Source organism: Rattus rattus, chromosome 6 (assembly GCF_011064425.1).
Source record: "Rattus rattus isolate New Zealand chromosome 6, Rrattus_CSIRO_v1, whole genome shotgun sequence".
Taxonomy (NCBI): domain Eukaryota; kingdom Metazoa; phylum Chordata; class Mammalia; order Rodentia; family Muridae; genus Rattus; species Rattus rattus.
This window is the reverse complement of record NC_046159.1, coordinates 76,456,806-76,591,657: the sequence shown is the minus strand read 5'-3', so window position 1 is coordinate 76,591,657 and position 134,852 is coordinate 76,456,806. Positions and strand designations below refer to the sequence as shown.

The 134,852-nt window shown below is 43.8% G+C and overlaps 2 protein-coding genes and 2 pseudogenes across 3 annotated transcripts; 2 read left to right on the top strand and 2 right to left on the bottom strand.

Annotated features, from left to right (window-relative positions):
• Positions 1–17,681: 17,681 nt before the first annotated feature.
• Positions 17,682–19,996, top strand: Gadd45a (growth arrest and DNA damage inducible alpha). The gene is made up of 4 exons (XM_032906379.1): positions 17,682–17,899; positions 17,989–18,090; positions 18,195–18,432; positions 19,337–19,996. Exons 1-4 carry the CDS (start codon positions 17,856–17,858, stop codon positions 19,448–19,450), a joined length of 498 nt encoding a protein of 165 aa, XP_032762270.1. The 5' UTR covers positions 17,682–17,855; the 3' UTR covers positions 19,451–19,996.
• Positions 19,997–28,044: 8,048 nt separating this feature from the next.
• Positions 28,045–28,195, bottom strand: LOC116904718 (annotated as a pseudogene).
• A 5,147-nt stretch (positions 28,196–33,342) lies between these two features.
• On the bottom strand, positions 33,343–131,683 carry Gng12 (G protein subunit gamma 12). Of its 2 annotated transcripts, none has more exons than XM_032906378.1 (3): positions 131,626–131,683; positions 38,738–38,856; positions 33,343–37,186 (listed from the first exon to the last, which is right to left on the bottom strand). In XM_032906378.1, exons 2-3 carry the CDS (start codon positions 38,828–38,830, stop codon positions 37,061–37,063), a joined length of 219 nt encoding a protein of 72 aa, XP_032762269.1. In that variant the 5' UTR covers positions 38,831–38,856; positions 131,626–131,683; the 3' UTR covers positions 33,343–37,060. The 2 variants fall into 2 exon arrangements, with proteins under 2 accessions (XP_032762269.1, XP_032762268.1); XM_032906377.1 differs by lacking the exon at positions 131,626–131,683 and adding an exon at positions 103,282–103,353.
• LOC116904353 lies at positions 102,365–102,788 on the top strand (annotated as a pseudogene).
• Positions 131,684–134,852: the final 3,169 nt, after the last annotated feature.

The following is a 134,852-nucleotide window of genomic DNA, read 5'->3' as shown; positions in this document are numbered from 1 at the left end:
CGAACCCAAAGCACTCAGCTGGCTGCTCGGGCAGGAACCCGTCCCCCGTGTTTGGTTTCTTAGTCAGTGCTTCAGTAATTTCCTCAGGAGTCCCTCAACCTTAACCAAGTTTTTGATTGGACCCACGGCTTTGACTCTCATAGTGCAACTTTCATTGTTCCATATTAAAATTGAATTAAAAAACAATTGGCACCTAGGGAAGCGCAAAATTCCCCAGCTCCGAAAAAAAGAATTAAAAAAAAAAAAAAAAATTCAACAATTAATCCTGAAATTTTTTTCCAACATCAACTCCTTGGGGACTCTGTCTTTTTTCTCACCATAGACATAGCACCTGGTACACTGGTCTGTATACAGTAGGTACATAACAGCACTGCCCTGTATACAGTAGGTACTTAGTAGCAGTGTGTGAGTAAATGAATGAATGTTGGACCAGTATTAAGCGATTTGTATAAACATGTATATTACTCATGGATATAAATGATTTGAATAGATTATTTGATTCATAGATATGTGAATCTCATCATCTGTACATGAAGACTCTTGCAAGTATCAAACAAACAAATGTATAATATATGTATTGAAGTGCCTTTATCATGGTGGGAACGATCTGTGCAGATCCAGACACACTATTTCCTTTCATAATTACTGTATATGAGGATAAATACTTAGCCCTCAGTAGAACTAATGGCCATCTCTCATAGATGTCACATCCCTGCAGACTGGGAAAGAGACCCATGTGAGAGTATATGAAGTCTACCTGGGGAGGCTAACTATGTCCTAGAGCGAGTTTCTGAGTATAAGATCTCAGCAGTAGATCCAAAAAGGTGTGTGATGGTAAGAGTGAGAAACTAACAGTGTGTAAGACACCAAGTCTGCCATACTCATGCAATGCACCAAAGGTACTTAAGCTGAGTCTACACTGATGCAATGCACCAACGGTACTACTTAAGCTGAGTCTACACTGATGCAATGCACCAAAGGTACTTAAGCTGAGTCTACACTGATGCAATGCACCAAAGGTACTTAAGCTGAGTCTACACTGATGCAATGCACCAAAGGTACTTAAGCTGTGTCTACACTGATGCAATGCACCAACGGTACTTAAGCTGAGATTTGGTTATGTTAAAGAAATTTTCCAAAGTCACGGAGCTAGGATCCCAAACAAAGATAACCAATCAGCACAAATGTCACAAAGAAAGTATTGGGAAGGGCAAGGGAGACCATGCAGAGAGTTTGGTAAGGTGGGCTTCACACACGCAGACTGAGAAGCTCCTTTTTCTAAGAAATTATAATTCTAAAAACTTGGTCTTTGACCAATTCTGTCCTCCTAACATCCATTCCATTTAAAATATAAAGACTCTGCGCATGTAATGCTTTGAGAATAAACAAAAAATATAATAATGCATCTCAGAAGCACATGAAGTAGCCATCACCTCAGCACGATGAGGAGTCAGACACTCAGAGCATGGGGCAGAGGAAGAACAGAAACCCAAGAGAAGAGCTGGAGTGTGCGCTAAGGACAGTCCCTTCCAATTCTTCACACTACTGTGTCTCACTCTCAAGTCACCTTGGCCTCTCCAGTGCACAACTGAGGTCTGATCTCCAACACTGTTGATCCTGGAGCCATGGACTTCCTTTGCAATCTATGTGATTAAAATAAAGTTCAGTGGTTCTGCCATTAACCACGTTGCTCATACAATCTGCAGTCACTTTTGATACCTACTCTTAACTTATTACCCAAAGCACAATTCATGCTCTGTTTCTTCAGATTTGCCCATCTCCTTCCTCTGTGATCCCTCCCACATGCTAGTCTGCCTGCTATTAAATAGCACGAACCTTCCCCACAAGCTCTCTCTATGGAGTTAGGGACCACGACTACCATTTTACCATTGTATAACCAGAGTTGAGCAAATTCATGATGCAATAAGAAATAATTGTCGAAGAACAAATAAACATTTGTTGATTAATGAATAGTGTTCACAATTATTTACAGAGTTAGGGCTCTATGGTACATAATGACAACAAGGACACCGTGAAAAAGGTGTTAGTCCTGATCTAGAACACAGCCTGCATCGTCTTCCATTTCTCTACTGAAGTAAGGTAATGGATTTCAGAGCAGCTTATGATTAGTTCAGTCTGCCCTGAGGTCTTTTGAGCTGTATGTCTTGGTTTTAAATGTCCTATTTTGGGCTTTCTCTCTATTGTTATTCTATTTCCTCATGCCAAATAAAATCCTCAAAGCAGAAAAAAATGGTGTGTGTGTGTGTGTGTGTGTGTGTGTGTGTGTGTGTGTGTGTTTGTGTTGAGATGTTTGTGTGGGAGGTGTTTGTATATGGGGTGTTTGTATATAGGTGTGTGTATGTGTATGTCTATCTATGTATGTGTTTTTGTGTTGGGGTGTTTGTGTGTGGAGGTGTTTGCATATGGGGCTATTTGTACATGGGCATGTGTGGCTATGTATGTGTTCTTGTGTTGGGGTGCTTGTGTGTGGAGGTGTTTGCATATGGACATGTATGTGTGAGTATGTGTGTGTGCGCTATCTAATTCTGTATAGAAACTTCTTTCAACAAGCTGTTTTGAAAGCCACCAAGATGACTCTGCAGGTAAGGGCATTTGACAGTCAGGCCTGGTGACTTGAGTTCTTCCCCAGAAAATAGTCAACCAAGCAGCAAAGTGTTTGTGTGCGTATCTGCACACACATATGTGACTTGACAAAAATGACCTAAGTGACTGTTCTGATAAGAACAGAAATTGCTTATGGGATGCAGAGGTTGTGTGAAATGAAAGGCAGGAAGTCTTCTGGGTGGCCCAAGCATCTTCGTCACGGAATATATTAGGGCAGAGCTTGATTTGACCTTATCTGTTTATTGATTACACGAGGCATCTTGTGCTGCCTTGAAGATAAATTTCACCTCAAAACATTTTCATAAAAATTACTTTGTTATTTTATATGGATGTGTGAATTTGTCTGTGCACCATGTATTACAGAGATCAAGAAGAGAGGTCAGGCTCCCCTCGACACTGGTGTTACAACAGTTGTGAGACACTTTGTGGTGCTGCAAATCGAACCTGGTTCCTCTACAAGATCAACAAGTGCTCTGAATTACTGAACACCCTTCTAGCCTCACTTCAAAATGTCTTGCGTAAAATATGCTTATTAGGGGAAACATCAATAGAAAATGGGAAGAAAAAACCAGCATAACTTGTGACCCTACTAGCAGAAGAGCACTGCTTACATTTTAACATGTGGCCTTCCTGATTATTTCTATATGCCTACATAGCATGGAGTTGGACAGAAAGTTGTATCTTTTAATGTTTAAATAAATAGCGTACTAAGAACATACATAAAGGTTCTTTATAATTATCTCTTGAAGGATTAATTTGCTACATAGAACTGGAGCCTATGACACTCAGCATCCTCTGCAGCAGGGCATGTGGACTGGGACATCACTCACTCCCTAAAGAGCTTCTTGAGCCCTGAAATCCTAGTGTCTAGAGGATCACAGCAGTACATCGTTAGGCTGGGAGTTGAACACTTAGTTGATGAATTACATAAAGTACCATCTCAGAATTTATTCTTCTGCCATCCTCAGATGGTTAAACCATCAGAAGACCCAGTCCATGGCCCACTGGACTTATTTTTTTTTTAACATGGGGTGACCTGTATCATCGTTTGACTAGGTTATCATGATCTACAACCTCAGAAACATGCTACAGCATGAAATCATACAAGCAAAGAGCTCACACTTATATAAGAAATTCACACCAAATCAAAAACTATATTTGAAGTCAGCAAAGTGACAGATCAACTTTAGAACTTCTATTTTAAAAGCCTCATTGCTAGGACTGGGAAAATGGCTCTGGGGGCAAAGTGCTCAAGTGTAAGTTTGTGAGTTACCCCTGTAAAGCCAGATGTGGAAGTGAGCAACCCTAACCCTGAAATGTAGGCAAAGAATTCACAGAACCAGGTAACGGGGCATAAGCAGCTGCAAACAAGAGATCCTGTCTCAAACAGGACGGCAGGAGACCGGCATCGATATGCTGTCTGTGACCCACATTCATCTGTACTCACACACATGCTCGTTAACACATTAAGTGTGGTTCACTTAGCAAGAGGTTCGATGACTTGTGGGTAAATGTTCTGCTGAGTCCTCTTTTGCCAATGATGGGAAACATTCAGACAGAGTCATGTGAAAAGTAGAAAAGCAAGGGCCAGAAGCAAAGATCTGTGAGAAACACAACCGTCTTCGGCTTTACACTTCTGGCAAACGATAAAAGGCGTCTCTGATGACAGCAGCCAGATGGAGATCAAATGACAGCTGGGAATTGATAATGGCCCCCAGCCCTCCGGCAGACAAGCACAGGGCAGTGGCAAGGGGTGTTGGATGGGTGGGGGTGAGGGGGTGCTGCGAGTGGGGGGAGTGTGTTCCTGGTACTGCAGCCCAGTTCTGGGAGCAACAGTATTATCCATGCCAGCCACGGCCCCTTCTGAGGTGCTGCCTGTCAGCCAGCTGCTACATTCCTGAACCACTTCAGCCTGGTTCTTGCGTCCTCTATACTCAGGCCTCTGTTAGTTACTGGATACAATCAGCTAGTTAATGTCCCCTAAGGTGGGAGGGTCCAGATGTTGAGGCAGCAGTCGCTGGTTTGAAAGTTCACAAACACAGGAAGCCTTCAGAGGATGAAAGAAAACATACAGGGGTTCTAACGTGAATTTGGAGGAAGTCATTGTTTGGTATATAAAGAGGCACAGATGAGAAATATTTGTATAACATCAAGGTCAGCTCTTTAGCTCACAGAAATACATCATTCCCATTGTCAAATCTCTTTTCCTGAGGACATACTTCATCCAAGAAGGGCCTTGCATATCAGTTGTAGCTGTGGTTGCACTGAAATCCAGAGGAAGCTTTCATCACAGTGGGCGGACTTGGAAGCCTAGTATTTTTTGGTACCATCAATGACAGTCTAAATGCTAGACAAAATGAAAATAGACATGTGCTTTACTGAGATGAAGAAAATCAGAACAAATATAGCTAAAATGGAAACTGTAAAGAAGGTAGCATATCATAAAAATTCATGGCTTTTTTAGGATGGGCCATGGACTATAAGTACTAAAAAATACATAGTGTCTCCGTTAATGCTGTTTCTTAACAGCATTATTTGTATGATTTTTATCCCTAGGAGAAGAATTTTTCTTTTTAGTGCTGGAATTATAAGCATCTGCCACTATATGGCTGTAGACATTCTTGAGTTTTTAATACTGTACAAATAAGTATATTATATTAGTCTAGAAGCTTTCTTTATTAATAAAAAAGCCTAGCAAAGAGTAAAGGCAGAAATGTCACAGGTGACAACAAATTTGAGAAGAATGACGGCAGAGCACCGGAGAGGACTGCCTGGAAGGCTTCTAACAGCTCAAAAGAGAAGGCTTCTAAGAAACAGAACTGTGGCTGGATTCAGGGCCACATGTGCATAGCTTCGGGTCACAGATGGGCTTGTTTTGATAGTTTACATGTAATATATAAACCTCGACTTCTAAAACGGAGTAGAGGGTCCAGTTGCTAGGGATAATTAGAGACACATCAAATTAACTGAACCTAATTCAGAAGGTCATTAAACCGGAAGCCCACCTGGCCTCGGTCGTTTCACCATCTGTTGTAGATGGTCTCTGATGCTTGAGTTCCCAGCAGCTCCCAGGTGTGGCCTGCTTATTAGGACACAGTGCCAAGCTGTACACCGCAGCATTTGGTAAGCAGTCAATACGTTGATGTTAATACAGCAAATTGTAAGAGAGAGCTTCAACTGAACTCTGGAGGTGAGATGGAAATTTTGACAATATCAAGGCTGCAAAAAAAAATGTGTTTTGAATTCTTACATTTCTCTGGAGACTAAAATTTTAAGACCAAAACACTGTCACTGTGTCTGTCGGTCAGTCAATCTGTCTGTCTCTCTGTGTATATATGTCTTTTTGTCTTTGTCTTTTCATCTCTGTCTGTCTGTCTGTCTCTCTCTCGCTCGCTCACTCTCTCGGTGGTGATAAGGGATGGCATGCCTCAGTAACTACAGAAAATAACAGAATAACAAATTAATAAGTACAAAATGTTAGAGCTGGAATGGATTAGAGAACAACCTTCATATTTCCAGTTGTGCTCAAAGTGTGCCTCAGGGGCCGTGGCTGGGTTAAATGCATGTGTGTGAGAGGGTGTTCAGTAGAAGCCAATGCCTACCCCCTCATCCCATTCCCTTTAGGCCACTACAGCCACACCTCTGCTTCCGTCTGTGTGGGGATGATGCCCATTTTGCCTTTGGAGAAAATTCTGGTTTTGTGTCTGTGTGTTTTTTAGGGTTCCATAACTAGTTATCAAATGAAAAAACTGAGGGAGGGAGCCAGTAAATAACCTGCCTTACAGGACATATTATCTAATGCAGGTCCTTGGAAGGACATCAAACTAGATTTATCATAGTTGGCTACATATACAAAGTGGCTACATAAATGTTAATTGTACAGCATCACTTCAAAACTTCCTTAAGTACAGGCCAGGTATAAAATGTAAGCAATGAAATAAGTCTGCAAGCGGCTTTTCATGTATCTGTAATGAGGCTGCCCACAATAGAGAGGACAGCTTGTTCACCCTTTGACGCTCTAGCTGCAAATCCATAGGAAATCTATGGCTCATTGGGGTTTAGTGGTCAGAAGTATTAACAAGACCACTTCTTACTCCTTAGCTCACTCCTGGGCTCACTCCTGGATCTTAAGGAGCTGAACCATAACGTATGGGGAAAATCATACATGTCATGAGAATATTATTCAACCCAGTCCATCACTCTGCCACACACTGATACAGTCTGTGAAGCACCGAAGTGTTCACACAGGATAGACAGTTTTTGAATGCTATCTTACAGCATAAGGTTTATCGATTTCTTTTTTTTTAAAGATTTATTTATTTCATGTCGCTACACTGTAGCTGTTTTGAAATACACCAGAAGAGAACATCAAATCCCATTACAGATGGTTGAGGGCCATGTGGTTGCTGGGAATTGAACTCAGGACCTTTGGAAGAGCAGTCAGTGCTCTTAACCACTGAGCCATCTCTCCAGCCCTTGATTTCTTAAAAGCACTGAAATTAGAGGGGTAAACATTGAAATTGTAATAAAGACTGATCTAACTTTCCTTTATTCTTCATTTCTTTTTGTTTTCAAGCTCCTGAAAATTTTTTGTTGTCCTTATTCGTACAGCCTCTTTAAATTCTCCCATCTAAAAGAAGGATCCCATAAAAACCTTTCCGAAAGGGGGATTCAGTGGTAGAACATAACAAAGATTCAGTTGTCCCGTGAAGGATAAATAAGGCACCATCCCATGCTATTCTCTGGCCCCAGTGGTCTTTCCACCTCGATGGCTAGCCCCATGCAGTGACTGCCCATCTCGTGGTCTCTTCCTGTGAATTCTGCTCACGTTCCCAGTCATCCACTCCTTGTGGTTAGCTGTCTCAAATCCCTGTAACCTAGAGGCTTTTAATTTATCAGTCAGATTTATATCAGTAAATTTTCAACCCAAAGAATGCCTGCACAATGAACTCAAAACTCAATTGATGTAAACACAAGCTACACACCTAGAAGAGGCTACACCCCCTACTTATTATTTAATCTTCTATCTAAGAAATCCCCAATACTTATGGCTCCCAGGACTGTGTGGTTCTGGTTCTTCTTCCTCTCCTATAGGTTCTATCTTATCTCCTCTTCTCATTTCCTTCCTCTGTCTCTCTGTACTCCCTGTACTCATCTCTAAAATTCTCAGCCCATCTTCCTTTTCCACTCCCCAATCACAAGCTCTCACCTTATCTTGTGCCTGCCCTCACCTGTCTATAGACAGCAACCACATTCATTCCCCAGCATAAAAACAACCAAAAGACCCATCACCATTATAATCTGCTTATGCTACATTGAAAGAATAAGTCTTGGACTTGGTAATTAAGCACCTTTTTACCTACTAAGTTTTCGAGTTCAGCGTAAGTTAATAGAGATCACTGATCATTCGTTTATAAAGCATACCAGTTGATGACTCTTTAAAAACAACCTTCAACAAAACATTAGGGCAGCATGGAGGGAGTATGAAGAATAGTGTGCAATAATACGCACACCTTCTATGCTTTAACAAGACCACAAGCAAAGTAGCATTCCCTCAAGACAGCGTCTGCTTTGCTATGTACAAAAAGACCAGGTTTACAGCCCTAACTCTAGTTAATTTACCACAACCTTAAACCCAGACCTACATCTTTTCAGCACAAGATCTGAGTTAACAAATGTTTAAGGGTCTACTGTATGTAAGGCACTATTCTGGCCACTCAGAGATTGATAAGTGAAACAAACTAAATTTGCAACCCTTTTGCGGGGCTGACCAACCCTTCTATAAGGGTTGTATATAAGATATCCTGTATATTAGCTGTGTACATTGCAATTTATAATAGTTGCAAAGTTACAGTTATGAAGTAACAACAATATTAACTTTATGGTGGGAGGGTCATCAAACATGAGGAACCATATTAAAAAAAAGTCGCAGCATTAGGAAGGTTGCGAACCACTGTTCTAACCACTGAACTTACACTTGATGACTGGGATGGCCAGTAGAGGACGGTCAGGTGGCCGAAGGTTTTAAGAAAGGTAGATGTGTCAGAGGATGAGTGGTGATGTACTTTAAAAGACAGAAAAGAGCCTTTGCAGATCAGAGTTTTGGAGGGTGTAGAGGTGTGAGAATGTTTACACGTCTGGAAGTGAACAGGGTAGAGACCAGTGGATACACTCATCTTAGTGGGACTTAGCAGTGATCATAAGAAATGGTTGCCTGATCTTCAGTTTGAAGTAGAGCTAATAGTACTTACTGATAGAGTGGAAAAGGGCTGAGAGAGGAAGGAGTCAGTGGGAGGAACAGTGATGCTACCAACTACATCAGGGACAGATTTAGAAGAACAAGAAGCTGGAAACTTTTGTCATCTGAAGTTCGAAATGCTTGCTGATAAAGATGAGTAAGCACCAAGGCTCAGCAGACCGCACGCACATTCGATAGTCACCAGAGTATCAATGGTAAGGCCATGAGACCACATGAGGTCATTAAGACCATGGGGACAGATAGAGAGAGGTTCAAGGACAGAGCTTTCCAGAGGAAAAGGCAAACTTTGCAATGAAGCTGATGTGGGAAGAGGATCATTTCTTTGAGAGGGAAACCTCCGAGCCTGTAGGAGCCCGGGCAGACCTACAGTTGGCTACCAACTCACCCACCTTCCTCACGGGGAACCAGCCTGTTGAACAGAGCCTCTCCAAACACTCCTGGGATGAAACGCTTCTGAGGCAAACTCTTGTTGAGAGGTAGGGAAATAGGGTGAGGTGTGCCTTGAAGGCTCTAGTCCTCTTATTTTGACATGCTGACTGGCTGGTGTGATTTGAATGTCTAGAAGTAACACAGGGCAGCTGGCCCAAACTGCCCACAATACCATGACTCCATTACTGTCTCCTCTGACAATCCCCCTCTTGATATAGCCTCCATGGCAATCCTCCTATTTCTACCTCCTGAGTATGAGATTACAGGCATATGCCACCATGGCGAACTACCACTGTCCTTTATAGCAGAAAAGAGTTGTCAGAGGGTAAGTAATTCTTAAACCCCTAAACGGTGGAACTGGGAACACTGTACAGTTTTATATGGGAGGTAACAAATTGTCCATGTTCAGTGACCTGGATAAGAGCATTTGCCATCAAGCCTGAGAATCTGAGTTTGATCTCTAGAACCCATGTGGTGGAAGGACAGAACCCCTGAAAGTTGTCTTCTGACATTTCCACATGTGAGCCTGTATGTGCACAAACATATCCCCCCTCTCTCACACACACATCCCCACCACATATGCACATACATCATACACACACATACACACACATATCATACACACATCTCACACACAATACAGACACATATCACACATACACAAAAAGTAAAACAAATAAATGTAAAAAAGTCTAGGAATTTAAAAAAAGATGTATTTTATTTTAAATTATGTGGATGTAGGGGTGCATATGTGTATGTGAGTGTTGATGACCCCAGGAGGCCAGAAGCATCAGACCCCTGTGGGTCTGGAATCACAGGCAGTTGTGAGCCATCAGACATGGGCGCTGGTACCAAACTTAGGTCCTCGGCAAGAGCATCATACTCTCTTAACCACAATACCATTTCTCCACCCCCCCCATTTTTAAATTAAACATTTATTTACTATTTCAGAGCTTCTGACTATCTGAAGTCTGAGCCCAGCTGTTCCATGGGAAAGAAGTTGGGGAGGTTGGGGAGGAGGGCCTATTCTCTAAGTCTGGCTAACAGCTTAGACCTGGGGAGTTCATAGGTTCAGGTAGGCAGAGGACTTGTTTCTGATGCTTAACCAAATCGACAAAGCAGTGAACTACCTATTAAATATCCATGCTTATACCCACAGACAAGAGTTACTCCCAGTCAGTGAGGGAAGCCTCTCCATACAAAGAACAGTGGTGAGTACAGACACTCATAGCTGCTCAAGATACAGAAAATAAGCAGTGGTTATGGGCTCAGCCCTAAGCAAGACAGGAACATCATCTCCTTCCTCTAAGACTCAGGAATATTGCAAAGGAAAATGCAGGAAGTAAGAACCAGATAGAGGAAACACTATTCTCTAACCTCAATACAAGTACTGCAATTATTAACCCTCAACTACTCTAGTTACCTGCATCAGACCTGTATAAGATCAGCTCTATCAACAATAAGTCAAAGAACAGGGAGTCGGGAGGGCTCCCTGGGCTTCACCTTTTACCTCTTAAGTATTGTTAGTGATAAAGTCTGGGAGATGGGGAACTACTGTCTTTAGTAGTTTATCCACTGCTAAGACCACTGGCCTCCAAATTCATGGTCACACTGACAGCCTTGGGTAATTTCAGTGGGTCCCAAAACAAAGTAAATAGGCATGAGTGTAAGACAGAGATTTGTGAGGGGAGTGTTGATGGAGCGATTGGGAAGTGGAGGATGACAGCCGGCAATATGTGTTTTGTATATGTGTAAAACTGTCTTAGACATTTAATTAATAGATTGATAGTAACAGCATGTAGTAGTACTAGTAGTCTAGATACAAGCCACTGATCTCCCTCTCTAAGTCACAGCATGCTTAAATCAATGTTGGTCTGTTGTGGTTTGCCCTGGAGTTATCTGTATTTTGATGATAATTCCGCTGCCCCAAGGATGGCTGCCTAGTTTGTACTCAGGACTCAGTGACTTCCTCCGAACCTTCTCCCCACTTAATTTGTAAAATACAGGTGAGAGCTGGTATGGGATAGAACGAGGCCTGTCATTGGATGAGAAGGAAGGATGGGCGGGAGAAGGAAGAGGAGGAGACAGGAACGAAAGACGGAGGAGACTGAGAGAGTAGCCACAGGACAACATGGAAGCTGATGTTAAAATTCCACACTGTACCTTAACAGGTTGTTATAAATGTTCTTAAGGGATGGATGTGTACTGGGCTTTGTATGTTTAGGTGGGCAATTATATCTTATCAATTGGATCAAAGGTTATTGTGTTGTGTGTTCTTTCTTGTGGTGATTTAAGTTTAAGAGAGTGTGGGGCAGCTGGTCTGGGCCGCCACGGAGTTGGGATGTGTATTTCTGGCATGGAAACCTGCCTTGGGAACTAGATTGGTAGAGAGATTGCTGACGGCTCAGAGAGAGGCCTTTGGCAGTGTGATATGGGATGGAGTAGAGTGGGTGAGACACTTCGCTGACTGAGACTTTAGATATCTAGCAGATATTTTGGGGCACTGCAGTGCCGGACCTAGTGGGGGATAAAAGACAGCATTTTATTTTTAATATTTTTACAACAACATTGGTCAGGCTACACTCCCATCTAGAAGCTTAGTGAGGAAGAATCAGTTTCTAAGCTTCCACAGGCCATTAAAACAGTTGATTTCCTTGTTACTGCAGTTTGCTTCTTTCAAGCCAGCAATGGAAAAATATATTCAGTCTTTCTCTAGAGAAGGTCCAGTTCTCTTCTAAAGACCTCAATTGCAGCTAACAGTCTAGCCCTTCTCCCCTACATGGTCTACTCTGGGCCAAGGAGACACCCATTTAATCTGGCTCCCAAGGTTGTCCCCTGAACACAACACAGGCCAGCACACGCATGGACACCTACATGAGCATGCACTGACACGACCTTATCTGTCTGAGTCAGGGCTATATGGAGAATTTCCCTTTCTTTCATTCAGAGTCAACTGCTTCGGGACCTTTATTGCACTTACAAAGTCCTTTCCTCTTTGCATGGAATGTAAAACCCCCTTGTCATATTTTATTAGTTAAAGCAAGTCACAAGTTTCGCTCACACTCAGGAGCTGGTAGAGATCATTATGACCGTATTGGACTTTTTCCCATCACTGTGATGGTCCAAGAAAATAAACTTTTATGTTCCATTCTGGCTTAGACACACTTCTCATTGCTGTAAAGAAAAATAAACCTGGCATAAAGAAGGGAAGAAAGAGCTGGTGTGGCTCAGAGTGTTAAAGGCTCTGTTGACTGTGGCCAGCTGTGAGGCTATCACATGGGAACATGAGGCAGAGGATGCTTAACCCCTGGCAGGAAGGAGGCAAGAGAAAGGAAGGGACCAGGAACTAGGTGTATCCTTCAGAAGCACATCCCCAGTTACCTACTTCTGCCAGCTAGGCACCAGCTCCTAGCATGGCTGCTGCTATCTAAAGAAGCACTAGTAACTGCAGACCAAGCCTTCGATTTCTGAGCATTGGCCGAGTGGAGGAGGGGAAGAGGGAGGGGGATGGGGGGGAGAGGAGAGGGTTGAGAACGTTTCATACCTAAGCTACAAGTTCACAGGAAATACTGATCCTAAGGAAAGACACATGTTTAGGGAATAGTAAGTCTTGCCCAAATATATTCTGAAACAAAATGGATATAAACTCACAGGTTTGCTTTAAAACAAAACAAAAATACCCCAAGCCCCAAAAACAAAATCAAAAAAGGACTTATCAATCTTATGCAGATCAACAAGAGCAACAAGAAGTTGAAGCCTTATGGTTTTATAACTTGGGATTTCAGTTCTAGGCAGTAGGCTGTGAGTTGACTCACACTGAGATAACACGCTCCTTTTCTTTCAGTAGCATTGACTACTGTTTGAAAGAAGGAAACATTATAATTACATATTATAGAACCAGTGATAGGAATGTACATATGATAAGGATGATGTCACAAAACTTGAATATGCAAAACAGCAAAATAATGTAATAATTCTCTAGTACCTACTTCCCCATGACTACTAGATGTAACCATTTAGAGTTTTTATAAGTATGATTAAAATGTCATTCAAGTCCTCTACACTTCAATACCTGGAACTACTTAGAATAGTTTAAAAATAATAGTAGGAGGGGATGATGATGCATACCTGTAATTCCAGCACTCAGGAGGCTGAGGCAGGAGGATTGAGAGCTTGAGACCCTGTTAGAAACAAAATAGTTACTGTGCTGGCTAGTTTTATGTTAGTTTGCCACAAACCAGAGTGAAGAGAGGATGGACCCACAGTTGAAAAATTGTTTCCATAAGATTGAGCTACAGGGAAGTTGGTAGCATATTTTCTTAGTGATTTATTTGGGAGGGTCCTACCCATTGTAAGAGATGCCATCCCTGAGCTGGTCACAGGTTCCCTAAGGGAGCTGTTTAAGCAAGGCAGGGGAAGGAAGGCAGTAAGCAGTACACACGCAGAGCTCTGCGTCATTTCCTGCCTCTAGGCTCCTCTCTCTAGGCTCTTCCCTCCAGGGTCCTGCCTACAGGCTCCTCCCTCTTGGCTCCTCCCTCCAGGCTCCTGCCTCTAGGTTTCTGCCTTGGCTTTCCCCAGTGAACTGATTCAGGATACATAATAACCAAATAAACCTTTCCTTCCCTCGTTGCCATGGTGTTTTTTTTTTTTTTAAATCAAAACAAAAGAAACCCTATCTAAAAGAATAACTTTCCATATTGGAGCTGTTTTGCAGCATATAAACACCTATCAGTATAATCCAGGTCTCTAATATACAACTGTAATCAAGCAGGGAAGCTAAATGCAGTTCCTACTTCCAACCATAACACCACAGAGGACAGTCAATCACTGATGAAACATTCCAGCTAGACTCAGCAATGAGGCAGTATGACACAAGCTTGTCTGAGTCAGGACGTATGACACGAATCTTTTCTGAATACCAGAAGACTCTTTCAAGACTTGAATAAAATGCCCTTTTTTATAAGGCTGTGCATAGCATGAAGTATACTTTTTGAGGGATAAATACTATACTTTTACTATGTTATACACGTTTTAAACTTCAAATAGTTGCCTTAAATGGGGCACAGTAGCAGCACGTTTCATCTGAATTGGCATAAACAGTGCATGGCTCTACTATCCCACAGCTTCCATTCAGGGGCTTTCAGCTTAGCTAGCTGATGACAGTGAATACCATTTTGTCCTAAAATCCAGTTGAAACATATGTATGTTGGCGATTCTTGGTTGTCAACTACACTACATCTGGAATTATCTAAAATTCAAAAACATAGCACTCAAGTGAAGAAATTCTTTGCTTAATTTGAAATAGGAAGATCCACTTCTAATCCAGATCTTAAGGCAGGAAGGCCCTCCTTTAATCTGGATCTTGAGGTGACGAGACAAGGTGGGGAAGATATACCTTTAATCTGGGCCACACCTTGTGTTGGAAGCTTATACATGGAAAAAGGAAGTGTTTGCTCATTGCCTGCTCGCTCTAGCCTTGCTTGCAAGTCTATTCCTTCACTGCATTAGAGCCTACTTCATTGGGATTTCAGCACATACAGAAGACCAGCTGAGACATCTGGCCTCATGGGCTGAACAACTTCTAGATTCTTGGACTTTGTTCATAGCCAGCCATTGTTGGATTAGTTGGACTGTAGACTGCATGTAAGTCAACCTAATAAATCCCCTTCATAGGAAGGAAAGGTTTATGTGTGTATATGTATACATATGAATGCATATACATATGTATATGTGTGTGTGTGTGTGTGTGTGTGTGTTCATTGTATATGTTCCACTAGTCTAAGGAACCTTGACTAATACAATGGATATACCAATTAGATCACGAGGTTTTTGTAGAGAAAGGACAAGAAATTGTTTAGGGCTTGTATTTTTTTTTTTTTGAAGTGATGTCAAAGGTGAGTTTTCTGAGAATTCATGCATAGGACTGTAGGATCACGAGGTGCTGATTAATTCTCAGATTATTTTCAACTCATGACACCCACTGTACTACTGAATGTAGGACTTGTTGAGGACATCAAGCTGATGAAGTCATAGTCTTTGCTGTCACATGATCCTCTAAATCTTTGTCAGCTTGCATCCTTCCAGAGAACTTCTAAGAAATGTCTAATGGGTAGAATCCCAGAGTTCTAGGGAACACAGTTTATTAGTCTTCAAATGATGACTTGGATCAGTTTGTGTAATGTTGGTTTTATAAAGCTAAGAATGTTTAAGTGACAGTTACCTGTCTTGCTCTTGGAACAAAATACCTGGTGGAGGCAATTTAAGAAAAGAAGGGTTTATTCCTGGGTACTCCATCATGGGAAGGCTTGCCAGTCAGAGCTGGAAGTGGCTGGTCACATGGCGTCCTCAGTCAGGAATGAACCAAAATGCCCATGCTTAGCTAGTTTGCCTTTTCACATGCAGTGAAGATTCCAAGCCCATGGAATGGTTTTATCCATCATAGTGGGTCTTCCCATCTTAGTTAACCTAATCTAGATGGTCTATTACACAATGTCCAGAGGCTTGTTTTAGTGATAATTCTAAATACCCACAATCGAAGCCTAATATTGAAATTTTGTCCCTGTTGCTGTTTTGCAGCAGATCAAATCCTGGGCCTGAGCCTGGAACATGATAGGCAACTGCTCTGCCATTGAGGAAGAATCCCAGGCCCAATCCCAATGTTGGGGAATAAATATTCATATTCATTCTCTCTCTCTCTCTCTCTCTCTCTCTCTCTCTCTCTCTCTCTCTCTCTCTCTCTCTCTCTCTCTGTCTGTCTGTCTCTCTGAGTGCTCTAACTGCATGTATGCTTGCAGGCCAGAAGAGGGCATTCGATACCATTATAGATGGTTGTGAGCCACATTGTAGTTGCTGGGAATTGAACTCAGGACCTAAGGAAGGACAGCCAGTGTGCTTAATCACTGAGTCATCTCCCCTGCCCCGAGGAATTCCTTAACAAGCATAGCTCATATAAAGATTTAAGGCATAAGTATGAGGTACACAAGCACGCTGACGCTTGTTCCTTTACTCAGATATTGTCTCTTGGGGACATAGCACTTAGGGATTAAAAAGAAAGTTGTCTCCAATAAGTGAACTAGAAAAACCAACCTATCAATTTTCCATTAAGATTAAGAGAATTGGAAAATATTTTGTCCACAAGAATAAACACTTAAGGATGCAAAAGTCACATGTACCTCTGCAAAATTTACCTCTCTAACTGCCCAGTGACCTCAATATAAGCACTGTTAGGAATGCAAACCATTTCACCATTTCACCTCTCTTGGTGACTAGTAGGTTCAGGCAATGTTTTTGTATTTATTGAATAAGCTCACAAAACAAAGGGAGTTTTGAACTATGCAGTAAAAGTTTACATTAAAAATTGTTTTTAATTTGTAACTCCTGCTTACAGATATAAAGGTTTGCCTTCTACCTACAAGTTGCTATGTCTCAAAGGTGAAATTTTAGCACATGGCTAAAATGAACTATAGTTACAGCTTCATGATTCAGAGTGAGATCATAGGCAACAGAAGGCAGTGTCATACTCTGTGATGGGAAGTCTAGGGGGCATCATGAGCATCTCGAATTTAGACTGTGGTTACTCTGAATATCACAGAATTTGTCTCTTAGCTCTTACTTGATTATTAGGAGCCTTCTTCAGGAAAGATTTTAAGAACGGTGAGCTTGGCTCGTTAGACATGTGATCACCAGCTTACAAGGAGTGGGGCAGAAATTTCACCAGCTTTTTGTGGAAAAGATTCCAACTCGGTACTGTGCCATCACTACACACAAATGTGCTTTTTTTTTTTTCCTCCCTGGAGTTTCAAATTCTCACAACCAACCAAAACCAAATCAAACCAGCCATCAGGGCACCAAAAGAATACTACTGGGAATAAGCAGCTTTACCTGAAACTTGCATATAAACACTTCTGAAGCAAGCTTTGCCTGGTACGTCTGAACACTTAAAAATATGCTTACTAATAACAACTAGACTAGAGTGCATTAACCCCTGGAAATAAATTTTAAAAAGCAGTCCCTTAACACAAAAGAACAGGAAACGACAATCAAAAGATGTCCACAACCAGAGAAACAATTGGCAGGCTGTTTCAGTCAGAGCTGAGGACATTTGAACCACTCCAAAAGCTCTCTGCACCAGATGGCTTCACAAACTGTCTAGAGCTGGCTCCGGACCCCACCAACCGGCTTTCTGCACCACCTTCGTGCCAGGGGCTCCCTCCCGCATAGCTCCGCCCCCTTCCGCTCAACTCAGCCTAGCTTGGTGGAGCTAGCGTCAGAGTGTCAAAGTCTGCTAATTTGCATGACCCAATGACCTGGCTGCATGTAAATGAGGCTAGCCGTGGTTGGCTGAGGGCTAGCCCCATATCTCCGGATCGGACCCTTTGTCCTCCAGTGGCCCCGAGGCAGCTGTGCAGTGTTCCCCAGCGAGGCTAAGCAAGAAGCCGGCGAGAGCAGAGACGCGAGGGTGGGAGCCAGCGCAGAGCCGGCGCCGGGCACTGTGGGGGCCAGGAGCAGCCGGCGCGCCGCGTGAGGGACTCGCACTTGCAATATGACTTTGGAGGAATTCTCGGCTGCAGAGCAGAAGATCGAAAGGTAAGTGTGCCTGCGGACTCGGTGGCCGCCACCCCTACCGCCTCGCGGCCCGGAACCCAACTGACCCGCTCTCGCCCTGCGATCTGCAGGATGGACACGGTGGGCGATGCCCTGGAGGAAGTGCTCAGCAAGGCTCGGAGTCAGCGCACCATTACTGTCGGCGTGTACGAGGCAGCCAAGCTGCTCAACGTGTAAGTGGCCCCGGCCACCCGCGCCCCCCGCCTCCCGCTCACCCACCCGCTTCTACCCCGCGCTCCCCGGAGCTTGTACACTCACCGTTGCCCACTGTCTGTAGAGACCCGGACAACGTGGTCCTGTGCCTGCTGGCTGCGGATGAAGACGACGACCGGGACGTGGCTCTGCAGATCCATTTCACCCTCATTCGTGCGTTCTGTTGCGAGAACGACATCAACATCCTGCGGGTCAGCAACCCGGGTCGGCTGGCAGAGCTGTTGCTACTAGAGAACGACAAGAGCCCCGCTGAGAGCGGGGGCGCTGCGCAGACCCCGGACTTACACTGTGTGCTGGTGACGGTAAGAGACCCGGGGCTGCAGCTCAGAATCTGCTGGGGTGGACCTTGTCCGAGCTGGACGCTGATCTCGCGGGGGTTCTGATACCGTGAGGAGCGTGTCTAAGCTCATGGGTGGCCTCCAGCGGCGGATGATATCAGTGAGTCAGCAGGCTACCCAGCTACCCAGCTACCCCTGCCTACCTCTGCACTAGCTCGTGTGACTAATTCTTTGAGCAGAACAGATTAGATAAAGCCACATTAAGTTCCCGGTTCACCCTTCGTTAAGAAGTCAGCCTCATTCTTCATTTGCTGTCAAAGCTAAAGATAGAAGTGGTGTAGGAGACAGACCTTATTAACTCCCTGGATATAGATACTCTGTGAAGTGTACGGAGTGGAATTCTTTTCTTTGCTGCTCTTGAGTTTGTTTAAACGAGCCCTCTCCACCCTCCTCCCCACCGCTTAAAAATGTGTGGTGGGTGGATAGTGTTTTCAGAAAGAAATGTGCTGCTGTCTCGGTCTTCTGGTTTTTTGTTTTTGTACTCTTTTGACTTGTGTAGGGAAGTGGTAGCCTGATTATTTGTGCTGCTAGTGAAAAGTGCTATTCATCGTCAGGAAAGATAAAAGAGTTCAGCTGCCCTCCCTGCAGCTCTCACGGTGCACACAGCCTGAGAATGTTTTTCAGAAGTGTTTTACTTATGACCCCACCAGGGTAGGTGCTTGGAAGGGCATTCTTGAGAATGATAACTTCATGCAGAGTGGGGTAGTTAATATGCAAAACTGTGTGGCTCAGTGTGCACTACAGGTGTTTAGACTTGGCCAAACGCTGTTTGGCAGAATGTTTGGGGTTGGCCCTTTCAAAAGTAGTACAGCTTGTAGCATACGCTGATCATATTATGGGGAAGTAATTTTTCTAAATCTGTTCTCAGAACCCACATTCATCACAATGGAAGGATCCTGCCTTAAGTCAACTTATTTGTTTTTGCCGGGAAAGTCGCTACATGGATCAGTGGGTGCCAGTGATTAATCTCCCCGAACGGTGATGGCATCTGAATGGAAATAACTGAACCAAATTGCACTGAAGTTTTGAAATACCTTTGTAGTTACTCAAGCAGTCACTCCCCACGCTGATGCAAGGATTACAGAAACTGATGTCAAGGGGCTGAGTTCAACTACAGGAGGGCTAGGAGATGACTTTGCAGAAGGAGAGAGAGGTGAGACTGAAGGAGGAAGCTGTGTGGAAACAGAAATCCAAGTTAAAAGGGACAAAAAAAACTACAAAGAACTGTGCAAGAAAGAAAACTATTAATTTAGGATGGCCGGGTTACAGTAAAGTAAGCCAAATATTGCTTTGTTGAAACTTTAAATGTGTAGCAATAGTTTGGGTATTTTTTTGGTCTTCATGCCCTCAAATAAAAGTGAAAAGGGTTAATCATATTTTCAAGCCACAGTTTAATGTATTTTGATGAGATGTTAAATTCTCAGAAGTTTTATTATAAATCGTACTAAGTTATTTTATGATGTGAAAGGTTATTTATGATAAAACGTTTTTGAAGCACATTATCTAAAATAAACTGGTATGGAATAACTGTGTCGTTTCTCAATGTGTGGTATGTGTTTTCCAACTTCGATTCTCTTATCAGATTTTGTATTGAAACTTTGCTTTAAAGCACACCAGGCAGAAAGATGGGTGATGGTAGAGGGTTTGGGTAAGGACAAAGGGAATATGGAGAAAGATTCACTTTGCAAAGTCTGAATTACAATGAATTATTAAAATGCTATAATTAATTGCATGCAAAACATAGAAGCAGAGAGGAGGGTTACCAAAGCTGCTTGAAGATAAGTGAAGCTTTTACTGAGGGAAAAAAAAAATCATCTTATTGGAGGCTTAAGAAATGAGCTTAGTTTCTCTAGGTAGAGACAGGGAAAGGGTATTGCTAACAGCTACAAAAGTTTGTGCAATGGTGCAGGCATGAAAGATCAGAGCCCGCAGAGAGACCTGCAAGGGTGACTCTTCGTGCCTCTGGTGTAGGGAGATAAGTGAGAGAGAGGGTTGGAAAGGTGGGGGTTCGACTCAGATGCTGACGGGAGTTCTTACATCACCATTATGTATTTGAGCTTCCTTCTGTGAACTTGCCACAGTCTGCAGAAGGAAGTGACATGGTCAGTGTTGTAGGTAGATAACGTGGGGAGGTAAGGGGTAGTTAATAGGGTGAATAGCTGTAGTTCCCAGTGTAAGGTAGTGAGAATGTTTTGTAGAACCATGACAAAGGGCAGGTTTCTCATGTTCTTAGCCTCTTCTCAGGGCACTATAACTTCAGCCGAGCATTTCCACAACTGCTGCGAGGGGTCTGGATATATTAGGGAAGAAGTGGCAGAGAATAAGGAAAAAAAGACTTCAGTAGAAGAAGCCTTTGTACTGTCTGGTCAGTAGCAGGCCCATGTAGGCAGAGCCAGGGAACCCAAAGGGGCATGCTGGAGAAAAAGGCCTGCAGAGCTGTAGTCTCCACTGTTTGCAGCTCCCCCCTCCCCACACCCACCCCCTCTCTGGAGCTCCTTGGGCCCCTAGTATTTGACAGCCTTCTTGTGACCAGCAGGGAGGGCAGAAGAAACCATACCCTTAAGCTTCTGCCCATCTTGTATAGCCTTCTTTTTTTTCTACTCTTAGGAATGTGGATTTCTAGGCCTTATTTAGTCTTCTTTTGCTTTAAGCCAAGGTGTAATCCCAAACAACTGGAATAACAACATTTACTTTTTATATTAGCAGGAGATTTGAGAGCCATGCCTTTCAGGCAAGACCTTTAGCCTTCCCGCTAGAGGCTCGTCCAATCTGTTTCTACAACTGTTGCAGCTCATGAAATAAGTCAAACCAAGTAGGAGAAAAGCAAGTGGAGAAAAGCAGCTGTTTGCTGGAAAGAGCATGGGTGGCAGCCTCTCTGCCCTGATTCGCTCAGGTGTAAAAGTGAAGAACACACTACCCAGCCCACAGCGTTGCCTTTTATAGCTTTGTCATCTCGTGGAAGGATGAGCTAATACCGGGTCGTAGATGTATGCATACATTAGGTGATGAGTCAATATTTGTTCAATAAGTGGAATAAGTAGAAATCATCGTAAATCCAAGGCTGCAGCTTTAGTGAGAGAGCCTGTATGAGATCCTGCAGTGTCCCTGGCCCTGGGAAAAGTAATTACTACCTGGTACGTGGTATTTGCTCAGATCATAGCAACAGGAAAATATTGAAAGCCTCGCAGAGACTCGTTACCATACATATTATTAAAAAGGAGTTTGAGTCACTTAAATCCCAGTGCTTAGTGATAAGAAGTAGCAGGATCCAGCCTTAAGGTTGCTCCGTTTCTTGACAGGCTCAACAATAAGTGCAGTTAGGTATTCTTTTGATTTTTGTTTTGTTGTTCCTTTATGAGGTAACTTAAACTTGGGTTGAAAAGAAATTCCGAACCATTGGTTCAGTAGGGCGCTTGCCACCCAAGCCTGACAGCCTGAGTTTGATCTCTGAAACCTAAAGGAGAAGAGACTTGACTTCTCAGACTCGTCCTCTGACCACAGGAGGGCAGGACATGTGCACATTCACCTATCCACACGCACACACATGCAGACACACATGCACGTGCACATGCACATCATGCACTACATTAATAAAATTCAAAAGAAGATAAATCTATAAGTATAAGTAAAGTATGCCTCTAACTTATGCTAATATTTAGTTAATTGCTTTAGAAATTAGTAAACAAGGTTGGGGCAGGAGGACTACTTTGAGTTTAAGGTCACTGCGCTACCTCATTCCAACTCACCCTGGTATCTTCATAAAAACACAAAAGCAAACGACTGGCTTCTTTACATTCAACAAGAACAAAAACTTGACACACCTGCCTGAGATGTGCTGTTCACTGAAAAGTGGGAAATCCCTAGTTTTCCACAGGTGACTTCACAAATTCAATGTGGCGTCTGCTGTGTCTGGTGAGGCAGGGTCTTCAGTAAGTTAACGCTTTGTAATGAAAAGAATCCAGGAAAGCAACCTTTTACAATAAACTATTCCTAAGCTAAAAGAAATGGTGCTATTTGCAGGAAAGAGTTTATAACTAGAAACTTGTAGAGTGTGCTTTATGATCTTACTATAACCTTCGACCTTAAAAAATTATATATGGGGAAAGGTCTGTTTTCTTTGAAAACAAAGCTCAATGGTACTGACACGACACCAAGCCAGGGTCCCTCAAACTAGAAGCTGAATTTTTCTTTTCTTTTAGACAATGCTCATACAAACATAAGGACTTTGAAAAAGTTGTACATATGAAACGACCAAGAGCTATTTAATGAGCGTTTATTATGGTCATTAGACGAGGCTGAAAAAGATACTTGGGCCTCAGGGAGCTCACAGTCCAGGGAAACAGAAAGCACATAGGTACGACCTAAAGTGAGTCCAGCCACAAAAGGCACAAAGGACTATTGTGGAAGGTTGAAGGAGAGAAGTTCTTGAGGGCATATAGAATAGAATGGAGGAAAAGGCTGTAAGTTCTCTGATCAGAGTTAGCATTGCATTTCACAAACACCATAAAAATGCGTGGCTGATGGATTGTATGCAATTCTGCTAGAGATGTAACCTATGGGACCTCTTGGCACTGAAAAGTTTATAATTTGTCAGAAAGCCAAGCAAGTTCCTATAATAGATTTATTGAATGTCTCTCATGTACATAGTACTGTGTTAGGTCCCAGTTCTATAGCAGCAGTGACTTACTTTGAAGGCTGGTGTGTGTGTGTGTGTGTGTGTGTGTGTGTGTGTGTGTGTGTGTGTCCCTCTACCCTGACACTGGGTGAATAGGGAGGTGCCCAACTAAGGATTCCTGTGGCTAGAGACAGGTCACTAAAGTTGAGCCATTTGCCAGGAAAGGTGAAATGCTCTGTTGCAGGAAGGGCTAAGGTGATGGGGTTGACTTTCTCCTTGGAGAAGGAGCCCAGCTCATGGCATGTTTGGGGCTAGCTCCTGGGATGTACCAACATAGCTTCGTGCCAAGTACTTTACTAACTACAATTCACCAGCCCTCACAACAGTCCTACGGCAATGGGTTCTGTTACTGTCCTCATGCTGCAAAGGAAACGAGACTAATTTGCCCAGGAGCATACTGTTAATGAGTGGCAAAGCCAGGACACATCATGTCTACTGATAAAAGGCGATGAGGCAGGGAAGATAGAAGTCACCAAGCCACGATTCTGTTGAAAGGCAAGCTTTGACCCACTGGGTGATGGAATGCTCTTTAAAAATAACTGGTAGAGTTGGGGCTGTAAGACTGCCCTTCCCTTGGGCTATCATTCTGTTGAGACAATGGACCCTAAGGAACTGGAATTCCCGCAGGAGTCTCCTGCTGAGAAGAAAAGGGCTGGCGCTGCCAGCCAGCAGGGAAGCTTTGTCACACAGTGCTGAATACTTGCAGGAGGACCTGGAGGCAGGAGCCCAGACAATGAGTGATGTGTCAATGATCACGAGGGAGGGCCACCCCTTGAACAGGACTGCACATTTCTTGCCTTCAATTTAAATCTAAGCCTCATGCCAGGAATTAGAAAGAAGAGGTCGTTAAACCTCTTGTTGGTTCCTTCCCCCCATGCGAAATTCTTTTCTTCGCATTTCACTAAGGTCTCCAATTTCCTACTGAGACTCCATAGCTGAGTCCAGCTTGTTAGAACCAGAGCAACTTCAGGAACACTGGGGCTGTAGCTTAGTGGTAGAGTGCAACGGAAAAAAAGAACATCAATGCATATATAAATATCATGTGTGTGTGTGTGTGTGTGTGTGTGTGTGTGTGTGTGTGTGTGTGTGTGTGTGTGTAGCACAACCAAGAGAAGAGATGGGCTGTTATCACACCATGAGAGAGCCTGGAAAAGGTGATGCCATGAATTGCAAAATTCTGAGGGGTTAGAAAGTGCAGCCAATTGAAATTTTGTTCACACAATATTTAGCAATTAAAAAAATCAGTAGTAAAACACTTAAACATGGGCAAACTTCTAGTGTCTCTTGAAAGTTTATTTCAGATTACTGCAAATTAGGTAGATTAGTTAAAATAAAGGCAACGTTGCCTGAACATTCCGTTTCTAGAGGCACTCAATGCATTGCTAACCTGCTTTCTCTTTACCGGGGGAATTCCTGGAAATGCTCACGTTATCACTGATCTATCTGTATACCAAGTATATCTCTTCCTCTCTCATTTGGGCTAACAGAACACTTTTGTTAAAAATCCAGGGTTAGTACCTGCAATCCCAGTGTTCTGGTGACTGAGGCAGGAGGATTGCTATATAACCAGAAAAAATATCCAGGGCCGAGTACAAGCTGTGTGCCCAGCGCTGTGCTAGGGCTTGCTTCCTAAGATAGAGCCCATGTGGCTTCCATATACAGACAACTTTCAGATCAGTGTGGTACCAAGGCAAGCTTGGCAAATAGCCCCAACCACACCCCTTTGCCTGTGCAGTGTGATGGTCAGAAAGACTTCCAGAAAACGATGATGCCTGACCTGAGTCACAAGTCTTAATTGGGATTCTGTTAGGAAGAAGGGTGGATCTCGCTCAGTGTTGTTTACCCAGGTTTAAGTATTAAGGGAGTAAAGACAGGCGAGTGAAAAGGCAGAGACGAGCTGAGGACTTCGCGTGCAGGCACAGCAGCACGGACTTTGCTCTGCAGACAGTGAGGTGACTGGGGATTATTTATTTATTGACAGGATTTCGGGGAAACATTGAACTCAGTATTGTAGCCGAGGCTAGCCTTGAACTCCTGATCTTCTTATCTCACCTCTCAAGTGTTCAGATTACAGGTAAATGCTATTATCACACCTGGCTTGAGGATACACACACACACACACACACACACACACACACACACACACACACACACCACTCAGAAAAAAAAGTTTAAATCTGAATGTTTTATCTGGTTCTTTCCTCTCAGATGGATTCAGGTTCCTAGGCCCTAGCAAGCTGGATCTCACAGGCTTGCCTGGCAGAGGACTGGTTACTGTTCCTGCCTGCCTTAGTCCCCACCCTGCACTTTACCGTCCTTTAACACTCTCTTAGGGTAGACATGTCATGTCCATGTCTTATCCTCTTGACCATGGTTTGGGTATGGTGAATGTAACTTTTCAGTCAGAGATTCTCATAACACCTTTATTCAAGGTGTCACACAGAGAACAGACACATGAATCACGGCTGTAGGGACCGAGAAGAAGCTGGAGAGCAGAGCTCTGAGTTTAGATCTGAGGGTGAGCCTGGGATTTTCAGTGATGTGCTTGAACCAATTCCATTTGCAGCTAAAAGTAAGTAAACAATAGCAGCTGGAATATAGGGCTTTCATGCAACAACTGTGATGGACCCAAGTAAATCAAGACAAACCCTAATGTCAGCTTAGCTCAGAAATGTTTGAGAAAACGAAGAAACCAGGGGATGGATCTGAGGAGTAGCTGGGAGTCAAGTAAGCTGGCTATCGGTTTGAGGAAGGGGAGAGAATTCCTGAATGCCTCTTGGTCTTTCCGATCAGGCAACTGAGGCTAACAGTGCTACCAAGTGAACTGTGGGGAAGGGAGAGTTTAGCCTTGATTTATAGTTCAAGTCCTAATCTGAGTGTTTAAAAATGTCTAGTAGAGACTTGTCAAGTTGGACTAGGATTAGGAGCACTAGCTGATTTTCCGGAGGGCCTGGGATCAGTTTCCAGCACCATACTGCAGCTCACAAACATTTGAAATACCAGTCTTAGGGGATCTGACACTGTCTTCTGGCCTCTGTGGGTACTATATGTACTTATAGCCAGGCAAAACTCTCATACACATAAAATAAAAAGAAGTAAATCTTTAAAGAGAGTGTCCAGGAGGACAGACATGGCACATACCTATTGAAGAAGCTGCGTCAGGAGGATCACGTGAGCCCAAGAGTTCAAGACCAATCATGGCTTATTGTGAACCTCCCACCTCAGAACAAAAGAAAAAACCCAATACGGGAAACAGAGCAAAACCTAGGTTGGTGTGGTGGTGCAGATCCATGACCTCAGCACAGGTGCACAGAGGCAGAAAGTCACTGTAAGCAAGTTCTAGGCCGACCTGAGCCACACAACTGAGTTCTAGGCTGACTAGATCCCATCTCAAAAGCAAGGAAGCAAACAAACATAAGATAAAGTCTCCTTGCACAAAGACAGAAGAACTCTTAAGGGTGTGGGTGTAGGGTAGGGAAGCCCCAAACCATCCAGCTTTCAGCCTGAAGAGCTGGTGCGATCTCCCAAGAAAACCCACCAAAGTAAGAGAAGCAAGGGGAGGGGAGTGGTTCACAAAACAGAAACCTGTGGCCATGGAGGAATATAAGAGATAGGAACAGGAGGTGGAGGAGCAGGGGGAAAGTCTGAGGTCCCAGAAGACAGTGGTATAAGAGCGGTCACACTGTTAGGAAGGCCTCTGAGGCAGTGAAGGGATTCTCCACTGAACCTGGAAACTGTATGGATGTGATCAGCTTCATTCTACCAGTGGGAGTAGTAAAAGCCAGGTTGTAGTGCCCTGGGAGGGGGGACAAGGAGCCAGAAGACATTGACTGGAAAGCTTTGATCAGGGGGAAAGACAGCCTCAGGAATGTGGCTTCGAATGGGGCCTCTCTTCGTATTAGTCTGCTGAGATGTAAGCAGTGCTACAAACCTGTGCAGCCACAGATAACTTCCCCACCAAGACCTTTTAAACCGTGCACCAGAATAAATTCTTTCTCCCTTAAAACTGCCTCTGTCACTGTCAAGAACCAATGCGTCCACAACCCTTCTCCTTTTCTTCACCAAAAAGGCTCTACTCACCCTTCAAAGTCCAACAGATACTTTGCCTTCTCCCCAAAATTATTGGCAATTCCTCCAGACACAGCAACAGCTGACACGGCCTTTGCCAAGCCGGGCAGTAATTTATCTTCCCATCCTACTGCCCAGACCAGACCATTATTGCCAAACGAACTCTGATGCAACTGACCTGCCTGGGGCAATGGGGAATGAAGAAACAATAGACACATGTACAGAAATGCTGGGGTTGGGTGGGCCATGCTCTCGGATGGAGATGCACCAGTAGCCTGGAAGCTCAGAGTGCCTCTATCTATTCAGATACATACATAAGGGTTAGCCAATCTGGATAAGAGGTCTATACAGAGGAGCAGTCTCAGGCTGGAGTCACTGGAGGAGGAAGCTGTGGTTGATACTTGTAGCACACACCATCAACATCCACACCGGAATCAAGGGAAGGCCTCGCCATTTCCACAGTTTGAGGCATTGAAGTCCTCAGCACGGCCATGCTCATGTCAACAATACACATTCACTCAGTACTTCATCTGCTCCCTGCAAAACTCTTTTTTGTCTTTTTGGAGTTTATCCAAGAGTGTATTTCCCATTGTGCTAGTAAATGAGTCAATAAAAGCCAAAGGCCTTGTCATTCGCACAGATCTTTGAAGAAACCCTTGTTAATTCTCCTACTGTAGACAAAACTAAAAATGCCTTTCTGCAATTAATTTTTCCTTAAAAACTTTCTTCAGTCCTGGTAACAAGTCCATCGCTGAAATAGTAAGAAGTGAAATTGTACACAGTGAACCCATTCTTCTCAGCCTCCCAGTTCTCTCCAGTTTTCTTCCTTGCCCCAGTGGAAAGCATGCAGACCCCCATTACCACAAATGATGCAGTCAACTTTCCCACAGTTGGGGAAATGGCAAAAGTCAACACATCCAGAGTGCAATAGAGAAGCCTTGCTCTGGGGCAATCACCTTGGTGGTTGTGCAGACTAGTTTTTATGACAACTTGACACAAGCTGGAATCATCTAGAAGAGGGAACAGTAATTGAGAAAATGTCCCTACTAGATTGGCCTGTGTACAAGCTAGTAGTTCATTTTCTTAATTGATAACTGATGGGGGAGGGCCCAACTCAATGTGGGTGGTGTCCCCCACCCCTTAGTGGTGGTGGTGAGTTTGTAGGTTATATAAGGAGGCAGGCTGAGCAAACCAGTAACTAGTGCTCCTCCATGGCCTCTGCATCAGCTTCTGCCTCCCGGTTCTTGCCCGGTTTGAGTTCCTTCCCTGACTTCAGTTAGTGACAGACTGTGATGTAGAGCAAGCTGAAATAAACCCTTTCCTCTCACATTGTTTTTGGTAATGATATTTATCACATCAGTGGAAACCTTAGACAGGGATCATGGTGAAATTCAATTTCATGATGAAATTTAAAGCTAGAGGAACGTGTTAGGCATTGCATAGCCTGAATTCTTTTTACTGGACAAGAAAACAAAACCAGAGATCCTAGCTCTCCTGTGCTGAGACATCAAACTGGCAACCAGGTGGGAAACTGGATGGTTCAGTAGGCCTTCCTCCGTGGTCAAGCAAGGCTGGAAGATATTAAACGAAAGCTTGAACAGTTCATAAATTTTATTATAGCATACTTATAATCATTTTATTATGTTACTGTTACTCAACTTACTGTGCCCAATTTAAAATTAAACTTTATCATAAGCATGTATATACAAGAAAAAGCAGTCTGCATAGGACCTGGTGCTATCCATGGTTTTGAGTGCCCACTGGCAGCATTTATAATGTATCCCCTGTGGGCTGGAAAGAAGAGTAAGGAACAATGGGGACCACGTGGTTTTCTATGTCAATCAAACTATAAGAATTTTAATTCAAAAAGCAAATTAAATGTTCTTCCAGATCTAGGCTCCTACCTTTGTGTGTGTGTGTTTGTGTGTGTGTGTGTAACTTGAGGCAAAAAATAGTAGCTATTACCTAGATTTGTTGTGAGATTTGTCAATTAACAGATGCAAAATGCTACAAATAGTACCCAATCGCAGGTCTTACCTGGAACAGGCCATCCTTTACACGTTACCCAGATATTATACTTGCTCCTTTCAGACAGGGTTTCGTGTAGCCCAGGCTGGCCTCACTATGAGTCCTGGTCCTCTTGATTATCAAAGAAGTTATTTGTTTCCTTACCTTCTTGATTTTAAGATCCGAAGTATTTTCATGATCAAAGCCACAACAACCAAAACAAAAACAAAACATGCCTATTCAAAACTAAAAACAGGGAGGCCTACCTGGGTCTAGAATTTGGATAATGTAGCTTAGAATCTTCACACACACACACAGGCCGGATTCATTTTGAGGCAGGATCTCACTATGTAAACCAGGTTGGCCTGGAACTCAGAGATCTACCTGCTTCTGCCCCGAGTACTAGAATTAAAGGATAAAAGTGTGTGTCACCATACCAGGTTTTGTTTTATATTTCACTTGTGTATGCATATGTGCACATGGATGCAGGTGTCCACGGCCAAAGCAACCTGTACAAGAGTTTATTGGGAGGTTAGTGTCAGAGGATTAAATTCCATCATGGCAGGGAGCATGGCAGCAGGCAGGCATGCATAGTGGTGAGCAGTAGGGGCAGAGGGGAGGTAAAGGGGGAAGGGAGGAGGGGGAGGTGTCAATGGAATGAATGGATTCTGAAACCTAACCTTGGCCCAATGACACAGTTCCTTCAACCAGGCTACAACACCTAATCCTTCCCCAACAGTTCTGCCAACAAGCTTTCATACAGCCCAGGTTGACCTCACTATGGATCTGAGGGTGACTCTGAACTTCTGATTCTACTTCCCAAGTGTTGGGATTCCCAATCAAGTATTCAAATATAGGTACCTATGATGGCTATTCTCATTTGAGTTATCACAGTGTCTGTGGAGGTCACAAGAGAGCATTGGGCCCCTGAACTAGTTATAGATGTGAGCAGCCCAAGATGGGTGGTGGGAACCAAATTTGGGACTTCTGGAAAGGCAGCAAATGCTCATAACTGCTGAGCCATCTCTTCTGAATTTCTGAGTGATGGGGTATGATGCAATCTTTTTGAGCCTGTTTCTTGACCTATGTGATGAGGTTAAATCACATTTACTTTCCTTTAAACAGTGACAATGGGGCTTAAGCAAAACATGTACAATGCCTAGACTCCCTCTTCCATGCCTTGCGCAAATGCCTAGCACTAGTGATAGATGTTCCACATTATATTAAAATGTCTCACTGACATCAGATCTGAGACTTGGTCAGAACTTTTTTAAATGATGTATTAATTTATAAATAAGAACCCTCCATTTGCATGTATGCCTGCATGGCAGAGAAAGAATCAGAACAGAAGAGGACATTGGATCCCACTATAAATGGTAGGAGTCACCATGTAGTTGCTGGGAACTGAACTCAGAACCTCTGGAGGAGCACCTAGTACTCTTAACCACTGAGCCATCTCTCCAGCCTGAACAATACATTGGCCGTGCAAGAAAGACGACGTCAAGGTTAGAAGCAGAATGCAATCCTGTGCTTCCAGTGCCACAAGGCCTTTTATAGTTTTGAATTAAAGACAGGTTGTGCTACTTACACTTAAAAAGTGTAAACTGGTTTAAAAAACGCACTTCAGAAGATGACTTTATCTAACCTGTTAAACTAGTTCTAGCTTCCTTAGACATGAAAATTATACAACTAGTGAGCTGAAGAATTAATTTGTAGTTGAAAGTGTCTCCCTCATAGAGTGTGGGTGCACTTACCAAACTTGAGACATGGCTTTCAATACCCATCACCAAAGGAAAAGGACTGTATACCACACCTACACTTCACATGCCCACTGTAAGGGGACCTTAATAACTCAGTCTACTGGTACCTGGGTCAGAAGCTTCTCTCTCATGTGATTGCTTTAAATCTATCTAGCTCAGAATCTAGTGGGTCCCCAGGTCCCTGTGTCACGTGGTTTATGTCCTCTAGCTTTTAGTGAATGTCATTAAGGAGGGTGTATGGAGGTCCTGAGTCTACCAATCTACATACTGATGTCTAGCTCTATGCTCTCAAGTCTGGCATCATCTAGTTCGTATTTTAACTGATTTTATTACTCACTTTCATAGCAGTGTGGGATGCCTGTGAGGACGGGCAGGTGTTACCTGGTACACTGCATTTGATTTGTAATGATTTCCAACGATACCTGAACATATATCTTGCTTTCCTTTGTGCTAACAAGCACTGCTTCCTGCATCATTCTATCTTATCGTGCCAACAAGCTCACATTAAATTATTAATGCCTTAGCATGAATCTACTTGGACAGCAATGTTTTAAGATATTTTATTTTCGGTCGCGTGTATGAATATGAATCTGTGTGGGGGTGTGTGCTCCTGGAGCTGGAATGCTGGGAACCGAACTCAGGTCTTCAAGGGCAGGTCATGCTCCTAACCAGTTCTCCAGCCCCAGACATTACTTGCAGGGCGAAGTCAACATTGAATTGTGAACATATTGATCTTTGAGGTGAATGTTCTTTAGTCTCACAGCACAGTTGTCCAGGGATCGCCTGGACATTCAAATGCTGATTTGAATTCCAATGTGCATTTGAATGACTCATACTAGGACACAGCGCAGACGGCGCCCGTCGGAAGGCAAGAGCCACTGGCTGCTCACAACAGTCTCAGGCTGGGGTAAGGAGATGGCCATATCAAGGCGCCACAAAGACAGAGCAGATAATGGTCAGATGCTATAAACAGGCTTGGAGTTGTAAGACTGAGGCAGACACAAACATGGGTGTAAGTCTGCCTACCGCTCAGTGAAAAGGCTGGGTGGCTGTCCTTGTATCTCTGTGTAATTCCCTTGACAGTAGGAGCTGATGGTGATACAAATGGAGAGAAGTTGAAACACCAAGTGACACGCAGCTCTAGGCTGCTATGGCCACTCCTGGCGGGTATTTCCTGCCTGTAACTTTGGGCAGTGTATACTTACCTGGCACTCTTGGCAGGGGCATCCTGTCCATACTTATGGTAGTGTACACTCTTACTACCAACACTGTCAGGTGCCTCCTGTCCATAACGGAGGACAGTGCACAAGGCAACTGCCACTCTGCCACCCTGTTCAGTTCTGTCATCTCCTTTCTCTTTAAAAATTCACTTTTACTAAATATCACTATCATTCCCAATACAGTTGTCTTCAGTCACAGAAACTATGGGAGCGACTATAGCAGGGAGGAGAAAAGGGCGGCCACAAAACAGCTTTCGGGAACTCAGTAACAACTGGGAGAAGTGCTGGTGCGCACCAGAGTAGCCACTATCAGTCATCCTTTCTAGAGAAGCTGAGTGAGAACCTCCTGCTCTCCTGTGTGCACCTGCACGAGTGTGAGTGTGTGTGCCTGCACATGTGTGTGCCTGCACGAATGTGAGTGTGTGTGCCTGCACGAGTGTGAGTGTGTGTGCCTGCACCTGCACATGTGTGAGTGTGTGCTTGCACAAGTGTGTGTGTGAGTACAAGCACGCTGTAGGGGTGGAGCTCTGTTGAGGTGAGGGTGGTTCTCTAGCGGATCTGCTTTATTACCTGGGTCTGCTGGGCTGCTCCCTTGTCTGACCTTCATCCGTGCAGGGGGATTACAGGGTTGGAAAGCAGAGTATCTTCAGCAGTGTTACCCTGTTGTCATGGTCACCGATGAGACTCAGGTGTCACTCCCTAGCCACCTCATAGCCTGCTGTTCTTACAGGGTAGATGCAGGGCATGGCAGACCTGCACCTGAGCTTGGAGCCCACTTTCTCTTCCTCACAAGACTCTTCACAAGCCAATGCAGTGCTTTTCCTGCTTACCAAGCCTCAGCACACACCTCAGCAGCTCTCCTAACAGACTGCTGTGACATGTGTCCCTCCTGGCTCCCAGAAGACCCTTCTGTGACTCATAGTGACACATGATGCTGCAGGGATAGGGATAAGCGGCAGCACCCCACCTTCCTCATGCCCTCTCTACGGCTGCTGAGGCCTGGGTGAGCCGCGTTTACCTGCACACCACAGCTCCTGGCTCTCAGAAGGTTCCTGGACAATGTCAAGTGAATGAAGAGAAGGGGAAGAGAAGTAGTCTTTTATTAATTTATTGGGCAAAACACAGGAAGGAGTCAATGACGCACTGACCCAGTAAGTAAAGCTTTTAATGACTCTTCTCTCACATCTGTGAGCATGTTAGCAAGTGAAAAAATGCTTTTATTCTTTCCAAAGAACAGAGTTCCAAATAATGATCACAGTTTTAAAGTGATTAAGATGCTGGATGAATAGCCAAAGAATATTATCAAATAACAAAATCTCAACAACAATTTATCAAATGAAACTTTACTGAGACATAAGAGAATATGTGTTAAGAGTTAACATGGCTAAAAATGAGACATCACAGAAATAGTAAGTCCATAAACCTAGAACAGGCACTCAATAACAGAAGTGATTAGGTGAGCACACACTACAAACCGGTATTTGAAGCAGCTTCTAGCACCAACACATTGGCAGGACCAGCAGCGAGGCAGGTCATTCAACCAAGGCATCTGGGAATAGGGAGGAGATCTCAGCCACCTTCTGCTTCTACTCCCTTGTGACAAAGGGGGAGGGGGAGGCTCAGAGAGCTGATGTTCCTGGTCCTAAGTCGCCTGGCCCAGGACTGACATTGACCACTGGAAAGTGCTCTATTCGATTTAACTTGACATACTTTTCCTACTGACAGGCATACGATGAAAGAAAGCAACAAGCTTCATAGCATACTTCAGGATGACATTTATTTCGTTGGAGGCGACTCTGGGGCCTGTGCGTGGACACACTTTTACTACAAACTCAGGGTGATGAGCCTGACAGTTCTACCTCAGTGGTAAGCTGGTGGGAGGTGGCCCTGAACAAATACACTTTGGCACATACTTTTAAATGCTGTGTGCGTGTGCGTGTGCGTGTGTGTGTGTGTGTGTGTGTGTGTGTGTGTGTGTGTGTGTGTAGGGGGCAGAAGACAGCCTGCGGGAATCAATTCTTTTCTTCTACCTGTGTATCCTGAAGAGCAGACACAGGTTGTGGGGCATCAAGCTTTTTTACCCACCGAGCCATCTTGCTGGCCCCAGTTTGACACATTTTACATTGTGTAAACAATGAGTGAAAATCATTAACTTGTTGCTATAAAATTTCCCCCATGGACAGTTTAAAGATCAGCAAAGTATAAAAAGAATCTGAACACAGAAAAAGCAGACCAAGCCTTCTCTGACACTCTTTCTCTTTCATATGGTAAAGAATTTAAAAACATGATTACAAAGAAACAAAATATTTAGCTAAAACCCACAGCTTATGAACCACCTGCTATGTTTTCCCTGTTTAAAAATATGTGTGTTTCTTCAAAATGCTCTGGAATCATGGGATCTTGTGTATGCTATCTTGCCAGGGCCATGAGTAAATTTAAGATGAACTACGGAGATCAGAGTATAAACAGTGTAGTGCTCACAGGAGTGTCCGTTCAGACAAAACAGACTGAACATACAGAAAGGAAGCCAAGTTGTCAGTGTGGGAAAAAATCCCACCTGGTACTTCTGCGCATCCTGACCGTCACCAACATACTGCTACAGCTCCCTGGCTTCATACGTGGACAGAGACAGATATATAAAAGTGACTCCTGCGTGTCATATATATGTATACATATACTTTCTCACGCAGACATCTAGTTCTAAGTGATCAACAGTTGGCTAATGAGTTCCCTCCTGGGTCCAGCATCAAAGGATCTGACTTTACTACTATTGTGAGCACAGCTCAGATCTGGTTAGGAAGTTACAAGGTATTTATTGTCTCTAATCAATGAAAAGGCAACAAAATCTCCCGGGACCTCAAGTTCATTTCTTACCATTAAAAGCATATTAAAAAAACATGTTTAAGTACTAAAGAATATACTATGTTTGCTACCAATAATGTGCACATGATTGCATAAAAATATTCTGTAATAAACTGCCTTATAAATATTTAAAGAAACATGTTTAAGATTAGAGTGAATATAAGATTAGTGTTCTGAAACTATCAGTAGAAAAATATACTTGTAAAAAAAGAATGTTCCATTAAATGTCAAAGTTGTCTTTTTGGTGTACATTGCCGTTTTTACCTTTTCCAAGGTGAAAGCTCTCCCTCCCTCTCTCTCCTGAACAGGTGCCTTTAAGCCAGCTGGGAGCGAAGCAGTGAGAACAGGTTGTGGGCAGTGCTATGGCTTTCACATGCTCAGTTCCGAGTGCTGAGCAGATGGGTAACTTGGGGAAAGTCTGATTCCTCTGAGTCACTTAGGAATAGTACTGCATGATGCTCAAAGCCCAGGCACTAGATAGTGAAAGACATTTTCTTTTAGTGCACACTGTACACAAGTGGGGGAAATTTTATAACAACTCCTGGGGCAAGTCCTTTTTGAGAACACTTTTTAAAATCCTTCATTAGTAGTTACCTTAATGAACTAAAATATCACAGGCTTTGGGTTTGGTTTGGGCTTCTAATTGATTATTTTAAATATTCACTGTGACAAAGTCAGAATACCTCCTTGGTCGTGGCAGGTTATGTGCCTCTGGGATCCCTACTAGAGACCGTGAGGGTATGTGGGCTATTTTCATGATCAGAGTAAAATTGAGGACATCAACACCCAACTGCTAGATGTTTGAACTGTTGTACAGAATGCAAGCCCCCGTTTGGAAGGGCCTTTCTCCTAGAGTGGTTTGAGAACACGGTAGTGTTGGAACTGCAGACATCTGCAAAGAGTTCAAGCGTCTGTATATTGCTTGAGTGTTTTTCCCCCACTGGGGTTCACCCAGTTAACTGGGAAGGAGGGACTGTCCCCCTGAAAACAGCTGCCTTAGCAGCAAAGGAGAGATGCTCTATCTATCATGCTGGTGAGGAGAAAGGGTTGCCTGTAAAGCTGGGCCCAGGAGAGCAGCTGTTTTCATGGATTTCTGCTCCCCTCTCCACATGAGGCTCTCAGTTCATTCTTCCATGCCAGTCATGAGAGTGGAAGTTTCTGAGGTGGCCACCCCCAATCCAGCAGAGATCAAGAGCCCTGGAGTGTAGCTGCCCACGGTCCTCCCGAGAGTATCTTCCCTTTTCTTAGCCTCAGGATCACAGAAGCCCAAATGACTGATATGAATGAAGACCCCATCAAAGGGCTTTCAGTTTTAGCCTTAGGTTTTTAAACTGGCACAGTTTATTGTAGACTAAGGGGCCAGCACAATTCCAAGAGAGGAGCGAGAACAGCATCAGCTCGTTATAATGCAGATTATATTACCTTCTTTTGTACAAAAATTACACAGAAAGACTCTGTTATTCACCTACACAGAGTCAGGATAACGCTGTAACTCTGAAGGGCTGATGCTGCAGCAGGAAGTTTCAGGGCGGTTAGTGCCGATAGTGCAAAAAGATATGGCTGTAGACACATGCCACCTCCCCAGACCCCTGGCATGGGATGTAGGTTGGCACAAACCTTATTAAGAACATAATATAAAGGTTCTGGACTGAAGCGATTCTTGACATTTTAATTTGCCGGTGCTTAGACAATGTAGGTCTTGACATATGTTAATCAATAGTATATTGTAAAGACAAGCTTCCCACAACTCCCCTGCCACTTTCCTTATACAGTAGTAACCCAATATGATACCATATTTCCAAATAGAAAATAAGATTGTTATTCTGTATTAAATCAGTAAAGGGCGAAGAAAGGACAACTTGAAAGAGAGAGACTTGAGGGTCTGTTATTCCAAGAGAAGGGTGTTTTAGTTACTAGCTGTGGTTACCAGGTAAGCTGCAGGAATCTCTTCAGGTTGCTGCTGTGGTTTGCGTTGAGAGGCAAGGGTGCTTCCTGGTCCACTATAAGATGATGCAGGTCTTCTTATCCTTGAATGGGTTTTCTGAGGTCGGTATGCCCATCAGCAGAGGGTCGCTCCGGGCATGCTCCTCACAGTATGACATCAGGTCTGCAGACGCTTTGGAGACCTGTCATGACAAAAATAAGAAAGAGAAGACTCCAGTGACAAATATCGGTAGTGCATCTGAAGCCAATAATCAGTGACATAGCATGTGTGCATGGCCTTCGACCACTCGTTAAGTGCAGGGAAAATGGTACCTGGCCAGTAAGGCCCGCCTTAACCAAGCGATCAGATGACATTTCTCCTGCAAGCAAAGACATTTAACGAGAGCCAGGCAATCATCAATCTCTAAGTGACGGCGAAACAAGCTGCCTGGATACCCCCAAAACACACTGCTGGTTACATACGTTGTTATAGAGCCCTGAAACGCAATGACTTCTAAGTGGCTTAAAGAAAAAGTCCTAGTGTTTCCTGTATGAACGTGAAGCAAGAGACACTGAGAAGAAAAGCAAACGACATTTAACAGTACTCAATGGGAAGCAGTGTAATAAACTCCTGCGACATCTGGGTGAGGCAAATGCACAGCTGAGTGGGTAAGGCTCCTGCTGCCAAGCCTGATGACCCGGGTTCTTTCCCCAGGACTCCCATGGTGTGACGGTGTGAGAGAACAGTCTTCTATTCTGTACTCTGGCTTCTCCATGTGTGCTTATTACTGATGCACACACACACACACACACACACACACACACACACACACACACACACACACGCACACATCCTCACTAAAAAAACAATAATAAAAAATGAGTGTTTATTTGCCATTCTTCTTTAGTAGGAAGTGTTTCAAAATAAAAATTAGGGGCAAAGACGGAAAGGCATGTAAGTCAAGGGGACATTTAGTTTTTATCCAAGAGGAAGCAGACTGGTACACAGAACAGAATGTAAGAATTCAATAATGGAGCCATACTTGAGTTGCTCTCAGTGACCTGGGGTGGGGGAAGGGAAAAGCACAACACTAGGAGTGACAAGAGCACAGCGATGAGGGCCACCACAGGAGCCTCACGCTGTGCAGACAGATGACTATCCCAGTCAGGTAGTTGCTTCCATTTCAGAACCAGCATGAGTCATAACATTCCAGGGCTCTCGAGGGCCATTCCTCTCAGGACTGAAGGGAACACTTCAAGGTCAGGGTACCTAAGAAAATGTATCTGCCTCGAATGGGGTCTCTATTAACCCTGGGCACCGAGCCGTCACTAAGTGGCACACCGAAAGGCAGTGTTTTATTCTGCAGGGAGAGTCAGAGCGGCAGTGACTTGCAACACTTTGATAACACTATAACACTTGATAAATTCTGGAAGGGTGACAAGGATGTTTATCAGCTCCACTGGGGATCCTGTCCGCACTCAGAAGGCAGGGCTTGATCACACTCACTCAGGACAGGCGGACATCTCCCCCAAGCTTGTGTAGTGCTTGGCAGAGGGACCGGCTTAGGTATCTGGTCCCTCAGCTGTTTTGGAGTAACACCAGAGGTGGTTAGGAAACCAAGACTAAATTACTGTCAGCCTGCTCCAAGAAAGGCCTGGAAGCCAGCTGCACTCGCTGTACCTTCCCCGACCTATGCTCCCGCCCAGGAAGGGGGGAGTTACCCAGCACACACCACCATGTCGCTCACACTTGCCTTTATTCTTTCGATGGAGGCTTCCAATCTCAGCTGCTGCACAGTTCTCCTAGCTTGGGCTATGCTGTTGGTGCTCGCCGTCTTGCTGGACATCTTTGATGACTCTTCTTTCCTGAAATCTAGAGAATTTTTAAGAAGGTGAATAGCATTCCCTTTGGGTTATCTGAACCTTCATTAAAATAGGTGACTTGAAGGGGACTGGCTGCATATCCCCCAGCAACCCAGCCAGAAATGCCCCACAGTAATCCTGGTGGTGACTTGAATATGCCAGCCTGCCACCCATTTGAGTATCTACGAAACCTTCCTGCAGAAATCTAGCACCAGTCAGTTTAATCTATGTGCCCTGGCCTACTACAGAAAAGTGTCCTTTAAAGAATTTTCTAAGAAACAGTGCAGTAGTTGAAGGACCTACAGTGAATGCAAGCGTCCAGCAGCAAAGCAATGTTGCCATCACCCCAGTCCCCATAACAGAAGGCTTTACTTCATTTCCATTGACCTGATGAGGAATGTAAGTCACAGGAAATGGTGAAAAAGCCCTCCCCTAAAGAACTTTGCACACAGGGCAATTGTTAGGGGACATTGGATGTACAGTAAGTTTAAGACTATTGGCAGGTAAACAAGTCCTTATTTAAAAGGGGCTAGGGGGACTTCGAGCTAAAGCACTCTCCATGATGGAGGAGTAAAATGTTATCATTCCTTCCTGCCCCATCCTGACAGCCAAGACATTGCTCACTCTGTTACCTGCCCTCACACGTTAGAGGGTTGATCCTCCCCTCTGGCCTGAGCCCTTGGATTCCACACTGCCCTGCTGCCTTGTCTGTACAACCAAATGATGCAAAGCAGTGAAAAGAGCCTGGCCCTTGAGCTTTGACCTGTCTGCTTAGTCAAGGGCACCATTTCGAGAGGAAGACAGGCCCACGGCAAGTGCTCCCTAGTGCCCTGCCATATATGGCTACATTCATGCCCAGAGTGGTGGCAACTGGAGAAAAAGGCTGAGCTGGCAGGAAGGTGGCAGTTTCATGACTCATGGGAGCAGGTGGGCAGTAGGTGTGCCTCCCTGGCACTATGCGAGGACTCAGCAGTCTAGGGCACCATGGCGCCAGCAGCAAACCCGGGCTGACTCATTCTTTGGGAGGGCTTGCTGCTGCACAAGGCTTAGACCAGACAAGGTATAAAATGCCAGTGATATAGTCCGAGTGGGTGGCCGGAGACATAGTTGTCTCCAAGGGCCGAGTCAATGATCTCACCCTTTGAGATGGCTACACCCTTTGGTGTTCATCTTTACACATTAATTCACAACCAAAATGCACTAAAAAAACAAAGCCAATGCTATCCCTTCGATCTGTGTTTAGGACTTTGGACTAGACCTTGGCGTTGGCTTCCAGGTACCAGGCTTTGACTGCTTATCTTCTCATTTGTAAGAGAAGGGCGCCATTATCCGCCCCAACAGCTGATGCATATCTAGTATGGGGTCCAGAGCAATGGTGGTCCATACACTGCAGCTTTGGGCAGTATCGGAATTGCTAGCACATGTGCTGTCCACTCTTCCCCTATCTGCTCAGTGGACCTCATCTGATTAATTTGGTCACAACAAGTCACTAGGCAAAGGGGTGGTGACAGCCAATAGTGGATTGGGGGGAATAGGGAGGCCCCGGTAGGACAGAGGTACATAACAAGGAAGTGTATGGCAGGGCAGGGTGGCCTTGCCTTGTCTGAGGCCTTAAGTGACCTTGATGCAACACACAGACTAACAGACACTTCCTCAGATTCTAGTCATGCAGCTCCACCCAAGAGAGAGGCTTAGGGTTTCCTGGGGAGGGGAAGGTGCATCACTTCCAGTGACTTGGCCCAAATCTCTTAACGTACTTCCAGGCCAGGGTCTGAAGTGCCAGCAAGGCATGGGTGACCTCACCTTGCACAGAGTGCACCCACCCCACCCCTCAGCCCCCATGTCTGTCCCTGCAGCCTGGGAACCTGGACTCTCCTTCTGCCTGGTGGCTGGTTGAATCTGAGTGACCTTGGCTCTTTTCTGAGTGGCCTGTGGTTTGCAGGCTGTACCCTCAGTATTTCTCTCTGTTCCCTTTGCATGAGAATGCCAAGCTTTCTTCTTTTCTCAACCTTCAGGGTACAGTTTCTAAGGCCTGGGCAGGAGAGGTCACACACGAACATCACTCACTGCTCCTACCTGTGTGTCCATCAGCAAACAGTCCACAGTCCAGCTCTATCTATAGAAGCCTGGGAAATTCCCTCTTCCAGTGAAGATAGCTACACAGAGCTACACAGAGGCCTTCTTCCCTCCCGACTGGGTTACAATTAATATTTAAACCAGCTAGCTTGTAAGCCAAGACAAAAGAAAATGAAAGCGATGGAAACAGCAATCCACAAGTAATCCTGCCAGTTCAGGCCTCCACTGCTCCTTCACTGGCCTTGGTCAGACCCATGGCTCCTTGCTCCCTTCCACAGGGAAATCCTGCAGGCTCCCAGGCTCTAAGAGGTCTAAACATCACTTGGATGTTTGTTTTTGTTTCCTATTCTTCCTTTCCTCCACATCTTTCCTTCTTAGTAAATGGGGCTGGGGAGAGAGGTGTGGTGGGGAGAGAGTGTCCTCACTATGTTGTGTAGGCTGGCCCCAGTCTCCTAGGTCATCCTCCTGCTGAGGCCGCCCAAACAGCTGGAACCGGAGGCAGACACTACTGCACAGGGCCTAGCATCTGCCCTGCCCTGTTGAAGCAGGGGCTCGAAAGACAGATATCTTTTCTCACCACTGGGAGACGGATCTTCCCAGGTTTTTATTAGAACAGTGACTGTGGATAATTTGTTGATGGCCAGACAGGTAGGAGTGTGCTGGTTCAGGCTGGCCTTGAACTTGTGGCAGTTGTCATGCTTCCCTCCCAAGTTCTGTAATGACAGGCTTGAGGCAACACCTACAGCAACAAGTTTTCAGTTAAGCACTACTGGTACTGGGCTGGGTGTGTTGAAATGGATGGTGAAAAAGACACAGTGCCCACTCTTACAGGGGTAGCACTGCGGGAGTAATTAGAAGCTTTCCTTCTCTGCTTCTAGGGAGCCCAGCCTATCACACTGACTGGGTTCCTCTCAGTCTCCCAGCTTAAATGCAATTTTTCTGCAAGTTCCTTCCTCTCTGCTGGTACAGAACTAAACCTACCTAGAGAACCTAGTTAACATCTAGCGATGAAAGCGTTTTACCTTCATTCTTAAATACAAAGTGCTTTTATTATATTTCTGTAGCAATGGCTTTGGGAAGAAGTCAATTCAGTAGCCACTAGGCCACTGGGAAGGAAAGGAATCTCCTGTGTTTTTGTTCTTAAAGAGAAATCAGATTGAGATTTTTACACTTTCAGGTAGAGGGGCATCTTTCAGAGACATGGAATTCTACTGAGCTGCCTCAAATCTAGACAGAGGGGTGGCTCTTCAGTGCTTGGTAGGAGGGAGGCCTTTCTGGGGCTGAGACTGGCTAGAGAGGACCTTCCTCCTTGCAGATCCGTTGTAAAACCTTAACTAAGGTTCTAGGGCAGAGCAGGATGGAGTGAGAGAAAACACCCCCAAGTGTATCTATTCTCTCCTGGGCAGGAGCGCCAAGCAGAGCCTCCAGGGAAATACCATCTGGCATCCTCATGGAAACCGGAACTGCTTGTTGCTCTCATACAGTCTTTCAGGAAGCCTTATCACAGCCCTGCATGAGGTTATTCCTGCTGTTTTACAGGCGAGGCAACTGGAACTAGGAAGGCTGGCTTCCAGGTGACCCAGTCTGTGTGTTCTGTACATCCTGTGAGACTCTTCTCTCCAGACGTTCACCTTCCCACTCGCACCAGAGAAAGGGTGCAAATATAATTAAGGTGGTTCACGCACACCGGGGGCATCACAGAATGTTCCACAAAGTGGCTTGCCATTGGGAGCACCTCTGATACTCTGAGTAGGGGCTTGCTGGCTGCCTTGTGTTTATGTATCACTACCTGGGCCACCATACGTATCTGGCCCACAGTCAGATAAGGCTTTACTGCTGCATCTAGGAGTTAGCCTGAACATTCTCATAGCTTATAGGCAAGGGCTCACGTCAGCACCCGGTGGCGATGGTGGCAGTACTGAGTTCCAGTACTCCATTCTGCCCAACAGAGTCGAAATTGAAGAACTCGAGCCCATGGCCATCTGATGAAACATGGTTGTTGCTTCTTTCAGCTTCATACATGGGCAACATAACAGGAAAGACATGGGTATTTCACTAATCAAATGGTTTGCACTGGTTTTGGTCCTAGGGTTTGCCTAAATTCTGAGATTCTTAGAAATTCCTAGGAAAAAGATGTTCCATTAAGGGAATACAGGCACTTAAATCTGTGTCAAGAGGACCTGAGCCAAAGAGGAGAGTGAGCATAAAATGTGTCACAGAGCATACTCTTCAGTGCAAGAACAGAGGAGCCTATAGTCTGAATGACAAGTCACAGTGGCCTGGCCCGGAGCTAATCACTGGGGCGAAGCAACTTCCAAGAACAAACATCCCTCTATGGCTGTAACAAAAGAGCAAGCCTCCATTTACACCAGCTCTCTCTGCATCTTCTACAAAAGAGGCACAAGAAGACCTGCCTCCTAGGGCTGTGAGAGATGGGACATAGACACATGCTGTGCTCAAAGTACCATACACAGAGATGCGAAGTGCTGGGCCCGGCCCCATGCTCTCAGTGTGAACCAAGATTAATGCACTGCTGGAGAATTATGAGATCAGGTAGCAACAGCTTTTAATATGGCTTAAGAGGGGTGAAGTGCAGAGCAGGCTGTTTCAGCCTTTCATCCTCCTGAGCACTTAGCACTCTTATCAGAGTTTGAAGGCTAATGTAATGGTTAGACTGGGCCCCATGTGCCCCACAGTGTGCTTAGCATCAAATTGACTATCACCCTTTGGAAAACAGAGATCTTAGCTGGATAAGGTACAGGCCTTTAATCCCAGCTCACAGGAGGCAGAGGTACACACTCAAGGCAGCCAAGGGTACACAGTGAGACTGTCTCGATAAACAAACAACAAACAAATAAAAATAAATAGAAAAATAGAAGTTTCACTGTAGAAGGGCTAAGTCTAGAAAAACTAAAAAATCCTTAGCTAGATCTGACAGGTAGCTGCTCTCTGATATCTGCTAGTTTTGATGCTGCTCTGTGTGCCCTGGACATGCAGGATAGCGAGGACTCACTCTTGCCCTCCCCAGCAAAGGTCTTTTATAAGATGGGGAACAGTACTTTCCTATTTAAAGGACTGTTAAAAGTATCAGATAAAATGAGCGTGTACGTAGGTATGATTTAGTGCTAGGAATGCTTACTGTAATCGAGGCCTTGGATTCAATCACTACCACTGGGGAAAGCAAGTAGATGAATACAAAGAAATCTTTTTAGAGTGCTTCGCACCTGTACTCTCTTATCTGTGGTGTGCACCATACTCTTTAGTTCTTACTGTAGTTCCAGGTGCTTGGCAGAGGTCTGCCCTCTTCTTGGTATATGTCACTGAACTGTAGGGATAGGCAGCAATAAACAATCTGTCCCAACACTTATGGGAGGGACACCCAAATTCATACTGAAGGTCTAAACCTAGCCCGGCAGAATATGGCTGTATTTGAAGACAGGATCTTCTAAGAGGTAACTGGGTTAAAATGAGATCATGCAAGTAGCCCTTAACCAAAAAGATAGTTTATAAGAAAGGGAGATTTGGGCTTAGAGGTTCTCAAAGGGAGACAAGTAGGCCAACACTTAGAGCTCATATTTCTCATCTCCAGAAATGAGGAAAAAACCCCAAACCAAAACTGTTGTTGCTTAAGCCCCTGGCCTGTGGGAACTGGATAGTATTCATAGCAAATGACCACACCTACGGTCTGTTGCCACCAGAACAGTTGTCAAAGCATTTAGAAATTGTCTGTCACATGGGGGTGACAGGAATTTTTGCAGACAAGAAGGGTGGAAGGCAGGATGTTGTTTGGGGCGTTGGGGGCGTGGCATCTCAGAGTCTAGTCATCAATCAGAGAGAGCCCACATGGTTCTGCACTGGGCATTGAACCCTGGCTCAATTTTTGTAGTGGTTTAGAGTCCTTTCTTAGGACTCTAGTGAGAGCCTCTTCTCTTTCAATGATTACACAGGCATCGCAGTCTGCCTTAAGACCATTTCTACTAAAACTGCAGGGTGCTTTCTGTTGGCTGTAACTGAAGCATGAGTCACACAGAATTATTAACCTGCTGTTAATCGTTTACAGATTAGCTCTGATTTCTATTACTGCTCGGCTACCTCAGACTCCCAGACTACCATGGAGGAAGGACCAGCTCTTAACTCTCTTTTCCCCAGCTGAGGTTATGGACTATAAGACCAGGAGAATCCAAGCCTGTGGCCAAGTTGCACATGCTACCCAGCTCCTGCCATCCATCACACTGATGGTTAATAGAGAGGCAAAGGAGAAGCCGTAAGGAAGGTCTGCAGACCAGGAACACACATTTTGTATGTCTCTGAGAGGCATTTACCTAGTTCAGCATCAGACAAACAGAAAAGATGACATCTCTCTCAAAGACTCAACAGAGCTCACCTGACGGTTTTATCTGACATCTTTCTTTGGCTTATTTTAATTTGCTTTTTTGTTGTTTTGTTTTATTTTTTTCCAGACAGGGTTTCTCTGTGTAGCCCTGGCTGTGCTAGAATTCACTCTGTAGACCAGTCTAGTCTGGCCTCAATCTCAGAGATCCGCCTGCTTCTGCTTCCAAGTACCTGGATTAAAGGCATGTGACACCAAGGCACATTTCCAAACAATGACAAAGATAGTAAATTAAAATGTTAAATTCTGATAACTGTCAACAATTGTTGAGTACTGTTTGTATCAGATTCACACATCATTTCATTTAATTTTCTAGCAATGTCAGGAGCCCTGACTCTATTTCTTTTTTTTTTTTTGCAAATGGTACACAGGTTTAAAACAAACAAACAAACAAACAAACAAACAAACAAACAAACACATAAGATCGCCTAGGACCCCACATGGTGGGACTGCAGCTTAGGCTGTGTGACTGTTAGGATGTTATTATGTACATCGCCCTGAGCAGTGTGTCCTGAAGAGCACAGTCCAGGGGAAGCTAGCAGAAAGGAATGGCATGCATCCATTAGCCTCACTGCATCCAAGGAGGCACTGGGCTCCAGTCAGGGATTTATTTCATAGTTGGTCCCGCAAACAGTGTGAGCAGAAGTGTGGAATGGAGGGACCTTGCAAGAAGGCAGAGGTTAAGGAGAACAGGACAACTGCCCCAGACCCTAGGTGGGGCTACTGTGAGGACACAGATGATTGCAACATCTCATGTGCCCTGAGATTCTGAGAAGGAGCCAGGAGAATTAGCCAATCTCCATCATAAATCCAATGGGCAGGCACTGTTGGGCCCTGGCAGTGAGGCCCTTACTTTACTGAGTATCTAAGAACACCTGAGGCACTCGCTTCAGAAAGCTGGTTCAGGAGGTCTGCAACAGGGCCCAGACAAGCAGTTTAAAAGCTTCCTTGGAAGGCTTTCCTGAAATACCAGTAGTGATGGCCAGACTCTGCTTCTGGCTCCTGCCCATCTTCACTTCTTCCTTTAATTAAAATGGGTCTGTTTAGAAGAATGCTACTTTCTGTCTATGCATGACTTTTCAAAGCTCTGACTAAGCCCTGAATTCTCTTTTGGATGACTTCCTTTAGCATGAAATCGTTCTATTAGTGGACATTTTTCTCTGCTACAAAAATTCGAGTTGGTTTCCATGACAGACACTTCCTTCTGGAAAGTGCTACAATGCTGGACAATCTGTTTGCCACACACAGTGGTCTGCACTGAAACAGTTCCCTGTCTCCAGTGCCGGTGCTCTCACAGCCATCTAGGGGCACTGGTGTAGCAGAGCTGTAAGGGATTTTACTGTCGGATAAATTAAAATCCCAGCTTGCTACTCTGAGATGGTTTATTTCCAAATCTCAGTTCCCTCACTGGTACCATGGGAAGGGATAGTAACAAGAACTATCCACATCTAGGGCACCTTCCAGGATGAGCTAAGGATTCAGTACTTGTCTGACTTCTCACAGGAGACACAGTGCAGTCACCAGCCTATGTCACTGAACTCCTGACCTTAACTTGATCTAACACCAATATGCAAATAGTCCACAGCGACAGGTAAAACCCAATGAAATCATACCACCTGCCATTCGTTCTGATGTCCTTCTCGAGAGGGAACACCTCCACTGTCCTGATCACTATACTTTTTCCTTGGCCCTCCTTTTACCTCCTCAGACCAAGATCTGACAGAGATGTGAGTTACTTGCTATCACTTTATTTTTTTAAAGGGCCACATGAAAAGAACAACAGAAAAAAGATAATATTATATTCAATGCCTTGAGCTTAATGTAACCCATGTGAAATCACTTTGACAGTTTATATTTTGGGGTGCTGAGTCACTGAAACACACTGAATCTTAACTGGACAGTGGGATTTGAGTGCTCAATAGCACAGCACCATACTGGTTTCGGTAGTGGCTGGTTCAGTGGACAGAGGAATCCAAGACTAGGGTACTCTCAAGCCTCTCAAACACAACTCTCACAAATTCCATTTTCAATTTCTCTAATTCTTGGCCTCTGGTTTAGCTGATCTAGGGTCTGAGCACCTCGAGCCAGAGTTATTTTATCACCATGGAATCAACACCCTTGTCCCCAACCTTCCAGTCTCATCTGGCCTGACCAGTACAGTCTAGCCCTAGCTTATACCTCTGAAAGGCTGACTTGAACAAGATGCAGGGGTTTCCCAGGGTGCCCCTCGAAAAGTCCAAAGGGTTTGTATTCAAGGCCCTCTCAGAATTCTGCATCACAATAAAATTCTTAACCACAAAGAAGCTTGTTTCTATATAGTGTGTACCAAATGCCAGGTGCCAGGTGAGAAACGACACTTGGTGCACAGTCCTAAGTCCTCACAATATCCCGAGGGAGGCTCCACTTTATTTCTAGTTTCATTCATGACATCAGCCGTGTATCAAGCACCAGAGAGCTAAAAAGCTGCTAGGATAAAATCTGTGTCCAGATAAATTGATTCTAGGGTTCAGGCCTAGAATTTTTATTGCTACACAGAAACAGTGTCAGCAGGTATGACATTCATGTTCTTGACTTTGTACTGTTTTCAAATCTTGAGCCTTCACACAAGTTCTCTGCCAGCTTCTTGGCTCTATTTAAATTTTCTCTAGTTTTAGGTTCCCGTTTACATTGCTACCCTCTTCAGTAACTACTTCTGCTTGTAGTGACTAATCTCCTTTATTACTTCATTCCTGCTATATGCTTATAGCTCAGGGGCTAAGGGATTCCCGAAGGGCCTGGCCATGCACGGAAAGGGTAGGCAGGGCAAGCTGTGCATATCGTTACCTAACTGATCTTACACAAGCATTGTCATATAGACTCCATGTCTTCACTTCCATGTGCCAGGGACTGTAACTAGTCCTCAGTGCTCTGTGCGAATACAGGTTGATTTACTGTCCCTAGAGGTTGGATTTATCATGCTCATAGAGACCAAAGATCAGAAGGTTATAGAAATCTCAAGGTCACAAAGCTAGAGATTTTAGTTCAGATTTCTCCAACATCAAATCCATGTCCTGATCATCTTGTTCTACCTTCCCTCTCACAGTGACTAATGCAGAGCAAGAGACTGCCTTAAATACTTGGGCTAGAGTAAGACACGCAGCAAAGCAACCATGCATTAGCTGGTGTGAAACTACCACTGGGGGGTGTTTTCATGCTTGATGCTTGTTATCTTAGAAACAGGATACACCTTGCTGCTCTTTCTCACAGGCATCCAGGAAAACTGTCTATTCTAAGCCAATAATACCCACTGGTATGCTTCCTTGCACAGATTTTAAGTAGGTGAAATCCCTGGCTTTCCCATGTATCTGATTAGGACAAAAATGTTAACTGGGAACCCTCACCTCCAATATGAGATGGCATCCGGGTTCCAAGGACCATGCTACTGCGTATCTGTAAGAAGTATCTAAACAAGTTTTCAGCTTGAGGTAGGTCCAAGAGAAGGTGCCCTATGACCTAGAGCAGCGTAGTTCTCGGCCCCTGCCCTTTAATGCTGGGCCATGCTCCATCCATCCAGACAAATGTTTATCTTAAACACTGGGAACAATGCCTATGATCAAGTTTTACCTGCTTCCTAGTACAGCAAGAAACTATTGGCTCAGAAAATATTTGTTTGTATCTGCACGGTTGGTTTAGGATAGCTAAATGGCTCGTGTGCTTATTCAAGAATGAATGAATGAATGTTGAAAAGTGGTAATTCGGGGAGAGAGGAAGGCTTCAGTTAATGTATGTTGACATAAGCTAGGTCAAGGACCCCAGTGCCTCAGATCAGTGGGAGTGGCAAAGGCTTCCTCTTGTCCCAGTGGGAGTGGCATACACAGAAACTATCAACTTCCTTCTCCAGGATTTCTGAAACCTGAGACTGCTAAGTTTACCTCCTTTGTTCAGCAGTATACAATAAGCTCACTTCCTAGATTTTGATGCATAAAATAAGGTTCAGGCCTGTGCAGGTGTTGTCCTCCTTTAGAACAAGCATAGCCCACCAGGTCACAGCCTTTCTATACTGTGTCTGTTTGTCTTTTTTCATTCTCTCATCACCCCAGTTAGGTCAATCTCTGAAGCTTTGCTTTTCTATGTTAGTCACCATGTTGTGGGCTTTATATCACGTTTTTATTTACTCTCTACAACACCCCTAAAAAAGAAATTACTGTTATTTCATTAATTAGCACTTTTGTTAGGCATATAAACATAGTAGTCACCAATGGCACCCCAGTGGCCTAAAATAAAAAGCAGCTCTCCTGGGTCTTGGGGGATGGCTCAGCGGTGCTTGCTCTACAGCATGAGGAGTGCAGTGGTTTGAATGAGAATGGCTTCCATAGGCTCCTTTCAATATTTGGCTCTTGATGGAACAGCTTGGGAAAAGATTAGAAGATGTGGCCTTGGTGGAGGAGGTGTGTCACTTAGGGGTGGGCTTTGAGGCTTGGGGTTGGCTGTGAGGTTTCAAGCACCCACCCCATTCTCTGTTAGCTCTCTCCACCTTTTGCCCTAGGATCGAGATATAAGTAAGCTTTCAGCTGTTCTTGGACCACAACTGTGCTCCACCATCATGAGCTGCACTCTAACATCTGAAATGATAAGCCCAATTAAACACTTCCTTTTATAAGTTGCCTGGGCCGTGGTATTTTGTTACAGCAATAGAGAAATAAGTAAGATAAAGACAACTTCAAGTCTCTACCACCCAGGTTAAAAAAATAATCTGGGTATTGAATGTACCTTTAACCGCTAGTCAGGTGGTTCCCAAGAGCGATTTGGTCAGCCAGCCTGGTTGAACTTGTAAGCTTCTTGTTCAGTAAGAGATCTTGTCTCAGGACCTAAGGCAGAGTGGTAATATCTTGCTCTGGCTTCCACTTGTACACACACAAGGATACACACATTCCCTTAGACAACGACAGTAGACACACACTACTATAACAATGGTGGGAATTCCAAATGGCAGAAAAGAAATTGTCATTGTTCCACGTGGTAGTGCTCTTAAAACACATCTGTGAGGGTGAGGGTCCACAAAGAGTAACAGACTGCACTGGACCTGTTCTCTAGTGCTCTGCACAGCTGCAGCAGCAACCTCAGGGATATCTGTGAATGTCTTAGGAACGGTAATTTCAGACTCCAAGCTAGACCTACTGAACCAGAACTGGGATAGGCCCTGTCCATGTGTGCCCTAGAAGCACCACTGCCCCAAGTACTGAAGGTGAGGGTCTGGAGAGATAGCTCAGTGGTTAAGAGTTCGGACTACTCTCTAGGTTCAGTTGCCATCACCAACCTGGGAGGAGAGAGGGAAAGGCTCACAAACCCCTTTAATTCTAGTTCTAGGAGATAGGACACCTTCTTTTGAACTTTGCAGGCACCTGAGCATGCGCGTGCACACGTGCGCGCATGCACACACACACACACACACACACACACGCGCGCACACACACAATTACAAATAAAGATAAATATAAAGAAAGTAAAGTCCCCAGCTGAGTCTTACGCCCCTCAAGTTAAGGAAGTGCTCACTACTCTGGACAGGTGCAAACCAGAGCCCTCAAACAGCAGGAGGATATGGCTATGGAATAAACAAACAACTGTTCTATTTAAACACACTCGATGACATCCTGATGCTCTCCTAGAGCTAAGCCTGTCCTCAGAAGCACAACTGTGCATAGCCTACAAGCAAGCTTAAAAGGTAAGCTTAAAGCTTAAAAGGTGGCAAGGACTTGAGAGAAGTCTGATTAAGGAAGGATGCAGAATCGCCCATTTCCTCAGGATGGGGACTGACTTAAAGACCTGTGAGGATGGTCTGTTACTATTTCCATACCTGAACTCCGAAACTTTTCTTTGCATCTACCTGACCAAGTAAGTGTCCCCATCAGCTTTCCCTAGGGATCTAGGAGCTCATCCTTCTGTTACCTCCTTGGCTTAGCAGAGCTGAAGGGTGTTTCTAAGCAGACTTCCTACCTACCCTAGATGTTGCCTACAATGTAGCTATTCTACTCCTATTCTTTGCCATGACAATGCAAAAGAGACAAAAGTAGGATTCTAGCCTTAAGACCTAGCATGTGATCCACATGAAGCCAAGGGCATGCCTTCTATCATGGCTAACCATACAAGGGCTTGCCTTTCCAGAGAGCATCCACACAAACCCAACATATACCCAAAGAATGGAAATACGGCAAAAAGACTCTACAGTATCCATTTTGGATTACAGAGAACATGAAGCCACTGCTTTGCTTTGAAGGGACAGGATAAATGGTTAACAAGGAACAGCCTTCCAGGGAGGGCCTGAGTAGACTATGTAGTTCAGTGACACTGACAACTATTAGCAGGCACTGAGCATGACCAACAGTGCATGTGGGCTGGATTGGTGGCTTATGCTTCCACCAGGATGGACCCGGGGAGGAATGTAAGTGGGACAATGAATGTCAGAAGGCAGGAGTTAGGAACTTGGAGAAAGGAGTGGCCAGTGAGGGCTGGGGTAGGCTCAACGTACAGGTGATTGAAACAAATCAGCCCTTGAAGCACTGGCACTCCAGGTAGAGATGAAGAAGGGTATAGATTTCAAATCGGTTCCTGGCAAGAAGAGCAGAGCATAGCCTAGAGTGATTTTCTTAGAGAAATGGGGCCACCAAAGGTTTCCTGGCACAAGTGTCAGGCCTCAGGGAGCTGATGGGGAAAGGGGTAGGCAAGTTCCAACAGGGAAACAAGTGACAGCCAGAGCAGACTGTTTTCAAGGAAAGTTCAGGGGCAGCGAATATGATAAGGTTTGACAGTCAAATGAAACTAGGTTCAAATCTCAGCCCTGCCATCCAGTGCAGAATGATGTTAAGATATTTAATCTTCACAAACTCCTGGATTTCTGTAAAACAAGATGATGAGAGAGAGAGAGTGCTACCTCAGAGGACATAATGATCAATCAAAAACACAAAGAAAATAGCCCACATGAGAAAACCACACAGGGTTATCTACATCTCCCCCGTCACTGCAATCAACGTCCCCATCAGCCGTCAGTGCTTCAAACAAACAAATGTGACTGCAAAAAGGCCTGGATGCAGGAGATTAAAAACTGAGTAAGATTCCATTCGTGTCGTTGAGCCAGGATGCTCTGACAGACAGCTTCTGACTTCCAGGCACTTCAGAGGAAAATACTAGAGTTCATCTGGCTGTCTCATCTTCAGCCCAGGGTGAAAGCAGGACATCTTCAGAGGAGTAGACAAGGGGCAACAGTGTCACAAGCCAGGGACAGGAGAGGGCATGCTTCCAGGAGGCAGCTAAAGCCATGGAAGGATCCACAGTTAAAAACAAACTCAGAAAGCATATAAGAGGAAGACATTCCAAAATGTCCCTCCTGACAGTGACAGGAATTCTAGGAGGATTTAGTGTCACTCTTGCACGAGTGCAGGTGTGGTTTGATTTTGGAAAATGGAGCATGCTTTGATAGTACTTACACTGGCTAACTTGCTCCCAGGGTGCAACACAAGTGCCTGATGTGGCTAGCCTCAAAGGGCAGCTTACTCTGGGCATCCTGACTCTTCTTCCCATGAGGCTGGAGCTATAGGTGGGCGACCACACGCAGCCAGCATTGACATAGGTTCTCAACTCCAGTCTTTTTCTTTGTCTGAAAAGTGCTTTAACCACTGGCCTTCCGGCTTCAGATAAGGGATTCTTTGTTTTTAACTTGTTGTTTTAAAAGATTTACTTTTGTTGTTTTTGGTTATATGTAGGTGTGTATGTGCATGAGTGTAGGTACCCTTGGAGGCCAGAGTCATTAAGGTTCTTCTGGAATAGGCACTGGGTCCCCCTGGAGCTGGAGTTACAGACAGCTATGAACTGAACTTTGTGAACTGCCTAATGTGGGCTTCAGGGGCTGAACTCAGGTCCTCTGGAAGAACAGAAGTGCTCTTAAGCATCAAGCCATCTCTCCAGCTCCAGTTAAGGAGTCTTGGTACAGGTAACACACACAAATCTCTTAAGTATAACGAGCAAAGCCTACCAGAGGCAAATGAAAACAAACTCTCTAGTTGTATTTATACATACAATCCAAGTTCTGCTACAATGACAGTAGCAGTCCATCAACAGAATTGGCCATGAGTCATCTGCGGGCTGTGGAAGCCTGTTAACAATTAAGTTGCATGGGGTTTGTTGTAATTTAGTGTATGTTGAAAAATGTAAAGAATGGAAAGTTAAAACTAAGATTCTAAGCACACATTATATATTACATGGTAACCATTAACATTATCAGGTGAGATGTGTCAAGAATGACTGAGAGGCACATTTTGATCATCTCATTTTCTCTTCAAGATCATGACTCAATGTATACTCAGTGCCCACAATGCAAAGATTTGCCTTCTAAGGAAGCACAGATGAAATTACAACCCGGGATCTAAGCTCTCTGCCCACTTCACACAGTGCTCAGTTCTGGGTCACACACACCTAGGTGCACATTTTGTAGAAACTGCCATAAAAAATGTACCGCCCAATGCCATGGTTTAGAAGCCCAGAACATGCTAAAGCTGGAAGAAGAGGGTGTTTTATTTTTATCGCACCTTGACTTGCCTTCTCCCTGGGAACCTACAGCAAGAAGCATGCATTCATCTTCCTTTCAAACATGCTAGACTTGAGAAACAGAACTGTCTGGAACTCCTGCAGTGACCAGAAAGATAAACGCTATTCATTTACCCCTGTGAGTAAGTTGCCTGTTCTGAGCTTCATGGAACCCAAGTGTTTATGAACAGAGGGTAGGAGGCTGAAAATGCAAGGAGTTCCCAGTTCCCTTCTAGTTCAGACTTGGTGTTTACAGGATTAGAACGCTAAGTCTTAAGGCAAAGTCATCACCCTGGCAACAACTTCTTTATAAAAATGTTGAGGGGACACAGAACCAGGACTGAAGGTTTGACTGGTCCATCCAACAGTGATATCAACACTTTCTGCGCTGTTTGGTTCACCAAATTTCATAAACATTTTACCATGTCTTCAATTCATTTAAGAGACTGCTAAGAAATACAAATTTAAAGGTATGTACATTTTCTTCAAATAAAGTACAGAACTTAAAAATAGTATTTTTGTGACAAATTATTGCAGTAGATCACTTCAGACACCAGGAGAGGAGCTGGGGAGATGACTCAATCAAGAGAGCACTGCTGTGCAAGAAAAGGCTGGAGCGCTTGCTGGTTAGGCAGACTGCTTGAGTCTGCAGTCACTGGGAGACTGTCTCAAAGAATAAAGCTGAAGATGGACAAGGAATCCACCTGACACTGACTTCTGGTTTGCCTGTCATCTTTCCCAACTCACCCTACACAGGGAGAGAGTAACTGAAGAATTTACCTGATGTCAGTCTGTCTTCAATTCATTTAAAAAATTGCTAAGAAATACAAATTAATTCAAAGGTATAAACATTTTCTTCAAATAAAGTACAGAACTTAAAACTAAGATTTATTTAGACAAATTATTGCAAAGGATCACTTCAGACACAGGAGAGGAGCTGGGGAGATGGTTCAGGATTTCTGTAAACAAACATGAATATATGTACATACACACGAGTACATAGTGGATAAAAGATACTAAGTGTTCAGAGGTTACAATACACAATTTGCCCTGTAAAATTTGTTCACTCAAGTTAAAAAAAATTGAAAAACAAAATTTTCAAATAGAATGGAGTGGAAGATTCTTCTTTGTAAACTCTGGAAAAGAATTTCTATGGCTACTGTCAGCCCTGGACTTTCCAGGCCTGACCTATTTGAAGCACTGGAAATTACTTGGCATAGTAGCATGAAATGGTATCAACATGGAAAGTTTTTACAAATGCTGGTATCTGCTTCATGTATCTTTCTTCCAGCCTAGTCATTCATGTATGTATGTATGTATGTATGTATGTATGTATGTATGTATGTATGTATATATGCATCTATCTGTCTGTCTGTCTGTCTGTCTGTTTGATGGTCTCCTTCAAGAATAGTGCCATATGCACATAGCTTATGTCGATGCATAACACACAAACAGTAAGTTCAGGATGGTTTGATTTATTATGACGTGGGTAGCAAGAATAGATTGTTCTGTAAGTCTTCTTCATAATTCAGGAAACAAGAGTGTGGTGGTTTGAACAGGTTATGGCCCCCATTGACTCACACATTTGAATGCTTGTCCCAAAGGGAGTGGCACTATTAGGAGGTGTGACCTTGTTGGAATAGGTGTGGCCTTGAAGGAAGTGTGTCACTGTTGGGGCAGGCTTTGAGGACTATTGTGTTCAAGCTACATCCATGTCAGTTTCTTGCTGAGGATAAAGATATAGAACTCTGAGCTCCTCTAGCACCACTTCTGCCTGCACGCTGTTATGCTTCCTGCCACGATAATGATGAACTCAACCTCTGAAACTGTAAGCCAGCTACAATTTAATTTTTTCCTTTTTAAGAGTTTAACCATGGTCATGGTGTCTCTTTACAGCAATAAAACCCGAACTAAGCCAAAGAGGAACAACATTATTTTGGAATCATGTACAGAGTTTAACGAACTGATCAGAAACAAGGCCCCCATAAACACACTAATGAAACACTTCAGGAGTATACACTACAGCGTGAGCGTGAGAAGGCTTGCACTCAGTGTATAGAAAGAAGACTTCTCACACCAGGAGCGTGTCTCATCACCAAAGGCCTCCTCTACTGAATGCTTTCACAAACAGATCATCCACTGGACAAAGAGGTTAATAGAAACTATTTAGCTCTAGTTCTAATCAGGTCGTTACAAACCACAAGTATAAAGTTAAAATACAGCACTTTTATATAACTTCTTGTGTGCACTGAAAGAAATCCCATTGCAACTCTGAAGTGCACCCAGTGTTTATGCTCTCAAGACTTCTACACCCGTAAAGCAGAGGTGATGCTTACTCTGGGAAGCTGGATACACTGCCATCAAGAGGCTTTATAAAACAGTGCTTTCTTAAATATTATCTATACTGGTCAATTAATTACTCCAATTTATTTAAATTATTTTTGGAGGCTTGTGTGAACATCTTGAATTAACATACAATTTATGCTAAAATTTTTATTGAAGACAATTTTTAAAAGCTCCAGATTTTAAACTATTTATTTATTTATTTATTTATTTATTTTTGCCTCAAGAGATTATTTCCTAGCCTATCAGGGCTTCCTTCTTAAATACATGGTGTCTTCTCACTTTCAGTAATTTCACAGGGATACTCCTCTGCTTGGCTTGGAGACTGTTACGTGTGACCCCTATGAGGACCATCTGCAAGAAGTGTGGCAGCGCTGTGAGGTAGAATCTAGTGAAAGCCCTAAGTCCTTAGAAGCATGCCTCCCTTGAAAGGGAACAATGTAGTTCTCACAAACCCTGGCACTCCCCTTGAAAGCAGGCTGTGTAGCAGCAAGCCTGCCTTCCTGTCTCCTCCTGTGACCTCCGTGCGTGACCACTGCTACTGTGAAACAACAGTCATGATCTCACCTGGTGCCACACATGAAGACACAAAATACCATGTTTTCAGGCTTCAGAACTGTGACCTAAATTAACTTTTCTTTATAAAATACCACGGGATATTGTAACATGAAAGACAGAACCTACAACCACGTGTCTAGGAACATATTCTTACTAGGCCTGCCTTTCAGAGTCGCTTGAGTAAATGCTACAGTTCACTCAAGTTCCAATCTTACCCTACACCTCGAAACTGCGTACCTGGGATAGGACTTGGCTCAGGTGCATTCTGGGAAAGCTGCATGAATTCTGATGTGCACTCCTCCTTTGAAAGCCGTATGCCTAGAACAGTGGTTCTCATCTTTCCTAACGCTGAAACTCAATTTAATGTAGTTCTCTTATGTAGTGGTGACCCTCAGCCATAAAATTATGGTTTTATGGTTGTTTTTGTTGATACTTCATAACTGTAATTTTGCTACTGTTATGAGTCGGATTGTAAATATCTGTGTTTTCTGATGGTCTTAGGTGACCCCTGTGAAATGGTCATTTGACCTCCTGGGGTTGTGACCCGCGGGTTGAGAACTGCTGGGTTAAGTGTTTATCACAGCAATAGAAAGCAATCTAGGACAGTATGTCTCCATGTCTCAAACAGAGCCTAGCCTCCTTCCTGTCTCTAAACACAGCTGTTCTTGAAGACCTGCTCTGGTGCTGGTTCCCATCCTGCCTCAGCCCACCACTCCCAGGGATTCTGAGGAGCCCCATCTGTCTTTGGGCTCACAGCTGTCTGTAAGCCCAGAACATTACTCAGATGATTCAGCACGATCTTTCTTTCACTACAGCTACCATTTCCGTAGTTTTGTTTCTGACATCAGCATCTTTTCTCAAATTCACAGGATCAGCTGGCCAGTACTGGTGCCATTTTCCTTCAGAGCTCCCATCTCCATGTGCCAGCCAGCAACAAAACATTCAAGATTTGCTTAATATTTTTTGGGAGGTGGTGGCAGCAACTTTGGCTTTCTTTGTTCTCTGATACCCTATTCCAAGTTTTCTGAACTATGAGACAACGGGGCTTGACCCAGAGACCCTGACAATGGCAGGGCTAACCCAGCAGACCTGAGAGTGCTGCTCTGATAGGAGTGGGATTAGGGCCTGGAACATCACCAGTTCCCTTTTCTCCCCACAGCCTGCCTGAGAGGACACTGAAACCACATCGGCAGGCCCATCTTCCTGAAACAGCTCTGAGAAGTTATGTCAGCAGGTCAGTGCAAATACGACTTCCATTTTGATGGATTATGTCAACCAGTTGATGGAAATAAGAACTTCATTTGCAGTCTTACGACCAAAATATTTGTATATTATTATTTCAGACGAGGTATAGTCCCAATGAATGTGCCCGTCACTCACTGGGACACAAATCCGGAAGCTCCCAGCAGCACCAGTTAAAGCAGGTTACAAATGGAACTGTCCAGCTGAGCACTGAATGGCTTTCGTGTGCACAAAGAATAAAAGAACAAGGTCAGACACCTGCAGTGACAGGGATGGGTAATAAAAAAGGGTGAAGGAGAGAAGTCAGCCACAAAGGATGAAAATGGGAGTGTGCCCCATATGGTTCTAGCCAATGCAGAACAGAAACTGCTCTATGCTGTCAGAAGTCAGGATGCTGGGCAGTTGTACCTGGTGGTACAAGGATGGGACAGTGCTTCCCATCTGAAGGCCCTGCAGTCGGAGTCAGGAACCTTCTCTGTGCTGACCGAGGTACAAGCTGCCCCCGGGCTTCCTGCTCTTTGTTGGATTCTCCAACCTTAAATGCACCCAAAGACCAGAGAAATGTGATGTGGGCCCTTTCTGGGGAAAGGCTCACAGCAGTCCACAGCAGGTACACACAGCACTCATGATTTTCACAAGGGTCACTGCCCAAGGAAGGGAGAGAACATTCACTCTACTCCCAGCTCCTTAAACTGGGCCCCAAACTTTACCTCCACAACTTGCTCCTTGTTCTGTTTGTTTTCTTTAGCCCCCACCTTTGCTTTCCGATTCCCTCTCTGGGAAATCCATAGCTGCTTCTAGCTCAGCCATACTGCCTCTCCACCAAGTCTCTGTTCATCCTTCAGCTAAAATATCAACTGTCCTCGCCCTTTCACAGCTCTCCAGCAGGGGACTGTATGTTAGCTTGACAGGCATTGAGGGTTTACAAAGAAACCTGAGGGGATCACGTAGTCTCTGGAGGAGCTAAAATGCATCTTTCTGCCTTAGCCTGTGGTTATCTGTTGCTTCCTATCTTGTACGTCCTCTCACTTTAAGGGCAGAGGGTTCTGGCCACAGTGTGCCATCTTGCATGTACTGAACAAATGCATATGCAGCATTCATTTACAGTGCATCTAAATGTACAAGGACAGAAAACTAGAATGCTAAAAACAAACAAAAAACAAAACCAAAAAGCAAACAAGAACAACACAAAAAACCCCTCGACTTGGTATGGAATAAAAATGAGGTGGGTGAACTCAGGTTCCATATTCAGATGCTGTTTCTGCCCACATGTTCACTATGATGGCCAATACTGAGAGGAATGACTGCAGCGGTAAAGGAGAAGTCAGGCTACTCAACAGTCGACTGTACAAAAGGTAGAACTGAGGAATGTGTCCTGGCCAACATCCTCAGATGAGCCCCTGGGTGTTTGTGTGCTGTGAAGTACTTAGATGCTGATGAAGGAAGGACCCTCATCTAAGTGAAGAAAGAACTGTTCTGGGAAAGCTGTCACGTCAGTTCACATAGGCTGATGGCTATGGTGGCTCATGGCTGGGGCAGCTGCTAGGAACACTGTGCTGTCCCTCCCTGGTGGGTCACCTTCTACTTCTGAAGCTGCTTCCCTCTCATTATAAGGTACTTCATAAGTACCTTGCAATTGTAACACTGGACATCAGCATAGGAGAAAACAGGCAGAGACCTGAGGACTTGCCCAAGGTCCCTCAGAACAGAAGGCCCAGACTACCAACAAGGAATTTCCTCTTTATTGTCTCAAACTCTGTGGAGCTCTGCAGAGGTGGCTGGGGTGATGACAGACGCCCTCACCTGTATAGGGCATGGAGTGGCCCGCTCATCTAGTTGGGATTGGGTGGTTATGGTGTTTCTTCAGGAACACAGGCAGTTCCTAGGAAGCTGAGGCTGGTCTTGTGGCTCCCTGGAGGGAGAGGGGCGGGAATAGAAAAGGGAAAGTGAAACCGCCCACGTGAATGCTCTGCAGCCAGTCTCCGGCTCCAGCAGTGTGTATGCAGGGCCAAAGTGCCTGAATGAACTCATGTTGTGTCTGAGCGCCCTCCGGGAGAACCTTCCAGCAGCCAGGCTAGAACCTGCCTCTAGATACTACACTATAGTCCGGGTTTTCCGAAGCCAGCCCAGGTATCTGCCTTTTCTTCATTTTTAAAGAGCATTTTAAAAACAAGAAATATGCTGCAAACTACAAACTGTATTCCTGTGAACAAAACAATAAGCTATAATCCCTTCCTTCTAAGCTCACTCCAAAAGGCAGCCACTGCCCATAATCTTTCCTCTGCCACACCCTCTGCTGCCTTTTACAAACACACCAGATGCACGGATAAGTGCTTTTAAACACGTGACTCCATTTGTATATAGTTCTGCAAGTTGCTGTTTCACACAACAATCCACACACCGTGGGCAATCAGCTTTGCTACGAAGGTGGCTAGCCTATTTTCCTGATTTTAATTTAATTTAATTTTGATACATTGAAAGTCTTTATAAGAAAAGAGAAAAAATTGGGGGCAGGGGGCAAGACAACAAAATACTGAGGGTCGTTTTGGAAATTAGAAAATTCCTGTAGCTGATTATTTTTTCTTCTCAGATCATCTTGGAAGTTAACACAGGACCAGTTTCAGCAAACACAAGGGGGAAGATGAACAGAACCCAACCACATGCTATCTGTGTGGAGGAGGACTTCTACTGGTGGGCCAGGCAGGCCGGGAACCACAGACCGGCACCTAGAAGCGATGCCTGAAGAATTCTAAGGCTCCTTGGCCAGTGCCCATTCTCCTTGGAGGAGCCATTCTAGGGCAGAACAATGTTCCGGATACTTCCAGTTCTGGAAGCTCAGGAGCCAGTGGTTTTGTAAACGCAGTTGTCTGTTCAAACAGAACTTTCCTTCCTGTCTCACCAGTGTGTTCTCTGTAGCTTCTGTTGGGCCACCTACATCATGTGGCTAACCCTGACAGCTACTCTATGTTCCTGGAGAGGTGAATGCTAATCCTGACTTAAGGGCAAAGACCTATGGTCTAGATCAGAGCACGGCTTGAAAGAACTCTCTGGAGCAGTCAGATGGGGGGAGGGGCAGAGAAGGGACCAGACAGCTAGAGAGTAAGTGGGGACATGATGTCCTCCAGTGTTTTCTCAAGATCTGTGAAGCAGCATCTTGGTGAGCATCCACAAGAGGCACGTGTTTTGACTCTCTCTGCTTCATAGGAGCGACAACTTCTCTACATGCACAATGCTGATGAGTTTCTTTAGGTACCTGGACTGATTTGATCCTCACAAAGTAATACATGCTGTTACTCTAAATTCTTTCTGTTACATGGATGGGGCCTGTGAGGCATGGTATGCTAACATGTTTTACCTATGGAGTACCTATGGAGTAGCACATACAGGATTGAAAAACAGGTACCTCTGCTTCCACAGTATATGTGACCGGCACCACCTTACGCTGCCTTCTTAGACTAGCTGTAACATACTCCATCCCCTGCCTACACACACTTCACACAATTTAAAATATACCCTTCTTTAAAGAAGAACTTAATGTGCCTGGATCCAAGATCTCAACAGAAGAGCTCTCCTGATCAAGAATGCCATGTGATTGAAGGCAGACAATCTCTTATGATGATAGGGAATGCCACACAATCAAGAATACAGATAGGGCTGGATGGCTCAGCAGTATGGAGTATGCAGTACCCTTCCATAGGATCCAAGTTCATTCCTAACATCCATGACAGGTCGCTCACAACATCTCTAGCACCAGGGATCTGGCAATTCTGGTCTCTGAGGGTACCTCCACTTACGTATACACACACACACACACACACACACACACACATACACATACAATAATTATAAAATAACAAAACTAACATTTTTAGAAGAGCTCAATTTTTTGACAAAGAAGTCCTCTGACATTGTGATAGACGCAGACAAGGACATGGACTAATGTCCCAAGAGGAAATGGAGGGAGATGTCCTTCAGAAGGGACAAGCTAAGCTCATGGGCTACTGTGCACAGTAAGATGTGTGTCAATTTTGGAGGGATAAATTCTCACTGCTGGGCAGAAAATGGCATAAAATCTATGGGGTACACCTTGGAAAATCTATGGTCATCACCTTGGAAAGGTGCTCTGGGGTTTTGTTTAGAGGGGTTGACTCCCAGACGTCACATTCATACTTACCCTGCCCCCACTTCTTTTGGTCTCATACCTGGCAAACATGTGAAAGCTAACAGAAAAGTAAACCAGTCAAGCAATAAGCAGGCAAGGCTGGAGTAGAAGGCCACTTTCCCCAAAGCTAACATGAGCACAGGCATCAGAAGCCCCTCAGTGGGCTAGAGTGCCTAAGCTCCCCACACCAAACTGTGCTTCTGGTGTTTTACTATTGTAAGAACACAGGGCGGTGAGCTGGGGCCCAGCAGCTGGGGAGCAGGGCTGTGTGCACAATGGAACTGTCAGGGTGGCTTCTCAGTGGAACTTGCTGAGCTCTGCAGGCTTAGACTCATGATGCCAACCCCAGGAACAGTGAGTGGCTCATGGGTCACCTTCTCTGCCAGGGAACCCATCCATGTGGCAAGAACAGACAATTCGCTGGCAAGAGCAGCCCGGGGAGTCAGCCAGCAACCTTAGGAGCCAGGGCATGGGGTGGAAGATTAAAACCTAGGGGATTGGGGTTGAATCCTTGGGCCACTTCTAATTGCTTTCTGTTTCTTCATGTGTAGGATGGCAGGCCTGTCTCTCCCAGGGTCATTCCTGCAGGCATTCAATGTCCAGATCAATGCTATAAGGGAAAGGTCTCACCTCTGTTTTGCAAACGTGTAAACTTGCTTGCAGGGGTGAACATGGCTAACATCTGCTTAGTTACTAAAGCTTACAAAGAACTGACTACTCCTGTCCCCTTCTGAAATTCCACACAGGCTTTACAAAATGATTTTGCACCTAAAATCAAATCTCAATTTTCAACACAAGCACTACTCTACTGATTACTGAAAATCTGACTTTAGCAGCCTTTCCTGTGCTACTTAGACTTCTATGTCACTAATGGAAGGGGTTTGGCAAACTGCAAGTAGGTTTTGCAATCTGCTAAAGCAAGGTCTCATTAAAATGCTCATAAAAACATTTGGCAAAATAAATCACTAAAACAATTTCAAGACTCACTATAAATGACTTTTGTTCTATAACAACATAAATTTATTGTCTAAAGAGAGAGTCAAAAGACAATTGGCACTCTGGTGGCAGAACCTTCAAGAAACCCAGGCCCAGCTGGGTGGTGGTGGCACAAGCCTTTAATCCCAACACTCAGGAGGCAGGAGCAGGAGGAGCTCTCATCTATAAGAGTGAGTTCTAGGACAGCCAGGGCTACAAAGTCTCAGAAACAAAAACAATCAAATACCACCACCACCACCACCACCACCACCACCGGGCCAATCCAGGCTCAGTTGTCAGTCAGCTGGATGATTTACTCAGTTCATTGGTCATTTCTTCTTTCCTTTCTGTAGTAGTGAACTGAGACATCAGTGCCTCTCATATATTTTAGTATGAAATCTGTAAAAACACTAATTGTCCTTTCCCTTGACAACTGTTCTTGAAACTTACTGATAATCATGTGTGAGGACAAACAGCTGTAGTAACATCTTGAGTCATAGCTGTATTTTTAAGATGGTATTCAGCCTGTGTGTACTCTGCAAACACTCTCTGCTCCTGGCAGTAACCAGCCATCATTTAAAAGACCTTAAAAGGTCAATCTGATTTCATCAGAAACCAGTAGTTTTTGTATTTTGTTTGTAACAATGAAGCAAATTTTCAGTTAGTAATTTTATTTTGCACTAAGCTAAATTCATTGTGCAATAGCTACAGATTAACTTACACACACACACACACACACACACACACACACACACACTTTTTTTTTTTTTTTTTTTTTAACTTGAGTATTTCTTATATACATTTCGAGTGTTATTCCCTTTCCCGGTTTCGGGCAAACATCCCCTCCCCTTCCCTTCCTTGTATGGGTGTTCCCCTCCACCCCTCCCCCCATTGCCGCCTCCCCCAACAGTCTAGTTCACTGGGGTTCAGTCTTAGGGACCCAGGGCTTCCCCTTCCACTGGTGCTCTTACTAGGATATTCATTGCTACCTATGAGGTCAGAGTCCAGGGTCAGTCCATGTATAGTCTTTAGGTAGTGGCTTAGTCCTGGAAGCTCTGGTTGCTTGGCATTGTTGTTCATATGGGGTCTCCAGCCCCTTCAAGCTCTTCCAGTTCTTTCTCTGATTCCTTCAACAGGGGTCCTATTCTCAGTTCAGTGGTTTGCTGCTGGCATTCGCCTCTGTATTTGCTGTATTCTGGCTGTGTCTCTCAGGCGATCTACATCCGGCTCCTGTCGGTCTGCACTTCTTTGCATCATTCATCTTGTCTAATTGGGTGGCTGTATAACACACACACAATCTTAACAGAGATCCTAAACCCTCCCTATATTTCCAGCCATGAATTCTCCCTGGAGCTCTGGTCACTCAGCTCCTCCTGCCTGTTTAAGACTTCAAACCTCCCTGTGGAAGGCAAATCTTGGGATACATTCCTGTCATGATTGCCAAAAAGCTCTCTCCTGTGCCATATTTTTTTTCTGAATTGTAAAATCATTAGCCTAAATGCCCACACCTGAAGGACTTCCGCCTGACATCTTCCTGATGAAGGTAACATGAACAGACAATTCACCACAGGGGTCATGTGATCTTAATTCAACCCGGGTTACTGAACAGCTCTTACCCTTAAGAGACCTACAGGAATAGACAACAGCACAGAGAGCAAGCCCACACCAGTGAGGCAGGGTGTTATATGAACGAATGGATGGGGACTGACTTCAGATGATGCCCTCTGGGTCTAAATATCAGATGAACAGCACAGAGTTAGGCTTCCAATTCTGCAAACAAGAGCAAGTCAGCCCAGGGTGGGAAACACACCTGACTTCAAATTTTCAGAGCCTACTCATGAAAATCACCTGGAGCTGGACCTTCACAATGGCCCAGGAGGACTTAGAGCTGTGATAAAGCCACTGTTTCAATTCTTTCCCAACAGCATAAAACTGGGGTCTAGCACTATAGCTCAGTGGTAGCAGCATGCTTGCCTAGCTAGACTACTCAGGGCTCTGTTCAAGCCACAGTACCACATGTCACAGCCCACACAGCCACAGAGGTACGCGGTGATTCTAACTCACAGTAATTATAATCCAAGACATGTGCACTGAGCCCGACACTAAAAAATTATTTACTGAAAATAAAATATAAGGATTAAAAGAAATTCTCAAATATAGAATTGTATGTGGTAGCATACCAGTTGGACAGGCTGTACCAGAGGGTACAAAACTTTGAGGAATTTATTGGTATATAAAACAATTTAGGAATATATATGTGTATGTATATTTATATATTTTCTGTACTCCACAAAGCTTGTAAGAACTACATATTACCCTGAGTGGGCAGAACAAATGAGGTCAATTTGCTAGAGAGGACTGTGCATATTTTTTTTACCACTGTTGCTCAAGCAGTGAAAGAGTGGAAAATAGGACGTCTGTATTTTTCCCTCATTCGTACGGAGCAATGGTCTATAAATTACAACCACTGGGCTGATTCTAGTCTACTGTCAGTTTCCTTTGGTGAATAAAGTTTTCTCAGAACACAAGTCATGTGTTCGCTTATCTGTCATCCACAGTTGTTTCCAGCAGGTCAGAGCAGTTGTGACGGAGATCATATGGTTCACAAACCTGGCATATTAACTATTTGTTCTGTCACGGGACAGGTTTGTCAGACCCAATTCCAGAGAAAGGGAAGACCATCCCACTCCATTTCAGAGCCTACCATGTTTGCAACCCTGTAGCCTGAATCTCTCCAAGTTCGTCTGTGAACTTAGCCCCTAGGTGATGATCTTCAGAGGAACTCAATGTTTCCTCCATACTCTGAGCAAAGGCAGGAGGTACTGTCTAAGATTACATAGGAACACAAACTTACTAAGTGGAGACTCAGTTTGCTTTCCCAGTTTCACCCAGCCACTGGGGTGTGGGAACACTGCTTGGGCAGGTAAAACAGGAGGCGCTTGGCTCCGCATTCAGCTCCAAGTTCCATCTTGCTACAGGGGTATGGGAACTCAGCCAGGCAGACAAAATGCAGAATGTTAATTGCACTGACTCTATGTCCGATTTCAGGTGATGGGTTCACCAGAAGCACCGATACACAGATCAGAGGATGGGGAAACACAGCCTATGATGTGGGAGGCCAAAGCTGGGAATTCCTGGGTGTCCAGTCTTGGCTGGAAACTGCAGAGGACTCTGGATGGAGGGTTGGGGTCCACGGGCCTGTAATGAGGGGCCCGGAGCTGGGGGGTATCATATGTGATTGTCCTTAGCTTACTGGCAATTCTTTATTGGTTGTTCATCATGGGAAATGGGTGCATACACCCTCCTCGGGGTGGACCAGGAATTAAATACCTTTTGCAGGAAGGAATGTCCGGGAAGGAATTCTTGTTGGCTAAACCCTCAGGACCTGTAGATACCTCATGAGCATGGAGAACTCTGTTCTGATCTACATGACCGTAGGTCAAGTTACTATGTAGGGAGTGTGGTCATATGACAGGGGCCTGGGTACCAAGTTTCTTGGCATGGTCTACTGCCCCACAACTCTTAATTTCTTAGACTTTATTTTCAATTCTATTTGTATGTCTGTGTGAATGTATGCCATCTGTGTGTACGTAAGAGCTGAGGCTGGAGAGGGTGTCAGATCACATGGAACAAGGGTTATAGGTGGTTGTGCACCCCTGACATTGTGGCTGGGAACCAAACTTGATTCCTTTGGAAGAGAAGCAGGTACTCTTTTTTTTTTTTTTTTTTTTAAAGATTTATTTATTTATTATATAAGTACACTGTAGCTGTCTTCAGACTCACCAGAAGAGAGCAATGGATCCCATTACAGATGGTTGTGAGCCACCATGTGGTTGCTGGGATTTGAACTCAGGACCTCTGGAAGAGCAGTCGGTGCTCTTAACCACTGAGCCATCTCTCCAGCCCGAAGCAGGTACTCTTAATCACTGGGTCACTTCTCCAGCCCCCAGAAAGGTTTCTTAGAACATTAACACTGAGAACTGAAAAGCATTTCTTACAGTTTAGAGGTTCTGTGAATTTGTTTTTGAAAACTCAACCTTGTGGGAAGAAGGGTTGAGTTTATGGGCTTTTCTTTTTTAAGATAAGGTCTCTTGTAGCCCAGGCTGATCTCAAACTCCACAAGTAGCCAACAATGACCTTGAACTTCTGACCTTCCAGACTTCACATTCTAAAGTGCTAGGGTTACAGATGTATGCTGGATCTTAGTTGTTTCAATGGACTGTTCCCCTGGACTTTATAGTCACATCTTCTTGTGTAAGGTCACAGACACCTGATGATAATAAGGACTTTTCTTCCAAACTGTTCTTTCTGCACTACAAATACAGCAACCCTGGGAGAAAGTTTATCACATTCTGCCCAGAGTCTATAAGGAGTTCCCTTAATGCTATGTGCCTGGCATCTGCTGCCTGTGTTCCTGGGGGTCAGTAGTACACTGTCACAAGTGTGGGCTGGGAGTGCATTGGCTTGTCTCAAACAGAAACTGACCACCAAAAGTATATACTACTCTTGAATTCCAACACTATTAGATACTCTAATGGCTGTGGAAGTTGTGTGACACAGAATAAGTTACTTAAAAGCTTCTATATAATTTATGAAGCTAGAGAGAGCTCAGATGTTAGGAGACCTTGCTGGGGAACCCTGAGGATTGCAGTCTGGATGTCAGCATTCATATAAAAGCCAGGTGTACTGCACATAAATAAAGCTTCATAAAGCATAAGACAAGACACGGCTACCACGACATTCACTAGTCAACCAACATCAAGGAAGGTTTGGTTTTCATGACCTCAGACTCTGTGCATCTGCACTGGTTATCTTTGTAACTACTTAATAATAAATATTATCTATATAGCCTGGTGGGGAACTAGGGCTCTCTAGGTCTAAGAATCTGAGCGTGGCATTTATACTCAGTGTACTTGAAGCAACGGCATGGTGTTCCAGGCACCATCATTATTATTCCATCTCTTCTCTGTGAGCTGGAGAGCAAGCAGCTAACTTCAGGGACTTAACTACCCAATGAGAGACTGGTGGTGAGTCCAGCATCTAGAACCCTCCGTTGTTCCGGATCGGGAAGTAGACAGACTGCATCTCTACCTTTCTGGGAACACTGGAGCTGGTCACCACGCCTAGCACCATCTAGTGTCAGAAATTGCTGTTTTTCTTCCAATCTAAATTAACTCGCTTTTTAATTTGGACAAAACAAAATGTAATATATTTTTGTTAACAGATAATGGAAACTTCTCCTAACCCATGGAACGAGGTTTTATATAGTACACACAGATTCTTTATCTGCTGCCAGCACAGCTGGAGGCTACAGAGAGAGGAGGCCTCTGTACCACAGACCTCTTCCTGGTGAAATGAAACAGGTCACTTATAGTCAGTGGCTCTGCTTCAATCTGATTCCCCTTCTCCCAAATGAAATTAAAAGTCTACCTAAATTTATGATTTATTTTTAGAATTGCAAAAACTCAAACTGCAATTAATATCACTTTTGTTACACTTAGGACACTGCAGATATAATTAAATGACTAAATTGTATGTATGTAGGAACAGGAGGTAAATTACCAGGCAAGCCAGTCAACAAATTTTTTCAAAAAATGTATACCAGTCCCAAGAGATTTGAGAATGCCAGTTAGACAGCAAACAGACTTCGAGGAAGCACCAACAGGGAAACAGAGTGGTTTATCTGCCAGGAGAGTATGGAAAATGTTGGTAGAAATTGTGTCATAAGCCACTTTCAATAAAGAGATAAGACACAGAAAGTGGGGGGAGGCATAGAGAAAGAGAAGGAGAGGTGAGGGAGGAACCCGACTCCCAAAGACACTGTAAGGACAGCAGGTCAGTGTTTGCTGGGTACGTTTACCCCAGACACAGCTGTATACAACATCGCTTCGTTTCCCCTCGTTTCCCCTTCATGCTGTCTGAGATTTACTCTCATTCCTACTTTGGTATAAATATAACCAAAGGCAGCAAGAAGTGAAGTCACCAGAGCTGGCAAACGACAGCTAAATGGAAGAACAGAACCACCACCCAGCAGCAGCTTCTGAAGCAGAATGGGCCTGAGTTAAACAGCAGGCCTTTTACCCAGCTGCATGGAATCCTAAAGCAGATACTGCGTTCAAATCCTCCCCCGACCCCCAGCCCCAGACAGGGCCTCTCTGCACAGTCCTAGCTATCCTAGAACTCACTACATAGATTAGGCTGGCCTTGAACTCACAGAGATCTGCCTGCCTCTGAGAATGCTCAGATTAAAAGCATATGTAACCATGCCCGGCTTGTATTTCAGTTCTTAGGTGTTCCAAGAACTGCTCCTTTTCTGCAGTGCCCTGCACTGTGTTCTGGCATTTCTTTTAAGAATCGGATTTCAGATAGGCAAAGAAGTTCTGAGAAGGGGGTAATATAGTCTAAAATTCATGTATCCAATCTAATGCTACACGAGGCCGCACAAAGTTGCTTCCCCAGAGCCACAGATGTGCACTGCCACTTATCAGGCAGCTGCGAGGGCAAGGTGCACATGGGTGTTACCTCATCTTAGCCTCCTCACGGCCCAGAGGAAGGAACGGTCCTTGTTCATGTGCCGCATCCTTGTGCCCCAAGTCACAGACATAGTAATATGGAAACCTGGGTTCTGAATCTAGGTTTCTCTCACTCAAGATCCTCTGTGTCTTAGCATCCCACCTAAGAGGGCATGGGACCGTATTGGAACTACTGGAAACAACATCCAGAATCAAGTTCATAGATGAAATTGCAAATCCAGTTTGTTTGGATTTGAGCAGCTGTGTGACCTGCTACCTCTGTGATGGAGAGGAAAAGTGCTGCTGTTCTTGTACCACTTTCTACACTTACTTGAGAAATGAGTGTTTCAGTGCTTGTGAGGTGTTTAGAATGTGCTGGACCCATAGTAAATGTTTACCTGTGTGACACAAATAAAACACACATTTCATTTTTAACTACTACACAGCCTAATCATCCTGCTTCTGGGTATATTTCTCCAAAGAGTCACAGCCTGTACACAAGACAGATGATTATATTCTCTTCTTTGTCACAGTGCTATTCATGACAACCAGTTACAGAACCAGCCCAGGTGCCCATCGGGATGAGGATAAGGGCAATGGATAGCTACACAATGGAGTTCAGCCATAAAAAAGAACACATCATGTTCTGTGCAGGAAAACAGATTTCAGCATCCTGTTAGGTTTAGCAAGCCTGTGTCAGATAAATAAAGTTTTCTCTCACATATGGGAAAAATATATGCAACACCTAAGTAGAAGCAGGACTATTTGAGAAAAGGGTCAGCAGGAAGAAGGACAAAGAAAAAGTAGAATGAATGTCATCAAAATAGAGGGCATGGATGCATGGAAACATCATAATAAAACCCATTATTTTGTACAATTAATACATGAGGAGAAAAATCTAGTTAAGAATTTAAGGTTGAATAAAGGTTAGTATCTTGAAAGAAGAAACGAACTCCATCTTATGTGGGAACTTTACATAGAGGGCAATGGAGGAGCCATGCGTGGCTTGTCGGGGCCATGTATCTGAGTCAACAGGCTTCCTAAAGGTTGGCATACAAGACACCACCTACACGGCCCAGCCCCCAGGCTTTCCATCTGCTAAACTGAAGAATACCAGATCTGGTGGTGCATGGGCTATGGAGCTTGAAGACATCTGACTCCTGTGGGCCTTGTTTCCTCCAGTGGCAAAGGCAGCCTGTGTGACAAGGTAGCAAGGCCCAGGGAAAAGAACACAGGACAGGATCCCTGGAGCCAGCACCTACCAATGCACTTTTCTTTTACATTTGTGGTATATGTGTTCTGTGTGTGGGAGAGAGAGTGTGTGTACAGGGAAACCATCTGTGCATATACATGCCACAAGTGTGTGGAGATCAAAGAAAAATGTGGAGGAACTAACACTCTTTTCCACATAGGTTCCGGGGATTGAACTCAGGTCATCGGACACAGTACACTTTTGGAGTGAGCTGAGCTATATTTTCTTTGAGTCAACAACTTTTAGAGTTTTGGACAAACTGCTCCATTTCTTTAAACTGCAATTTACTTCTATAAAATGAACAAATAGTGCTCCCTTCACATTTTTCAGGGTTGGGGTTAGATAAGCTGAATTTGACAGGCACGGAGGAAACGGGCTCTCCAAGATGGCCCATACCTGGTAGGAGGCACAGTCACACATCTGTGGTGCCTACCGTTCTCTGAAATAACCTCCTGAATTTGTCTACTACTGGTATCTCTCAGCCCTACAACTGAAGCCCACAAAACAAGGAGGCCTTGGGGGAGGCCATCACTTAACTTGTCTATTCATGGACTGTTTGAAGGTCTAATACATGGATCCATGAATCAAGGAGCTAACAAGCTGACCTAAAGGCTCAAGGAGAGCTAGACTCTGAGGAAAAGAGACAAAAAATGCTCTTTTTATCACTTGGTTCTCAATTTTTTTCCTCTAGGGAGGGGGTTTGGGTTCTAGAATGGCCAACTATAAAGTGGTTAAATTAACATGCTCTCTAAGTACACAGGCTTTCTAAAGCTGAACACCAACTGGGATAATTAAAGGCCAGAGTCTCTCCTTTCAGAAACTGACGCCCCTATAAACTACCTGCTGACACAGCATAATTATGTTGATTCCTGTAAAAATGCAGGACACTTTCCCTCCATTCTTAATTTCCCCTCAAGCTCAACAGGCACTTAAATCTACCAGGACTAAAAGGAATGTTGCAAAGTACTCCTTCTTCTCTGTAACAGACTATCAAAGCCTCAGAGGTAGCTGGTGCTGTGGAGACAGGGGGCGGGGGCAGGGCAGGGCAGGAGAGAAGTGTCAAGCCAGTTTGCCACTGAGGGATGGCGAAGTACCCAGGAGCCTCTTATTATGTGCACCATATGGCTCAAAATAAAATATGTCCATTTTGGGGTTGGGGATTTAGCTCAGTGGTAGAGCACTTGCCTAGCAAGCGCAAGGCCCTGGGTTCGGTCCCCAGCTCTGAAAAAAAGAATAAAAAAATAAAAAAATAAAATATGTCCATTTTTATTGCTGATCTAAAAATAAGAGCTTGATTTAAATTCACCAGTTGGTGTTTTGACTTATAAATTACATACAAATATTATGCGGTAAAGCTGGAGAGCAGTTAATTCAGGGCTGACGATTTTATTTGGACTACAGGGTTGTAAGGACCTTTAAGAATCTGAGGAAGGCTAAAGGCAGAGAGAGAAATGTATGTGGGTGAGAGGACAGGGATGCCCTGAGTTCCAGTTTGCAAGGAGTGGCAGCTAGACGTCTCAAAGCATGCATGGGAATGCTTTCCTTGGGAGGATGCTAGGAACAAGCAAGGGGGGAAAAAAACCTCATGAGTTTCAACTAAGTTACTTCCATTTCTCCTGATGTCATTTCTGGATATACTTTCCTACAAACAAAACTGTAACTCTGAATTTGCAGCTTTAGCACAAGGAATCTTGCAGGTGTTGGGTGGTGCAAGACCATGCCTTTGGGATAAGAGTGTCAGCGCCATTCCTAACAGAACATTAGTTCCTGAAAGACTAACCAAGACTACATTGACAGGAGCTTATGCCATATACTCGGAGTAGGATACATAGGTGAAGGCTTAAGAGGCAAGTATTCATAGTTGCTGCCTCTGGAGAAGACAACAGAAGTACTTACGAGTTTGGTTTTGCACCTGAAATAGAGCTGTTCTACTTTAGCTGGCCTTGGAAGGCCTGGGTATGTGTGCACAGAGGGTGGGTTGCACCGTATGTGGACCATGAAAGCCTCCGTCCCTCCGTCTCTCACTGGAACACTCATAACCTGATGGGAACTCAGTGTAAGTGGAACTGGCTATTTCTATTGTGCAGGTATATTTGCTCTCTATGTCAAAGCTGAGACATACTGGGCTTCCACGGTGCTAGCTGTGAGAGCCCAGATCTGCCCTTTGGGAGCAAAGCGTAACCCCACAGATAGTGGCTGAAGGGTTTCATTCTCCTAGTCTGCAAAGCACAAATAATTACAGAACTTGCTACATTTGAAAGAGACTATTGTCTACAAGGAGGATAGGGACAGGAGGAAGGAGAGGTTAAGATGAAATCTTCCTTTTGGGGGGTAAAATAAAAGAGGGAGCCTGAAACACAGATTGAAGTACACATTCAAGGGATTCTTTGGCTTGCAAAATACTTCTTGACATTTGGTGACTGATCAATAAAGGTTTCTGGCTTTCCAAGGATAGAGGCAGAGAAGCCTGAAGGGTTTGGTGGCAGCCACCAAAAACAATTGTGAGACAGAAGTCAGAGTAACCCAACCTACCACAGGCCACAGGAAAGACCCCTTACAGAACGTTCTAGTAAAGCATGCATGCTTTCCATCCTCTTGCAGACACGAGGGATGTAGGATCTTCAGCATTAGTGCAAAAGCGAAGAGGAAGAGGAGCTGGAGTCTGGAGACTGGGGGGAGGGGCGGGCAGAGCTAAAGTCTGTCCCTCTGAGAGGTGCAAACTGATTATTGTGCACTCTCATTCTTGTCCACCCAGCCTCTACAGGAACTCAGAATTTCACGTACTGATTTTGTTGTCTGGACGTGAAACTCTTCCCCCAAACAAGAGACCTGCAGAAAGCAGGTGCAATGGGGGCTTTGGAAAAGCAGTCTCCTTTCGACTGACTCAGCAGTGTCTTTTGTGTGATCTCACTGTGTCCTGGTTTATTTGTTTCTCCACACACTGTCCCACAGCACAGGGAAGCCCAGAAGAGCCCCTCCCGTAGCAACTGCCAGCCACCACAGCAGTTCCCTTACAAGCCTTCTTTTGGAAAAGAACTTCATCTCTTTCTTTTCCAAGGCCTCTCCTCCCTCTTCTGACTTCCCATCTCTGTTTTCTCTCTGGTAGTTCAGGCCGGTGAGGCAGCAAATAAGAAGGGATCTAAGAAGAATGCTGTATTTGGGGGTACGGGACAGATTTGCCATAAGAGTGAAGCATTGGACAGGCTACTGAACCTCCCTGCATTTTACTTATCTTCAACTGTAACTGTTAACAGGGCAACTGCTATTTCAGGATAACATCATTTGGAGTTTTAATAATATAAAATCCCTTATCAAATGAGGCAAACTTGTACAGAGCACTTTGGTGCTGAAACCATAGTAGTATATGCTCTATGCTACTTGTGACTACTGTGATTAATATTGCCAACTTCTCAGAATATAGAATTACCTAGGAGACAAGCCTCTGGGTGTGCCCGTGAGTCTGTACTAACAAGGAGACACCCACATTACCTATGGGTGGGTAGCACCTCCCCATGGGCTGAGCTGCACACTGAAGAGCAAGAACAGCCCAAGCAGGCACCTACACTCACTGTTCTGTCTCCTGACGCAGGAGCAGTGTGACCAGATACCTCATGTTCCTACTGCCAACATTCATGCCACAACGGACTGTGGGCCAATATAAAAAATTCCTTCTTTTAAATTAATTTATCTTTTTTTCCCCAGAGATTTTGATTTTATTGTCTTGTATTACTTGAAAGTCAAGCAAAGCCAAAGCTTACTTATCAAAGACAATTTTATTAGAGTAAAAAGAAAAAAAAACAAAATCAAAAACAAAAACAAAAAATCCCAAGGTAGCCAAGCTGTGAATCTCACCAACTGTGCAGTGTATCTTATGATGCACTGAAAGTGCTTCTCAGGGAGCTTGGTGTACGACAGAGTGAAGGGATTATTTCAAGAGCTTTGAGTAAGGCTAGACTGGTTGATCTGGATACCTTCACCTGGCAGCTTTGAAACTTTTGTTTTTGCCACTAGCATTCCTGGTGGGCTGGACCACAGCCCACATTTGAGAATTTTACTCACAATTTGTTTGTCCCTCTCAATTTCCCTCTTTTCTTCCTATAACCTCAAAGTTGATGCAAATGAAAAGCATCAAGTTCTCTCCACAACTCTGGCCTTGGCCAGGGTCCCAATCCCTGTTTCCATCCTTATCTCTACCTCTCAGGTGAGTCACTGGCCAACACCTGCCTCCTTTGCAGACTGAAAATGAGACAAAAACATGCAATCAGCTTCAAATATCAGACTCCAGACACTTAGACTCACTAGGTGGACATTAGGGTGGGATGTGCCTGCTACCCAGGCTGCTTCAAAACAACCCCACACCAAAACAGGACAATAGAAACTACTACTGAAAGTGGATGGATGGATGGATGGATGGATGGGCAGGCGGGTGGTCGGGCGGGCGGGCGGGCGGGCATGCATACATACATACATACATACATACATACATACATACATACATACATACGGAAGGAAAAGGGGGAGAAAAAGGAGACAAAAGCAGTAGAAGGAAATGTGGGAATGAATGAGAAAGTTTGAGCCTCTCTCGTTGCCCATGCCAGGATCACTACAGCCAGGGTTCACCCACAAGGCTCTCCAGGAAGAATGAGAAAGTCTGTGGTGCCTCTGGGGATTATAAATGAATAGAGAACATGCTCCAGGGTAGAGCCCTGCATTTCCCGATTAACCACACTGGCTTCACATCCTCTTCCCTGCTGCTGCCTGCAGACTCCTGTGTTTCGGCTCAGGCACCATAGATGCTGCTTTATAGTCAGGTCTTCCCTCTCCAACGAGGTGTAGACTCCTGGAGGGCAGACACGCTTCTTTCTCTCTTTTGTTCCTCTCTGCTACGCCTATCAGTGTAATCCACCCAGCAGCCATTCAATAAACTCTTGATGATGGGTTGGTGCTGAGAATTTTACACATCAGTAGGTGATGGCTTTATATCGTCAGCCCCCAACTTATAAATCAGCGGGCGTTCGAAAGTTGCTTTCAAAGAAGGTCCTTATGGGCATATTTCTCCATGGAAACAGCTGGGACTTAGGTTTCCAGGGGCACTCGGTGCTCAGAGTGCCCTTACATATTCATCTGCCTGCTTACTGAGCGCTATCACTTATCTCAGGTCCCCCATCAAACTAAATCATGGTATCAAACGTTAAGAGTGCAGATGTAATCACCTATGACCCTGGCCCCTGAGAACCACTTCTTAGAAGGCTGTTGGGAAGAGAACCCTTTGGAACCTCATGGGTCAGCTAGTCTTGTGTATAAAGAAGTAAGCAGCAAAGGCCATTTCCGGCAAGGTAGAGGGTGAGGACTAACTGACCCGCACATGTGTGCCATCTACATGTACACCCACATTCACACACACGAATGAACTCAACCACACACCTAGTTGGAGGAAGTCCATACACTTTCTCACAGGACAAAAACTTTCAGTGGCTCAGAGAGGAGGTCAAATACAGTCAAATGCATTGAGTCTTGATGTCCGGCCTTCAGAGCCCGCAGAAGCAGTTCCAGATGGCAGTGTCCACTGTCCATAGTGGGAACTTCAAGCAGGTTAGGGCTGCTTGTACCTGAATTCCAAGGGGCATGCATACGATGCCACCTGTGGCATTGCTCCCATAACGGTACCCCAGATACCATGGGACTCAGACAGCTGTACCTTGCTCTTCTTCCATTCAAGAACATTCCCAGAGCAATCTAAATGTCTTTCCAGTATGATGATCAAGGTGTCGTTTTCTGTCTTTGAGACAATGCAGAGGTTATATATAATAAAGGTGCTTTTGAGGAGCTGGCCAGCAAATAGGAACTTCTCAACTCAACCTGTTCTCAGTATCAGGCACTAAATGAAATGTAATCCCCAACACCATTTAGAGTTCATGCGGCTGCCTTTCTAACCCAAATCAGCATTAACAGGGAGCAAAGATGTTAGGTTAGTGGTTGCTAAGCCTGGCAAGTGTTGTTACACTTGTATCACATCAGTTAGTACTGTGCCAGGAAACAGCAGTCTCTTCCCGAGGCATATCCCTTAGCAACTCCTCATAGCTCACCATTGACTGAGGTGATCCTCTAATACACAGTTCTGGACAACCAGATATTCCTGCTGCTAACACTTAGATTAGCTCCTTCAGAATCTAACACATACTCGCTCACTCCTCTGCCACAGCAAGGGACTGTGATAGTCAACACAGCCATTAACTACTGTCCCCACCCACCAGGTCTTGGCTCTTCAGATGCAGCATTTGAATATCTATCTGGGATGGGAGGGTAGCTCAGTACAGGCAGAAGTGTGTGAGATGGTCTCAGTGTGCTGTGTTCTAGAAGACTCTCCCAAGTATGCCCTTCTAACTTGTCCTTGAGAAATAGTTACACGCACAGGGCTTGAGAATTGCTTTGTGTCAGAGCACAGCTTGCTGAATTATCACACCACTCAGCATGGGCTGGCAGATCTGCAGCACCAAAGTTGTTGCTTCTTCTTTTGAGGGCATGTCAACCATCATTAATGGATCAGAGTCCAGAGGAAAGTTCACCAATGTCTCTGTTCCAAACTCCCAATTGAACGGGTTACAGGAACCCCTGGCTAGCCTAACCTGCTGAGCCCGTGTACGGAGAGAAGTCTATCTGTCCTCAGCATTAAGAGATGCCAGGCCAAGTAGTGATACATGACAAATACAACTCATCAACTGTGGGCAGAATATGCACTGAAAAGCCGGAGCCAGTCCTGTTGTAGCATATCTAAATACTTTCATGGCTGACAAGTGCCTGAAGCACCATTTTCCCAGTAAACCCACAAAACCCCTCTACTTGTTTAGGCTACAATGAGAGCTATCTGCCATCATTTCCAGAAACTCAGTACGTGCTAGATACTACGTGCTAGAAACCAAATGACATCATTCACCCCTATGTCCTTAGAAGGATCCCAGAGAGACAAAGGGAGCAGGAATCAGTTGTCCATCACAGATTCCAGCAGCATTCCCTGAGAAGGGGGGGGGAGCCCAAAGCCTCTCTGCCCCCTGCAGTTCTAGCACTTGCTTCACTGACCTACAGAGCTCTGTCCCTGTGGCCTTCCTTCCCGGAAGGCAAGATCCACACCTTCTTCATTTGTCATCAGTAGGAAGCTCTTGTTGTTTAGTAGCTCTGATTCATGTCTACAGTGAGCAGATGATCTAGTGCCACCAGTTATTACATCAACAGTAGTAATGGCAGGCCAGCTAGATCAGAGGCCAGAGCCACAGCAGCCCTGGGGGTTTGTGTCTTCGTGCTCTGCAGCTGTATTTCTGCCTTTCCTTGTCTCTTGTCCTAGACTGTACTTCAGGAAATGCTTGGTCAGCGATGAGTGAAGGCTCTCTGCAGATCTCTAGTAAACAAAGCATTGGCCTGAGACAAGGGACAAGGAGTGCCACATTTAGAAACGCCCCGACTCCCTTGAACAGTTCCTACCTGGGCTGCTGCAATGCTTGTTAGTGCGAGAATGCCTGCACTTATGGACAATTGGCCAGCACTAAGTGACAGTGTCTGTACGCACACTGCCAAGATACAGGTCTGCTATACTCAGGCCAAGTGCAATCACTTTGATGAGACTTCTTGTGCTCTATCTCCTCTGTGCAGCTTACTTTGCCATTGTACACACCTTGCTGTCCCTGCCTGGACCTGGAGAGGTATGATCTGCTTGCCTGCTCTCAGTATCTCCTCACTCCACCTCTCTTCACCATTGTCTCTGTTCATATTCTTAAGAGGATGGTGTGTGGCCGATTAGCACAACCCCAGGGCCCTGTGTGTCTGTCCCTGATTCCCCTGGCTTATCCTGACCACCCACTCAACAGCCTCCCACAGAGAGAGCAGTGGCTGCACCTTTGCTCACCATTTTATCCCAACTGCAGAACTCAACCTATTGTTATGGTCTCCAGCTCAGGGAGTAGCACTGATGTGTGGGCAGATGCCTAGTCCTAGCCCACCCATGCCACTGCACCCTGCTGGTATCTCCAGGCTCTCCTCTCTATATCTTTCCTGCAGTCCTCTCTTGTTTATTTCTTGCCACTAGACTGATCTTTCCGAAAGGAAAATGTTTCTCCCCATGTTTCCACAATTTAGAAATCACTTCCTCCAGAAGTCCTCACTGACCATTCCATCTGTACTTCCTGCGGAGAAACAGGGCACATGCTCCTTAGGGTTCTTTCCCAGGAACAAGGTCAATGGCCCACTTTTCCTCTGAGCCATGCATAGTGTCTACCGATTCTTTGGATGTCTGTGGTGGTGTGACCTCGAGTAATCTTGATTGTGAGCTCCCTCCCGCATCTGCTAGCCTCGTAAGTTTCCTCTTCATTTGGCTACGATAAGTCTAGATTGGGGTAGATCACGTAAGTGTCGGAGATAAGTATAGGAAGGTCATGTGTCCTAATTCTCTCCAGGGAAACACGAGGGGAAGTTGACTGGTGGGCTTCAAGAGGAAGCTTCATCTTAAAGGAGAGGTACATCAACAAGCAGTCCTTTATTCTATGTTGGCACTGGTCTGAGAGGTTGCAGCCTTTCTGTGAAGCAGAAGAAGAAATGTCTGGTGCTTCAAGGATGGAGTAACAGAGGAGAAAGTCTTGATTTTATCTTGTTCTGGTGTGTCAGTTAGAGCCCGAATAAACACACAGACTTACTCTCTCTCTCCTGCTGGCCTGGGAGTCACTACACAGCTCACTAGTTATTTTTCAAATCTTGTTTGTCTTGAGGTTTCTGAGTAAAAACCTTCCTGCTTCCTTCAGACTGTGGGCACACAAGGGCAGGTTTGCACTGGACATATGTTCATCCCTCCCAAGGCTGGTGTTCTGTCTTACCCTGAATCTGAGTGAGAAGCTACCCCCGTCGTTCGGCCTTATAGTAAATGTGACTTCACTCCGAAGATCAGCCTTTTCAGGCTGACTTTATTTGCTAATGTTCAATACAGGATGAAAATATAAAGGCCCCATGATCCATCCTAGGAGTAAAACCTGTCAGCCTACTCTGACATACTCCATCACACTGAGCACATTATTGTGCAGTGTACACTCAGAATGTTTGCTAAATGAATAATCCAATTTGCCTCTGATGAGTCAAGAGCACTTAGGAATTTTATAATGTTCTAGGACTTTAACAATGAATAGCAGTCTTCAACTAACTGTGCTAAATATATCCTGGTCCTAGGCCTTCACTAGGAAAAAGTTTCTGTTTGCTTACAGGAGAGGCTCTATACTGCGATGATGCAGCTTTTAATAGAGACAAGAAGAGCTGGGTATCGTACAATGAAGCAGAAATTGGATGTGTACTGCCTGCTCGTCTTGCTTGTGTCACGCTCTGGTACTGTGACCACTGACCAGACAAACGCACTGACCTCAATGGGCTTAAAAGGCTGAGGGCTGAGGACAATGGGGAGCAACATGAAAACAGTGTGGAGATAGGGCTGCAGGGATGGTCAGAGATAAGACTGTTTGCTGCTCCTCTAGAAGACTGGAGGTCTGGTCCCAGGCTGTATCCATATCTGCCTGTCACTTCTGGCCCCTGTGGATACACACTCACTCACAATCTCACTCATTCTCTCTCTCTCTCTCTCTCTCTCTCTCTCTCTCTCACACACACTCACACACACACACACACACACACACCCCAGTGTGACAAACGCTTTTTAAGAAGACAGAGGACATAGTATGGGACATAGGTTAGAAATGTAGAGAGGAAACTTCCCAGAGGATCATCTGTATTGCACAAGAACATAAAAGGACAGTTCTTCCAAAGAGGGCAAACAAATACTAAAGAGTCTGTACTTGACAAGAAGCCCATCATGGCTGCATGAGGAATGTAAGGGACAAGCCTGAACTGTGGAGAGATGCAAATCTGTTGTGGGGCAGAGAGGAGTTGCCACAGTCATTCACCATAGAGGAACAGGGACTTTTTAAGCTGAGACAGGTTGACAACAAAAGATGGAAGGCCTCAATGCCTAGCTGTTGCATAAAGGTGATGGCTTTGGATAGTTCTGGTTTTCTGGTGGAAAACAAGGGCAAGTGAGTTAGGGGCAACATGGTAGAATGTAGTAATTTAAAATTTTCTTTTTTTGTCTGAAAAACGCCTGTTGGAATGAAGGAAGGCCGATACTTTTAAAGAGGCAAGGCATGGCTCCTGCTATACCTTGTGTATATACATGTGTGACTTGAGGCCTTCCTTCCTCTTCAGCCAGCCTTTCCCATGGCTCTGTGAGCATGGGGATGGATCTGGTCCCAGCACAGCCACGGACTCCTGTATGACGCCGCTCAAATGGCCATGCCTCTTTTGCTCTGTTCCCAGGCCTCATCAAGTGGCCAGACCTTGTAGTCTCTGAAACCAAACAGACTGTAGGAGTAGTCTGCACTTCTTAACAATTCTCTGGACCAGAGGTTTTCAGGGGGTATAAAACCTCAGACAGGTTTTGACCTGCCTCAGCTACCTCAGATAGCCAGACAGGGCCTGGGCAGTACAGTTCAGGAAGGACATAGCTCTTTCTTCCATAAAAACATGGCTTTTCTAAGTGTGTCATTTTGAGAGAACAGGCAATCTTGTTGCAGATAGAAAGGAAAACATATAGCTCTCAACTGGCCTCCCAATCTCTTCCTTTAGTTCCCATGCCTACGAGCTCTCTGATTACAAGAAAAAGAGCCTGATTTTACCTGCACACTGGGAAGATGAATAATGGCCGGTGTGGCTAAAAGGTGATGATCAGTATGGCAGATCAGTAGGTGACAAATGGATGCTGTCCACCTAGGCTGTCAACCCTACTCCTCCTGTTTCCATGGATTCCTCTACCTCCCAACAGCTCCACACTCTCCCCACGACTTCTGATAGATGGGATTCTGGTCAGTGGAAAATGCTCTTGCATTCAGAGAGAAACTGCTTTTCTTGAGAGGGTGGCGTCAGGGGTCCCAAGATACTGAAGGAATGTTGAGATCTGAGAAAGATTTGGGAGCTGTCTGCTGAAAGTAAGCAAGCTACAGGGAGCGAGTGGCTACAGAAACAAGGCTGGTACTCTGATCTGGGAGTCTGATGAGGCTTTACTCCAACTTCATTTAGACTACCTACTATGGCAGCACACTAGAAAGAACCAGTGAGCACAGACAAAGACAAGCTGAGCCCTACTCCCTCCTCAGGCCTCAGCAGCACCGAGACCCAGCCTGCTGACCTGGGCAATGACTCTTAATGAACCCTCCCCAGGCATCTGGCTGGTCTCAGGAGTGTGGAGCATGCTCACACTGGACTGGAAGGTGCTTTGTGCATGTGATAGTAGACACAGATGGTGCAATACTGAGAGCTAGACTGTAACTATGGCAACCTTCCAGCCATGGCTTTCTGAGGCTACACAGACTATACAGGACACAACTATGCAAGAACAAACAAGCCCAGGAAATATCTATGTTGGAAACTAAATAAAATAAAATGAGCTAAGATTCTCCCAAGGACGCTGTTTCCTGACTGTTCTACTTGAAAGATATGCTATTTCTAACAAAAACCGAAGAGTGGAGTCTACCACATGGAATGGCATTTGTGTCCCAGAATACTAATGGCAGCAGGCATAAGTAGAGTTTTGGGTGGAAGGGGTAGTAGACCTGTATGATTTCTTCTTGTCTGCATTGGCAAATTATAGATCCTTAACTATGCTGGTCATAAACATTTACCAAGTACTTACTGCACATAAAATACAATGTAGCAAACGTTTTTTAAAACGTACTTTGGAATCAAGTATGGATTTGTGTTCTGAAGGATTCCTTCCTGAGGTGACCCTGCCAAGGCCACCTCATGCCTGTGCTTCCTTATCTGAACGTGATGAGAGCGACAGTACATATATTTGTGTTGTTATGAGCATTACAGTTAAAGTTCTTAGAATCACAGTTGACCCACAGGAAGTATGGGACCTATTACAACCTTTCTATGCTTCCGTTTCCTTCTATGTCAAAGGGATGTTTTATGAGGACTAGGTACAAAAATTCATGTGCAGCCATCAGCATATCACCTTCTCTATATTAAGTTTGCAATAAATACTAGTAGGTTTTATTCATAGATTTTTAAAGAAATCAGATACCCAGATACAAACACTAGCTTATGCAAAAAACCTGTCTTTTACCAAAGACACTAACCTTCCTTCACCCTGAGCTCCAATTATCTACAAAATACTGCTGGGTGCTAATTATGCTCCAGGGTGACACCCCAAGTAGCTGTGGTATCTGTTCTTATACTTTAGGCTGCCCTTTACCCTCTATTGAGACAGCGTCTCAGTACTATCTGAGGGGCTATTTGAAAAACTAGTTTTGTGAAACAAGAACAAGGTCCAAAGCCTTTGGACCCTGGCACTTGACAGGTAATAGAACATCTCTGTTTTACAGCATCTGACTCTAGGAGTAACCCACATTACTGCTGACTGTGTATGGTTCCTTTTACCACCTGACGAAGACCTGACCACAGGACTTACACTGCTGCCAAGAGACCTGTGAGGTTCTCCTGGATGAGCTTGAGTAGAATCGTGGGCTCTGAATCACATTTATCTGGAAACTCCACATATGTAAATGCTTGAAGAAACTTCCTGCCTCTTTCTTCAAGGCAAGCCAGCCAGTGGCAACCAGCTTCTAATTAGAATTACACAGACTTGGGCACTCTGCCTTTTTTTTTAAACTTTATTAGCTGACCAGTGATGACACCTAGTGGCCAGCCAAGAGGCTAGCATGTGGTTTCTTTTAAGCTAGGGCACACAGGGCCCTGGGCAGGAGCTGATCTCATTCACAGTGAGGTAACTGAGCCACGGAGAAATGTAACAACTTGCCTAAAGTCAAAGCCAACTGTAGGAAGCGTAGAAAACCTAGACCTCCTGGCAGGAAGCTAGTGCATGCATTCTCAGTGTTATAAAGAACATGCTAGCTTGTGTGTATCAAGGGCGCTGTCCCGAAATGGCCTGCCTGGTAAACATGAGAACCTGAGTTGGACCCCAGCAACCACACAAAAAAACCTGTGTTTGTGGTCGCAGAGTTCTAATCCTGAAGCTGGGAGATGGAGACGGGCAGGCTGACACCTGAGGCTCTCTGGCCAGCCAGGTTAGTTTAGTTGGCAAGTTCCAGGCCAGTCATCTGAGAATTATCACCCAAGGCTGTACTGTGGCCTCCACACCCACACCCACTTGCACATTTACCCACACACAGAGATGACTCTGCAGCTGGACACTACCAGGAGCCTGCTGTACACTAACTTACAGTGGAAGAGGCCTGTATCGGAGAGTGGCTATTAGTCTTGCTTTAAAACTGATGGAATCTGGTTTGAGGCAATAAACCTAGAGTTTTTGTGCCTTTCTAGGTTGTTGGGCTAGATACTAACATGTATTTTTAATGATTTTTCCCTACTTTTGCAAAGTGTGTGCTTATACTGAATGTTTATTTTGTGTGAGGCCCTCACATTACATCAGCTCATACAGTCCCAGGTACCAGAAGGTAGCTTTAAAATGAGGTATTTAGAGAAGGATCCTAAGATAGAAAGAATATGCTAATCCACCCAGGATTTGTGTATATTTGTTTAGCTTCATAGTAGAGGGGAAAATGTAGTAGGGTCCTAAGGTGCTCATGATAGGGATGGAAAATGAGCCCCGCAAGTGTTTCAAAGTTAGGGGAATGTAGAACTCGGTGCTTAAGAATACTTCCTTGGACAAACTCTGGACCCTGAAAAACCAGACATGGCCTCTTGGTTTTACTGATGATTTTGAATGAGTAAAACACTCAAGCAACTCACCTGACTACATCAGAGATTGGCAACTCTCCACTGTGCTGCCTCTGCCTTCTTGCCATCCTCCTCATCTACATACACAGCATGTGCTCCTTGGTAGGCCAAGCAGGCAAACTCTACAGGAATGCTACAATAAAAGCTCAGGGTTCAATCAGAGCTTTGCTTTAGGACCAAAGAGAGCAACATCCACCACTTCTAGCAGCAGAGTGGACAAGACTGAAGTGGAAATTTCTGGTTTCTTTGGAGACTAAGTTGTGTCACATGATGTTTCTGGAAGCTGTCTTATGAGAGGATGTTTTGCTGAAGCAGATACGCTAGAGGATGTTTTGTTGAGAAGACACATGTGGTGCTTTTCTGGACGTTGTCTTGTGATGTTTTGCTGGAGCAGATGCTTCAGAGGATGCACGACGTTTAGAAAGAATGTAAGTGTAATCCTACAGAGAGTGAGGGGATGCTCTGGCATTGGATCGCTTTGCAATGCTTCACTGGCCTTTGCTGATGACGCTCTTACATTGCTACACCTTACAACACTTAACTGGTCTTTGCTTGTCGTGACTTTGTAGAGATAAACACACCAAAGGACTTTTCATGGTATTGTGACTGGTTCTTGCTGCTTCCATGGACTCATACCAACTGTCAGAGCCTCTCAGTTTCTTCTGGACTGAGCCACAGTACTGTCGACTGGACTGGACTGTTGTAACTGACTCGTGTTTGCTGTTTTGGCCTGAACTGCTGATAATCCTGACAACGAAGATTGAACCCAAAGAACTATTCAGGTCCACACCCCCAGTTTCCTATTAATATTTCTTTTTCCCTACCTCTTTTTGGTTTTGTAGAAACCTGCTAGAAGACAGGTTGAACTGTTTAAGAACACTTATTAAAGTAGGTTTTGAACAATCTAAGTCTACACAAGACCTGTAAATCTTGTAAGACTGATCCCTCCAACCAGGGCATCTACAGTGGCACAACAGAAGGCCATGGTAAACAGATGTTAGCTGTGCGTTGTCAGTCTGTTGTGTGGAAGCTCACACGTAACATCCAGGTCTAAGAGACCAAAGCATCTCCTTAGGTAAGTCTTAAATGTTGACCGTCATTCCTACCCAAACCCAAGTCACTGATCTGGGAACTGCTGCATTCACAGGATTCCCACATTCCTGGCTAGCCCAGGAAGCCAGTCTCTGACTTATCTGTCCTGACCTGTGCACTGGGAACATCTTTAGAAGGGACAGTGCTATGGTATCTGACTCACAGAGGTTGCTACACCCTAAGAACTAAAAAGAAAGGGAGGAATTCCAGAGTCAGAGGAGCTTACAAAGTCATCTTAAGCAATCCCTACCCAATATAGGAATTCCCTCAAACGATTATTTTAAAGGGCCAGAGGAATAGCTCATTTGTTAAGAGTGCTTGCCTAGCATGCACAAAGCTCCAGGTCCTGGAATTTAGATCCTAAGTGGAAACAGAAGGATCAGAAGTTCAAGATCATCCTTTGAGGTTAGCCTGTCTCAACACATCTGTATGTATGTATATATTTACTATATACATATTTCTATTTAGTAGAATATAGTGATACAGAAACAAAGTCACAGGTCTCTCTGATTTTTTTTGTGTGACACACAGCTTTTTTTTTTTTTTTTTTTTTTTTTTTTTTTTTTCTTTTTTGCAGGTCAAACTTTGGGCCTTTTTCATGTTAGGTAAGAACTTTACAGAGCCCTTTTTCCAACGCTTAGCTTTTATCTTAGCAAAATTATAATTCCTTCTAATCTTTTTTGTGCTGTGTCACATCAGCAAAAGCATTCCCAGTGGGATTCTTTAGAATACACTTTTTATGAACAACATGCTGTGTGCTTTTCTGAGGTACAAGTCTCCTTACACTGCCCACGGTGGTCAGAAACTGCTCAGTTAACGTGATCCTTTCTCCTTGACTCCTGAGGAACAGGGCTATAGATTCAGCACTCAGACTAGCTTACGACTTAGAATAAGTGCTTGCTACTTAGTCAAATACTAATCCTTCCAACTTCAGCATCTTACTGTACTTACTTAATCCCAATCTCCTCTTAAGGATGGAAGAAAGGCAGATACCAAGCAGGCAGAAGGCAAATCCACAGACACGTATTTCCTACCAACAAGGACTTCTCTTAAATAACTATATTATAATTAGTCAACTCAGGAAATTAGTGCAGCTCTTACCTATAGCCTCATTCAGACTCTGGCAATTGTCCTATTAATGTCTACTACAGTAATTAAGAAAATCCAAACTTATATACCATTTTCCATTGCCATGTCTCTTTTAACACAAATATCTTAGTTGATATTTTATTGCTGTAAAGAGACACCATGACCAAGGGAATGCATAAAATAAAGCATTTAACTGGGGACTACTTACAGTTTTAGAGAGTTACTTCATTATTATCAAGATGGGAAGTGTGGCAACAGCCAGACAGGCAAAATGCTACAGCAGTAGCTGAGAGCTCACATCTGATCTGCAAGGTGCAGGCAGAGAGAAAGAGAGGAAGACAGAGAGGCAGGGAGGGGGCACAGAGAGGAGAGGAAGAAAGGGAGGCCTAGTATAGGCTTTTGAAACCTAAAAGCCTACCCCCAGTGACATATCTCTTCCAACATGGTCATATTACCTAATCTAATCATTCCTTTATAGTGTACCAACTGGAAACCAAATATTCAAATATATAAGTCTATGGGAGCCCTCCTCATTCAAGCCATCACAAAAACAGAATTTCCTGAGTCTGTCTTTGTGTTTGACAGTGTGGGTACTTGTTAAGAGTAGAATGTCCCATAATTTGAAACTGCTCACTTTTTTTTTCTTATAAGGCACAAGTATGTACCTTTGGCAGTGGTACTACAGACGCAATTATGCATCACTTTTAAGGACATGTGAGACTCTATTTGGATAAGCATTTCCTTGTAAAATCCTGAGAGTGTGCTATAATTTTTCTATAATTCTAAACTGAATCCCTATGTCAAATACTTATCTACTGGCTTTCCCCTAACAGTATCTTTCCTTAACAGAATAAAGGTTGTTGATTCTTTTGTTATTGTTGGTCAGCTCAGGCTGGCCTTGAACTAGCTAAGGTTAGCCTTGAAACCTTCTACCTAGCATATGCTGTTATTACATACATGTGCCATCATGGCTTGCTCAAAGCTGCTATTTCATCCTAGTAAGTCTTAAAAATCTTTTCAATTTGGAATTTTGTCTTAGCCTTCCTAGCCCTGAATCTTGACATGATAATCTGCCCTGAACACCCCAGGTAGACCAAGCTGGCCTCAAACTCACAGAGATCTGCCTGTCTCTGCCTCCCAAGTGCTGGGACTACAGGTGTGTGCCACCATGCCTGGCACATTGCCATTTTAATGGCCTTTTAAAGTCTGGCTACAACAAGTCCTGTCCTCTCATGACCCCAAATGCATCTGTTTGTTCTCTTGCTCAGTTATTCAGTTCATATGTACTGAGTATCTACTCTGAGCAAGTGTTCTAGGAATGAGGTAAAGTGCTTGAATAATGACACAAAAGAACTAACACAGGACGGGGTGGAGATGTGCAACATGCAGGTGAGGATCTCTGAATATAAGGGAGGAGTACTCTAAACCAGCAGGGAAGAGCCTGGTTCTTCAAGAAACACAGATAAGCAGGCCGGGCTGTCGCTGGGAGCCCAGGGCAAGAAGGCGGGGCCTCTAGGCAGGGCCAGTTTCACCTTACATCACAGCAGGCCTCTGTATCCACGCAGGCTACACCTGTGGATTAATTAGCTATACAGCAAATATATTCCGGGGGAGGGGGTAGGAAGTCATGTTTGCCTTACACATGTACAGGATTTTGGGAGTCATTATTCCTTCAACAACACAGCATAACAACATTTGTATAGGTCTTGCATTATATTTTACAGTAAAAGCAATCTAAAGTATACAGGAGGGGGCCAGGTGTGGTGACACCCATCTATAATTTTAGTATTTACCAAGTCAAAGCATAGGCATTTTGAGTTCAAGGCCAATTTGAGATCTACAGTAAGACTTGTCTGAAAAGTCAAAAAAGCACACACAGGGGCTAGAGAGATGGCTCAGCAGTTAAGAGCACTCACTGCTCTTCCAGAGTTCCTGAGTTCAAATCCCAGGAGCCATATGACAACTCACAACCATCTGTAATGGGATCTGATGCCCTCTTCTGGTGTGTCTGAAGACAGCTACAGTATATTCATATATAATACATAAATCTTTTTTTTTTAAAAAGCACACATGAGCATATATGAATATTATTATATGCAGGTGCATGCCATTTTATACAAAGAACTTCAGTACTGATGGGAGATTCCTAATGGTGGCTTTACTGGTGGGGACAGACATCTAAAAAGAGAGAAAGATACTGGTGGCTGTACAGACATGTGCATGTGCACTGTAACAGGGTGGTAAGGACAGTCAGAGTGAAAATGGGTGTTGACAAAGAAGATCAGCCAGTTCTAGGGAACCCATCCAGTTCACCAGAAATTCTAGCTTCCCAGGACTCACTGTCACCTCTAGATGTCCTCAGAGGAGGAAGAAAAGAGAAGCAAGAAAAGGAAGGGGTCCCCTAAAAATTTGTCTTGGAAAAAATACATCCCATCAACTTGTTCCAGATGAAGCCTGCTGGGTGTTCAAAGCAATTAGTTTCTAGAAGCCTGAGGCAAAAAAAAAAAAAAAAAAAAAAAAAAAAAAAAAAAAAAAAAAAAAAGAAAAAAAAGAAAAATTAAGTTGATGATACTGTAATCTTTTTCTTATATAAAAGTTATAAGAAATGAAATTCTAAAGACAAAATATTTAAGAATTTTCTCAGTAATTATTAATGCCTCTGCCAAGTGCTTTAAAAACTAACAACTTACAACGTGTGTGCAGTGTGCATTTTCTTTTAAGGAAACAGTCCCAGAGAAACATCTGACCCGACATATGAATAGAATACTATAAGATCTTAGTGGTGCCCACGTCCTCATGTGATCTCTTAGCAGTGCCATGTACTCAGATGCTGAAATGTGCCCAGGGTTCTAGAGAGAGGAGGTCTTGGAAAAAGAGAACAATAAACCCACCACTAAACACGACCACTGTGTCTGTCACTTGGGGGATGAAGATGACAACATGTTCATCTCAAGATGGAGATACTGCAGCTGAACAAAGGACAATGGGTGAGACGTTTGCTATGGACGCTCTCCAGTTATAAAGCACACAATGAAAGCTGAGCAACTGGGCCATGGCCCTGTCTCACATCTCTAAGTGAGGAGATCATTGGCTTCTGCAACCCTGGCTTGTTTTGAATTCTTCTTTGAATATACAAAAAGTAGAAAGTTGTAGTGAGATTACTCCTTAATTTAACTGTGACTGGAATCTGGCCGCCAGCATGTAGCAATACCAACAATTAAAGGTAAGTTGGCTTTGTTTTTAAGACTCCAGATGTATGCATTCGGTTCACAGTTGAAAGTTCCTGTTTTCTGATGGATCGCCTTTCTATCACTGACAAATTCTTTTTAATATTTGTTTTATTTTTTTAAGTTGTTTGTGAGTGCAGATACCTGCTAAGGCCAAAGGTTGGGTCCCTTCGAGCTAGAGTTACAGGCAGGTATGAGCCACCTGACATGAACAGGAGAAACTGAACTCAGGTCCCATGAAGAGCAGCACACACTCCTAATCACTAAGCCATCTTTACAGCCTCCTTGGTAAAGTCTTAGAGAGGGGGAGGCTGCACAACACTAGTGATATTTGATGTGAGCTGCATCAGTGGTAGGTTTTGCTAACTGTTCACTGGGTATTTAGTAAGTATGAGACACCATATTAATGTCATCTTAACCATTTCACTCTGTACCACTATAAACGGGTGTCCAACTCTAAGCTTCTTTCTAATAACACTCTCAAGGAGTGCAGGAGGACAGAAGGAACACTATGCTTGGGATGGCCCACGTGAAGACATTCTCCAGTCCTCCTCCAGGGGGCGTGGACGGTCAGTGTTGTACTGAAAAGTCACCCTCAGACCAGTTTCCTGTGAACACAGGTGTTTCTTCCTCCTCCCTTTCCTGCTCAGTACACATCACCCAGACTGATGAGCAAAGTGCTTCAGCCCTTTCATGCACAGGGAAGCAAGAGACACTTGAGGGCTGAGAGTGAGTGGGTACACGTCAAGTCAACACCTATCCGTACACTCTTGCAGGCTGGATAGTTCTTCTAAGGCTTGGGTCGGGGCCATGGTTTTGCCACAGTTTTCTTTTAAAGGAGAATTTTCCAGTGTTTGTTTTAGCCAGTGGTTGCTTCCAAGGCTCCTTTCTAATGCCTCCTCTGTGGAGCTTTTGGTCAACCACAGCTGCACTGGAGGCCTGAGAGTGAAGGCCTCCCTTCACGGAGGAGCGGTGGGACTTCATATCACAGAAGGTGCTTGGTGGCCATGAGTGACTTTGGCAGTAGTTCCACCCAAACTGGGCTGTTTTTCTTCCCTTAAAAGGGTCAAGAGTCCTCACTGAACATCTAGGTCTAGCCTCTACCTCCCGCCAAGAGCCAGTTGTAGGTTGGGGGTCGAGTGTTTGCATGCTGATAACCACACAGCAGGGCAAAGGAACAGGCCTGGAGGTGTGGCGACCCGGTCCTGCTATACTTACACTCAGATCCAAGGTTTGTAGGTTCTGAGTTTTACATTACCTTGAAAATCTTCTTTAAACAAAGAATACAAAATTACGGCCAGATCTGTTTATATACACCTGTAATCAGATGATCTGGAAGTCAGGGATCACAAGTTTGAGGACAGTCTGGTCTACAGAGCAGACCCTGTGTCAAAAACAAAAAATAAATAACCAAATAATGCAAAATTTGTCAGGGCTCATGAGTTACAGGAATGGGAATGGTTGACTGCTGCTGCAAAACCTGAGACTTAGGAGGTAAACCACTGTTAGCCTGTTGTGGGCCCTGCTTGTGGAAAAGGTCGAGAAGGCAGACAAGGTATGCCCATAAACCTTTTGTTCCTCTACAGCCATTCAGAGTAGACAGACAGGTTTCTTTTTGTCGTTGTTGTTGTTAAAAAGGGTCTGTGGCCTCAAGTGTAAGGTAAATACTCACTAAATGTGTGGTAACCAACCGTTTAAAGTGGTCTGCTGAATGCCGCAGACCCATCCACTGCTTCCCTTTTTGCAACTGTCTAGTCCTATTTTATCTTCCAAATAAAGGAAGATTGTTGCTCAAAAGGTGCTGTCAAGACTGGCAGAAGCATGGGGTTCCTGCTCATCTGGTTTCTTATTCATTCACCAGAAGTGCACAGGCATGTGTTATAAAACAGACTACAAAATTAGCTCAGCCCCAAACAATGCGGCCTTCACACTGTATACACTGCCTGAATGTACTACAGGATAATGGGACTGGAGCTCCGGCTACCTCGGACTGCCCTGAGGGGACTGTTGAAGTGAGGGCCTGCCTGCCCCATGAAAGGCACCTTCCTGCCTAGCCCCTCTCTGTTCCTGTCTGTTCTGTGTGTTATCAGCACACGGTTCCAAGCCCCACTTCTTCCCCTTTTCTTCCCAAGGGAAGTCACAGTCTCTGCTCAGCTTCCTGTTGGCATCTGTTCTTTTACTGAAAGAAGCAAAATAAACACCTGAACTTAGAGTAGTTAGCTAAGTATGGCTGTAAATTTGTATTTCCCTAATCCTTGTAAAAATATATATCAGCTGGTAGCAAAATCACTGTCTCATTTTAACAGTGAAATGAGATCTAAAAAAGGGAAAGCTGATTATCAGGTCAGTGTGGCTGCTTTTTCTATGTACTAGTCTGGTAACCACAAGCTTCTCAATTGCCAATGCTCTTTCTCAAACAAAACGGACAGCAACTTTACACATACAGCGTCTTCATGATGCTGTTCATTGTTTATTGCAAGGAACAAAGCTTCAAATGCACGTCTATGCAGTGGAGCTGATAGCACGACAGGAAAACAACTGCCATCACAAACGCAGTGCAATGGTGTGTCATGCCTGTTCCAAGCACCGCAAGCTTTACTTAATCCTTTCCATGACACTAGACACCATTATCCCCATGAAAATGACCTGACCTAGGTTACAGGTAGGAAGCCCTTACTGCCTAAGTACAGAGTTCTCACACTGTAGAGTGACTAATGAACTTCATAACACTATTTATCCGTGTATGTCGGTACATGTGTGGAGGTCAAAGGACAACGTTCAGGAATCAGTTCTCAGCTTCTATGTGTGTTCTGGTAACAGAAGTTAGGTTACCAGTTTTGGCAGCCAGTGCCTAATCCACTGAGCCATCAATCCAGCCCAAGACAGTTCTTTTTTTTTTCAAAGCACATACATATTTTTGGTTACTCTCAAATTCCTGTTTGATTTAGATAATCTGATGAAGTGGTCTTCTTTAAAAATGACTTTACAAGATTTCAAAATGTCATGCTAGTCACATATACCTCGTACTAGCCAAGTAGAAATAATATAGAAACTGCAGAGGGCTGAGCACTGAGTACAGAGAGGGGCTTCAGTAAGTTCATCATGTGCGGTCTTCTTGTAGTGGGGTGGTCATATTATGCAAACCAATTATTCCACGAACAGATGAAGCAATTGAGACTCAGCGTAAGTCACTGTTCAAGTGGTTCAGTAACTGAAGAAAGCACAAACCTCTGGCCTCTTAGTCCAACATCCTCTTCCCTGCACTGTGGTGGTATAAAACAAAATGGCCCCCAAAGACTCATATATTAAACACTTTTTTTTTTTTTTTTCTTTTTTTTTTTTCGAGCTGGGGACCGAACCCAGGGCCTTTATGCGCTCTAGGTAAGCGCTCTACCACTTGTCTCCGTTTGGAGGCAGTTTGGGAAGAACTAGGAAGTGCAGTCTTACTGGAGGAAGTGTGTCACTGGGGGTGGGCTCTGGGGTTTTGAAACGAAGCATTAAGTTGGCCCTCACTGTTTCCGGATGGGGTGGGGAATGTGAGCTCTCAGCTGCTGCCCCAGACACCTGTCACCTGTTTCCTTGGCTCTGCCATCATCAACTATTACCACCCTTAAACTATAAACCCGACACGGACTCTTCCTTCAGTAAGTTGCATTTGTCATGGGGTTTTAACACAGCAACTGAAAAGTAACTCAGACAGACATAAGCAGCATGTTTTAGTAAGAGTGTGTGAAGTATTTCGTGTCTGTACCCAGGTCTTCAAATGGTGATGTGGAAACCACCAGAGGTTTTCAGGCTAGGAGAAGAAGCCAAGCAATTGACGACTTCGGTTCTTCTTTCTGAACTCCTGACTCCCAGAATCCCCTGGGCATGTAGCTCATGTGGGTCTGTAGGAGGGAGTTGGGAGAACTATATCCTGTGTCATCTTCATCAACAGCCATGAAATATAACTTGATTCACTGTTAGAATGTTATAAGGTTCAAAATGCCTTTAATATATTGTGAGATCATTGTGCCACAAGAGACTCTAACTTTAGCTGACCTGAACACCTTAGTAATGTGTCACTTACTGCTCCCTTCATTGTAGCGAGGTGAGTATACAAAACTGTGATCCCAGTACTGAGAAAGCTAAGGCCACAAATTCAAAGCTGAATTCTAAGTGCTTTGCCTAGAGAACGAGAAACAGCGGCTGGTTCCTAAGAACAAGATTTGGGGTGATGAAGCAGACCAATGGGAAGAGAAAAGAGAATAAGAGTTGGGGATAGGGCTGCATAGGAACAAAGCCTAATACTAATAAATAAATATAATAAATAATAATAAAATTGACTATTTTGTAAGCTGATGAGACAGGTAGAAAGGACTATTTCTGCAGCAAAAGGGTCTCTTCTTTCAGTGAAGAGTTGGAACATTCCACGAAGCTTGATTTTGAGGAACTGATAAGTTCTGTGCAGAGCCCTCATCAAAACACCCTCACGATGTGCAGCAAATCATCTCTCTGATCAAGATACACTCAGGGTGCTGAGCATAAGAAATGGTGACGGAGCAGTTTCCACAGAGGCATTAGATTTCCCTAGGGGTACATCAAGTGTACTGTGGTATGAGGGCAATGAAACCTAACCAGGGACATCAGTCAAAAGCTTTCATGTGCTCCCTGAGAACAGGGTATCTGAGACTTACTTTAGGACCTTTCTGCACAAAGGAGGTGTCTCATGGTACACACACACACACACACACACACACACACAAACACAACCTTTTACCTGGAAAGGCAGAATGGGGTAAAGACCCCCTTTTAGGTTTCTGGAGAGGAGTTTCCTGTCCTGGATCAGAGCTGACTTAATATAACATGATATTATAGTGGAAGTTTCCACTAAAGCAAGAAGATATGACAGATAACCAAAGGAAGGATTAGATAGACCATAGCATGGAAATTTCTAAGAAGTCAACCTAGTCAGTTCTAGGCGCCATAACAAGTGTATAAACAAAACAGGGAAGTGGAAATAGAAAACACTATTGGAGAAAGATTTCTTGAAAATGTTGTGATTTCTACAACCCCAAGGAGATGGGGACAGGAAGGTTGTCTCTGGAGACAAGTTCAGAGAGGCTACTTTTAAAAGCAGCTTCTGCCCAAATCTCTGGACAATGGTATAATATCTACCCAAGGGAACCAAATGTGAGAGGGATTGTTCAAAACATCAGAGTAAACGGCTCTCCCCTCCTCAACACAAGTAAGGGAACATATGCATCTTGAGCTCTAGAAGGCAGCCTGAGTGTCCCTTATATGACAGATGAGAGAGAGAGGACTGGAAACCAGAAGCTATGTCCAGAAACCAGTACTACAGGATCATGGAAGGCACAGAGGCTCAGTGGGGAGTCTTAGACAAAGCTACACAAGAATCCAATGACAAGATCAAATTTCTCCATTAGCCTGTTGTAGTGTGACTTTTTCTCCCTCCAGACATGACACATCAGCTCATGCATGCCATCTTCAAGTAGACAATTCTTGGTCATGTACCAGGAACCATTAATCAGAAAAACAAAACAGCAGTAACTAGGTCTATGGTAATGGTAATACAGTTACTGACTGTGCCCTAGTAGAGAGAGAAAGAGCCAGTCACAAGATCATCTTTCCTATTCTCCACATTCCCAGCTTCAAAGGGTCTTGAGAGATGCTGGAGAATACGGAAGTGGAAGGATATCTGAAAACAGGCCCCATGAGGTGGTTATCCATTATGAGGTGGGAATTTTCAGTGATGCAGCTGTCTGGGCTCACCTGCTGTTGAGAGTCTGTTCCGGTCTAGGTTACCTACATTATGTAGAAGGTTTTCAGACGGGCCTTGACCTAGAGACTGTGTTCTTTTAAACAGCTTTTGACACTACTTTGAGGACGGAAGATGACTCTGTACTTGAGTGGTCACAAGAGCAGAACCATGTGGCCAGCAGCAGCCACTGATAACTTATTCCTGGAAGTAGGGGGGTGCCACCCTATAAACTTATCAGAGTAAATGGAGACTATAGGGAGCCATGGGCATACTAAAATTCTATCAAGAAAAACAGGTCCAAATACCAGACCAAAGGAAGACTAGACCTCTCTAACTTGGACACTACCAATCAGTGTTTAGAGCAATAGTCTCAGTGGCCTGTCACCTTACCACCTCATGTGTGCATCAAGGACCAACAGGCAACGGACTTCACACTGTCCTTTCAGCCTGACTTGGGCTCCACTTTTGCCAACAACCTTCTTCCACTGATACCTGCCCTTCCTCCTGCAAGGCTGTCTGGCCCTGGCCCTCGACAACTATAACGGTGATAGTCATTACTGCTGCTGCTTCAGCTTCTTTGCAGGTTGGTTTGGTTATCTTATCTAGAGAGACTTGTGTATCCCTGTCAGTTTCCCAGCTTTGGTTTCTGAAGCCCCTTAAACTTCCTGTCACTTTAATCTTATGGAGTCACTGTAGAACCTACACATATGCATGAACATAGTATGTGATCAGAGAATTAGTATTAGTAATTAAGATTCAAATAAAAGAATCAGAGTTTGCTTCATTGAAAACTACCATACCTATACATTTATTGTATTCAAGAAATTGTGACACTGTGGAAAGACACAAATGAGTTAGTTGTCTGTTCTGACACGGGACATTCAGGATAATCATTCTCCTGAAAGCAGCACTGCCCCCAAGCTCTGTAAATAAGCTTAAAAAAACACTGATTTTCTGAGTTGGATTTTGATGGAATTGCATTTTGGTTAACGTTGTTGTACTAACTGGGTGAACTTCCCAGGAAAAGTCAACACAGTACAGTCCTTTGTATTCTCCTAACTGTGGTACACAGAGAGATACAAAGGTAAGCAGCTAGAAGAGGAGTTAGCCTTCCCTAGAGAGTACTGCAAATTTTTAAGTGTGTGTGTGTGTGTGTTTGGTGGTGGAGTATAAACGTCACTTAGTCCCTTCAACAATTCTCTAAGATTTGTTTCTATCCAATCTGACAGATAAGGCTTGGCTCAGAGACAAGCAGCATGCCCAGGATCACAGTTATCTGCCCATTCTTGTTGGAATAGGTGTGGCTTTGTTGTAGGAAGTGTATCTCAGTTACTTCCTGCTGCCTGTGGATTGTGATACAGAATTCTCAGCTCCTTTCCCCAGCACCATGTCTGCCTGCATGCCACCACCAGGCTTCCCACCATGACAATAATGGACTGAACTTTAAGCCAGACTCAATTAAATGTTTTCCTTTATAAGAGTTGCCATGGTCATGGTATTTCCTAACAGAAATAAAACCCTAACTAAGTCAATGCGGATCTGGAATAGACTGGGAAACCAGCAAACCATAAGATTTTAGCAGTGTCTTCCAATGTTGGGGCTTTGATCCTACCCCCTGTGCATGGAAAGATGAAGATGGGGCCTACCAGAACAATCAGATGTAAGGAGAACAAGAGCGCTTCCAGAATGGTGGCTGGAAGGTGCTGGTCCCAGCAGGATATCTGTGACAGATCTGAGGTTCTTGGAGTTGTTAGTCATGCAGAAATATGCAGCTCAGATAATGCACATAAAGTATTTAGCAGAACCTGACATTAGGTAAATGGCAGCTATGACTGTGAAAACCTTATACATAAAGCTGGAAAACTCAATGTATAATTTAAGGCAAAATGCTCAGCCACTGACATCACTGTCTGTTCCACAAGCAGCCATGTTTATAATGGACACTAAACTTCGATAGGTGAGCCAAGAACAGAGGCTAATGCCAGACACTAAACTAGCCAAATTGAAAACAGCCACAGTTGAGTCAAACAATGGTTTATCAGCAGGCTCCAGTGAGAGACTGAAGGAACATAAGATCCCTCATGCACATGGTTTTGTAAATTACAGAAGTCTGCAGATCACTGCTGCTCAACCACTGCATCCAGAAACCAAGTACTCTATGGCTCCTCGGGATGCAACAGAAGTCCTCAACCCAGGAGCTTCCCACCAAACCCAAAGTAAGGCCACTCACTCTCCTCCCTGCCGTATGCTCACTGTTGGTGGCCTGGTCACAACAGAGCCAAGGCTACATCTAATTTTCAACCTTCCAAGTTTAACTGACTCCAAATTATGAAATTTCTAAATCAGACCACTGTGGTACTTAGAGATTTTGTCTGCCTGCTATCTTTATCCCCACCCTTCCTGCTGTGAAAACTCTTTTTTTCCCCCAGCATAGGCACCCATCTCTGGTATTAGTGGACTTGCCTTCTGTCATAGGACATATGAACAGCGTATAGTCAAAGAGATGCTGCTTGCTGTCGACTGCCCACTTGTGATCATGCTGAGTCCAACAGGCTATCCAAACCAGGCCAGTGAAAATACTTCTTTGGTACTACTTTTGGAATTATGGCTGAAGAGTTACTTTCGTTAAGATACAAGCTGCAAGAGTGGTAAAACCATTCTGGAAATCAGTCTGGAGGTTCCTCAGAAAATTGGACATTGAACTACCTGAGAATCTAGCTATACCTCTCTTGGGCATATACCCAAAAAGATGCCCCAACATATAAAAAGACACATGCTCCACTATGTTCATAGCAGCCTTATTTATGCCCTTCAACAGAGGAATGGATACAGAAAATGTGGTACATCTACACAATGGAATATTACTCAGCTATCAAAAACAATGCCTTTATGAAATTGTGAGGGCAAATGGTTTGGAACTGGAAAATATCATCCTGAGTGAGCTAACCCAATCACAGAAAAACACACATGGTATGCACTCATTGATAAGTGGCTATAGCCCAAATGCTTGAATTACCCTAGATGCATAGAACACATGAAACTCAAGACGGATGATCAAAATGTGAATGCTTCACTTTCTTTAAAGGGGGGAACAAGAATACCCTTGGCAGGGAATAGAGAAGCAAAGATTAAAACAGAGACAGAAGGAACACCCATTCAGAGCCTGCCCCACATGTGGCCCATACATATACAGCCACCCAATTAGACAAGATGGATGAAGCAAAGAAGTGCAGGCTGACAGGAGCCGGATGTAGATCTCTCTGAGACACAGCCAGAATACAGCAAATACAGAGGCGAATGCCAGCAAACCACTGAACTGAGAACAGGACCCCGTTGAAGGAATCAGAGAAAGAACTGGAAGAGCTTGAAGGGGCTCGAGACCCCTTATGAACAACAATTCCAAGCAACTAGAACTTCCAGGGACTAAGCCACTACCGAAAGACTATACATGGACTGACCCTGGACTCTGACCTCATAGGTAGCAATGAATATCCTAGTAAGAGCACCAGTGGAAGGGGAAGGCCTTGGTCCTGCTAAGACTGAACCCCCAGTGAACGTGATTGTTGGGGGGAGGGCAGCAATGGGGGGAGGATGGGGAGGGGAACACCCATATAGAAGGGGAGGGGGAGGGGTTAGGGGGGTGTTGGCCTGAAACCGGGAAAGGGAATAACATTCTGAAATGTAAATAAGAAATACTGAAATTAATTAAAAAAAAAAAAAAAAGATACAAGCTGCAAGAATGGCGGCTGACAGTCATGGTTACAGATGCCACCGTGGTGTGGCTAAAGGAGTGTGGTGCATAGATGGGCGTGACACTGATGGAACTAAGGTGAGAGGAGAACAGGACAGAGAATATAAATGGCTGGATGAAGGCCTCTGAGTCCCTCGACACAACCATGCAGGACAAACACGTCAGCCACATAAGTCAGTTACTGAGTATACGTTGTTCTGTTGATGATGAGCAAAATAACTGCAATCAATAAACCTCATTTAAGAGAAAACAAAGTCACAGAGGGAAGTTCCTTTCATGAATAGTCCAGTCCCTATAGAATTCTGGAAGCCTTTCTAGAAACAATCTTAACTGAATTAAAATCACTTCTCTGAATGAAATTCGCATAGTAAGTCTAGCCACCAGTGATTGATAACTTTAACACCAGACCTTTTCCAGGGACAGGTAGATCTAGATATTCTGAAGAACATAAAAGAACCCCCCCCCCTTACACACAAATCACCAATGGGGGAAATATAGATGGTACACATGAGAGCATGAGGTGATGTGACACCTGTAATCCTGGCACTCGGGAGGCTGAGGCAGGAGGATTTTTTTAATTTCAGGTCAGCCAGGGCTAAACAGTGAGACTGACACTATCCCAGGAAAAAGCTTGCTCTGTCAATGGATGGGGAGTGTTCCAGGAAATCTGTACGTAGGCAGACAGCATGGTGCTTGCAGAGAACATCCCCTAATTACCACTGACGCTGTTCTATTGAATCTCCAATTCTACCACTTCCACTCAACTTCCCAGTCACTGCCTGTTCCTCTCCCACTACTATGTAGGAACTTCCCCTCTTCAAACTACTGAATAGTCACAGATGCAGAGCAACTGATGTCCTTCAGTCCTACTTACAGTGTATACAGCCCTTTTACACACAACCTTTTTGTTTTCTTTGTTTCTGGAAAGTTTTAAGTATCATCCCCTCTTTCCAGACAAGAAAACTGCAGCTCAGAAAGGTAGTTTTTTAAAGGAGCTGTGCTTAAACCCAAGCTTTCCCTAAGTTTCTTGTTCTTGGATTACCAAGCTGTGGCAAACCACACAGGTTGCCAGCTGTGAAGCATCACTTGATCCTGAGGTCTTCCCCAAGCCTGATGAATGAAAGCAACAGGGACCTGTGGTGCCTCCTGCGACTCTGATGAGCTGGGGTGGTGCAAATGGGCCCAGGGCTGTGCTACTTTCTGCTTAAGCAAGTATCTGTTAGACTTTGTGCCTATGCTGTTGGGCCACAGGGAAGGCACGTGGAAATTTATGCTTTCAAAGAGCCAACAAAGCCCTCCCACCCCCACCCCCAAAAAGAGTAGAGTAAGCACGGTGAAAAAAGTGGACATGCTTGGCTTGTAAGGAGGCTGGAGCAGGTGAGATCACAGATGGCTGAAACAAGGCAGGACTGGGCCTTAAAACAAAGACAAAAACAAGGCTCTTCGGATGGAGGGGAGAAAGCAGAATGAAATAAGATACGTTGTTATGTGATGGTGAACAGATTAACCTTACTGTCACCTCCACCCCTCCAAAAAAAAAAAAAAAAAAAAAAAAAAAATAGGGGTGAGGGAAATGGCTCAGTAGGTAAACACTGGCTGTGCAAGCTTGATGACCCGTATTCAATCCTCAGTCCCCATGTCAGACACCAGCATGGTGGCATGTGCTTGTAGTCCCAACACTGGAGATGCAGGCAGTCAGACCTCTGGGCTTGCTGGCCATCGAGGCTAGCCTAATTGGCCAACTACAGGTCTGGCGAGGAGAGCGGGGGTGGGGGGGCACGAACATGGGAGAAGGGCACAGGACCAAAGCAAAAGACAGGGTCAGTGGCTCCTGAGGAATGACGGTCACGGCTTACCTCTGGCTCAGACACAAATACCACACACAAGAATAAAGAGAATGGAAAGAAGTGAGCAAGAGAAGATAATGCACTTAGGGAGGAACAGGAGAGAAGTCAGAGAGCCTTGGCTGGTGTGATGCGGAGTGGAGAAGGTGGGAGTGGTTTGTGAGCAGAGCAGGGGACATGCTCAAGGACAGTTAATGTGACACCAAAGAGGAGAGACTCTATCCATGAGCAGGCATTATAAACACTTCAGCCAACAGCCACATGACAAACAAAACAAAGCCTCATTCACCTGGATGTTATTCATGAATGATCTCAGCTCAAACCAGAAATCACATAACTGAGCTGAGGCCAAAACAACCCCCCTCCCCCACACACACAGCATTTGAAAATAAACAACTGCTATTTGAGGAGTAAATTTGGGGTGGCTTATTATAGAGCAAAAGCTAAACACCACAGCCAGTCCACAGCTGCAAGACCAGGAAGTGATACCATATTAATCCTCAGATGCTTTTCATTTGGGAAAAAAAACAAGGCAAGTGATTTCTACCACTGAGGTACTGACAGTACAGCAGTCGGTCACACTGAGGTTAGAGGAGAGAGAATACAAAGCACTAATTATGGCCTGGGGCTGAAGAGGTGGCTCAGAGGGTAGAGCATTGGCTGCTCTTCAGAGGATCTGAGGATCGGGCTCAGTCACCAACACTCAGATGGTGACTCACAACCGTCTCCTCTGGCCTCTGCATCGATGTGCATACACCTCCACACATGCATGCACACAATGAAGAATTGTAAAAAAGCAACATTAAAGTGAGTATAGCCTCAGTCAGAATTCCACTTCCCATCTGACACTGGCACCTTTGCTAAAGGTCATGAAGCAACTCTACTCCAGGACAGTTTTTAGGAGTCAGGATGGTTGAAGACATCAAGACTAAAACCAAGAACTACAACACCATCCCCCCCACCCCACCTTGACAGCTGCCTCCCAAACCAGAACCAGACTAGGAACTGTTGGCAGAACTACTTGGACTTCCACTGTGAGAAAGCAAAGTGCAAAGGGGAGATATCTCTATGTGTGAGTGGTACCAGCGTGTGTATAAGTCCCTCTGCCCTGTATCATGAGCCACTGGACCCCATGAGAATGGAGTTACCACTGGTTGTGGGCCACCATTTTGTTGTTGGAATCAAACCTGGATCCTCTGCAAAAACAAGTGTTCTTAACCACTGAGCCATCTTACCAGCTACCTTGGTCTCAGACTGGAATGACTGCATTGCAGAAGGCACATTTCCTGGGAAGATCCAACTAGGCTCTGCCCACTTCTCCTCTGTTCTTTGACCTACCCTGGGACCCTGAATCATAATGCAATTACTAATAAAAACTCACTGGAAAAGTTTCAAAGAAAAATGTGTGGTAGCTGGGCACCCATTTTCCCTACAACATACTTCAAGGCAAAGTTTGAATTCTTCAGCCAAGCAAGACTTTGGTGTTTTGAATACTGTATGAAACAAGAAGAATATCAATATGGACCTGGAAAGTGTTTCATTATACAGAGGTTTTAGTTTAATAGCTTCTGGCATGTATCACGAATCCACTCCTTCCTCAATTCTTTGCAAAAAAACCCCCAAAACAAAAGCAAACCAAAACCAAACCAAATCAAAACCTCACCATTTTTTAAGGCATGGAAAATTCATAAATCGTTCATAGAAAAAATATGCAAATAAATATTCAGTAATTTTTTAGGGAGGTGTTTGACTAAAAATGTGACTAGCCTTTTAAAAGCAACCGCACATAGCCACTTTGTTTGAATAATGAATGAAGAAGACCTTACCAGCAAGGCTTTGTGTGGGCCAGTGCCTCCAGGTTTTAAATGGTGGGATGAATCTGAAAGAGAATTAAACACATTCCAGGAGTGAATGACATGTGGAAAGGATCTGCTTTCATCCCAAGTGACTATGTAATGCTCTCGACTATTTATTCTTTTAGTTACAGATTAACAAAGTTTGTTCCTGGCTCCTGCTAGAGTAGAGAGTGAATTTTTCCCTACATACTTCAACTTCCTGATTCAGAAGGCATTCTGCATCTGCCTCAGAGAGGCTGGATGGCTGAGGCCAGCATAACTATAAATGGTAGTGTTTTCATCCAAACTCTCCAAGTGAGCAAAGCCTCCTCGGTTGTCACTCTCGCTCTGGTCCCACAACCGCCTTCTGCTAGGATTAAGCCTAACTTGAAGGATAGTAGGAGGGATGTGCCAGGCTTTCTAATGCAGTCACCTGAGCATGTAAATAACAAAATTTTGCTTTATTGTTAATGACGAGCCCCGAAAGAAATATAATACAAGCTATATCAAAAAATAAAAAGTGAACCCAAAGACTATACATGGACTGACCCTGGGCTACAACTGCACAGGTAGCAATGAATAGCCTAGTAAGAGCACCAGTGGAAGGGGAAGCCCTTGGTCCTGCCAAGACTGAACCCCAAGAAAACAGATTGTTGGGGGAGGTGGTAATGGGGGGGAGGATGGGGAGGAACACCCATATAGAAGGGAGGGGAGGTTTAGGGGATGGTGGCCCCTGAAACCAGGAAAGGAATAACAATTGAAATGTAAATAAGAAACACCCAATTTAATAAAGATGGAGGGAAAAAAAAAAGTGGATGAAAGCCTTCACAAGAGATTTGAATGGTTAAAAATACTATTGCAACATGAAGTCCACATAGGACCTAAAGATATTTTACATTTCTTCATTTAAATAAACCTTGTGTATTTATTGAGGTTTATAGCATGATATTATGAGATAATTGTACACATAGAGAAATGGTCTCCACAGCAGCACTGATTAGCCCCATATCTCTCTTATTTTCTTTGTAAGAAGAAAAGCTCAAATCCTCCCTACGCATTACTTACCTTAGACCGTGTTTGCAGCTTCTATTTCCTCACCTAACATCTGCTTCTTCGTGCCCTTTGACCTGCAGCTGTCCAATTCTTCCCCTGCTTGACTGTCGAAACTAAACTGTCAAGATCCTATACCTCTCAGCCTAGCCTAGCCACAACAGCCACAATAAGAGGCCATGACAGCCAATAGGTTGCACATAGAACAGAATAAATTGAGAAAAATATTCTCAGTGTGTGTGTGTGTGTGTGTGTGTGTGTGTGTGTGTGTGTGTGTGTGTGTGTGTGTGTGTGTCTGGGGAGAGAGAGAGAGAGAGAGAGAGAGAGAGAGAGAGAGAGAGAGAGAGAGAGAGAATGCATATCAATGTATGGCGTATGCATGCACATGCATGTACATAGGTATGAGGTACACCTATGCAAACATGTGTTGATATCAGAGGAGATGTGATATGTCTTCCTCTTTTGCTCTCCATCCTACTTTTATTTTCTGTTTATGAGTGTTTTGGCTGCATCTATATGTGTACCGCGGCATCCTCGTCAGGAGCAGCAAATGCTCTTTAACCTCTGGGCCAGCGCTCCAGCTCTTCCTCCATATTTTTTGAGATAAGGTTTCTCACTAAATCTTAAGGTTACCCTTGCAGCTAAACTATCTTGCAAGTGAGCCCCTGGAACCTGCTTGCCTTTGCCCTACAACACTAGGGTAACAAATGTGCACCCTGCACTGAAGTTTTACATGGTGCTGGTAACCTGAACTCAGGGCTTCAAGCTTGGGCAGCAAAGACTTCGATCCACTGAGACATTTCCCCAGCTGCCAAAATGGAGATGCCAGTCACTATTTCCTTCTCGAAATAATCCATCACTACTTGTCTTAGCAGAAGTCAGTTTCAGCACTGTCCAGGTGCCTGCAGGATCTGCCCTTTTTCTTTTACTTCCACTAATCCTCAAGGCAGCTTTTTCTGGGAAGTGTGTAACGAGGCACGGTGAAGGCATGGAAACACGGTGAGACGGCAAGCCTGGCCTATGGCTTTCAGAGGGTGGCAGGGTCTGCCTCCAGAGTCCATGCTTGTAATACAACTACGCTCAATTAAATTGGAACATTTCCAAATAAGATGTTCCTTTCATTTTAACTATAAGATTAATTATTAAAATCAGTTTTCATGATAACATGGTTAGATAGGAACAGTAATGACAGATGAAGAGTTACTTTATGCTTAAACATTGAAAACAATTTGACTTGGGAACATGAAAACCAAAAACAGGCCTGGAGTCCAGTAGAGCGCAAGGAGTCTGGCATCCGCTTGAATGAGGAGGAAGGGGAGGAAGGGAGGATCGTGTGGGATCTACAGAGCACCTTGTACCTGTCAATGTCTCAGCAAAAGGCCCACTTTATCACTGTGGAGAAAGTCACAATATCTATGCATCTGTTCTAGCAGCAGAAGGGAGTTAAGGCAGAAAGAATAAAACAGAAAAGAATAAAAAAAAAATCACATCCTTTTACTTTATAAATGCAAGGGCAGAAATGAAGTGAAACTTAGACCTACAGGGGGAACTGGCCAGCCCAGCCTCGGCACCTCACAGCCTGCGGGCTGGGCGGCGGCACACTGTTGTTCAGAGTCACACCCAAACCTGCAAGAAGACTCACAGGACCTCCCATCTGTCTCATTCCCACCATTCCCCACAGGCATGCTACTTGGAGTCATCCAGACCTCCCTGTCAACCAGCCCATCGAGAACTGCGGTAATATTTTTTTCTCAGTTAACAAACACACAGCAGACAGCGGATACCGGATACAGTAAGAGCTGGTCTTTATGGAGCAAGCTCCTTTAATGCTGTCAGTAATTCAGTGAGTCACCCTTTATTGCCCCATTTAGCAGGTGGGTAGGTACACAGACATAGCTAAGTCAGTAGCCTAAGGTTACACGACTCGTAGGTAACAGTAGCAGATGGTGAAGTCAGACAGTCTGCTTCCGGAGCCTGTGCGTTAACAGCTACACTGAACAGCACCAACTTGGTCCACTGCCCTCCTCACCATCTTTACACCTACTGTCACCGAAGCTCTTAGGCTTTAGTGTGTGATGTGCTGGTCTGTCTGCAGACTTTTACAGAATCCTGGAAGGCTGAGAACCACCTCTATACCTCATCTCTGGGTCTCTAAGACCTAAGATGTTCAGCATACAGTGGGTGCTCAATAAAGACACAAATGGAAAAGTGGCACTCTGCAAGGACAGGACACAAGGCCTCATTAAAACACATCAGAGTAGAGTCTCTGGGTATATGTACTTCAACAAAGAAAGTGTTATCTTTGTCTTTTAAACCCAGCTATTAGCAAGTACCATTATTTCCTATTTCAATACAGGAGGGAACATAAACAACGAGTTTCACTGACTTAATCACATCTCCAAGATATTCATCACTTTGATTCTACCTTGCATACGGATCATGTGTACACGCATGTGTCTGCTTGTGTGTGATGGCCAAAGCACAACTTGGGGGTTGTTCCTTAGGGACCATCCACCTGTTTTTGAGACAGAGTCTCTTTCTGACCTAGAACTCCCCACGAAGGCCAGGCTGACAGCCAGTGAGGACCAGGAACTTGCCGTTACTCTCTGTGTAGCACTTGGATTACCGTGTGCTACTACAGCTACCTTTTACATACAGGTGTTTGGGGTGGTATTCAGCCCTTAAACTTGCAAAGCAATTAGTTTACTGACTAGCTACCTTCCTGGCCTCCACAAATGGGTCTTACATGGAAAGCATGCCTAAGTAGTAGCATACAATGGCTTTGGCCGGAGAAAAGAGACCCACGATGAGAATTCTCCTTGCTTGCCAGGAAATGGCCTACAGTTCTATGGCATCTTTTTAAACTCCTCCTGGATGACCACAGAGAGGAACTTTGTATAAGGACATGGTCCTTTAACAGTAGAAAAGGCAGTTTTAGGATCAGACATGCAAAGACCTCCTACAGGAATAGCTCTTTCTAACTTATCCCAAAGACTGCACCAGGACTGTGGCCCAGCACACACTCACATATAAATGCTGTTAGCTACAGTGTCCACTGAAGTACAGAGACATCGCCTACTACCTTCTCATGAACATGAGTATCAGTGGCATATGACATTCACAACCAAATTAAGCATCTGTATTTTGACTTCTGTTATCTCAAGTGTTTACTGAGAGATTTACAAAGCACTGGGAATGCAGCAGTGAATAAGGCAAGGCCTATACAAGGTAAGAGTGTGCAGAAACACTAAGAAGTCAATCTCAAGCAACGGTAGCTCTCTCATTGTTTTTACAGGTGCAGAGAATGTCATGACGACTGAGTTCACCTGCTTCTCCTCTGCAGCTATATGGAGGTATCTAGAAGAGGTGACAGTGGGCAGAAGGCGACCAATTCTGAGGCCACTTGACTGCTCAGGTGAGGAATGGTGGTCTAGAATGGTGATGGTAGGAACAGAAGTGAGCAGTCTCTGAAGGTGAAATGACCATGGCCAGCAAATGATATGGATGGGGGCCTCTATCCCAGGAACAGCATGTCCCACTTTAACCAAAGGGGTTTCAACTTCTGCCTCCACTCAAGATGGACTCCTTGTTGGCAGACTTGGCCTAAGCTGTCCATTGAGAGAAATCCCGAGAGAGCCCATTCTCAGTCTACAGACTAAAAGTCTCTTTTTAAAAAAGATTTATTTGTCTTATTTTATGTGTGAGTGTTTTGCCTGCATGCATGTATATGTACCACATGCATACAGAAAGAGGTTCCTAGAATTGAAGTTAGAGATAGTTGTGAACCATCGCATAGATGCCAGGAACAAGATTCTGGTCCTCTGCAAGAGCAGCCATTACTCTTAAACACTGTCCTACCTCTTCAGCTCCCTGTAGTAGCTGGTAGTCCATGTATTCAACCAATGCATGGTAAGTTGAGTAGTCTGACAATAACAGTAACACAGAAAAAATTTAATATACCCATCACTCTTCCATGTGTACAAATCAGAGGGCAAATTGCTAGAATCAGTATTCTTTTTCACCATGGGTTCCTGGGTTCAAATTCAGGTCATTAGGTCTGGCAACAAGGGTCTTAAGGGCTGAGTCATATCATGGGCCCACACGGGTTCTTGTTTTGTTATACTATGAACATACATTATATTATAGAATAAGGGATGGAGATACTCAGCAGTTAGGAGCACTTATTGCTCTTGGAGAAGATCCAAGTTTACTTCCCTGAACCCATAGGGTGGCTTAAAACTGCCTTTAGCAAGGAGACCTGATGCCCTCTTTTGGACTCCACATGCAATGTGGTACTCATAAATTCATATTGGCTCACACTTATTAGATAAGAAAATCTTTGAAAACTATTAGTGTGTTCCACTGTCCTAGCACTGGAATTTTTGGCAATTACTTTTGATGGATGTATGTGTTTCTACATGATGCTGACTTCAGTTTATGTCATCAGCAACACAACTGGGGAAGGACAGAGGAACGGGAAAGCTGGGTCCTTAATTAGTGAGCATAAGTTCTTAGACGATTATCTTTGAGTCTCTGTTTTCTCTAGTATAAAATGGAAACTAACAATACTGTTTGCTTATAGTTGTTAAAAGGATGGAAGCTATTAGCACAGTGCTACTCAGAAACACTCAGTAGGGGTTAGGGGAAGGCTCAGTGGTTAAGAGCGCTTGTTGCTCTTCCAGAGGTCCAGGGTTGGATTCCTAGTACCCTGGTTTATGACCCTCTACATCTCCAGTCCCAGGAGATCTGATACCCTCTTCTGACTACTGCAGACACTAGGCACACATGGTGTACAGATATACATACATGATAAGCACTCATACATATATACAATGAAAATTTTAAAAGAAAAAATTCCCTAAGTGACAGTCATTATTTTTAAAATATGTTAAGCCTTCACTATTGTGTGTGTACTCTGTATGCACTTAAAGTTGTTCATTTTGAGAGCCTTAATTTACTAAAGCATTACTATCATGATGGATTTTTTAAAGTGACTAATGGCTTACATCTTTATAAATATAAAACTTTTGATGTCTTTATGATTTAGCTTTTTAATTTTTTTACCTTGCATCTCTAGTTTCCTTGAATTCAAAGAATAGAATTGCTAGTTGGTTTATTTTTATTATCTTAAAGGTAATTTATGTAAAAGTATGCTAATTTATTAATTTCGGAGAGTTTCACACAATGCATTTTGATGGCAATCACCTCTCACTTCTCTCCCAACCTCTTTTTTTTTCTTTTTCTTTTTTTTTGGACTGGGACCCGAACCCAGGGCCTTGCGCTTACTAGGCAAGTGCTCTACCACTGAGCTAAATCCCCAACCCCTCTTCCAACCTCTTTAAGATCCACTTTCACCTTCCCTTTTCTTTCTTTTAATTGCTACTGAGTCAACTTTGTACGTCTATAGACTCATGGTATAGGGCCATCCAATGAAGTGTTTATCTACCAGGGGTTGACATACCATCAAAGAAACTGTCTCTCCCCTCCCAGAAGCTATCAATTTTATTAGTATCTCGTCAGTTAAGGGTGGGACTTATAAGCCCCTCTCCACTAGAGGAACTTTTATTAGCATACCACCAACAAAATAATGAACGTTTCACAAAGCACATTTTAGCATTTGTGTGTCTAATATACATATATTTCACACACACACACACACACACACACACACACACACACACACTCACACAAATATATTCCCAAAACTTTTGCAACTTTGTTATTGTTGTTTGTTTGTTTCTTTTTTGAGACAGAGTTTTGCTATTTAGGTGTTGTGGACCTAGAACTATATAAACCAAACTGGTCTTGACCTCAGACATCTCAGACTTCTACATCCCCAAGTGATGGGATTAAAGGTGCCACCACCCCGCTAGCAGTTTTTTTAAAATTCTGAGGTAGCTGTTCTCAGTTAAGACATGAAGTAAGTATGCAACAGCCATATTTGTTTAAGCCTCATCAACAATGAAGCTTCTTGGTGAAATGTTTGGTGAAACGTTTTTGCTTGCTTCTCAAAGTCCATTTCCATCCACTTAGAATGCTCTAGTCTATGGAAATGCTCCAAGGTCTAACAACTCCTCCCACAGAGTAGCATGGAAACTGAGGTACAGACTACAGGTGAAGTGGTAGGGTCCCTGAGTCCTTTAGGCAGCTATAGACCAGATCCGGGTCTCTCAGGAAAGAAATGTTGTGAGGTAAAATGAAGAGATGAATGTGTGCAACATTATACCCTCTAAGGTTCTGTATCACTCCAACACCCAACACCCACCCCCACCACACCCATATTAATATTCATGTCACTGTCATGTTCAGTTTTTGTGTGTGTGTGTGTGTGTATTTTCATAAAGTCTCACAGAACCAATCTGTAGCATTTCTACTGGAACCCTTTATATAAAGCATCAGGGAACCATCCCCTGCTCTGGAAGCTCTCAAAATGTTAGCAAATTCAGCTAGTCTACCAAAGTGATACTTACCCCTAACCTGGCTTTAAGAAGTTAATAATTTAAATACCTTAAATCTAATCTAGGCTTTGTTCTAGTTTACTTGTTTTGAGACAGGGTCTCATTATGTATCCCTGGCTAGCCTAGAGCTGGCAGTGACCTATTGTCTCGATCTCCCAAGTGCTGGAATTACAAGTGTTTACCATCGCAACTGGCTCTGCTTTTGTTTCTATTTTTGTTGTTGTTATTTTTTAACTTGGAATAAACATACATTTTCTCACAAGGGTTTCCTCATTCTTTGCTTAGTGAAATCACTCCACTCCCTGAAGCTCTACAACTTTTCCTTCCATCAATGTAATTCACAATACACTGAACTTAAACTGCAGGGGAAGGCTTTGAGAGTCCATTGTTTTTGTGGTTCTATTTCCCCACTGTCTAGCACTGTGTAGAATAATACTAATTCAGTGTTTCAAAAAGAGATAAAAGATTGTTCTACAGTTAAGTGACAAGCGTTCATGGGAAGAGCAGCACAGTGAAAGTTCCATTAACTCTATGTTCTTTGTTACATCGTAAACACACTCCTATCATGAGACAATTCTGAAGCATCCTTACCCCAAAGTCTGCATTAGCTAAACAATGCTATTGTACAGAGTGTCCCAAGATACACCTGGCACCAACCCGGGCTTTTCTGTAAATATATCTGTTGTACTTTTATTTGAAATTCACATCTAACCCGTTCTTCAAAAGTCATGTATGTGTGTGTGCATCTGCATATCCCATAAGGACATGGTTAGGATCTCACAGAAATGTGAAATATCTGTTTGCTAACCAGTAAAATTCACAGGAAGCAACTGACATTAATGGGCAAGAAAACAAAAGAATTTGGATCAACATATAAAAGGAAAACTATGACTCACAACTGATACAGTAGAGACTGTGTGTCATTTCATCTCAGCACTGTGTATGAGGCCACATCTTGTTCAATCTTTGTTATAAGAGAATGTATTTAGTTTATGTATATACAGATGGGCTTGGCGCCCACCCTGCATAACAGGCTCTCGGTTTCTACACCTGTCCCCACTGATATTTATGTCACTTTGGCAGGCTTGGCTGGCTTGTGTTTATTTTTTATAAAATCCCCAGTACCCTACAGGATGAACCAAGACTCAACAGAACTGAACAGCAGTCCTGGTGGAGTGGATAAGCCCTACCGAGAGAACTAATGTCATCATGTCCCAAGGAGAAGGGAGAGGGAACAGCAGGTACACTGTAGAGACAGAAGGTCTGTAACATGTTGGTTCATACTCCACCTAAGCATATCTGGTATCTATGTGCTTGGCACAAAGATGTTGGTAATATAAGACCAAACAGAAATATAAGCCTTCTCCTTGAGAAGTTTATAATAAATCGTAGGTACTCAATCAGGCCACTGTTACATGACAACAGTGCGGGCTTAAATGTAGCTGTAGTAAGGACACAGGACTTTGAATGCCTATTCCAGTCCCAAGTGCTCATGGGAGGCTTCCAGGAGGATGGTGTGATCAGGACTAATGAGAAGAGGAAAGGAATTCTTTGGTACTCCAGTGGTTGCAAAGAGCTTACTGTGAGGAGTTCAAGAAGGGAGAGATGCCTTATAAGAACTACTAGGTATTCAACCTAAGTTGCGTGAACTATAGTGCAGACCATGCAGCAATGCAGTAACCCGCAATCTTTAGCATCCTCACCCTGAAACCATGTCATAGACAATGGTTATCAGGGAAGCCTCTAAGAGCCAGGTACTCAACACAACTGCTTGGGTTGACCTAGACTCTGTAAGATGTCGAATATACTTAGGCTGAAGGTACAGGGCTGTAAACTAAAGCAGCAGACTATTCAAGAATATCCCTTTCCACACAACAGGTAGTGAGTAAAATGTAAAACAGGCTAAATGGCTTTCTAGCAGGAGATGCAGAAAGCTTCCAAGCCATTAAGTGCCAAAGGCCTGCTATAAAACCCTAGTTCAAATGCATCTACCCAGGAAGCTTAGCAAATGCTATCCAGTTCTAGTTCTCTGGTAGGAAGAATGTCAGAAGAATGAATGGGGATGTGAGCTTTAATAATTTGACAAAAAAAGCAATGCTGTCTAACACACTGTTAGAGCTTAATGAGAAAATGCTAAAAGTCCAACTATTTAAGAAAAAAAAAAAAAAGCATTTTTAAGAGAGATACCCCCCCCCCAAGGAAATAAAATATGTAGAGCTTAGCAGCATTTATCACTGATAATGTATGTTAAAATTCCTTTGCTTTCTAAAAATTCCAGTTTTATTGGCACACTCTAGGCTGTTAAGATTTCATGTTGAAAATAATCATTCTGTTCAGGTGGCTTAGTTCTCCTCTTTGGATTTTTGTTGATACAGTGTCTTCCTATGTAGCCAAGGCTGACCTCAAAGCTTACTGCAATCCTCCTATGTCTTCCTTTCAGGGGGCTAGATCATAGGCATGGGATTCCACACATGACCATTTCTCGCTCCTTTCTTATCACCTCACATCTAGTAACATAGGTTAAACTCTACTTCGTTTCATAAGTAAGTCCTGTGACTCCTGCTTCAGAATACCTCTGAATCTATTCAGCTACTCTCGCCCCTCCAAGGCAGCCAGCGTCTCTTGCATAGATGACTATCGTAACCTCTCCAGATTCAGGACCTCATTCTTGTTGTCTCCTCACTCTGGTCTCCATCTAGTAAGCAAAGGGTTGTTCACGTTGCTCAGAAGCCTCGGTGGCCTTAGCATACTCACTGAAGACCATCCCTCGGCCACGAGGTCCCCTTAGCCTAGCCCTCTATCCAGCCACACGGAGCTCTCTTCAAATATCCCTGGCAAGTTCCAGTCTTGAGGCCTTCAAGGATATTCACCTTTCTACTGGGACCATAAGCAGACTCCATAACCTACTCCTGCCTACCTGGCTTCTTCAGGTCCTCCAGGCTTCTTCAGAAGAGTCCTCCTCCCCAACACTGCTTTGCTATGTCAAAGTATCCCCTGATGATCTCTCTCCTTTCTACCTACTGACTTACATGCATCTCTCACAGTGGAATGAAAGTGCCATGAGCAAACAGACTGAATGTTCAGCGTTGTACCCCAGGGCCTGAAATGAAGCCTGACAAGAATAAGCATTCAATAAAAAATTTATTTAGTTTATATGCATGTGGGGAGGGAGGGCCAGAGCAAGCACACATGCTTATATATGGGCACATGCATGTGACCTGAGATGCTGAGAACAGGTGTCTTCTTCAATCAATTTCCAGCCTAAACCTCACATTTATTGATTTGGCTAGACTGGCCAGCCAGCACGCTCTGGGGTCTGCTTGCCTGAACCACCAGTGCTGCTTTGTTTGGCTTTTGCACAGGTGCTGGAATTTGCAAACTTAGGTCCCCATGCTTGCATGGCAAGCACGTTGCCTGCTGAAGCATCTTCCATTTCCCACAGGTATTATAAATTGGCCAGAAATATTTTCTGTTGAACTGGGCTTCAGTTAGTATTATGAAAATGTTTCTCATTTAAAAAATGACAAATAAACCAAGATAAATAAATAATGCCATCTTGACTTGCAGAGAAATTACATGAGTTCAATGGAAAATATGGCTATACTCAAAATGTTTGGTAGACAACTGGTCTTCTGTCTCCTCAGTCTTCCTTAAGGCTTTGCTACTTCAAACATTATACGCCTGTTTGCCCTCCTATCTGTGGTTAGTAGCAGTTTCTTCCAGTTATTTCTAAACACTGCTGTCTCTGATCTCAGGGCCAAGTGGGTTGCTCCACTACTTTTGTTGCTTGGTTCAGTGAAGTTTGGGCCAGCAGCCTCTGAAAACACTGTAGAACACTAAGAAAACTCCTGGGAGGGGGAGTTTTAGAAACAAGCACAAACCCTTCCCAAGTGGGTCCTTTCGGGTACAGGCAGCTTGGCTGATACGGGTGCCTTTCAGAGGGGCAGTGTTTCCTCTTCATGAATGAGTCCCATTGATGAGGACACACTAAGTAGGCAGTGTTAGCTCTAGGGACAGCCACTCTACCCTGGCATCTGTGCAGGGTGGAAGAGAAAGGAACCCCACAGAGACCACTATTTCCCATCAGTCTTTCACTTCCCTTTGTTTGCCTCCCTAACCAGCCTTGGTCAGCTCCAACAAGTTAGAGCAACTGCCAGTTGTCTTTTCTTTTTCCAGTTGGTTTTCTTTTTACATTTTATTCATTTTTGCTGGGAGGTGGGGCTGTGCCAAAGTGTGCCTGTGGCACTCGGGGGGCAGGCTTGTTCAGCAAGTACTGTACTGGGTGACCATCTCACCAACTGCCCCTCCCTATCCTTTATGTTTGTTGTAATGCAGGGTCTTCACAGCTCAGGTTTGCTTAGGACTTGACGTCCACCTGAGCCTGTGCTGAGTGCTGGGAACACAGGTCTGTACCACCCACCTGGTTCATCCCTTCCTCTTTCTTTTAAAATGACTTATTTTTACGTGCACTGGTTTTTGCCTGGACGTATGTCTGTGTGAAGGTGTTGGATCCTCTAGACTGTGAGCTATAGGCAGTTGTGAGCTGCCATGTACATGCTGGGAAGTAAACCTGAGTTCTCTGGAAGAGCAGCTAGGACGCTTAACTGCTGGACCAGGTTTCTAGCCCCTCACCTCTCTATTTCTTAAAGCGTAATCTTTCTGTAGCTTTTAAAAGTTGAGATGTTGGGATTCTTTCATAAAAATAAGGCATTCTTTTAAAAAATGTTTATTGCATTTATTTACTGTGGTGGGGAGGTACACTCATGCCATAATACACATGTGGAGGTCAGGAACACCATGAGGGAGTGGGTTCTGCCCTTCTACCACATAGGTCCTGGGAATCCAACTCACACCAGACATGGCAGCAAGAGCCTTTATCCACTTAGCCATTTTGCTGGCCCTCAAACAAGATATTGTACTGGGGGTTGGTCTTGTGCACTGTATATTCAGATGCTGATTCCTGTGTCTGCAGATCTAGCCTTGCCATGATTACTGAACCATCTCCTATATCAATGTTGTATAAAGAATGTTCCTTAATCATCCGACTGGTTCATAAGGAGCTGATCAGCATATGGCTGGGCAGAGGCGATAGGAAGGCTAGACTTGTGATCCCAGCCAGGGGTCCTAGGGAGGAGAGGAAAAGACAGAGACCCCACAGAAATATCAAGAGGTGACCATGAGGCAACGTGATAAAAGCAGGTTGCCAAGGGATTCACCATGAGGACACACGTGGAGCAGAGCAAACCAGGGGCAGACTCAGATTGAAGGTAAAGAACCATGTGGCTGAGAAATAGCCAGAGAGGGGTAGAACAACTCAGAGCCCGCCTAGCCTAGGCTTACAGATTGTCAGTAAACTTAATAGGTCTTTGTGTCAATTATTTGGGAGCTAATGGGGACAGAAAAGGACTTTGTGCTTAAATTACAGACTATTTCTTAATTTTGAATCACTTGAGAACTCACAGCACAGTTCAAAGATCTGATCACATGCAAACACTACATATAACAAAAATAAAACACACTGCTTTTTTCTGTCCAGTGACCTCCTTGACATGTACAATGTAACAAATTATGCATTAGTCTTGGTGGACTTTTATTTATGAAATTTCTTTAATGTTTAACTGGTCCTGTCTGTGATGCAATATCCTCTCTCACTGTTAATCCTCTCTGTGGCATGGTACCCTCCCTCACCAGTGGTTGTGTCTGTGATATGGATCCTCTAACCATATAGGAATTTAAGCTTTTGGGTAGTATGTCCAAACGAAAAGAGTAAATATGAATTACAAAAGAAGTATGTTGTTACTCGAGTTAGTATGTCCCCACAGAACTTCTTTCTTGCTTTTCTTTTTTTTTAAAGTCAGACATCTGGCCTATGGACACAATTTAACTCTGAATGGAATTCCAGGGTTGCTGCTACCTGGTCTGCAAATGGCTTCCTTTCTTCCTCCCTCTCTGCACACCTACCCCAGGCAGCCAACATAAACCAAGGGTTGGTGACTTTTTGAGCGACCCTCACATCCCTGTATTCTTCTGCAAAGCTTCACTGCAAACACTCTCAAACAACTGTCTGCCCAAATAATATTGTACGCTTTCTTCTCCTCCTCACAGGGCTTGGGTGAGTAATTCATCTGTTCATAGTCCTTTGGTCAGTTTTGATGTATTTCTGGCATTATTCAAGGTGAAAACATTTCAGATGCCTAACACTAACTCCCAAATATTTCCCTATGTGAATTCTTTCATTCCTCTAGTCTTTTGCTATGCAGAAAGAAAGGTAGTGAAGCCCTTCTAGATTCAGGGGCAAGTGGTAGGAAAACACTTGAGAGCTGGAGACAGGAGAGCTGTGACAGGCTGTCTTTTATGCATGCCGTGACCATTAGACTCAGGAGCTCACAGCAGCCGTGGTTACCTGTTCATGACCTGCACAAGGCTGGATCCATCAACGTTCATGAGGCCTTACTGTGCCCTGAGGAGCTAATGTGGTTAATGGTTGCCAGGGACGGGAAAGTCATTTTCTCGAGTGCTACACCACTAGTAACTTGCCCATGGTCTGGTAAATAACCCCCAACTGTGGTTACTTAAGCAACCCTAATTAAACTCTGTGAGTCATTAGAAGATACTAAGACATGAAAGGGATAAGCAGCAGAAAGAAGAGGGCACAGGAAGGGGTAAGAGGGTAAGGGCATGAGTGTGGTCAAAATACATACATGTATAATAATGTAAAAGAATAAATAAATGGAAAAAATTTAAGGCAAGGACTAAAGAACAGGTTCACAGGTACTGACCACTCTCACAGAGAGGATCAGTAGATGGTTAAATGACTCAGAATCTCCTGTAAATCCAGCCCAGAAGACATTCATAAATACTTTTTTGAACTTTTTAAAAGGCAGGGGTGGGGATGAAAAACCACATACACAGCAGAGACATTTTCCAGTGTTCCTCCTAGATTTAAAACCAACAGAACCCTCAACTCAGGGCTTGTAAGCTCCTGAATGCCTTAACATGGATAGCAGAATCTCATAGAAAAATCCTGTCCAGTGCACACCAATCACTGTTTTATCTTTTTCCTCCACTGATTTATGTGTAGTACCATTACTGGTCACTCAGCAGACAGTTCCCAAAAAGTTCCCAGAGTGTCCCTGATGACAATGCCTGTATTCCTGTAGGGATGCTGGGAGCTTTGGATGGGTGGCCAAGCTGAGGTCAACTCAATGAGACCTGAAGGGATACCTGGAGAGGACACAGGGAAGGACTCTATGTCCTCATCAAAAATAGGAGCGTATTACTGGTTCTTTGAAACTAGCTGAAAGGTTGTGACAGCCATTTGTTGACAATGAGAAGTTTAAAATTAAAAGGTAATACAACCAAAAGGGTGGATCAATGGGCTGGGACAAGCACGGACCTTTAACGACAGTAAAGAGAGCAGCTGCCTCCTCCATGATATAGCCCTTAGCTTTTTAGGGTCACGGCTGGTCTGTTTGCTTTTCTGATATGTTTAGCCTTCATATTCATGAAATGACAAGGCTTACAATTTTAGGAACATTTGCTTAGCAAACTTGCAACTGACTGGATAAATATGAGATACTCAGGATGTATTTATGCCACCTAATTCAGGAGCCTCTGGGCTTTCTCAGTCTAGAGCAGCTGCTCATCCACCAATGGAATCATTCATCCACCAAGGAGAGTTGTTTTCTTTCATTTCCTTCTACCAACCACTGAGTGCTGAACCACTTTACAATGGACACTGCGACAGGCACAAGGGATACAAACCACCTCAGGGACACAAAACAACTGTACCCATTTTAGAGACTAAGACACTGAGGTTCTTGGGGTCTAAATGTTTTCCTACATTAAAACTCTGTTTAACCACGTAGGGATTCAACTATCTGAATGTTTGTCTTACAATTTTCACTGTATAATATATGTCATATGCTTCTCACTGTGCTTCAAATGTTAACCATTGCTTTAGTTACCTAATTTACATAACAAGAAACTATACTGCTTTTTGATATTTTTAAATTTAGGTGAAAAGCCACTTACCAGGGCGGGGTTTATTTTACTGCCATTTCAAGAAGAACTTGGAGCATGAGGACTTAGGAAAAGGGCATTATACAACCAGGGCAGATGTAAAGACAGACCAACAGAGTCAAACACAAGCTCCCATCTACATGAAAATATGAATCTGCATTCATAAGAACGTCAGTATACAATTCAAGTTCAGAACTTAATAAAATAAAGGAAACTGGCTCTGCTCTCTACTGCTTTTCTTTAGAGATTATATTATCAGTGTTGACAATTTTTATGAACTATAGGCTCACAATTTAACATGTGGCCAATTTTTAAAGGGCACATCTTTGTGTCCATGAGAACATGAATGTTCTCCTTTTCACTTTTTTCCTTTTTTTTTTTTTTGTTCAGGGTGCCTTCTTGACAAAATACATCCATTTCCTTACTAAACATGGACACTGTTCCTAATGTCTGAAGGCCTCCCAAGAATGAATGCTCTGTGGAACCATACACTACTGTGCTACAGACAGGCACGTTAGGCTCCAGTCCACAGAGACTCGTTCCCTGCCTGGCTGGGCTGGCACACTGGGTATCTCTTCTCCTTCCTCTTGGTTAAGTCTCACTAATTCAAGAAGTTCTAAACTTGGATGCAACAGTAACAACTGAAACGGTCTATTTCCTGAGTATTCTACCACAGTGCAGGCACACTGGTCAGTACTTTCCAGTGAATCCCATTTCAACCTGGTCTTGCAGTGTAACCGCAAAGTATACAAAACAGAAGGCAGGCATTAAACATGTTTGCTGACTGCATCATAATTTAGCTTGGGTACCTCTCATGTCTACAGCTCGAAGCAACCATTATAATTATCAGACTTTTTATAGAGGTAAATTAGTTGATTTAAGGCAAGGCTGAGGAAGCCCAAGTAGCAGTTGGTGGCTTGTGCAGAAAAGTCCCCCCACCCCTTTTTTTGAAAAGTCCCCTTTTTAATTCTGAATTTTGGAAAATTCTCCCAAATTGATTTTACTCAAATAATTCCCAGCTAAACTTTTCATACTTTATCAGAAGAGGTTTGAACCTTGAAAATGGGTGGGGCAATAAAAAAATCAGTCCAGCTCCAGGGCCACCTGTGGGGCCATATACCACGTGTGCGCACATCGTTAACTAGAAAGCTTTAACCTCAGAGTTATGACCACCGGCTGACTCCCCCTTTGTGCCCCCTGACCTCAGTGTCTTTCATCTTTACATTCCAGTCTCCAGCTTCATCTTCATATAAAGAAGTCGAGCACATGGTGCTGGTGCTTCCACTGGGGTGAGCTGACTTGGGACTGAGGGCTCTTGTTTGCCATTAGCTTCCATCGCCCACGGTTTGTGGGTACAGGTAGGAGAAGGATATACACACTAGGTAGGACAAAAGCTGCTGTCCTTCCTGAACAACCAAGGCACAAAAGGAGCCTCTTTCTTTTGTGATACTAGGGATAAAAAACAAGGCTCGGAAAATACAGGGGAGAAAATCCATCCTGGTTTTCTCAATAGTCTACCCACATGTCTGCAACCAAATGTGTACAGGTCGCGTCTGCACCAGCAAGCAGGCTGGATCCCAGCTGGGTGCCCTTCAATTTGACTTAACTCTGATACTGTCTATCTGGGTAACAGTTTATACTATACTTAAGGCACATTCCCTAAGATGTCAGGCTCCAGGCAAAAACACCCTGGTACTTTTTACCCATACTTCTGACTGAATGGCCAGAAACAGGTTTTTCAGAACCCCCATCTTCTGTGTTCGTTAATTTGTTAGAGCAGTTCACAGAACTCAGAGAACATTCCTGGTCTATTTATGAGGATATTAAAGAGGACACAGATGGAGACCAGATGAAGGGATGGAGAGCTACAACAGAGCATGTAGAAAGAGATAAGGAACTATCACGCTCTTTCCAGGAACTGACAGGAAGTTCTCCAAACACTTCTCGGTTTTTATGGAGGCTTCATTACACGAGCATGGCTGGTTGATTAAAATCACCAGTTGCTGTAACCTTTTCCTCCCAAACATGTGGCATGTTAGGGCTTCTACCACAGCCAACTATTCTTCCCATAGTGCTGTGTTTTATTGTTTTATTTAGTTAACCCCCAAGCTGAAGCTACCTAAGAGCTGCCTACCGTAAATTATCTCATTAGCATACTACACACACAACTCAAGGCTGGCCACTTGTTTTGGGGATATACACACTAGGAAGGAATTGGGACTCATCCCTGAGAAGGAAGACTTCTCTCACTCTCAGCATTTCTTAATTGCCTATAGTTTTTTGTCTGTGAGTGGGGCCCCAGGAGAATCCTTATAAACATTTATGAAACATTTTTAAACTTTCCAATTTCAGTCTCTTCTATGCCAACAGTTAGTATCTATGTCAACAGATTAAGCTAAATAAAAACCCACAATTTTAAGTGTCAGAAGGTTTGAGAGACCAAAACATTAAAGAATCTACTTAATATATTATTATTATTCAGTCTCAAAACGAAAAGCTTCACTCACTGAATGCTTCAGTAAAGGCTGACTCTTCTAATGCTGTTCAACTATGGACATCACTGTGGCTGGGACGGTGGTACTGACAGGCAAGAAAACATTGATAGGATCCTTCCTAGTGCTTTGCTGCCCATAGTCAAGCCTGTGGCACATTGGACAGACCACTAGAGAAACCAATAAAAAAAATGTGGCTAGTTAAGCATGCAACAAAATCAGAGTGTTTCCCCGAGATGCCAGGCTTGAGGTCAGGAGAGCTTTATTCTTTACTGTGTCACATGGCAGATGAAAAAGAAATGTTTTGAAATGAGGCTTAGTTAAATAACTTCCATTGCATCAAAGGACACCCTTAAGTAACATTTTTTTCCTCACTCTGAACATAAAGTTGTAAGGCATGTGACTACTGCCTTGACTAATAATTAAGCAACAGAAGTTTATTTCATGTCTTTTGTAGCATATTCCAAATGTCAACAAAGTGAAAACACCAAGAAATATCTTAATATTATTATAGAAACACATCTCACCTTGTTGCTCCCTGAAAGGATCTGAGACAAGTCAGGGTTTATGGACTACACTTGGCAAAACACCTGCTTTTTAAAGGACTTAGCAAGAATGGCTGAATTCCCACATAAATGACATAATTCTGTTTAATGAGAAGTGTCCAGACCGCTGCAATGAATACAGTGCTTTTTAGTTCAGCCATCCAGAGGACAAGATGGAGCTTTTAAGGTGGCTCTGTCGCACAATAGCACAAGCTTGTCAACCCAAGTTTGATCTCTAGAACCCACATAAAGGTAGGAGGTGAGAAGTGAATCCACAGAGAACTTCTAGCATCCATACTTGGGCTGTGACACATGCCCACGCACACAAGGAACTAGCACTTTGCACCAGGCAAAGTGTAGTCAACACAAACCACCCAATGCAGTTCAACAAGAATTCAAAGGTGAAAAATGGCCAGTCTGGGAGCTCTGAATGTTCACACTGCTCATGCAGGACCAGCAGTGCAGTAAATACCCACTAATGAACAGATGAACAACTCAGAGAAATGAACTACCTTTTATGGTAACAAAGACAAGAAGAAATTCTAGGGCAGAACCCAGGCTTTCAAAGCCATGTTGTTTTCCATAAATCACTGTCTTCAAAATGGCCAAAAAACCATGGCTAGGACATGGTGGGGTGGATGCTAATTTGGGGAATGGCAGAAAACACAGCCAGGAGTGGGGAATGTTAATACAGGACTCTGTGAAGTGACAGGGTCATATATGTGCTGTGGGAAGATTAAAACAAGTCAGCTCTGAGACTACAGAGAAGGGAGAAGGGGAAGAGATCAATGCATATCCCAGCCGAGTGCCTAAGTTGCTCATGAGGCAGGGTGATGGACAAAACCTTGACGCTAGTGCTAAACTATGTGAGTTTATGTAGTTTATGAACTGCATATCCATTTGTTCCTTAGTTCCCTGCAATACAGAGTTTGGAGTGATGCTGATGCTATTAACTCACAGATTTTTGTGAGCATTTAATGAAATAACCCATGTGGGGAAAGGAGTGCAGTTCTTGGCTTAATAAATATTGTTTTTAAAAAAGGAAAGAGAGGAAAAAGGAGGGGAAAAACAGGAAAACGGGTGTGGGAAAGAAAGAAGCATAGAGAGGGAGGAGGAATATTTGCATTACTGGAGTGAATCCAGACAGTGTCAGAGCAGTTCTGCCCACTCTGCCATGCTTTCCTCACAGAATAAGAGGCTTCGTGCCATTCCAAGAGTCCAAGTCTAGGTGATCAGAAAAGTGAGTCAATATGAAAGTGCCCATGGGACATCCAGTGCAACGTACCAAGGAACTAGTGCTACAGTTGCAAAGGGGGAAGGCTTTGAAAAGCATGCACAAGTTCACAGTGGAAAAGATGGCTAAGTCACAGAAGGACACAGAAAACAAGGTAGACCCATGTGTGGGACACAGGACACTGATAATGAAGCCCGATGGAGAAATGAGAGGCAAGCTGCTCAAGACATCCCTGTAAAACCACTTAGTTTCCACACTCTCGCTAGTCAGGCATGCTTAGTCCCACCCTGTTTTCTAGCCAGCCACACCACTCTCTACCAAACGTGAAAGCGCTGACTCTACAATGCTTTTGGCACTGGACTTGGGCGCATTATGCTCTTGCACCTCTTCTCTGGAACCAATGTTTCTTCAAAAGTGGCGTATTAAGATCATATTCTAAGCACGGCAAAATGGGCTGAGGAGATGGCCAGTCAGTGGGTGCAGTGCTTGCCACACAGACATAAGGACCTGAACTCACATACACGAAACCTAATCAAAGTGAAATGAGCAGTGCTACACTGTACCTTTGAAGGTCTAGGTCCCTCACGGCCTATAGGACAGCTCTGCCCCAGGCGGCCTCCACACCCAGTCACATCCTCCTTCTGCTCCAGTCTAGGTAGTGTTAACCCCTCTCCCACTGCTCCCTTGTGTGTGTCCTTAGGTGTGGCCCTGTTTTAAAGCTCTCTACATATCAGACGCTCAACCAGCCAGTTCTGAATGGGTGAGTGAGTCCTGGAGGCAGATGGAAGGAAGAGCCTCCAGAGGCCTACTAGGCAGGAAGCAGCCTTGTCCTGGCCAGAGAAACTGAAGGATTAAGAGGCAGTATGAGATGAGCTTCAGAAGGACAAAGTGGATAGCATGAACAAGCCTTAGAGATATGGGAAGGATTATGGAGTGAACTGGCTCTTGGCAGGACAAGACACAAGGAGTCATAGGCATCACTGTGGTCTACTGCCTTCCTGAGCACAGCCCAACTCGATTACAACTTATTCTTTTAGTATGAAATTCATCTTTAGGAGAGGCATTTCCATGTAAGTCATTGAACTCAAATTTCTTTAAATTTTCTCCTCATGTAATAATGAAAATAGGTTAAAATACTGATCTAGGGAAGGTGATGTCAGGGAAGGTGGGAGAGCATCTGGAAGGAACTGGATGGAGCACTGCTAAAGCACTGCTAAAGCAGCAGCCTCTGTGTGCAAGTCCTGCGTGGTGCTGCACTCACGCACGTCAGCCTGAGGGAAGTGCTTTATAGCTATCATTTACTTTATCCTTACAACAACTTTATGAAGTCATAAGCAAGTTTCCAGAGAGAAAAACAAAAGGCACATGTATGGCCAGAATTCTACAAGGCCAACTGACTGAACTTCTTGACTTTGGAGAGTTACGTGTTACAGACCAGACTGAAACCATCTTGTCCTATTTTCAATCTCCCAGAAACCCATTCATAGTCCACCCATGTGTCGAAACCTCGTGATTATGAAAAGTTTTCTTAGCAGACCACTAGCCTCTACCTAATGATATCATCAGATAGTCCCTAAAACCTACAAGGTCCCTCACTTTGCTGTAAACACCCCTCACACACTTAGTTTATGTTCCTGGCGCTATGTAACAAAGCCCTGACAAAAGCAGCTTAAGGGAGAAGGGGATTATCTCGGCCCATAGTTCAAGGCTGTAGTGCACCATGACAGGAGTGCAGGTGCAGGAGCATTGGAAGCAACTGGTCACATTGAATCCACAACCACAAAACAGTGAGCCCACCACCCGCCCCACCTGACATCCCTAGAAGCATGTAGCACAGCCCAACATGATGTGAAAAAATGACCTTGGACTACAAACCTAGGAAATTCCCATATGCAACACATGCACCAGCCTCAAAACATACACTCTTTGGCTAAGATAGAGCAACACCCAATCTATGATTTTTTTAGGAAAAAAAATGGGAAATAGAAACATGAGGAAGAAGAAATATCCAGAGGATGAGGGCCCTGACATTTAGTATTACAAATGCTGGTTTTGCATTTGGTAAGAATAGTATCTTAACTTTCCGAGTGTCTGGAAATATGGAAAACTATAACTAAAGACAACTTGGATTCTCTAAGATTCTCTCAATGGGAACCGTGTGGTATTCCTAAATTGGTATTTTTTGCATATCAACCTAGAAGTCTTAAGCAACAGAGTAAAATATGATGTACAACTCTCTGTTTTAATTGGAGTTTAAACACATTAATTATAAGCAAAAATGGTAAAACTGCTAACTTACAAGAAATGAATAATGAGAGTTTTGGAAACTATCAGAATTGAAGAAAGATGCAGAGGAATAGGCAATTAGCAAGAGAACGTAAAGATGCAGAGGAATAGGCAATTAGCAAGAGAATGTAGAGACTTTCAAAATCAAACATAAACTCTAAAGACCCTAACTTTAGTAGGATGCCCATCTGTCCTGCTCTGCCTTTGCTTCCTCCAGCAGAACAACATCAGCTCCTCTCCCCTCCACCTCCTTCCTCCATCCTTCCTCTCTAGTACCCGAAGTAGAACAAAATTCATCATCAAAGGAAGACATCACGGCCTCTTTTAAGGCAAAACCTGGAGAGGAGAGCTTGACACTGGGCTAACATTTTGGTTATGGAGTTTTCTGAGTCAGACCAGGACACTCTGGGGTTTGCTAAAGAATTCAGGTCACCCTATAACTTACAATGCAGGCTTTTCTGAACTTTTTACGTCAATTAAGAAAATAAAAAGATTAGGGGACTGGCTTCTGTAGAAACATGCCTGCACAGCTTCTGTACTTTGCCCATATGAAATATACAAATATCTGATGTTCAGTGTTGAGATCTCTGGTTTTGTTAATGGGAAGAATATGCAGTAGCCAATCAACATTAATTCAATGATTATAATAGAGAATAGATTTGTTACAAATAATGTTATAAAATTAGAATACAAAGTTGTCAAGATAAAAACAGTATTAGTCACAAAAAGGCTTATGCTTGTGTCAGAACATATTCTTGTGATATAATTATGTAATATAAAATAGGCTTCTGACAGATAAACCATGATAACATGTTTGGTTTTCAGCAGTAAAGGCACTTAGAAAAACCCAACAATTCTAAAAACTCTGTCAACTGGAAATAAGCATCCTCTGATTGACATAGGATGGGTATAAAAACCCCACAACCAGCTGGGTGGAGTGAATGCCCTAATTCCAGCAGTTGGAGAACTTTAGTAGAAGGGCCACACACTTCAAGGCAACCCTAGGCTATGAGAGCGCCAAGACAAACTAGGCAAGGACTGTGAAACTCTATCTAAAAAGACAAAAACAAACTACCTCCCCACTAAAATTCTCCAAAAATAAAAACAAGAATACCTAAAAACTGCAGTTAACAGGATGTTTAATGGTAGTGAACACAATGTTTTAAACACAAAGTGTTCCTAAAATCATAAAAGGTCAGCGCATCCTCTCCCCATGGCTTTTCTTATGAAAGATCTCAGTTTTGGTTTGGGGGGGGAGGGGGATTAGAATGAGTGAGTGTGTGTGTGTGTGTGTGTGTGTGTGTGTGTGTGTGTGTGTGTGTGTAGTCCAGAGGGGGGTGTTAGATTGCCTGGAGCTAGAATTACAGGCAGTTGGTGCTGGGAACCAAGCTCAGGTTCTGTAAGAGAGCTCTTAACTCACTTGGGGGCTGTCTCTCTAGCGGATCCCCTCTTTTCTTTCCTCTTTATTTTTCTTTCTTGTTTCTTCTCTTTCCTTTACATGTACTGTTTTTCCTTAATAGTCCCCTATTTTCACATCCTACATAGGTATGTGTATATATATTTATATATAAGCTTAAATCTAGATTGTGCATATGAGAACACGTGTAAAATCTGTCTTTCTGAATCTGGTTTCTTTCAGTTCTTCAGAGCAAAATCAAATTCTACCCTTTATATAAACCACATTTTCAAAATCCATTCATCTGATGGTAAAGTGCCACTGCTTTCAGCACTGTGTTTAAAGGGTTAACACAACCAGAAAGACAAACAAAAAATAAAACAGGAACCTATGAGACGTAGAGACGCTTACCACCAAGGGTGACAGGCTAAGTTCTATCCCCAGAAACAAGATGGTGGAGAGAACGAACTGACACCCCAGAACTGTCTTCTGACCTTCAAGTGTAAGACTGTGTGTATGTGTACACATGTGCACATGCATGCATACACACACAAATGTAAAACATAAATGAGGAAAAAATAAAGCTTTGTTCACAGGTGTCATGATCATCTATATATCTGAAAAAAAAATAACAAAACTTGTCTCCAGTCTAGTATGTGATCTAAGGAAGGTTGCTGGATACAAACCAACTTTATATATGTTGCATGCAACATATACATATACACACATATATACATATTTGCAATGATCATGTTGGATTTCAAATTAAAACTTATATTAGCACCTCACAAAATGAAATGTTGAGCTATAAACATTATGTAAGAAAAACTACAAAATGCTGATGAAATGAACCAAACAACTGAATAAACGAACAGTCCATGTATATAGACAGAAAACAGCAGTGATCTTATGGCTGCAATTCTTCACAACTTGATCCTTATCATTCCCAAATCTATGGAATCACTTTATAAATTAATAAACTTATTCTGAGGTGTTCACAGAGAAGCAAAAGACCTGGAATAGTCGAATCACTATTAAAGAACCACTGTGGAGGACCGAGTCTGACTGCAAGACTCAGAACGCTATAGTAATCAAGTTAGCATGGTCCTGCCAAAAGTGTAGTTAGAAATGAAAGAGTCAGGAACAGATTCTCCCAAGTACCGAATGCTAATCTTTGACAAGAAAGTAAACAAAGGCGATGGCATGGAGAATCTTCCCAACAAAATCATTAAAAACCAAGCCAGAGAACCTTCACAAGAATTCAAGACTGATGACAAATGGTAAAACTAAAAACTAAAAACCGGAAGCTACCTTAGGAGAATGTGGGAATACTTGGGTATCATAATGGTTAATATCAATTGAGAACTTGACAGAATCTGAGATTGCCAGGGAGAAGGAGCTCTGGGCATATCTATGGGGAATTATCTTGGCTGTCCTGATTGAGTTCACTGAAGTAGGAAGACCTGCTCCCTGCAGATGGCACTATCTCCTGGGGTGAGATCTGGACTGTTTGTGTTCTCCACATACACTCACTGCTCTCTCTTCCAAATTCTGGAACTGATGTGATCAGCAGCTTCGAGTTCCTGCCATCTCGACCTCTTCACCACAGCAACAGGAAAATAAGTGACCACCGGTGGTTGGGGGGTGGGATGGGTGCATCATGGCTTCTCAGAAATAACTGAAAGGTGATCCAGTCAAAGAGCACCGACGAGCTTCCTTCCCCTCATTAAAATGAAAAGGCAAAACAAAAATCTTCTGCCCTGCTAAAGACCATGCCATGGGAACGGAAAGAGAAACCACAGGCAGAATGAAAATATTTGCAAAAAAAAAACTTCTGATAAAGACCTATTAATCAAAAAGAGGGGGAAAATCCTTAAAAATCAGCAGTAAGCTATAATCCTTAAAAAAAGTAAGCAGTAAGTAACTTGGTGGGTCCAATGCCCTGGATTTGGTCCTCAAGCACTTGAATACATTCAACAATAAGAAAACAACCAGTCTGATATACTGCATACCTACTAGAATGGTCAATATCTACAATACCACTAACAAATGCCGAGGACGATGCAGGGCCACGGGAGCTAATGACGGATGTGCAAAGTGTCCCACACACTTTGGAAACACTTTGTAACTTCTCACAAAAGTAAACAAAGCCCTACCACTCAATTCAGTAAGTGTGTCCTCTGGCGTTTACCCAAATGAACGGAGAACTTCTGTTTAGACAAAAATGTGCACATGGATGTCTGTAAAGTTTGTCTATAATTGCCAAACCTTCAGGAGGTGATAAATACTCAGTGCATATTACTAAAGAAAATAAACCATTTTGGAAGGTTATACATTATAGCAATCTCAACTAGTGGACATTCTGGAAAAGCTTAACTACTAAGACAGTGAAAACACGAGTGGTTGTTGTGGTAGGAGCTGAGGGAGGATGAAACAGAGAACGGAGTGCTTCCAAAGCTATGTAACTGTCGTGTAGAATACTAGAGTAGTGAATAGAGGTTACAGATTTTTCAAAACCTATAGAAATGGAACACAAAGACTGAATGCTACTGTCTTTGTCACTGTGACACACATTACAACTTTTGGTGGTGCCATTTAAAAAATTAAAAAAGCTCTCCAAACCCATAAACCATGATATCAAGTGCAATCTGGTGTAACAAAGTAATATTCCTGGGGTATCCAGGAGCATCCATAGCTATACCATTTCACACTGAGCAACGGTCCAAAGTTCCCACAGATGCTGTACCTTCTGCTGGTACCTTCTGCTTAGAGCAAACATTGCAAATGTACTGATGTAGCTACTTCCCTGATCCCAGCTTGCTGCTGCAGAGGAAGCCATCTTGTCAAAACTGAATGGCACATTCCTGAAGCAAGTGGAGTCTACTGATTGATGCTGTGCCCTACCAGCTAAAGTTCCTGTCTTAGAATAAAAGTCTGAGAACTACTGTGGCCATATCGACATTGACACCAGAGTTTTACTTACTGAAGAAAACAAGGCACCAGACATTGAAATTGAGATTTAGCAAGGCTAAAGATCAGAAAGCCAAAGAAAGAAAAGGGGAAGAGGGAACCTTAATTGAGAAGTTGCCCCCACCAGACCAGCCTATCAGCAAGCCCTATGGGGACATTTTCTTGATTAATAATTAATATGGGAGGTTATAGCCCACTGTAGTTTTAGATGATATAAGAGAGCAGGCTGAACAAGTCATATGAGGAGCACATCAGTAAGTAGCATTCCTCCATGGCCTCTGTATTTGTTCCTGTCTCTGGGTTCCTGCCTTGAGTTCCTGCCCCGACTTCCCTAGTTGACAGGCTATAAAAGCTATAATCTGAAACAAACCCTTACTTCCTCAAGCTGCTTTTGTTTTGTCAGAGCACTAGAAACCCTAAGAAAGTCCTCAGAAGAAGAGCATCTGCTTTGGTTTCTTAGATAAAACAGCTCACTGGGGTGACAGGTTAGAGAATACCTACCTACTTCAGTGTTAGTCTGAACTTACTGCCTTCCCAGCTCATGTTTCACAAGAGCTGAGAGCTTTGAGTCTCTGGTCCCACAATGACAATCATCTGGAAACAATCGAGTACATCCCACTCACTGTCTTAAGAGGAAAGAAAACCTATCTAGTACCCAACCAAAATGCTCCAGACACAACAGAATATTTCTGAAAAGAAAATAAAAGAGCTATAAAGGAAGCTCCTCCCATGACTTTTTTTTTAATTTATTTTTTATTTCTTATTTGTTAGTCTAGGGCCTCCAGTCTCTTGAGGATTAGGTGCATCTTCTCTGACTGAACCCAGACCGGGCAGTCCTCTGCTGTATGTGTGTTGGGGGCCTCATCTTAGCTGGTGTGTGCTGCCTGGTTGGTGATTCAGTGTCTGAGAGATCTCGGGTGTCCAGGTTAATTGAGAATGCTGGTCCTCCTGCAGGGTCACCCTCCTCCTCAGCTTCCTCCAGCTTTCCCCTAATTCAACTACAGGCGTCAGCAGCTTCTGTCCACTGGTTGGGTGCACATATCTGCATCTGACTCTTTCAACTGCTTGTTGGGTCTCTCATGACTTTTTAAGTTCAAGTTTCTCCCAACATCTCTGGGAGGGACAGGATAGGTGTTAATCTCAGCTGACAAATGAGGAAACAGACACAGACATGTCATTATGATAAGTAGAAAGCAGGACTAGTAAAAAAGCACCCAACATGGGGGCCTCAGAGAGCCTTAGTCCAGCCTCACTGGGAGTTACCCTTTAAAAGGGAGAGGGTTCAGCCTCTCACTAGACCACAGTGAGGAGCATGAGGCTAGAACTCATTACGTCTTGATAACAGACATATAATTACATACATTTAAAATTTAAATTGTGGGAAGGCAAGCAACACAGCCAAAGTCTTAGTAACACTGGGTACATTTTCAGTGCTCAAGAGCCATGTATGACTGGTGGCTCCCACAGTAGGCAGAACAGACAGCTCACTGTTGCAGGGTGCCCTTCCATATAGATGCTGCAGTCTGCACCATGTAAGTCGAGGCTGTAGTTGCTGGCACCTGCAGCTGGACTGGGAGTCCTGGAGCTGCTTCTAAGCAGGTCTATGAACTTGGACAAAATTGAGCCTCTGTTCACTCTTCTTCGTAAAAAGGTCTTTCTGAAGTATCATCCTAGAATTCTGCTCACAACTTCAAATAGGAGACTGTTAAATCTACCTATCCTTCTGCCCATGTTGACCCTTTATCAAGTCAGACCAAGGGAAAAACATCGTTAAGTATTTAGTATTTCCTGGAGGATCAGTCACTAAATCCAAGTCGAACAGCATGCTCTAAGTATGTCAAGGTTAACACATGAATCAGTCATAAAAAGATTCTCTACTCACCAGAAAAGCCAGCAGCAAATAGAGAAGATGCTCACCCCAATGTCCTTCCCATATGAACCTACAGAAGGAAAAGTTTGTAATTTAGGAATGGAATTCTTGTTTTTCCAGCATGAGTCATTTCTTTCTGCTAGAGAACAGAAATGACATGGTTATAAGATATAAGTATGAATTAATGCCTAAGCATAGAAGGCCCTTTTCAACAGACACTGCAAGTCATTTCTTTCTAGCATAGAGCTCTGACTGCTTTCCTCCTATCTCCACCATGAAAAACATCTTATGTAGAGGTTTTACCTACCACCTCTAGGAAGATTAACATGAGTATGGTGGTTTGTCTGAGAATGGTCCCCAGAGGCTCTTATGTTTGAATGCTTGCTCCCCAGTTAATGAAACTGTTGGGGAAGGATTAGGAGCATGGTCTTCATTAGAGAAGATGTATCATTGAGGGTGGCCTTTGAGGTTTAGAAGTCCCACATCTCAGGTGTTAACTTCAACTGATAAAAGGAAACCAAGGCATAGACAGGTCATTAGGATTACAAAACCCATGTAATTTCAGGAGCCAGGAGAGATAATTGAGGGAAGGGAGGATGCTAAAGTTGCCTGCTCCCTTCTGCCTGCTGTCTGTGGATCAGGATGCAAAACCCTTGGCTACTGCTCCTGCAACATGCTGTCTCCTTCCCACCCTGATGGTCATGGATCTACCCTCTGAAACTGAAAGAAAGCTCTCAATTAAGTACTTTCTTCTGTAAGTTACCTTGGTCATAATGTCTCCTCACAGCAATAAAACAGTAAGTAAGACAAAGAATGTGTCTTAAGAGGTAAAGAGTGGCTTATACCACTGATCCCAAGACTTGGGAAGCTGACTTGGGAGGACTGCCATGATTTTGAGGTTAGCTGGCCAACACAGTGAGTTCTAAGCCAGCATGGGTTAAAGTGGTTTGGCGATCTCACTATACTCTACTGGGGAAATTCAAAAGCAATGTTCCATGCCAGTGAAAACAAAAACCTCAAATCACTGCGCTAAAGGGAACTGTTTATCCTGGGAGAATTCACAGAAGGCTGGACTGGCAATTTTAGCATCACCCCTCACCCTCCCATCCCGCTATTCTCTCCTGGCTCCGGCAATTATATTAATTAGGCTTTAGTTAATTAAAATGGCAATAGGAAGTGCCAAATGCAGTCATAAACACGTTGGTAATTACCTCACACCTCACAGTAAGTCATTTCTGTTTTGCAGCAGAGGACACTTAGACATGGACAGGTTAAGTAACTTCTTCAAGGTCACACAAGCGGAAAGTGGCAGGGATGAGGTTTATATCCTATCTATCAGGATTCTGCAGAGCCAAACTGCGAAGCCCTTTTTCACAGTGATTATAGATATTTTAAAAATCATTACAGAACATTTCAGGGACATGCAACAAAGAGAAAAAAAAAAGAATCGTGCTTGCTTTGCAAACAGCTTCCAGGCTTGTCCCAACACCCTTCCAGACTGCCGTCTTTGAATCTTTCCTGCTGAGTTCTAGAGAACACCAATCTTTTAATTTCTACCACTTTCCTTTTACTCTTAAATCCCCTTGGCATTATTGTCAGGTATAATAACAACAACAATAACAACAAAGAAAAAACCCAAAACAAACAAAATCCAAAACAGAACAAACCTTTGACTTCACTGTAGCAATCAACTAAGGACACACTAACCTCAACAAAACTTCAACCACAGCTGGATTCTTAGCAAGGATCCCTTACAGGGAACAGAGACTGAGTGGGTCCTGGCAACTCCAGTCCATGAGGTTGTTTCTGCCGGGCTGCTAGGCTCTCAGGACGCTCGACCTGCCATCTCTTTCCCTGGACTTTACATTGTAGACGCTGACTCTGCTGAGCCTCAGGCTTTAGAATGCTTAAAATACTTTTGTGTCTTATCAACTTCTGAGGACAATCTTGTGATGAGTAGAAGACAGAGTCTTTCAACGGTACAAAAAAAGAAAAGTAACCAACAATCACCATCAACAATAACAAACACCATCACAGAAAGCCCGAGCTAGTCTGCTGGCCATGAACTGAGTGTGTATCCTCGGACAAGCCAGGGCTGTAGTTTTCTCTTTGTAAAGTTATTTACACTTTCTTCAGAAGGTTGCAATACCTGGTCAAGTGTAGGCACATGGATGGGTATAGGGTCTCATTCTTAGAATCCTTGGATTGGAAAGGCCAAGTCAAGAAAATCAAGAGTTTAATACCAGCCTGGACTACAAAATCGGTTAGTTCCAGGCCAGCCTGGGCTACAGAGCCAGAGTCGCCAAAACCAAAACAACAACAACAACAACAACAAACAAAACAACCCTCCCAACCTCCCAAAGCAAAAACAAACAAAGGAATAAAAACAAAGAAGGAAGAGAGGGAGATTGGGAGGACAAACAAAATAAATAACACAGCTTCTAATAATGAAATGTCATAAAAATTTGAAAAACAAGTTGTATCCTTGAGATTTCATTTTTAATATTTAACAGGTTTGTGAGCATAAATTTCTTAAGGGATACCTATTTTCAGGTTCTTTTGGAACATTCTTGCTCTCCAGAGAGAGATAGAAACACATATGGATCAGAAATTCAAGACAAGCAAACCATTGTTTCAAAAAAAGAAAGAAAGAAAGAAGGAAAGAAAGAAGAGAAAAGAAAGAAAGAAGAAAGAGAAAAGAAAAGAAACGAAACCTGTTTGGCCTTGAGCCTAGAATTGCAGATTTCATGTGAACCTGAAAAGGCTACATGCCTTTCCTGAAAATCACAGATAAATTAAATATGCTGGACATGAAATTCATGTTAAGTATGAAAACAATTTCTCATAAAAACTGGAGGTCCACATGACCTTCAAAGAACAATTTGCGCCTAGGCTCCATGTTATAGCAAGGTGGTCCAGAGTTAATCCTCAATGTCTCAGAATCTTAATACCCTGTCTTCTCTGGAAACACACTTCCCGACATGCCTCACAGCCTCAGTGGATGGCACTCTGAACCTGTGGGCCTCACTTGTGCAGAGCTGTGGTATGTATTACTGTGTGGAAAAGGGAACAGAGACAGTGTTCCTCTGAGGGCATTCTGTTTTGTTTTTATACGACAGGATGCAATAACAATTTAAATGTGGAAGCTTCTGGTTTGACCCTGCCCCCTTTAATGGGTGGATTACACAAGGCCAACAAATTTCAAGGAAGGGGTTTGCACGGATCTGAGCTCAAAGGCT

Excerpts from the sequence above, each read along its gene's own strand:
- Gadd45a (XM_032906379.1), top strand. The coding sequence starts at position 17,856 with ATGACTTTGGAGGAATTCTCGGCTGCAGAGCAGAAGATCGAAAG. Across the intron at positions 17,900-17,988 it reads GCAGAGCAGAAGATCGAAAG|GATGGACACGGTGGGCGATG; the intron begins GTAAGTGTGCCT and ends TGCGATCTGCAG. Across the intron at positions 18,091-18,194 it reads GCAGCCAAGCTGCTCAACGT|AGACCCGGACAACGTGGTCC; the intron begins GTAAGTGGCCCC and ends CACTGTCTGTAG.
- Gng12 (XM_032906378.1), bottom strand. The coding sequence starts at position 38,830 with ATGTCCAGCAAGACGGCGAGCACCAACAGCATAGCCCAAGCTAGGAGA. Across the intron at positions 37,187-38,737 it reads CCTCCATCGAAAGAATAAAG|GTCTCCAAAGCGTCTGCAGA; the intron begins GCAAGTGTGAGC and ends TTGTCATGACAG.